The sequence below is a fragment of the Rosa chinensis genome, chromosome 6 (genome assembly GCF_002994745.2).
Source record: "Rosa chinensis cultivar Old Blush chromosome 6, RchiOBHm-V2, whole genome shotgun sequence".
Classification (NCBI taxonomy): Eukaryota; Viridiplantae; Streptophyta; class Magnoliopsida; order Rosales; family Rosaceae; genus Rosa; species Rosa chinensis.
The window spans coordinates 50,780,940-50,925,118 of record NC_037093.1 but is presented as its reverse complement, the minus strand read 5'-3'; the positions used below and the strand labels follow the sequence as shown (position 1 = coordinate 50,925,118).

At 41.7% G+C, this 144,179-nt stretch overlaps 4 protein-coding genes, 1 long non-coding RNA gene and 1 pseudogene across 9 annotated transcripts; 5 read left to right on the top strand and 1 right to left on the bottom strand.

Moving 5' to 3' along the window:
* The first annotated feature begins 20,442 nt into the window (after window positions 1-20,442).
* On the top strand, window positions 20,443-26,787 carry LOC112172820 (glutathione gamma-glutamylcysteinyltransferase 1). 3 transcript variants are annotated; one of them, XM_040507679.1, is made up of 8 exons: window positions 20,443-20,956; window positions 22,920-23,076; window positions 23,677-23,915; window positions 24,091-24,254; window positions 24,653-24,704; window positions 25,242-25,469; window positions 25,587-26,096; window positions 26,451-26,787. In XM_040507679.1, exons 1-8 carry the CDS (start codon window positions 20,756-20,758, stop codon window positions 26,535-26,537), a joined length of 1,638 nt encoding a protein of 545 aa, XP_040363613.1. In that variant the 5' UTR covers window positions 20,443-20,755; the 3' UTR covers window positions 26,538-26,787. The 3 variants fall into 3 exon arrangements, with proteins under 3 accessions (XP_040363613.1, XP_024166075.1, XP_024166076.1); XM_024310307.2 differs by lacking the exon at window positions 20,443-20,956 and adding an exon at window positions 21,900-22,155; XM_024310308.2 differs by lacking the exon at window positions 20,443-20,956 and adding an exon at window positions 22,572-22,777.
* A 5,610-nt stretch (window positions 26,788-32,397) lies between these two features.
* Window positions 32,398-35,402, top strand: LOC112174178 (glutathione gamma-glutamylcysteinyltransferase 3). 2 transcript variants are annotated; one of them, XM_024311910.2, is made up of 8 exons: window positions 32,398-32,586; window positions 32,695-32,851; window positions 32,937-33,175; window positions 33,354-33,517; window positions 33,669-33,720; window positions 34,141-34,368; window positions 34,488-35,044; window positions 35,214-35,402. In XM_024311910.2, exons 1-8 carry the CDS (start codon window positions 32,512-32,514, stop codon window positions 35,248-35,250), a joined length of 1,509 nt encoding a protein of 502 aa, XP_024167678.1. In that variant the 5' UTR covers window positions 32,398-32,511; the 3' UTR covers window positions 35,251-35,402. The 2 variants fall into 2 exon arrangements, with proteins under 2 accessions (XP_024167678.1, XP_024167679.1); XM_024311911.2 differs by having other exon boundaries at window positions 32,401-32,586; window positions 34,488-35,000.
* A 24,399-nt stretch (window positions 35,403-59,801) lies between these two features.
* On the top strand, window positions 59,802-61,577 carry LOC112174420. Its single transcript, XR_002926009.2, has 3 exons — window positions 59,802-60,272; window positions 60,974-61,120; window positions 61,272-61,577. It is a non-coding gene; the product is annotated as an uncharacterized LOC112174420 (long non-coding RNA).
* A 5,447-nt stretch (window positions 61,578-67,024) lies between these two features.
* Window positions 67,025-70,890, bottom strand: LOC112171518 (annotated as a pseudogene).
* A 26,694-nt stretch (window positions 70,891-97,584) lies between these two features.
* On the top strand, window positions 97,585-101,311 carry LOC112171517. Its single transcript, XM_024308690.1, has 7 exons — window positions 97,585-97,956; window positions 98,138-98,674; window positions 98,741-99,239; window positions 99,339-99,536; window positions 99,740-99,987; window positions 100,112-100,455; window positions 100,864-101,311. Exons 1-7 carry the CDS (start codon window positions 97,585-97,587, stop codon window positions 101,309-101,311), a joined length of 2,646 nt encoding a protein of 881 aa, XP_024164458.1.
* Window positions 101,312-107,690: 6,379 nt separating this feature from the next.
* Window positions 107,691-117,101, top strand: LOC112169192 (TMV resistance protein N). Of its 2 annotated transcripts, XM_040507576.1 has the most exons (6): window positions 107,691-108,429; window positions 112,065-112,568; window positions 112,673-113,762; window positions 113,903-114,211; window positions 114,295-116,091; window positions 116,349-117,101. In XM_040507576.1, the coding sequence occupies exons 2-6, from the start codon at window positions 112,081-112,083 to the stop codon at window positions 116,865-116,867; spliced, it is 4,203 nt and encodes a 1,400-aa protein (XP_040363510.1). In that variant the 5' UTR covers window positions 107,691-108,429; window positions 112,065-112,080; the 3' UTR covers window positions 116,868-117,101. The 2 variants fall into 2 exon arrangements, with proteins under 2 accessions (XP_040363510.1, XP_024161945.1); XM_024306177.2 differs by lacking the exon at window positions 107,691-108,429 and having other exon boundaries at window positions 111,604-112,568.
* The last annotated feature ends 27,078 nt before the right edge of the window (window positions 117,102-144,179 follow it).

The window sequence follows — 144,179 nt, the reverse complement described above, 5'->3', positions numbered from 1 at the left end:
GACACTGTGGATACGCGCCACATTTGTTTTGACAAAAAGATGTTTACTACATATGAAGCAGTGGAACAAGGAGAGAAACTCTTTATGAGAAATTCCTCTACTTCAAGAGTTGAAGGACAGGGACATGTAACACTCAAGTTGACATTTGAAAATTAGGTACTCACTCTAACAGAAGTACTTCATGTTCTTGATATTCGGAAAAAAATTGATTTCTAGATCATTGCTTAGTAAGAATGGTTTCAAGTTGGTTTTTGAGGCTGACAAGTTTATGTTAACCAAGAACGGAATGTGTATGGCTCCAAAACCAGTATGGGTGCAAACTGTCTCTTTTGAGCGTGTGCGCAAGCGTGCAAGCACCGTGGGGTGCAGTCGTCGGAGAATCCCTTAACTTGACTTCTTGATCAAACGATGTGGACGAGGAGAGCACCAACCTCGTCACAAGGTTCTTTTCTCTGCCTTCAGGAAAAGGAGTTTTTGCCTTACGGGTAAGGCTTTTGTTGTGATCTCTTCGCATCACCGAATCGATACTCAACTTTGTAGGTTGAGCAGAGCAATCACTGGGAAGTTTGAAGAAAGCACGGGTTTGCTAAGGCGTATCTTTAGCTTCGCTGGGTTGCGAGGGCGTTACCCTTGCTTAGCTGGGTTGCAGGTAGGTTTGCTCTGGAGAGACTTTGATAATCGCTGAGATTAGTTGATTGAAGAGTTGTGTCTAATTCGTCCTTGAAACCTGGTATTTATACCTAGGGTTTCGACTGTTCCTTGCCATAGAAGGATTATTGATTGAAGTTTCCTATTCGATCACCGCTACTTGACTCCAATAAGGACTCGTTTTCCTTATGGATCACGGAATGAGTGAAGCTGTAACCCAAACTCAAATAGGCTTATTTTTGGGCCTCAGGTATCGGCCTGCTGTGCTAAATCCCCTAAGGGATCTTGCCAAAAATACTTTTGGGCTCAAACATTGCCCCCAAGGCCCTGAAATCAGGCCTGCGAAAATGTAATTGATTGAAAGGAACTTAAACGACACGCCTGACGACTGAAACGAGGCCATTAATGAAGGTCGCGTCCATTCGCTTTGCAAAACGTCTTTTAGTCGTATCATTTCCCTCACAAAATCTCTTATTTAAATCCTGCAGCCACTTCAGAATTGTCACATAAGAGAAACCCTTCTAGTCTCCTAAACCCAGAAAAGACCTCGTTCCATACACATCTTTACAGAAACCCAGAAATGGCTCCCCCAAAGAAAATGATCATAGATCAGGAAGAGGAACTTAACGAGAAAGCCGCCCATACTTGGGGAACCAACGTAGGTTCCCGCTGTTTCATCCATACCAATGTCCAGAGACCCCTGCTCCTCAGACTCCTAAACTAACATGCCAGATTGGGACCTTCACCGCAAGATTCCGTCCCGGACGACGCTCCCGCCCTCTACGGCCTGCCCATCCGACGACCCATTCCTGTCCTCAGAAAAACACCTGGAGATTTCACTAGCTGGGGTGCGCATCCGCACAAAGCCAAAATAGGGCATTGGCCCACCACCATCAACGCGGCGGAGCTCTCATGGTATCGCGAAGAGTGAGCGTGAGATATGGCTCACTGGAACGTGGCATGTATTACTCAGACTATCGATCTATGCTTTTGCCTTCCGCGCGGTGGCAATTGTTCACCGCTGGCTGCCTTTCTTTGTTTCTGGAACACCGCCACCAACACTTTTGATTTTCGATTTGCCCAAATGAGCATCACTCTGCTACACATCCTCACTATTACTGGGTTACCCATCGATGGCGAGCCCTACGTACATGGCCAATTTGACTCTGTCACATTCACTTCGACAATGGCTCAAGCCGATCGCAGCTCCCATAGCGGTTCCTACCCGCGGTGGCTGACCCATTACACAGAGAACACAATGCGACGGGAGGAATTGCTTTCCTGGAGTACTGGCTTTGCAAGTTCATCTTCTGCACCTCCGCCAACAAACCCACTGGTCCTTGGACTTCTCTAGCCACGGCCCTCTACAACAGCCAACGTGTAGGGCTCGGACAACCGGTGCTGGGCGCCCTTTACCGTACTTTATACCAAGCCACCATGCACCCTTTCGAAACTAGCATCTCAGGTCCCTTTTGGATCCTTGATTTCTGGATTCAAATTTACTTTCCATTTTTTCACCGCGACGACATTCCGCCGCTACTACCGGCTGACACCCTTCTTGGTTGATGGCTCTGCCGCGAGGCAAGGTACACATCCCCACCTCATTCCGAGTGTTTCTCATATTTATACCTCCTGCACGAAATGCCCTACCTCGACTTAATGATCAATAGGAGATTCCCACCTCTACTTGAACACGGGTTCCTTCCTGGGGATCCTAACTATAGTGATCACGCGCGCTTGGCTTTTCGTCGCTCGATCTTCTGCTCAGACATCAAGCTCGCCGCGGAAGAACTCAGTTATGAGCTTTAAGCGCCCAACCACTTTGCTCGCCAACTTGGGCTGATCCAGTTAGTGCCATTCCCCCTCTTTGATGCCTGGAACTACAACACCTCTTGGAGCAGAATTGGTCCCCCAACTGGGCCTCCGCAGCATGCTTGCATTGGTCGATCTTCCTCACTGGGCCAACAAAATCGTTCCCGTCTATGGGACCGCTGAAGATTATGATCAATGGTGGAAAGAAGTCTTTGTCAACTGCTGGAGACAAAGGGATGATGAACTCTTCGTGACCATCTTCCAAGATTTGAGGTATCCCTATGATGCTGATACTGAATTGGTTGCTAGCTTTCTTGAAGATGAGGCACGATCTCCACTACCTGAGCAGGCTCCACGACCCACGCGAACCCCGCGTCCTGCTCAAGCTGGCATTGTTATCCGCGAGGCCTCACAAGAGGTAACTGCCCTAGAATTTTCTTCTTTCGTTTTCACCTCCACTCTTTTTTCCTAACTCAAATTTTAATGCAGTAGGGACGTATTCCGCCTTCCGGCAGTTGCGCAGTAGATGCTTCTCTGGCCCCTGGTGAGGCTACCAAACAAAAAGTTGTAGCAACAAAGCCTGAAGTTGAAGACTCTTCTTCCGATGACGACTACCCAAAAACTGTAAGGAATCTCTCTTAGAATCTAATATTGCGACATTTTCTTCAAAGTCTAACTTGATTCTCTTTCGATCCTGACAGCTTGTCGCCGCTTTGGCTCGCAAACGCAGTCGCGCTAACCCTCGGACTGACCCCGTGGGCAGAAGATGAACCACTCGCTTCTTGACTGGTACTTCATACTTAATGCGAGCACTGAAATTATCATTCCATCATTATGTCTGAGCCTATAACGCTCCTCACTTGCAGGTCCGTCGTAGGTCATTTAGGCCAACCGGTGAAGGATCATCTACTGCTGGCGAAGGAGCACCCTCTTCTCAAACCCAAGCGTGGTCTGATTCGACTAATCCTCCACCTCCAATCAATACTGCGAGTGATTCGCAGCTGCCCCTAGTGCCAGTGCAGCTTCTGGATGACAGCTTGCTTGAAGCTGAAGAAAGAGCGCCACCAACAGATACATCTCGGAGGCAACCACTTGCAACCCTCATCCCGGAACAGGTATCGCCTGATTCGGCCAATCCTCTCGAGATTGCCCAAGAACAAGTGGCAACCGATGCTCCCCGCGAGTCACCTGTTGAAGAGGTATGTGTCCTTGTAAACATTTCCACTCTGACTCCTACCTTAATCTTTTTCACATTCTAACACTTCTTTCTAGGATTAGAATGTTGCTCCTAGTGAGGAAGTGGTTGTCGCTGCCGAAGAAATGGTTATCGAGAATCCCGCTGAACCGGATGGTGAAAATGTGGCTGACCAGGAACCTGCCCCCCATGCTCCCTAAGTGCTTGAAGTAGGGGGAGAAGTACCTCATGAACCAGTGCCTGAGGCAGTTCCTGTCGCGGTGGATCCCAACCTGCCACCTGTGCCTCCTTCAAGACTAGAGAGGCTGGCTCGCGTGCTTGAAGTGGTCCCACTTGGGGTTGTAGATGATGCTAGAGAAGGCCTTCTTCGCCTCTTGAGCTTTGACATTCTAACTCCCGGCGCGCCCACGAGAGCCTTGGAGTACCTGAGGGTACTTCTCCGCGAAGGAGCCATCACTGAAGCTCAGTTTATTGATATTGACCAGTTGCTGCATGATCTCCCCTAATGGCTCAATGAGAAGGCGGCCGCGACCGTGCAGGCCAGGCAGACCCAAGCACACTATCAGGCCCTTACTCATCAAATGGACAATTTACACGACTCTTTGGGTGATCGGGCCAATCTCGTCAGGGATCTGACGCTTGAGAGAAACCATCTCCTGTCCCAGATTCAGGATCTTCAGGCCCAATTAACTACTGTGATGGCCAGGCTTCCCTTGAGGAACCCCAACTGGAACAACCCACAGCCGCTTTCGAGGCGCTATCACAGGAAGTAGCACAAGCCCGCGTGGCAGCCCAATAGGCCTCCCAAGCTGCCGCTGATGCTAGCTTTCGCCTGGACGAACATTTTCTCTGCCACCTAACTTATGCAGGCCGGAGACTTTAGGCCTCTAGTGTTAGGCCCATTATTTTGTATGAACAATAATAATATTATTATCAATTATCTATTTAGCCCACTTTGCTGGCCCAAATTTTTGTTTTATCCTCGTAGGTAACAAAGCGGTATCAATTTTGCCTCAACTGCTCATTAAAACAGTTTTGAAAGGGATAACCTCGAAATGGGGTAGTTACCTCCTTGGAGACTGCTTTGTTGTCCACGCGTATTCAATTTCGTTCATTTCTGAGATCATAGCATTGAGACCCCATTGATGGCATTGAATCTACTTCAACTGCCCAGATCAGAGGGCTGAGGCCACTAAAGTTGGCCCCTATAAATACCTACACTTGTAAGAGTGCAAATACACGCAATCATGATTTATCCATAAAATGTCTTGCAATCCCTACTTCTCTTCCTCCTATTCCTGAAATCGTCTCCTCTTGCTATCTCGCTTTTAGCCTCTATATCTTAGGCTTTATGGCTTAATCTCACTTCCCGGGTAGGCCTTATGACCTAATCTCAGGTCTAGCCGCATGTCTTTGGCCTCAGAAAGTCTGGATGGGATTCACCAGTTCCAGTTAGGCTGAAGAACACGTGGCGCTCCTAACGCGGGGTACCACATTCTAGGGAGTCTCTCTCTTTAGGTTCCCTCGCGTGGAGCAAAAAGAAGAAGGGTGGAAGGCCACTTGAGGCCCTACGCTCTTCTTCAGCGGCCTACCTTAGGAGTTTGAAGGGCAGACTTCTGTTTTCCCCATGAGGGAGTTGGGGCAACTGGGCTGCGCTCTGCTCTGATGACCATCTCCATCTCGGAGGATAACTCACTGGAAGGATTGCGATGGATTATTTCCTTCCCTCCCTTTGCAGTACCAATGGTAGCAGCGGCGACTCAGATCAAACGAGGGTGAAGAGAGGAAGAGGAAGAGTAAGAGTAAGAGCGATCATTTTACTGACCCCTCTGGAGACAAAACTCAGAAATCCAGAAACTTTTCAGAAGACCTGAAAACCTTATGATTTTCAGCCACTATTGGCTTTGTAATCTGCAAATGTATTTGTATTGCTTTTGGTCGCAAAGCCACTTTATGAATATAAACATATTTCTTCCTCCATTTTCAATATCTGTCTATATAATATGGCCTCTGGTATAGGCCCTGTTACATGCTTCTAACACTTATTATCAAACGAAATACTTGTAAAAATTACAACGAACAAAAGGGATATATAAGGCCGCTAATACAAGCCCTAATGCGTAGAGTGTTGCCCCCTAGTCTTAGTAGGTGAAGCGAAGACAGGAGAATGAGGCCACAGAAAAGGCCGAAATGGAAGGGAGGACGCAAACCTAGGAAGACTATGGTTTCCCCCAGTCCAAGAAATAGGCGGAGCTGGTGGATCTTCGAATTCCCAAACACTGGGTTAATATTTCTTCAAGAACCTGCCATTGATGGGGTTGCGGTGGAGGTCGTTGTCCAAATCTTTTAGGTGGAACGCCCCGTGCTCCAAAATTCTATGAATGACAAAGGGTCCTTCCCAGCGCGGAGTCCACTTACCGCCGCTAGTCAACTTCTCACCCAATGGGAAAATAGCCTTCCAAACCAGTTCACCTTCTTTGTAACTGTGGCCGCTCGTCCGTTTATCGTAGGCACGAGTGATGCATTGCTTTTCCATCACTAAGTTGTCCAAAGCCTCTAAGCGCTTGTCGCTAAGGTCTTCATGTTCCTTCCACATAGTCTGGACATAATCTTCACCGATCAAGTGATGCTGGTCTTGAACGCGCAGGGATTGAACATTCACTTCCAAAGGGAGAACCGCATCATGGCCAAACATCAACGCATAGGGGGTGGTGGCAGTAGGGTTCCGCTTGGAAGTGCGATAAGCCCATAGTGTCTCATACAATGTTTCGTGCCACTGGCGAGGGTTCTCAACAAGCATCTTTTTCAACAGAGTAATGATAATCTTGTTACTGGCCTCTGCTTGACCATTGGATTGAGCGTAATAAGGTGTGCTATGGATAAACTGGATGCCAAAGTCATTAACAAGCTTCTCTACATCACCACCCATGAATGTTGCCCCCCTGTCGGACACCAAAACCTCTGGGATGCCAAACCTATAGAGAATATTGTGAAAGATGAATTGGCGAATGGTGGCACCGGAGGCCTCCTTCAAAGGCTCACCTTCCACCCACTTAGTGAAGAAATCAGTAGTGACGATGATGAACTTATGCTGGAGTGAAGAATGCGGGTGAATCATTCCAATCAAGTCCAAAGCCCAGCCTCGCGCATGCCAAGGTTTAATAATAGGTTGCATGGGAATATTGGGAATGTGCTGGACTGGTCCATGAGCCTGGAAATCTTGGCATCCTTTCGTGAATGCGATACAGTCCTTCAAAATACTGGGCCAATAATACCCATGTCTCTTGAGGAGCCAGCGCATCTTCGGACCCGCTTGATGGGCTCCACACACGCCTTCATGCGCCTCTCGCATTAATCGTTTAGCTTCGCGGCCACAGACAAACAGGAAATCAATGCCATCTTCGTCACATCGACGTAGCTCGTCGCCTTTGAGGAAGTAATTTAGTGCCAGAAAATGGATCTTCATGTCTGCAGTGGGATTTGGCTGTGTGAGGTAGGCGATCAACGGGATACGCCAATCCACATCAATAGGATCAAAAGCCGCCACTGTGGGCTCTTCTGGAGGGTCAGGCCGTGCAAGCCACGAAGGTAGCGTTCGTCGCTCAACCTTTAGAGTTCGCTCGCGAACTCCATATTTCAAGGTAACGCCTGTAGCCAACTGAGCGAGTTCATTAGCTGCAAAGTTAAGCTTGCGAGGAATATGTTCAAGAGCGCGACTCAAATATGGTACAAGCAAGTAGCTTGCGCACCTGTACTTCTCGCGAAGCTGATTGATTACTAGTAAAGAATCGTCGCGTACCTGGATGTCTCTGACTCCTAGTTCTAGCAACACCTCTAGGCCAATAATGAGGGCCTCATATTCTTCTTGGTTGTTGGTGCACCGGAACTCTAACTGGAAGGAATATGAAAAACGATCGCCAGCTGGATTTTCCAAAACAACCCCTACTCCTGCCAGTGTCTCCGTTCTCGATCCATCAAAATATAACACCCAGGGTTAGAGTGAAACTGTGGCTTGATATAGCATGTCGTACTCAGGCAAGCATGCTAGATCCGGGTGATCTATAGTTTCAGCAGCGACTTCTAAGTCTCTTACCTTAGGAACGTCCAGCATGGGGTGATGTGCTAGAAAGTCTGCGATGACTTGTCCTTTTACTGCTTTCTGAGGGACATATTGTAGCAAAAATTCTGACAAGGCAAGCACCCATTTGCCAATGTGACCCCTTAGGATAGGTCGTGACAACATATATTTAACCAGATCAGTTTGAGCGATGATGCAAGTAGTAAAGGATAACATGTGATGCCGCAGCTTGCATGCAGAGAAGTATAGAGTGAGGCACAGCTTTTCCATTGCAGTGTACCTTGTTTCGCAATCTGTGAGTGTCCTACTGAGGTAAAAGAGAGCATGTTCGACACCAGTTTCATCATCCTGAGTGAGGAGGCTACCAATGGAAGCCTCTACTGCTGAAATATATAATTTCAACAGAAAACCAGCTCTGGGGGGAACTAGTACTGGCGGACTTGCCAGATAGGCCTTGATCTTGTCAAAAGTCTCTTGATGTTTAAGTTCCCATAAAAACTGGTTCTGTCCCTACAACTTCAGCAGTGGGGAAAACGGCTGGATTTTACCTGCAGAGTTAGAGATGAATCGTCCCAGAAAGTTGATCTTACCCAACAGTCACTGTAGCTCCTTCTTCATTCGCGGGGGAGATGCATTGATAACCGCATTTGCCTTATCTTCAGGGACCTCGATTCCTCTCTGATGGACTATAAACCCTAGAAAGTCACTTGCCTGAACTCCGAAAACGCATTTGGCGGGATTCATCTTGAGCTTGTGTAGCCGCATGCATGCGTTCGAAGACCTTTCTGAGATCTACGATATGGTCCCCTCACTTTTTAGACTTCATGACCACGTCATCAATGTAAACCTCTAAAATTTTCCCAAGTATGTCGTGGAAGATCACGTTCATGGCTCTTTGATACGTGGCCCCAGCATTCTTCAGACCAAAAGGCATGACCACATATTCGAAAACTCCCGCGAAGCCTAGGCAGCGAAACGAGGTCTTGTGTCTATCTTCTTCCGCGATCGGAATCTGGTGGTATCCTACAGTTCCATCCATGAAGGACAACAATTCATGTCCCACTACTGCGTCTACCAACATATCCGCGACCGGTATGGGATAAACATCTTTTGGTGTAACCACATTAAGGTCTCTGTAATCCACGCAGACTTGCATCTTGCCATTCTTCTTGCGAACAGGCACTATGTTAGATAACCACTGATTGTACTTGGTCACCCTGATAATGCCTGATTTATGCATTTTCTTGACTTCTTCTTTAACTAGAACTTGGGTCTCTGAATTCATCCTTTGCTGCTCTTGCTTCACAGCCTCTTGTCAGGGAGTGTTGGTAGCTGATGGCATACCAAGTCCGGTGACAGGCCTGGCATGTCTTTGTATTTTTCTGCAAAGCAGTCCTTGAATTCCAGCAATAAGTCGATGAGCCTCTCCTTCTCGCTAGGCTCTAAATACGCACTGATAGCCACTTCCATGGGCTCGTCAGTTGTTCCAAGATTGACCTTCTCAGTAGGGTCCCTGACCTTAGGAGGTGTATCATCCAATGCCGCTGGGGCGAGCTGAATGTCTTCTTCTTCCTTTTCATGGTCAGAGAGCTCCTCGTTAACTATTTCTAAGGTCGCGACTTGATTAAGGCCTCTTTTCCCACCAGATACGAGGATAATCTCTTGTACAAAGAGTGGAAGGCCTCTATCCCTTCCTCTGGAAGCTTGTAATCCATTAATTAGTTAAGGGTTTGGGCACAGCGTGACCAGGCCTTTCCAGGCCTTCCTTCGCGAGCGTGAGCCCCCACTGTGCCAATTCAGAGGCCGTCACCCCTGTGGGCCGACCTTTATGATAGATGCCACTGACCTGCAATGGAGTGATTGGCTCCAAGTAGTACCTGGCATCTACGTAATTCCCTACAATGGAGTGATTGGCTCCAAGTAGTACCTGGCATCTACGTAATTCGCAGAAATAGGGAACGGGCGAGGATCGGCCTTTATCACTTCAGCCTTATCCGTAGCCCTGTTCCACATAATCAATTCCTGATGAAGGGTTGACGGAACACAGTAACTCCAGTGGATCCAGTCTCTGCCTAGAATGGCGCTATAAGCCGCGTAGCAGTCTGTCACAAAGAAAGCATAAACCCCCTCTGCAAGGACGACCTTGATATGCAGGAATAATAGGCCCAATGTCTTCGTCACAGTCCCCGCGAAGTTTTTAAGCATGAGGGACGTAGACTGGATCTTCTCTTTCTTAATTCCAAGCAAGTGCATAGTCCTTGTAGTAATGACATTAGCTGCAGCTCCAGTATCGACCATGAACTTGCTAACTTTGGTGCCTCCAATTTCCACCGTGATATATAGAGGTCTCATGTGCTGGACCATAGCAGGTGTTGGCTTTGTAAAGCTCATGAAGAACTCTCTGCTGTTGGCATCCTCTGTTTCCAAGAACACAGCCTCTTCCACAGGTGTTGTGGCTGCTGAGGTAATCTGCAAAGGCTGTTCGCTGCCTCCTTCAACTTCCACACACTCTTGCGCGGCGACTGGTAGTGCATACCTCGCGGGAAGTACATAAACCATGCTGCATGAGGTGTCAACCACTTCTGTCTCGTCCATCTCATCCTCAAGGTCGAGCTTTGGCTCATCAACTAGTATGTCAGTGCTGAATTGTTTAGCCAACGAAGCTACTAACAACTCTTCTATAAGGCCTTCTACCTGGTGCTGCTTGTGTTCCTGTGTCGCGGCGACCTGCTTTGGTGAATCCGACCTTTGTTCCTCTGTTGAGTTCTTCTTTGGGGGGGCGACTACCAGACTTTGAACCTTTTTAGGTCTCCACTGTAAGGCATCTATAGTGTTATCATTGCCCCCAATCTCTCAAAAACTGAGGATTTGGTCTCTGGTTCCTTGCGAAACAACCGGCGTCTGATATGTGGCCGCCTAGTGGGCGAGCTTTCCTTCCTGGCTGGTGAAGGTGTTCTTTCTTTCATGATCCTGCAGAAAACACTAGGCTTAGAAGCCCCTGATTCCGAGAGTGCTTGCTTTTGAAAATGGCGGGGGGGGGGGGGGGGGGGGGGGCACTAATGGCTTAGCGGCTAGGACCTCCATCTCCTTCTGATATTGCTCAGGTGATTTGACCAATTGTGAAGGCTTAATCAGGGCCTGATCCAGAGCCTCTACTGTTCGCTTGGCCTCTCCGAACTTTCGCTGCAGCTTCCTTTTCTTGGAAGGGCTAATCTCCACCGCTTTCCCTTTCTCTCTGGCATACCATTTGCCTTCCTTGATGGAGGACGTTGAAGAAGGTGGAATGTACGGCTTGGTCAGGATATTTTTGTGCTCATTCCTAGCCCTTCCATCTTGTTTATGTTCGGCTGTAGCCGCTTTCAGTTTCTTGAACAAGTTGGAGTCCCTTGGGGATGGCGGTGACCCTATCTTGTCTCTTGCTCTTGGGCTTGAAGGTTGATAGTTTCGCGACGGTGAGACCCATTTGATTGACGGGAAAGAGCCAAAACGAAACGTCTGCTCAATTTCTTCATGCGATTCTTCTTTGCATTGCGAGCAAAGGACTACTGGTGAGGCTTCACTGACTGGCTTAGCTTTCTCCTTTGTAGGGGTCTCATCCCCTTCTGTCTTCTCTTCTCGCCCTTTGTAGTCAAATCTAAGGTTGGTTTTCTCTGATTCTTCTTGGTCCAATTCACATAAACCATACTGGCCTCGGTGTCCGGGAAAGGGTTCAGGTCTACTAGTGCTGTCGCTGGAGCTTCCACCTGCAAACTACTATTATTGAGCCAAACCTGAATTTGGTCATTTAGCTTCACACAGTCAGCCGTGTTATGATTCCATAAGTTGTGGAATTTGCAGTACTTCTTTTCTTTCAGCTGATTTGGTCGAGGGAAAGGTCTGAAGTCTGTTTTCACCATCTTCACGGCGATCATTTCATCTAAAATCTTATGTGCCTTATTGGCATCATATGTTTACGTCGCGAACTCGGGTTTGGTGAAGGCTACAAACTTGAGTTTGACAGGTTCTTAGATATTTTCAATTGCTTGAGGGCTGAGCTCTTCCTTCTTGTCAGCTCAAATGCGGAGGCATCATTCTCCTCTTCATCATCTTCAGCCTGGCAAACTTCTTCCCCTTGATGATGATAGTAAGGATCATAAGTAGCAGACTGGTACTGCAACGCAGCCACGGTACGGTGTTTTCCTGGCACATATGTCCCTTTGGATGCGTTTTTCCTGGCATCAGTCTCTCTGAGAAGATGCTCAAAACTACCTACCTCTGCGATAAGATCTCCCATTAACTGGATCATGCTGCCATGTTGCTTCTTTTGCTGGCGTGGCTCCAATCCTTTGATCGCCAACTTAACTAATTCTTTCTCAGGCAATATCATACTTAGTTTAGTCTTCTGGATCTGGAAGCGTTGAAGATAAGCAATAGCAGACTCGGTGGGCTGTTAGGCCATCCGGTGAGAGAGGCCTAGTCAACCTCAGGCTCAATAGCTCCAAAAGTCTCTCGAAAGAGCTTTTCCATTGCTGGGCAATCAGCCACTGACCCTGGCCACAGTTTAGAAACCATCTAAAAGCTGCGCCAGATAGAGAAGTGCCAAAGATCTTGCACTTGAGGATGTCATCATTCTGGTATTGGCCGCATTGCACCCTAAACCTGGCCAGATGGGTTGCCGCATCCTCAATATCCTCTCCTGAAAAAGTAGAGAATATGATATTTTTGTAGCCTCTAGGAAAAGGTGCAAGCATTACATGCGGCAGGAAAGGTCCCTCATAAACCCCATCTAGGTGGACCCTAGGGTTAGCTAACCTAATCATCTTCTCAACCTCTTCGCGTCTCACATAGTCGTGACCAGGAGGAGGAGGTGTCGCCACGGTCTGGCGAGCATTTTGCAGAGGTATAGCCTGGCTAGCGGCCACTGTTCCTTCCCCAAGGCGAATTGTACTGGGAATATTGGATTGCTGCAGGGTCATAGCTAGCGCGGTCACATCGTTTACTAGGGCCATTATCTTGATCGGATTGCTAGCCTGGTCAATGCCATAGTAATTCCCTGGAAGTTCTTCATAGACATTCTCCGCCCGTTCTCTGTCGTATTGAGTAAACACAACATGATCAGCAGGACTGCCTTCACGGGCCCTCGGAGCCCTACTCTTTTGCTGGGGCGGTGGAGTGGCCTTGTTACCACTAATTACTAGGGCTTTGTCCTTGCTTTTTGTTGCTGAGGAAGAGGCGGCTGCATATAGTGTAACGGTGTTGCAGCTAGTCTTCTCCCGAGCATTAGGAGGTATGTATTTGCCAGTACCTGAAGGTTGTCCAAGCGAACCAAGAATAGCATTAGGATCCCCAAAGCTTTACTCAGAACCTCTTTAGCCTGGTCTAACTCAACTCTCTGCATGGCGACTTGGGTCTCAAGATTGGACCTCTCTTTGCGAAGAACTGCCAATTCTGACGCAATATGCTTGGCTTGGCTCGCGATATCAGCAGAGATGTGCTTGTTCTGAGCGACTTGACCGGTCATCATATCCACGAGTTGTTTGTGGTTTTCCTGGCTTTTCTTGTACATGTCTTGCCAATGTCCTTGCGTTTGTCGCGAACTCACTTCAAGATTTTGCAGTGAGATCGAAACCTCATCAAGCCTTCGGCGCTCTTTCGCGAGGGCTTTTTCCATCCTTTCATTATATGCAGCATTATTTTGTTGAAAGATAGCAAGCCGCTCCTCAATGCTCGCATTCTCCGGGGCGATAATGGGCACAAAGGAATCAGTTATCTCCTCACTCGCAGCCACTTGGGTGGTGTTGGCCGCTTTGCCAGCCTCGTTAGGCTGGACATGAGGATTTTTGTTCCCCTCAGTAGCGGGCTGGGGAGTTTCACCCTGTCCTGTTGACATGTCTGGTGATGGCGGGTTGAGTGAGAACTTTTGTGTTACCTATTCGTCAGAAAGACCACGACAATCGGTATGAGCGTGCAACCTGTAACTAGAAGTCCGGTGGTTTGGGCAGTTAACGTGAACCTTTTGGTAAGGGTTTGCGCTTTATTTCCCAATGGTTGCGATCACGAAGAAACGCTATAAGGTCCCACTGGGCGTGCCAAAATGTTTGGCTCCAAAACCAGTATGGGTGCAAACTGTCTCTTTTGAGCATGTGCGCAGGTGTGCCAGCACCGTAGGGTGTAGTCGTCGGAGAATCCCTTGACTTGACTTCTTGATCAAACAATGTTGACGAGGAGAGCACTAACCTCATCACAAAGTTCTTTTCTCTGCCTTCCGGAAAAGGACTTTTTGCCTTACTGGTAAGGGCTTTGGTTGTGATCTCTTCGAGTCACCGAATCGATACTCAATGTTGTAGGTTGAGCAGAGAAATCACTGGGAAGTTTGGAGAAAGCACGGGTTTGCTAAGGCGTATCGTTACCCTTGCTTCGCTGGGTTGCAACTGGGTTGCAGGTAGGTTTGCTCCAAAGAGAATTTGATAATCGCTGAGATTAGTTGATTGAAGAGTTTTGTTTAATTAGTCCTTGAAACCTGGTATTTATACCTAGGGTTTCGACTGTTCCTTGCCATAGAAGGATTATTGATTGAAGTTTCTTATTCGATCACCGCTACTTGACTCCAATAAGGACTCGTTTTCCTTATGGATCACAGAATGGGTGAAGCTGTAACCCAAACCCAAGTAGGCTTATTTTTGGGCTGCAGGTGACCCATTGTGCTAAATCCCCTAAGGGATCTTGCCAAAAATACTTTTGGGCTCAAACAGAATATATGTGGGGAAAGATTATCTTAGTCATGGCCTTTATAAGATACAAGGATGAGGAAGATCATGGAGCTCTCTAATGAGCAAAAGTACTTTATTATATATATATATATATATATATATATATATAGTATGGTTGGTATATATATGTACGTACTACTAATCTGTTATTTGAATATTAGTTCTGTATGTAAGTGGACATCAAATGAACCACATATGAATAAGATGTCCTATGTATAAGTATTGATCGAATAAGTAATTATAATAAAGTTAGTCTATAATGGTTACTAATCAAAGATAGTCTTTGTTCATCGATCTGTACATGGAAATTGTACTTCAATAAAGACAAATATTCGGTCTGGGAAATTTTTTTTTTTTTTTTTTGGACTGAAAGAAAGTCTGGAAATAGCTTCTACAATCTTATTCCATTCTATAAGGATACAGAGTGGTAGTCTGTGAAGGACGAGAAAAGGAGAAAGCAAATGAAAGCCATATATGAAGAATCATTTAATAATGGAGATTTTTTCCAATAACTATAAATAATTACATATATTTACCAAGAGCAGCCTCCGTGTTCCGGAAACCCGGGTGGCCAAAAGTACTACCGGGCTGTTAGCCCATCGTAAACCTTGTGAGAGAAAGAGTACTCGAAGTTTAAATAAATTATGCAGCATGCCATTAACACCAGTATTAGTCATTTCTCCTAAAATCAAAATCCTCTCTGGATCGATAAATCTAGGGCTCCGAAGAAACTAGGCGGTGAAGCGGCACGGTGAAGATAGGCAGCGAAGCGACGCGGTGAAGCTAGGCGGAGAAGCGAGGTGGGGAAGCGATCCGAGAAGCAAGGCGGCGAAGTGAGACGGTGAAGCGAGATGGTGAAGCTAAGCGTAGAAGCGAGGCGGTGAAATGAGACGTGAAGCTAGACGGAGAAGCTATTTTTGGTCTTGGCCTGCAAATCTACTGGCAAGGAACGCGGCGAAGCTAGGGTTTGTTATCGACCTGCAAATCCATCGAAGAGCGAGGTTAGTATCAATTAAGATGAGTTGCGAGGCAACGAAATTTGATGTTATGTGACTGATGATGAATTGTATGAGCTTATTGAGACTCAGTACCATTAAAATGCTTGCAATATGTGCAATCTATGATTATTGAGAGTCAATAGCATTAAAATGTTGCAATATGTGCAATCTATGATTATATGGACCCTCTGAAGATAATTAACTTTAGTTTATGAGGGCTAGTAGGTTTAGTTTCTGAAATTTGCTTGTTCTAATGGAAAATGATGAGTTTGGTGACTCATTAGTACAAAATGAATTGTATAAGCTTTAGTGTATGAGGATCAGTAGCCTTAGCTTCATGATTTCACTGACACTATGTTTATTGTCCTCAAAGCTATGTTAGAAGAATAGCTATTGATTCTGGTTTTCGTAATTGAGTGTTTCGAATTGGTATAATGATGTTGTTGGAGCTTTGTAGAATAGAGAGGCTGATTCATTCTATTTTTTTGTGATCTTCATAATTGACATGATCTATTGGAGAATGTTGTTGTAAGTCAGTATAGAATTGCTTAGATAGGTCTTAAAATGTTTGGATACATAATGGTGCCAAATTTTATCGAGTTTATGTTCATAATGATTACTTTATTAACATGTCAAGATCATTCTTTGAGTGACATCTTTAAGTTTTGATCTACAATGATGACATATGTGTCTTTCTGTATGTGATAGTTGATTTAAGAGGTTTGAGATTGTGAATGGTGTAACTAAAGTTAGAGAACCATGTGTATCGCTATTGAGGGTCAGTATGCTATTTAGGGTCAGTAACCCTATGTGTATTGCAACCTCATTTGATGTTTATTTACGAGGATCAATAGCTTTTAGCTTTATGAGTGCATTCGCTTAATTGCATGAGGTATTCAACTCAAATCTATTATCGGTTCAGAAGAGCTTGCATTTTTAGAAAGATTTCTTAGCTCTACTTTTTGGGAAGGTCATTGCAGTTATGTCTACCTATAGGCTATGTGGATATTTGATCTTATTTTTGCTGTTAGTATTGGTATGTGGATATTTTCTTGATCAAATTGAGGGTAAGTAAACTATTGAGGGTCAGTTACTGAGGATCAGTACTCATATATTTGCATTTCTCATAATACACAGATTAATCGCAATGACAAAAAGGATGACTGCCGCGATAAACCAAGAAGATGTACCGATTGGAATAAAGAAGATATAGGGAAAGCTAAAGAAAATGCCATTTTGGGAATATTGAGCTTGTATAGGTTGACTATTGCTGATCATGATCAAATTTTGAGTTTGTATATCCCATTTTTCTATTTAATTCTAATATCAGTTTTCTCCGCTGATGATCAATCTCTATTTCATGTCATAATGGGTGGGAAGAGATCGATTTATGGGATAGAGAGAAAATTGGGCTTATTGACACATTCAACAAATTGAATATATGTAGATGCAGAATGACTTATTAGCCAACAAATTGAACTCTAGAGAGAGACAATATAATCAAAGAAAAAGAACAAAGATATGAATGAAGTATCTTTTAGAATGATATTGAAGGTCAGTAACGTTAAATCACGCTGACTGTCCAAAGCTCTTTGAATTTATTTAAAACTTTGAAAAGGTTAGTTTGGTAATTTACTCGTTAATAGAAATCAATTCAAAGATGAAAGGAGAAAGGCAGTAGTTTAGCTTGGCAATAGTTTAGTTTTTGTATTTTTGGTTTTTGGAAGTGGTGGAAGGAGAAAGTCAGAAGAATGGTATTAATGAATTTGAAAGGGAGTGAAGATGGCATTTTGTGCAGATTCTTTTAGCGTCGGAACTTGCAGTTCATGAAAGACTTTATGTTCCTGCGCTGGGAATTGCAGCAACTAAGTGCGTTGAGACTCCGGCTGTTCATAAACGACCATATATGTCTCAACGCAGGAGTAGATCACCATGAAGGTTGGCCGTTTATGAATGACCATGTATTTCTCGATAGCTTGAGAGAATCTCAACAAAAGAAAGAAGGTTGTTCTCGAACAGCCTATCTTTTGTTGACAGCTAGCAAGCATTTTGGATGGTTTATATCCTTGTTAGAGAAGACTGGTATAACAAGGATGCATTGTATACCTGAGTTTCGTCTTTGGAGCTTCTTGTTGACGGATCTGCTTTTATCTCACCCTTTGTGGTTGTTGTTGACAGATCTGCTTTTATCTCACCCTCTATTTTGGTAGAGCCTTAGCTTTTGCTTGCCGGATATTTCTTTCTTCTCTCTCTGTGTATTTCTCTTCATCGTGGCCACCTTTATATAATAGTGGTTGGATAGCTGATGCCTTGTATTTGAATTTGAATAACAGCTCTATCTTTATTACTTGTTATCTTCATGTATGTTTGAATTGGTCGAGATATTAATCAACACTTGAATAGTCAAAGGCTCAAAACTAGCAGAACTTATTCTTGACGTCATTCAAAGCCAAAAGACTTTGAAAAAAATATTTTAATAGCCCCCTTGCATGCTGTTTGAACTTGGTCAAAGATAAAACATGATTATCTCATGTGTGAAATTGAACGAATGTAATTTTTTTTTATATCTCAACAGACGGCCCAATTTTGCCGACGCAAATAAGGAGCTATTAGCGACGACAACTTCCTGCTGACGCAAAGTAGTGAAGCCATTGCAATTCTATTTTGTAGTGAAGGGACAACTAAATTGTGTGTGGCTTCTAACACTGAGGAAATACTTCTCATACTCACTCCTAAATCGGATGAGATAGTGTTGCTTGCATCATGGTAGGACATTTGTTTTAATGACTTCCACAACTCGAAAGCTTAGTAGAGTATAGCAAGATACTCATCAAAAGGAAGTCACCTATATTAGTTTGAAATGAGGTCGTTTCTATGAGAATTGTAGGGCTTGATTCTCTAAAGAACTAATGAATACCAAGAATTGTCCATGGTTAAAAGGACACAACCGTAGAACCAGATTTGTCTGGAAAGATATTATGTGATTGCTAGTCTTGGTTTTCACGAACGGCTGAATAGTTCAAGACAACACGTCACTATTTAGCTAGTAAACCCGATGGTACATCAATAGGGAAGGTTCAAAGCCAAAAGCTACCTATCTTGATGTAATACATTACCAACCTCTCTCTCTCAAGTGTCTGCATTATCAGTTTTCATTCATGTGGGGGATTGTTAGTAGATTTAATAATTCACCATCTTATTCAAAGAGTCTGACCTTTCAAACTAAAAGCAATATGGAAATTGTTGTGTAGAAAGGTACGTCATTTCGAATAGATGCATCAGACTCCTATATATACAAAAGCAATCCCACCACTTCGGATTCAACTTTTGCATCATAAAATTTATCTAGTGTTTAAATAGTTTCTGCATTCCATATTAGAGTTTAATAGATTGAGAGAGAAAAATACAATCTGTGTTCGTTAGTCCTCGAGATTGTAGTGCTTCTTCTTGAGGAAAGTTTGATTGTTGTACTCCTGGGAGACGTTTGCCGATAACCCTTCAAGCACCGACGAGAAGACAATTTCGTCCTAAGGGGATAGAACCAAGTTCTAGCCTCGATCACAATCTGTTAAAGGTTTTTCTAAATTTTATGCTTTGTTCTTTTATATCATATTTGATTCGAATTGACAGTGATTTTTCATACATATATTGATTTTCAATATAGCAATTACCCATTTAATTTTCTAACAATATGCACAATTATAAATATACAAAAGTAAAATGGGATTGTCACTGTTCAATGAACAGTACACACAGTGATTTTCCGGATTCGCCCTTTATTTTTGGTCATCTTTGACGCTTTTGTCTCGAAGTTTTTTTTTTTTAAGAAAAAACACAAAAATAGTAAAATGAGATTGTCACTGTTCAATGGACAATGATGAACAGTACACACAGTGATTTCCGGATTTGTCCTTTTAGACGCTTTTGTCCCTCAATTTTTTTTTAAAATTTTATTATATATTTAAAAAAAAAACACAAAATATTAGCTCAATGAAATTATTACAAATAGAAGTAAAAGATGATTATAATTTTAAAATTAATTTGTTCTTGAATCCATGGTTTTAGCTTAGTAGGATCATACAGACTTTTTATCCGTCTTTAGACATGGCTTAGGTTTGTCAAATGTGAAATAACCTGAGCCTAGAACATAAGCCTTGATTTAAGTTGATTTTAAAATAGAAATAGAAAAAGTCAGCAAACATGGTATTTTATAGATGGGTGTCTTGAGTAATTCTTAAATTTAAATTTAGAACTTTATATGTTTATCACATATCACTAAATTGTTATAAAGATTTTTAAAAACTTCACTGCTAAGTTTCATATGCTGCTCCTTATATTATATCATTTGTATCCAAAAACAAATGAAGGGTCTTCAACACCATATGAATTATGAACCAATAAGTGATATATCAGAGGATGATTAATTCCAACTTGAAATGCATGATATTTTGGTGAGATTTAACCACTTTCTTAATTTGTATGTAAAGAATATATTTTGTTAGACTATTCAATTGTTTTGAAAAATGTAAATACAGAAGTTTGGTTAAAATATCAGCTCTTATTCAACACTTCCATTTAAAGCTAGGTTAAAATACTAGCTTTCATAATATGCAAAACGATAATATATTTAGTTAACATTTTGTATATTGTCATTTCTACCCTACTGCGTATACAATTTAGTTAGGACAAAAAATACAAATCTGCAGCATCGCGCAGACGAGCTGCCTAGTAATACTAGTAAGAATAACGAGAGCATGACGAAGCTAAATGTGCAATCTAGACTGAGAAAATAGATTAGCACAAAGTAACATATTGACGCCTTTTGTCCAAAAAAAAAAATAATAATATTATTGACTTGCCTTTTAGTCTTTTAGGCTAGTATCAAATCAAATATATATACTTTCCTTTCTTATCCGAAAGCCCTGGTAGTCAACCTTGAAAAACCCTAAACCCCTTCACATTAGTAGTAATTTCAATTAAAATGCTGCCTTGAATTGAATGAGATTGTCAACTGCTGTCCTTAATTGAAATGCTGAAAGTGATTCAAACCAAGAAGAGAAATATTCCCCCCATTTTCTAGGGTTCATATGGGAAAATGGAAGCTTGATGATAATAAAGGGTGAATCCTATCTTAATTAGCTATAATTTTTATGATTTTTTTCTTTCCCGACAAGGAGACTAATTATTTATTTCCTTCTTGGTTCAAAGAAGAACGAATCAAATATGGCAAATAAAGGCTTTATTGTGTTGTTTTCCTTGATCTTAAATGGTATAAATGAGTTTGTTCAGCCAAATCTTCTTCATCGCTTTGTTCTGTCTCGGAAGACCCTTCCATCTCGAGCAGTTTCTTCTAGTGAAAACAAGGATTTCATCAGAGTTAAAGGTGATGGGAAAAGAGGAGAAGTACAATCATGGGTTTTACAAACGATCTCTTCCTACTCCTCCGGCAGTCGAGTTTTCTTCTTCCGAGGGCAAGGTTAGTGATGGTCATGACAATCTTTTCTTTCATGTGCATGTGACCCGAATTTGTGACACATTGTAATTAATGCATATACATAAGTTCATAGAACCGATATGTATGTATCATTAGATTAAACATCACAATTTATGATAACCGTATGAAATTGCTTTTAAAAAAGAAGTGTGTGTCGGTATGTTTAGTATGTTTTAGAAGATAAGAGATTCAGTGGCGTACCAATCTAGGCCTCAAGTAGGTCCATCAATGGAGAAATATGAACTTAAAGAACCTCTTCTCTAATGGATTTATGTAATGTCATTTAGCCAAACTAGCATCATGGATTAGGAGATAAAGTTTCATATCAACTATATAGTGTGTAAACTATGAAGTAATGATTATGAAGATGCTCAAATCGTTACATGTGTTTGTGCAACTTTCTTTGTTGTTTACATTACATTGTGTGGAGAGCATATGCGAAACCTCATATAACTATATATTGCATTACTTGTATCAAAGACACATTACTACGTTGATAGTTTTCCGATCATTTGTTAATTTCAATAGCTTATTGGTGTCCTTTAGTAAAATTGGCATAAAGGATTATTCAAGACACATGGATCATTCACTAGAAAGTTTGGAAAAATAGAGAGAAGCTAGGATCTAGCTTGACTAATTTTATTTAAAGTGAAAATGACATTACAGTTTAGGAGAAATTTAAGCACAATTTATTTATGTTCTAAAAATCTTTGATATTTAATACCTAAATCCGTTTTCCAAATTTTTTTTTCAATTTCAAAATAAAATAAAATCTTAATTTTTTTTAATGCCCTCGTGTCAATTCAGTAGTATCAAATTCCTTCTTTCTTGCTGGCCCCAAAAAAAAGAAAAAAAAAGGAAATACCTTTTCATCAAAATGACAACTTCACCCCTGACGGAGACTTAAAACCCCGACTTTTTAAAACGGTAAATTTACGCGGGGTATCGGCGATCCAGTAAAACCCTAGCACACACACAGAGATAGAAACCCATTATTTGAATTCTCTCAAATCCCACTTGCAAATGTTAATATTTTCAGTTCAATTTCAGTTCTTTGGTCGATTCTCGGTTTAATTTAAGCAAAAAAAAAAAAAAAAAATTGAAAAATGGCGATGGCTGGGCTGTACCGACGAGTCCTTCCTTCTCCTCCTGCAGTCGATTTTGCTTCTTTAGAGGGAAAGGTACAACCTTTAGTTGCTTCCTCACCCATTAACTTCCTTTTTTTTTTTTTTTTATTTCTCTTTTTTAATAATTATTTTTTTTTCAATTGAAAAGATATTTGTGCTTACGATCCTCATGCTTCTGTGCTAAATTATGCTCTTTCTTTTGTAAAATTCCCATTTCAAAAAGAATCCACATAGTTTTTCCTGATTTTCTGTGAATACCCATTTACTACATAATGTGAATTTCTTTTACATGTTCTCCATTGCTGTAAAGTTGATCAAATGTGTAATTGGAAACTGAAAAGATCATCGTACTTTGTAATTTACAGTGGGTAAATGATAGATTTACAGATGAGGAAGGTGAATATTGAGCTAAGGATTTGGTAATGATTATGAATGCAATGTTGTCTAACCTAATTACATAAGTTTCGAGTGTTTTGGGTTGTTAACCTGCAGCAATAGAGGGGATCCAACCACATTTAGTGGGTTGTTACTTGAGCTGCTTCTTATGTGTTTCTGTGAGCAAAATAAGCATGTGGTTGATGTTTCTTGCTAGCTTACTCTACTTGAAACATAGAAGAAACCAAGGATTACTCTATGGTGTTTCTTTTGTTACATTTGGTCCACTGACCGTCAATAAGTACTTGCCTATACAAGGATTTATCTGCGTTTGATTTTCTTTTTTGCAGTCATTGATTTTTCTTCTTTTCGTGTGTTGCTGTTCCGAATCTTTTTTTTTTTTTTGGGTCCTGATTCCCTATTTAATGGTTTTGGAATTGCAGAAACTTTTTCTTGAAGCCATTCAGAAGGGAACTATGGAAAACTTCTACAGGCTAATTTCTTATTTCCAGACCCAATCAGAGCCTGCTTATTGTGGATTGGCGAGCCTGTCCATGGTCTTGAATGCTCTTGCTATTGATCCTGGAAGGAAATGGAAAGGTAAGATCTAACTTTTCTCATTGAAAAAGTCTGAAATGTCATTGTGTTATTCCTGTAGTGATTGGCAATTTACAATTCATCACAAGTTGAGACTATAGCACTTTGCCCTTTTTGTTAATCACATCCATACTGTTATCTATAGCTTAAGACTGTAAATTTTCAGTGTTCTCTTTTTGATATTCATATTGTCTCAGCTGTTATGGGCAGTGTCATTGCCAATGTTAGTTTAAGGTTTAATGACCAATATCTGACCGATATGCTGCTACTCATTATCATTTCGGGCCTTGCGGGTGTTTTGTTTCTGTTGGAATTAAGTCCTTCACTTTTTTTTTTTGGTCCTATTGACCATACTTTTAGAATGATTCAATATGGCTTTGACATTCAAATATTTGGTTTTGGTTAGCCAAGGAATAATACCTATTGGTGTTCGGTACAGTGTAATGAACTTTGCCACTTTCACATTGTAGTAGGGTGTCTCTAATTTCTGACTCCATTTTAATTTGCAAATGCGTTGATTAAAACCTTCCTAGCTTACGGATTTTTATGCATTAAGATTCTTTCATGTTAATGCACTATCTACACTTCCATTTTTTTCCACAGGACCATGGAGATGGTTTGATGAGTCCATGTTAGACTGCTGCGAATCTTTGGAAACAGTCAAGTCTAAAGGCATCTCATTTGGGAAGCTAGTGAGCTTGGCTCACTGTGCTGGAGCAAAAGTTGAAGCTTTTCGTACTAATCATAGCAATATTGATGAGTTTCGTAAATATGTCATGAGATGTTCCAGTTCTGATGATTGTCACGTGATCTCATCATATGATAGATCAGTCCTCAAACAGGTTAAAACTACTATTTACATTTCCTTTGGCTGTATCTCTAATCAACTAATTTTGAGTTAGCTGTTAATGCGCTTAGAATTCACCTGCCTTACATGCTGCAAATTACTCTGAAGGATTGAGCATCAAATACAAATATCTAGTTGATCCTATAACTTTGAAGATATCTTTATTGCAGACTGGTACCGGTCACTTTTCACCCGTTGGTGGTTATCATGCTGAAAAGGACATGGCTCTAATTTTGGATGTTGCACGTTTTAAGTATCCTCCTCATTGGGTCCCCCTCAATATCCTTTGGGATGCCATGAGTAATGTTGATGAATCTACTGGACAACGCAGAGGGTAAGCTTGTATAATAGTGAATATTACTTCATAACCATGATATTGATATGCACATCTCAAGAAATTTCTGTTTCTTATTTGTTTCTTTTCCTGAAGAAATTGACTTAATAGTGCTGAAGCTCTAAATGATGACTAGTATCCCAGAAAAGGATGGTCATTCTTTTGGACCAGTAAGGGTCACCAGTTGGGCATGCATTCATTGTGATTGTTTGTTGCATTTTTGTAATGCTCACTCTTACAGTCTCCTGGAAACTAATTGGTCAACAATGTATATCAAGCTAAAACTTCACTCGTAATTTCTTTTAACATCAGAATTTCATCTTCTTCTCTCTCTGCTGACTTATGCCCTGCATTTAATGTCAAATTACAGTCTGACTTAAGCTTCGTTTCATGCCCAGGTTTATGCTTATATCTAGGCCTCACAGGGAGCCAGGACAGCTTTATACCCTGGTATGATTGAATTTGCCAATTTAATGAGTTTAAAGTTAAAGTTTCCCATACATACAGTGTCTTCTGGTTTTCTAATTGTGCATGTCTCTCTCCCTCCCTCCGCTTCTTAGTAGCCAATCTACTACATCACAAGAATGGCTTCTACCTATCATATTGTGCAGAGCAATTTTTTAATCTAATTTTGCTACTGGTATCTTTGAAGCAAGTTAGATATTTTAACTTCAGTATTTTCCTATTCTCAAGAGTATTGTTGCTCTTAACAATTTTGAAGGTGCCTTCCATTGCTGGAAGGCCATTTGCCAAAGTCAACAGCTTAGGAAAAAAGTTATTTGAGTGCCTCAATTTCTGATTTTGGATTTGCCAGACATTGATAGAAGTCTTTTTTTTTTTGGAATTGTTATCGTTGAATTCTCTTTCTCTTAGGTTCTGTGTGTTTATGATCTTACAGATGTATTTAGCTGAATGTCAAAAATCTTGGATTTACATGATGTTACATGCTCAGTGAAGATATTTAGTTTTGTATCGGACTTCTTGCAGAGCTGTAAACATGAGAGTTGGGTTGGCGTTGCAAAATACTTGATGGATGATGTTCCACTTCTCTTAAAGTCAGAGGATGTGAAAGACATTCAGGAAGTTTTGTCTGTTGTTTTCATGTCTCTCCCTTCCAATTTTGAGGATTTCATCAAGTGGATTGCAGAAGTTCGGAGGCGAGAAGATATAGGCCAGACCTTAAGCATGGAGGAAAAAGCTAGGCTTGCTGTCAAGGTGTTTGAGTCTTTTGAACTTCGCAAAGAATCTTCCCTCATGTTACCTATATGAACTTCAATACCATCTTCCAGTTAATTGTGCCTAAAAGTCTGAGTGCTAATTTTTCATATGCAGGAGGAGGTATTGAAACAGGTGCAGGAGACTGGTCTTTATAAACATGTGTCAGAATTATTATTATCTTCAAAAAATTCATGCTGCAGAAACTTAACTTCTGGTTGTGAAGAAGACTTGCCTAACATTGCTGCTAGTGTTTGCTGCCATGGGGCACAGATCTTATCGGGCAACTCTGCCTCCCCATTGGTATACTGCTGTCAAGAAGCATGTGTGAAATGCTTGAAGGCTAATGGTGACAAGCCAGTCACGGTAGTATGTGGTACAGTGGTAAATGGTGGAAGTGAGGAGAAGGTGGACATGCTAGTTCCTTCATCCCAAATGAATTCGAGTTGCTGTTGTGCTGGCTCAATAAATCACATTGGGCTTCATCCAGCTAGTAATGATGTTCTAACAGCACTTCTACTAGCCTTGCCTCAAAAGACATGGTCTGGGATCAAAGATGTGAAGCTTTTGAAGGAAATTTACAGCCTTGTTTCCACTGCAAGTCTACCTACCTTGCTTCAAGAAGAGGTAATTTTCAAATCTTAGTATTTTTATCTTTCTTTGCAACTTATCCCTTCAGTGTTACTTTTCATTTAGTTTTGCTAATTTGAGTGCATTGCTCAGATTAACTATTAATTCAAGTCTGTCAAAGCAGAATAAAGATTCCCCTTATATATACTTTCAAAATACTTTAATATTGCAGAAACTTAAGCATCATTGCATACTTTGACTGTTATTGAACTTATAATAAACTGCTGATCATGACAGTCACACTCGTTTAGCTTTGATTGTTGCAGTAGATATTGGTCAATGTACAGCTCATTCTGCTACTTTTGTTTGAAAGACTTCATTTTCATAACATTAACTTACCGGCTTTGGCAGGTTTTGCACTTGCGACGTCAGCTTCACCTTCTCAAGAGATGCCAAGAAAATAGGATAGAAGAGGACCTTGGCGAGCCTCTCTCTTAGAACTCCCTTCCTGTTCCCCAATGTTTCTATATCTCCAAGCACAGTGGGGGCAATATTTATATTTACTCATCTGGGATGTACTTTTTAGGTTTATAGGAAAAGAGGGGTATTGAGGCTATATCTAAAAGGCCGGACGGACGGATTAGTGGCATTTTTATTCCGACGGATGGGTTAAAATGTTGAGCATGAGGCAATTTGTAAACTTGACATCTTCTGTTTGCACCTTTTAGTAATATGTTTGATATCCAAATTTTTTCTTAGTATGTCTTAATCTTAATATCTAGTATCCTCCTTGCAAATATCTGATAACTTATAAGAGTAGTAATCCAAGTATCCTCCTTGCAAATCAGATTATAACTTATAAGAGTAGTAATCCAACATTGGACTAACTAAGCCAGCTCAAACCATTGGGTAACTCTATTGCCTAGTTTGGCATAGTTTATGTTTTGCAAAAAGTTGCTAAAAATTTGAAAGTTGAGTAGTAAAATATGCTTTGTAAAATTAATAAGCAGCTTCTTTTAAAAGTTACATTATTAAGCTGCAAATTAAATAAACAGTTTATTTGGTGTTAAGCTGTTTATTTAATTTGGTGTTAAGCTGCAAGTAGCTAGGGAGCTCATAGGTTCATAACAGATGTCAGATGAGACGTAGGAATATTCCGATGATTAATGTAGGAATTGGGTGCTTGTTCTCTGGCAGTTTCCATTTTTCATGCAACTCTTTGTTATGTGATGGTACAATTGTTGAGCTGGAGAGTTAATTTGGTGTGGTCTTTTGATGTAGGACTAGATTTTAGCCAATTTCAATCAAAAATCTCGAAAAGAAAGAAGCGTCTTCACATTAAGAAGAATAATTTGAATATTGGAAATTGGTATTCAAATAGGCTTCTTAATGATGGAATTAATCATAAATTACTCTTTTGGATATATCGGGATTCTCGAGCAAAATCTTGACTGAGATTCCAAACGTAATATTCTTTAGTATCTAGGATTTTATTTCCGATCTTTATTTAATCAGGTTTAATTAGGTTTCCTAGTTTTAGTCTACAATAAATTGTTCTTTATATTTTCTAGTTGTATTAGGTTTATACTATGTGCCCTATATAAGGCACCTGTTAGATTGTAATTTTCATTCCAGTTATCAATAAAAACCCAAATATTAGAGAAGTTTCTCTATCTTTCTTACGGCTGTGCCCGTAATTGCTAGTGGATTCTAGCTCATCTCATATGGCTTTCGACGCTTGACGGAGTCTCTTACTATCGTGTTCACGCTTCCCGCATCATTTGGTATCAAAGCGGGTATCGCCCGCTCCTTAGCAGACGACGGTCCAAGGGAGAAGTTCACTACCACCAACCTCAACGACGCTGGTCGTAGAGTATCTATCAAAGAAAGTTTCGTTGAAGAGGGACATGCCAAGGGATTCGCCCTAGGACAACCTCATCAATCCACAAAAAAAAAAAGAGAAAAAAAAAGAAAAAAGAAGAAGAAACATGGAACATTGGATATTCACAACGCCAGATTACAACGACTTCCGAACTACATGTGTCATCAAAGACAAGGTATGCTCTGTAATAATTGACAGTGGTCTACGAGAGAACTTTGTAGCAAATAAAGTTGTGGATTATTTTCAGTTACCGACAGTGAAGCTGAGTGATCTATACTGGATTCCATTTGGAGAGGATGAATATGCACAAGTAACAGAGGTTTGTAAAGTTCCTGTCTCTATGGGAAAATTTTATAAAGAAGAGATTACTTGTCATGTGATTGACATGGACGACACTGATGTGCTTTTTGGAAGACCATGGCATGAAAGCGTCAAAGGTGGTTATTGCAGAGACAACACATATTTATTTAGGTGGGAGTCGCACAAAATTAAAATCAAGCCTAGAAGGAATAACGTCAAGAATGACCATCCTGAGGTGTGTGAAAAGGAACATGAAGAAGCAACTTTGAAGATTGAAGAGAAACTCATTAAGGATAAGGAAGTTGATTCATTCATCACATCGATATCCATGTCATGCATGTCTAATTTTGTTCAAGATCAACCCAAGGAGAAGTCATTGCCCATTCCTTTTCAAGTGGAGGAGTTCAAGTTTCAAGATGCTTATTCTAAACTTGTCTACGGTATTGGATTCATGGTGATACCTTTCAATTTCGAGAATATTGAAGTTGATGGCTTATCATGTTTTATTCCTACTAATGATAGAGCTGCATACAATAGGAACTCGAGGTCGAGTTCTTTTCAAGTGGAGGAGACTGATGTAGGACTAGATTTTAGCCAATTTCAATCAAAAATCTCGAAAAGAAAGAAGCGTCTTCACATTAAGAAGAATAATTTGAATATTGGAAATTGGTATTCAAATAGGCTTCTTAATGATGGAATTAATCATAAATTACTCTTTTGGATATATCGGGATTCTCGAGCAAAATCTTGACTGAGATTCCAAACGTAATATTCTTTAGTATCTAGGATTTTATTTCCGATCTTTATTTAATCAGGTTTAATTAGGTTTCCTAGTTTTAGTCTACAATAAATTGTTCTTTATATTTTCTAGTTGTATTAGGTTTATACTATGTGCCCTATATAAGGCACCTGTTAGATTGTAATTTTCATTCCAGTTATCAATAAAAACCCAAATATTAGAGAAGTTTCTCTATCTTTCTTACGGCTGTGCCCGTAATTGCTAGTGGATTCTAGCTCATCTCATATGGCTTTCGACGCTTGACGGAGTCTCTTACTATCGTGTTCACGCTTCCCGCATCATCTTTTCTCAAAACATTGAATCAATGTGTTGATTGAAGGATAATTTGGTGTGCTCTTAATATAGAAATTTCTAGTTGCGTTAGGCATAGTCTCTTGGATGGATCAGAATGTATGTCACTTGTTTGGGATAAACGTAGATGCTGCAATTTGGCTTTTCTCTGAATGCAGCAAACTAATTAGCTTCTGGAATTACTTTCTCCCTACAATGACTTTGCTGATGATGTTCTTTGGATTGTGTGCGTGTGGGTGGCCACATGAGAATAAAAGAGTGAGAAAGTAAAAGAGAGAGGAGGAGGTGGATCTGTATAATTCTTAAACTTGCTTGTTCAGAACACTTACCTTGATACACCATTATCTTTGTTCAAATTCTAAACTTGAACATAACCTCAGGTATTAGTCTTTCATGGATTGGTTTGTGTGGACACATCAATATTGTTTGATCTACTTGACAGTTTTGTTTATGGTTGTAATTTTGTCTTGTAATGTAGACTTTGATTAATCAATGACTTTTGTGTTGAAAATTTGACAAAGAAATGATTAATGAAAGGCCAACTTGAGCAGAAAGATGAAGTTTTAGCTTAACTAGTAACTTATTGACTTATCAGAACATTATGGTCTTCATCAATGTGAACCGGAACGAAGGGACATCTAGCTAAGAAAAGGCCCCATCTTTCTTCTTTGGTTGGCCTTTGTCTTTGAGTAACTTACCCAGAAATTTACTTCTTGGGGGGTGGGGTATTGTTATGTAAACTAAAGATTAACGAATTAGTTCTTTGATTCCTGTTGGGTTTTGAAATTTCAGGTTGTGATAAAGCAATTTGGTAGAACTGGTTATGAAAACTTAGATGTAATGGTGATAGATGAGTAAACCAGATGAAGATGTCTAATTAAGGGAAAGGGGAAAAAATCCTGTATTTCCACACAACACATGAAAACTGAGTGCCTCCCCTCAACGAACCGATTCTTTCTTGGAAATATTGGTTAGTGAGTCTTAATTTTCTGAATTTCTCCTCATCAGGATTTTTCACGACACTCCTACAAAAGTTAAAAGATTCTGGAATGCTCTCTTTACTTTGGCATCCTCCTCCTTGTGATTCTGCTTGACTGCTTGAGAGATCGCAAGCACTATCTCTTTTGCTCTGCTTTAGTAGCAGGCCTAACTGGCAATTAATGACTCAGCGAAGTTGGAGTGGGAGGTGAGCTCGACATGCTCATGGTAATGATGTGATACTTCCATGTCAAATGATGATGTTGTTCATGAATGCAGACGAAACTCACAAGGATTTGTGGTCCTGTCAAAGCATTTGTTTATCATGAAGCTGAGGAAGAAGACAATGGTGATCATGATCGACCAGTTTCTGTTCCAAGATAAAGATTGGCATATATTTTACCAGTTTGAAAGTTTATGTCCTGTGAATGTTGCCTTCATTTTTTGTTCAAAACAAGCACTCTAATTTAGGGAAAATTTCACAAATGGTCACTCAACTATGACTCATTCGACACTTTGATTACTGAAGTTTCAAATATATCACTTTGGTCACTCAACTATTACACTGTCAATCACTTAGTCACTTTGTTAATTTTTTTCATTAAAAAAAATTATAAAAAATACTCTTTGGGTGACTTAAGTGATTGACAGTGTAATAGTTGAGTGACCAAAGTGATATATTTGAAACTTCAGTAACTAAAGTGTCGAATGAGTCATAGTTGAGTGACCATTTGTGAAATTCTCCCCTCTAATTTATAGGGATGGTAGAAGAGAAGACTATTGTGCAGTAACGTATGGAAGGGAAGACTTGTGCAGAATGTATGTGTATTTTTTTATTAACAGGACATAATATTTGGTTGACTTTGGAAAGGATTTTGCAAGATGCTATTGAGTTTAATACATGCTTTTTTGGATGTAACATGCTCCCTCATAACTGAATATGGAGAAAACCCTATTCTCGCTACCAGCGCCTCCCCTCGCGCTGACTCTAACCTCGTCTCCTCCTGCTGGCGAGGGGCATAGTGGCTCCGGCCGGTTTCCAATCTCCGAGCGTCTTTGCCCTTTCATTAATCTTCTTTTGCCAAATCTGATCCCTATTGTTGATGGTTATGGTGGTGGTGGTTCTGAGGCCCTGGTGATTTGGGCTAGCGAAAGCCATGGCGGTGGTGAAAGGGTGGAACGCTTCACCCACGATGGTGACCTGATTTCCTTGTTTGAGTTGTCTCTTCAAATGGCTGGGGTCGGTGTGACGCTCATGTGGATGCGATTCCCTGAGGCTGCTGGGGGTTTGCAATTATGGTACGACGACGCAGTCGTCGATATAAGACCGGGTTTTATTGAAGAAGATAGTGATGCAGTCGATGCCATTGGTTATGGCGGCGATGCGGATCTTGGGTCCTTGGGTTTTGATCTGTTTGAACTAGAAATCAATATGAAGGATGGACGTGCGCCACTACGTCCTAGCGGGGTGGACTTGCTGATATTGGTGAAGCGGGCTGCTGGATGGCTGGTTGATCGGCCGTCGGCGACTCCGATGGCAGGGATAGCATGTTAGCGGTTTCTTGGGTTCCTTGGGCCGTGGGCTGCGACTGCGGCACTGAAATCAAGTTCTGGGTCGGGATCTCTTGGGTCCAGAATGAGCAGTGGGTTTTTATACCCTTTTTTTAATTAGTTTTGTTTTAACTAGCCTATTACTATGCGAGATTAGTTCATAGTTATGGCTCACTTTAAATAAGTGAGCGATAAGTTCGAATATAGTTGGTCTATCATATTTACCACTGTGGCTCCTCCACGAATTCTTGTCTGGCCATTGTTATGTGTGAGCGGATGGGTATGTAATGACTTTCTTGGTATGAATTTTATATCAATGAATTTTATACCATCTTGCCAGCTCAAACCCCTGGGTTGACCACCAAATGGTTCCCACTTGCTGTCGTTACAACCAACCCCCCAACGACATGCCGTTTGTTCACATAGAAACCAAATGTGCTCCGTCGCGATAGGGCGGTGGTCGTCCCCTGCATATTTGAATTCAAAAAGGTATAGGGCCCCAGTGACCGGGGAACATACCCGCCACAAATAAAAGGAAAAGAAAAAGGAAAAAAATAAGAAAAAAAAGCAATAGAAAAAAGAAGACGATTCTGATTCTTCTTGTTTATTGGAAATTTCAAAGCAAAGCCAAAGAGGTCTCACTCTCATTGACCCCCCCCCCCCAACAAAAAATGGCGGTGGCTGGTCTTTACCGGAGAGAGCTTCCCTCTCCTCCTGCGATTGAGTTTGCTTCGCCGGAAGGCAAGGTACAATTCCGGAAATACCCCTTTTTCTCAATCTCTGTTGAAGTTATTATATTTTGTGTGCATTTGGGTTTCTGATTCTGTGGGTTTTGGGGATCTGGATTTTTGCAGAAACTGTTTGCTGAAGCTTTGGGAAATGGAACCATGGAAGGGTTTTTCAAGCTCATCTCTTACTACCAAACGCAATCGGAGCCGGCCTATTGTGGGTTGGCCACTCTTGCCGTGGTTCTCAATGCCCTTGCTATTGATCCCGGAAGAAAATGGAAAGGTAATTTCAATTTTGGGAAGTTTGTTTCAATTGGAAATGATTACTTAATTTCAATTTGGAATTTGGGGTTTGTTAAATTTAATAGGGCCATGGAGATGGTTTGATGACTCGATGCTTGATTGCTGTGAGCCTTTGGCAAAGATCAAAGCGGAAGGCATTACATTTGGGAAAGTTGCGTGCTTGGCGCATTGCAATGGAGCTGAAGTGGAAGCTTTTCGGACCCATGAGAGCTCGATTGATGATTTTCGGAAACGTGTGATTTCGTGTACTTCTTCGGAGGATTGTCATGTCATTACTTCATACCACAGAGGTGTCTTTAAGCAGGTTCTTGAGGAAATTCAATAACATTGATCTGAATTAGTGACTTATTGGCATTGTTCTGGTTCATGGTCTACTTTTATTGTACCAAATGTTCATTATTTGAATGTATAGCAATAGGCTTTGATTAGATTATCCATTGGTATTTTAAAGAGGATGGAGATTCATGTTACTGTTATTACAGACTGGAACTGGTCATTTTTCACCAATTGGGGGCTACCATGCTGCAAAAGATATGGTTCTCATTTTGGATGTTGCGAGATTTAAATATCCTCCCCATTGGGTTCCTCTTTCACTTCTTTGGGAGGCGATGGATACTGTTGATGAAGCAACTGGACATCGTCGCGGGTATGCCCTTCTTTGATTCTAGTTGTTAATGGAGTTAATGAGTCATCGGCTCTAGCCTACTCTTTTATATATATTCTACTTATAGACTTTTTATTTTGGATGGTAAATGCTTCAGTTGCAAACCCTTTATTCTGAAGTTTGGCTCTTTCAGGTACATGATTATTTCAAGGCTTAACAGAACACCTTCTATCCTATACACTGTGGTATGGCTCTTATTGGCTGGTGTGTTTTAAGTAACTTCATTCCTGTGCTACTTCCTGAAAACTTTCAGCATTACTCTTGAATCATTTAACTAACTAATTTTGTTTACTAAATCCTCCATTTTAAGTTGCATTCTGAAATTTTTTGTTTTTCTTTTATTTGTATTTTTTATTCTTGTGATTGAACATGGACCAAAAGAGTCGAAAATTAGGTCTTTAAACTGACTCTGGAATGTTAACCATTAAAACCCAGATTATTTTGATTCTATATGCATACAAGAAGTATATCCACGAATCTTGTACATTTGGAAAAGTCAGTAGGCTTTCTTTCCCCTACATAATCTGTATTAATGCTCAATTCCTCAGCGGTAGTCTATGGTAACAGTCTAACAATCTGAAGTGTAACTTTGAATTATCCCACAGAGTTGCAGACATGAAGGCTGGAACAGTGTTGCAAAGTACTTAATAGAAGATGTTCCTCTACTTATGAAGTTGGAAGGAATAAAAGATGTTCAGGAAGTAATCTCTGTTTTATTCAAATCACCACCTGCCAACTTGAGAGAGTTTGTCAAATGGGTTGCTGAAGTTCGGAGACAAGAGGATGGGCATTTGATCTTAAGCAAAGAAGAGAAAGGAAGGCTAGCCATTAAGGTTCTGTGTGGTTTTTTCATGTTCCTGTTTTCATGCATGCATTCCTGCATTTACTTGAAATGAAAAAAAAAAGTTGATGGAGATTTGTGTTTTTGAATTTCTATAATTTGGGATTTCAGGAAGAGGTAATGAAACAAGTAAGAGAGACAGAACTCTACAAACATGTAACTAGATGGTTGGCTTCTGAAAGCTCACTTTGTAAAGAAACCACACCACCAGTTGGTAAAGATATGTTGCCCGAGATTGGTGCAAAGGTCTGCTGCCAAGGAGCAGAAATTTTGCGTGGGAAAGTTGGTTCATCAAATGGAACGTGCTGTACACCAACTGATGTTAAACTCTTGAAGTCCACAGGTGATAATCCTGCAACGGTGGTGTCAGGTATTGTAAAAACTGATGGCACTGAACAAGGAGTTGATGTGCTGGTTCCCTCATGTCAAATGGATCCAACTAGCTTGTGTTCTTTCGATCAAGGTAGCTGCATAGGCATGCATCCATCTACAGGTGATGTTCTCACAGTACTTCTATTGGCGCTGCCTCCACTCACATGGTCAGGCATTAAAGAAGAGAAGCTACTGGCGGAGATTAATGGTCTTGTATCAACTGATTGCCTACCCGCTTTGCTTCAAGGGGAGGTGAATTCTCTCTCTCTTTCTCTATCACTCCATTGTTTAATCAGGTTAGAACCTAAGACTTGATTCTGCCCACCCGATCACACTACTGCAACAAACACTGTTAGTTATGGAGAAGCCTGTAAATTTTTAAAATACTAAATTTGAGACACACACATGCACGCTATGGAGGACAGATTCTCATTTAATGACTTATGTGCCATGTCCCCATTGCAGGTTCTGTTCTTGCGACAGCAAATTCACTTTCTCATGACAGATTAGTGGAGTAGCTTCTCACTCGTAACTATACATTTACTTCTGCTTTTGTTCTTGAAGCATTTATTAACTAAGCATACCAAACAATGACAGTTTTGAAAGATTTGGTGAAAATTTTCAATTTATCATGCAACTGTACAACAAGATTAATTAGGAATTTTGCTTTCTAGTCTGTTTAAGTAAATGGTAAAAGAGTCATGGTGTAATTGTAACATTTTTACTAAATCATTGGCATTCAGTAGGAAAGAATAGCATTGAGTATAAAAATTTTCACTAGCGATATCCAGAGCATACACCAACTTGAGAGACTGCAAAGTGAAAACCAAGCTATTCTAAACTAGAAAAGGAAAATCACTAACTGAAAGAAGTAATGTAGAAAGATTCAGAATAGAATAGGCAACTAAAGAAGAAAAATGAGACAGAACGGATAGAATAGAAGAACAGAATCCGAAAACAGCAGAAAACCAGAAATCTAGCAGGAACCTGACATAACTAAATTAATAAACTAAAATCCAAACCTTGAAAACCCTAATCAACCCGAAGAGATAAACGTAAGATGGTTTAAACTGTAACATAAAATGAGCCCCACATTCGGTAGTGAATATGACAAGCTAGCCAGTCCTGCAACAATCCTTGTACCATGGGTAGAAGAATGACCAGGAAGTACCACAAAAGTTCCACCTTAATTTCCACAGACTGCCCAACGATGCCTCATAAAGCCCTATAGTCATATCATCATTAAGTTCATCACCATCATGAGTAAGTCTCTGTAAACCAAATGGGATTCCACAATCTAGTTCAATCTTCTCTTTTACATCCTTGAATTTGTAAGAAGGGTTCACATGCACCTTGGTGGTTGCACCATTCGGCCCAGTAACATTTATCTGCACCACACTGTTTAAGCATAAAACAGAACCAGCTTCAATCTGAGGAAGCAATGTGCATGCCTCGAGTAAAATACCATCGAGGAAGAAACCTGGCTGCCCACGGATTCTTTCCAGCACCTCTTGTGGAACCAAAACTTCTTCAAGGGTTTCGTCTGCACGGTCAACTGCAGAAACAATCTTTTCATTGGCCCCCACATTAGAACTAGAACTGGGTGTCTCAAAGTGTATTGTTAATGGAGCAGGGACACTGGACCACTTTGTAATGTCGTCGTCCACTGTTTCCCAATCTTCCAGAATTTGATCATCCCAGTATAGCTTTTGGGTACAAATTCGAAAGCTGTTTAGGCTCTCGATTGCTGTCTTGAGATCGAAAATCGTGCAAGATGATCTCAGCTTGATTTCGAAAGAAGAGACTAAATCTGATGAATCACTATCAGAATCGCTGCTTTCACCTGATTCACTGTTCTCATCTGATTCGCTCTTATAAACCACCTTGTATTCAATCAAACCCTTTTCATTTTTGTCTCTCTCAAATATTAAGCTTATATCTTCTATTTCGTCGACTTGGTCATCATCGCCAGCCCCGAAAGTCACATAAATAACACTATTCTCAGCTTCCAGCTGGTTGTTGAATGTTTCTAGGGATGCTGCTTCATCATCAAACAACTGCCCTTTACGAAAAAGCTTCTGACTGCTACATGGAATCCCCATCTTCTTACATATATAATCCTTAATGTCCTTTATGGTACCGACCTTATCGTAGCTAAGCACGAATTTATCTCCCACCTGTGGCATCTTGATGGTCAATTTCCAAGATCTGCCAAGTACCCAAATCGTAGCTTTCTCTTTTACATCATAAAACAGAAGAGTTTTCTCATCATCATCGAGACAAACCATCTTATCATCGCCACCATTGCCATGACAAAGCATCAGGTTTTCAGGTTTCACCTCGGCAAAATCTTCAACCATCTTCTTTACATCTAGGACAGTATGTGATTCACTCACCATAATCACCTCTTCCCAACCACAGCCTCGTGCGGTAATCTGAAACTTTGACAGTAAATAAATCGGGGGCTGGTCCTCATTATTGATCATGTTGCTGCTGCCTTCAGTGCTTAATACGCTACTCGAATCCTCTATGAGCTTCCCCCAATGGCTGAGGACATGATCGCCCAAGGAAATCCCCGCCATGCTCTCCATGATCGCCTTTATTTCTTGGCCGGTATACCAGGGTTTCACTTCCACCCTCAAGGCATCAGACACTACTTTCACAGCCATGTCTACCCCAACCACATTGGGATTGCTAATTTCTTCTGGACAGAAAATAGCATGGATAATGGACCACCTTTCGACCTTGCATGCTGCTAGGGTTTCGTGGTTTTCAAGCACTCTGCCTCTGTAAACTAGGGTTTGGCGCTTTCTTGGGACGCCATGCTGGGTTTTGATCATGGTCTTGAGGCGGGAGATGGTATCTGAACTCTTTAGTTTGAACAAGTTCCTCTCCTCTTTGCTTGACGAAAACTTCACCAAGATCGTCACCGTGGACGCAGCCGTTTCAGGTTCGATCGAGTTTTCTTCTGAGGAGTCTGATTCATCATCATCAGAAGAGTCGTCACAAGATTCTGAGGAGTTATATTCTTCTTCACTAGAGTGGCAAGGTTCTGAGAAGTCATATTCCTCATCATCAGAGTCGCGAACTTCTGGTTTCTTCATGATTTTTGAGACTGGTTGTGGGTTCCCGAAGGGTTTAAGGGTGGATGACATATATATGTATGGAATATACGTGGGTCAAAGTTGGGTCAACTATGATTCAGACTTAAACTCGTATTTGTGTATTGTCATTGTAGGTATCTAACTACAACAAAAATTCTCCTTCCACCTCATTATTTTTCACTATTAGATTTAAGTTGAAAGATAGTTAAACGCAACAATTGAGCAAATGAACAAGATTGTTGTTTGATATTGTTACAGGACTAAACAATTGCATATCAGTTTGGTATCTCAAACACTGAGTGCGCTCCTTTTCCTCTCTTTTTTCCCTCAGATTGTATCAGAATAATTATATATACATATGCACATATATATTGAGAGTTTGCATAATTTTTATCCTTAGATGCATAACATAAACTACCCTAAACCTCTTATTGTGCTCTCATCTATATATGCACACGCTCTCACATTCAAGCTAATGAACCTCAAACAAGGGCATGGATATGGGCATACAAATTTATACCAAGTTTTTTTTTTTGGCTAAAATATGATTGGAGAGAGAAGAGCCTCCCAACTTGATTTATTAAAAGAGCTGGATGATACACACAGAAGAAGGGAGGACATCGCTCATACCCCTAGCCAAAAAACAGAAAAGCTATGCTAAAGGGGTTCTAACCCCTAGTCGATCAACAGATGAAAAGCGACAAGAAAACTACAACTCAAATAAACTGAAAATTGGGAAGACCAAGTGAGTCTCGTCGACAAAGATCCAGAAGAAAAAGAGGAGCCTCATTCCACCACACCAAGCCTGACGATGACAAACCAACATTAGCAAGCGCATCTGCCACCTGACTTCCCTCCCTAAAAATATGAGAAGATTTAAATTGCATTTGCGAGATACGGTGCAAACAATTATCCCAAGCAACACGGAACCTCCATGGAACAAGATGGGGTGCACGAAGGAAATTAAGTACCATAGCAGAATCAACTTCAAGTCAAATGTGCTTCCACTCCCTAACCCAAGCAAGCTCAATTGCCTGAATAACCGCCATGATCTCTGCATCAACGGAACTAGGAATCTCAAGATTAGAAGCAAAAGCACCCATAAAAGAGCCCTGATAGTCCCTAATAAACACTCCACCGCAACCTGCTCTTCCCTAAACAAGTTGCCATGCACCATCTGTATTAATCTTCACCCAGCCCATAATTGGAGGAATCCAATTAACCTCAACAATCCTTGGAGTCCGACGAGGACGACAACCAGAGGCGGAGGGAAGCAGGGGCCCAGTGGATCCCGTGCCCCACTCACATTTTCACCAAAAAGTTAATATATATATACATAGTATTAGTATTATATTAATATTAGGTTTTTAATATATAATTTTATATATTTTTTTTCACATTCAGAGAGCACTTCACGTGCTCTTCTTTGTTTTCATTGTTGGGATTGTTTGAGGAAGAAAACGTGGGCCCCACGTTTGATTTATATTATATTTTTCTTTTCCCAATTTTTTGGACATCAACAATAAAATTGATTACAATTAATGATTCTTATTTCCTCATTACTTATAGAATTTTTAAGTCTAATAGAAAAAAGATTAAAAAAAAAAATTCTATTACATCAATAACATGTATGTATGTATGTATCTATATATATATATATATATATATATATATATCGTCACTTGACGATTCTCAATCAATTCTTTTGTGAAGAGTATTGTTGTAGTCACTTCTTTTGATTCTTACTACTACTCTATTTTTCATTCAAATATATTAAGATACTTTGAAAAGAAAATCCTGGTGCAGAGGAGTCGTCGGGTATAAAATATAAATACCTCATTAGATTCATCTCACCAAAAAAAAAAAAAAACAAAGAAGAATGATAGTAATTTAGAGAAGCCTTGTCCCGAAATTAATGAAAAATATCCTTCTGATAATGGAAATCGTCCTCCAATTTCAACTTATCATCCTAATGTTCAAAATGAAGTACGCAGATATTATCTTTAAAAAGGTCCTTGTCAACCTAGAGCACACGAGTTCCCTGATGATTGCTTAATTGATTTCATATATTGAGAAAGACATTTTTACTAGCATAGATAATGAGATTATCATGCAAGGATTTCAAAATATGAAATCTCATCGAGGGCAATTACCATTGTAATAATATTTTGTATTTTTTTTTTGTGCCGTAGTGAATCTAAATTCCTGGCTCCGCCACTGACGACAACTAACCCCAAAAAATTTTAAGATTTGAAGCTCAACCACTGAATTATACTAATCAAGCAATTAAGGGTTTTCTATGCTATTTAAATGATGCATTTCATTTTATGAACTTCAAAGTTGTAGTGAGCAAATCTAATAGTATACATTGAAAAACAGAAAATGTTGTTAAAATTGTTTTCACCACAGGGGAAATATTAAGGAATGATGACATATTTTTTTTGTTCAAGAAGGAATAATGACCTTCACCCTATTAACCACAGATTTTTTGCCACACTTTTTTCTTTTTCTTTTTAAGAAATATATAATAATTTACATGTACTGTTTACCTGGTCAACTGATGAAGTAATAGATGCAGGCAAGTAAATGTCCAGGGCGGTCTCATTATTGTTGAGATCAATTTTGCCCTTAGGCCTTGTTTAGTTCAGGAAATTGAAATTGATTCTTTGGTCTTTCTCATGATTATGGAAAAAAAAAAATTTCCATTAATTTCTCTACCAATGTTTGGCAATACCATAAAAGTAATTGAAAAATGTAAAATACTTTTCTTTCCGATGTTTGGTTTGTGCATGAATATAGGAAAGCAAGTAACATCAAATTTCAACGGTATCCTTAATATCAAAACACAAATAATTCAAGATTCAAATAAAGTTGGTAATAATAACTTTTAAAATGATCTTTAGAGTACTATGCAATTAATGTATAATGGGCGTGCCAACAAAGGGAAAGATAAAGGGGGGTGTATTGTATTTGGATTTGTGCAGACTTTTTTTAAATGACAGACTTTTTGAAAAGTCTACAGACTCTTTAAAAAGTTGATAGACTGTTATGGATTTCTTAAAACCATTGATTTTAGCAACATACTTTTATTGATTCATGAAAATCTATATACTTTATTATGAATGACTTCTACAGATTTCCTAAGATGTACAACATATTAAAAAAAAAACAAAAAAAAAAAAAAAAAAAAATAAAACAAATGCAGCCCAAACACAAAACAAAATAATAACTTGTTGTCTCTTCATTGCTCCAGTATCTTCTAATAGAAATTGACTCAAATAAATGATTGTTAGTCTGTCTAGCGAGTTTGTTCTCATTCCTAATCTCCCAACAACATAAATATACAATATAGATCACTTGATGTTTATGGTTAATTATTCTCATCATATTTGTTTTCGCCGATTAACATATATTGTAGCAATATTGGTCAATGTTTTGATCTATAATCAATCAATTGAAATTCAATTATTCAACCTTTTTTTGAACCATAATATAAATTCAAATTAATGAGAATAATTAATTAATAAGATAAAATTTAGTATGGTTCAAGGTCTTAGGGTTAGACCACAATATTTGAGTTTTAGGGTTTCATAAATCATTTTTATTGCTATTAGGGTTCGAAGTATCACAATTGAAAAAAAAAAAAAAAAAAAACAAAAATCGCATTCAACAACGACAATGAACATGTTGGGTATCAAAAAAGGTTGATATTATAAAAGATTGGAGAAAAGACAAAAAATTAAGACAGAGAGATGATGGAGGACAAACTTCTTCTTGAGTAGAGAGAAAAACTTTGATAGACCTTTTTTTTTTTTTTGAAGAGGAAACTTTGATAGACTTTTTGAAATCTTTGGTCTGGAGGCTGGAAAATTATTGGAGTTTGGTATGTATAGTTAACACTACAAAATCCATGATTTTCTAATTCCATAAGTATGAATGATATTTTGAATACCTCTGTACTTTTATTCATTTTTAAAAGTCCTTATTGAATACCCCTAGATTTTGGTGGAATTCATGAAGTCTTTAAAAATCCTAATTGAATACCTCAAGACTTTCATGGACTGTTAAAAGTCTATATTGAATACACCCAGACTTTTAAATTCCATAGATTTCTTTAAAAGTTCCACTAATTCCATATACAATACACCCCCCGAAATTTTCCTTTCCAAGCTTTCAATTCCGCGAATAAAATAAAACCTTAAAAAGAAAAAAAAAGTAAACATCACAAAATATAATTAACCCACAATGAATTCCATTTATTATATCCTTGTTGTAGAGAAACTGAATTTGAGAGGAATTTGCTGTGTGTTCTCATTGATAATAGGGGTCTCTTTATATAGAGGATTACAATGCATAGAATCTCAATCATACAAGGAAAGTAATTCTACATTGATTAGGATTCTAGATCCTTCTAATTAAATCATATTACCACTAGGTCAAGTAACCTAGAGTTTGGGCTAAACACAAATTAGGTTTTCCTTGAACACTCCCCCTTGTGTTGCCCAAACGCGGTGCTTCTCTCGTTGCCTCGTTAAAAACCTTGCCGAGTAACAAAAACACAGTGGGACAAAAATAACCTCGGTCGAAGGGGAAAAAGAGCACAACACACCCTTCACGTTTCGAGGTGAACATGTAGACATCTCCCCCTGATGTCTGCGCCTCCCCCTGATGACTACGATCATGGGAGTTCAGATAATTTTCGCAAGCCAATTCTTGCCACATGTTTCTCGAACATGGTTTTGGGCAATGACTTAGTAAACAAGTCTGCCTCGCTGTCCTCAGATCGAACCTAGTTCACTTTGATCTCGAGGAGTGTCTGTTGTTGCTGATTATGCTTGGTGTTATCGCTTTTGATGTAGTCTTGCCTCATTTGTTCAAAACAAGTAGCATTACCCTAAATGCTCGTAGGCTCATCTGTGGTAGACTTCAAACCACAATTGTTCGAACATGCGTAATTATGGATCCAATCCATATACATTCACGAACCACTTCGTGAAGAGCAATGATCTCTGCATTGTTCGAAGATATAGCGACTAGGGTCTATTATGTAGACCTCCAAGATGTCACGGTCTTTTCCCATGGTGAACACTTAACCAGTTTGGGAGCGACCATTGTGTGGGTCAGAGAGATACCCAACATCAGCAAAACCTTCCAAAACACATGTCGTTTTGGGATGGGGATAGAGAACGCAGGCCAGCGTTGGCGGCGTACCTGGTGTGTGATGGGTCCGAATCCATCATCTCTTTGTAGGGATAGCACAAGCCCATATCAATCGTACATCTCAAATATCGAAAGATATCTTTTACACCAATCCAATGGCGTCGCGTTGGCGCAGAGCTATATCTAGCTAACAAGTTCACAACATATGAGATGTCCAGTCTTGTGCATTGGGATAAGTACAATAATGCGCCTATTGTACTAAGTAAGGCACTTCTGCCTCTAGCACATCTTCGTCATCATCCTTTCGACGAAGAGGATCCTTTTCAGGATCAAGACTACGGACGATCATGGGGGTGCTTGAAGGCATGACCTTGTCAAAATGCCTAAGCATCTATCGACACGATGCTCAAGTTCCAAACAGAGACATAATCGTGTTCTCCCAAAATCCTTCATCTCAAACTCGGATTTCAAGTGTTCAGCGGTTTCCCTTAACTCTTTAAGGGCTTCTAATGAAGATCATGTCCAACATGAACCGCAATAGAATCCGAAACTTGTCATAGAAACGCGTGGGCATATCCCTTTCCAATCAAGTAGTCACTTTAGTGAGCGTTTCAACCTCTTTGTAAACGCGCTCCATGGTCTAGAGCCACTTGACTTGGGTAAATGAAGTTCGCCATGAACCTTCATGTATATTCCATATCTAGATCCCTATAGAGATACGTAGTGACCACATTTGTAAGCTGCATGTTCAGTTATTCGGAAACTACCAAACTGACAGGGTAGTGGAGTGCAATGACATCCATTACGAGAGAATATGTCTCATCGTAGTCGATTCCAGGGCGTTTTGTGAGAAGCCTTGCGCCATAAGGCTAGATTACCATATCTTTTTCTCACTACGCTTTCTAACGAAGACCCATTAGTTAACAGGTTTTATATTAGGAGGTGTTGGCATCTCTAGCTCGAAAACCTTCCTCTTCGTTAGAGAATCCATCTTAACCTGGATCGCATCTTTCTATTTAGGCCAAAAACTCTCTACGTTGGCATTCATTCATCAACGGAGCGTGGTTCGATATCATCTAACTCAAAGACTCATGCGCAACAAAATACGCAACTACATCATCAATTCTGATGGAGTTTCTATCCCACGTCTCATGTACACTAGTGTAAGTTTCATAGAGCTCTTTATTCTCAGGAATAGGTTCTGACGTTGAGGCGTCCCCCAACGATAACCGTAACCCGGAAGATTCTCATGAGATGGATTTTGAGTGTCGATGATTCAAGGATTGGTTTGTGCCAATGTATCCTTCGAACCCACGGGCCTCCCACGCATCCTAGCTGGGGCCATGGCCTGTAACGCCAGAGTGCCACTTTCTTTGGCATTGGCGCCATGCCTACCTCCATGTAGGGTGGCGCTACGTCCTCTCGTAGGGACGTCCTTCCTTGCAGGCATGTTTACAGCATATTTGTGTGATCTTGTCACTTTGACAGGGATCGAGATGAGACATAGTGGGGACAGGCCACGACAATCCCTGTCATTCCTGCTGAACATCCGTGTTCTTATCTCCCCCTAACGACGGGAAGACTGTCTCATCAAAGTGACAACCCGCAAATCTAGCAGTAAGGAGATCGCCTTGCAAGGGCATTAAGAGGCGGACGATTGTTGGAGTCCCAAATCCAACGTAGTTGCCCATTCGTCTGTAAGGACCCATCATAGAGCCCTGTGGCGGCGCAATTGGCACAAAAATGGCTCACTCAAATGTGCGTAAGTACAAAAGACGTGTACCCAGTCACTAGTTGTAACGCAGAGGTACATTGAGTGGCATTAGGTCGTAGACGAATTAGCATAGCTGCATGCGATATTGCATCACCCCAAGCGGATGTAAGAAGATTGGTGCGCATTACCAATGTTCGGACTACCATTGTAGTCATTTCCGCGAGACCAATTGGGTGTGTACATGGGAATGTGATGTCCAACATCAAGCCCATTGCAATATCCATCGAAAGTCTTTCGATGTAAACTCTCTAGCATAGTCAAATCCAATTGACTAAATAGGATGATTCGGGGAGTGAGCCCGTTGTTGTATGATATGTGCTAGGAGTGTAGCATAAGCAGCATTACAAGTGGACAATGGCACAACACGTGACCAGTGTGTTTGCGTGTCAACCAACATCATGAGATATTTAAACGTCCGCAAGTTGGTTGAATCAATCCACAAAATCCCTACGAATTCTTTGTAAGAATAGAATGAGTAATGTCATATCCTTTGCATAGGACGGTCTCAGTCCTAATTTCCCTAAGGAACAGGCTTTAGTAAAATGAGCGATAGGCTTTAGAAGCAACCAATGAGAATTTTGGTTAGGCCTGAGCGTCTGAAACGCTATTTGAAGCAAGTTGGTGATTGCAGCATCACCTAGGGCGCCATCACCATGATGGACGCCATCCATGGAGTCATGGATAGGGACTACGCCAGCCCTAGGCTGGTGGTGGACGGAGGCGGTGCCCTAGGCAGCAGTGTCGGTCACACTTAGTCTAAGAATCAACTTTTGATTCATGCTTCATTTGCTCGAAAGAAATGATGTCCATGTGAAGTCTTTTGTAGACGGATCATCATATCATGACTAGGATGATCTATCCTGTCGTGACAAAGCCAATATGTGTCTAAATCCAAGAGATCTTCTCTCATAACTTTATTGGATTTAATAGCTCGAATAGTGACATAAAGTCCACTAGAGAGACACATAAACTTCTCTAAGATGCGTCTTTGTTCGCAATCATTAGAGGTAATGCAAAGGAACTCATTTCCGTTCTCTACATGCATTTTCGCATGGAATTCGTTGGCTATTCATAGGTGTGATTTTCCCTATGAGCATAGAGAGCTTTTGCGACAATAATCAAGGTGCCTTTTGGCAAGGGGAACTTGGCTATTCCATGTTCTTGAATTAATATTGATGGCCTAGCCATTGTAGTCACAAAGTAATATGCTTAGAATCAAAATTGAGTCATAATGAAAGGAACTCAAAATTTTATTCATAAGCCAACGGAGTACATCATTGTTTCTATGATCAAAGAAAATCTAATCCAATAAAAAGTAATATGGCAATCGCCTACAACTCTTGGAAAATAAAAAGACTTAATCAAAATCGCCAGTTTCTGGGTCTTGATCCTTGTAGTCTTCCACCCTTAGATCTAGATCGCCATCTTGATCTTCTTGTGCCATGTAATTCGCTTCCCTTACTTCACGATACGTCTTGTATGCGTTTGCAACATTCTGGGGTGCGGTACATGATTTGGCCCAATGTTCAGTTGATCCACATCGAAAACAAACATCATTATGGTCAGGCTCCCTTGATCGAGGCGCCATTGGGCGCGATTTGGACGACCTATCCTCTTGGTGGCGTTACCACCATGGTCGGAGGCTCCGCCTCTCTCTCTCTTCACACGTTGACCTCCACGGTTCCGTGCACGCCTCTCTTGGTGATTTCCTTCCTCTTTAGGGCGAACATATGGACCAGAATGTCCAGAATTGTCCCTATCCTTAGGGTTCGCTCCTTGCGTCCTCCATTGGGGGCGCGACTATAGTTAGACCAGAATGTCCAGAATTGTCCCTATCCTTAGGGTTTCGCTCCTTGCGTCCTCCATTGGGGGTGCGACTATAGTTAGACTCCGGAATAGGCTTAGTTCCCACGGGTCTAGCATTATAGTTCTTCACAAGAATATTATCGTGCTTTTCAGCTACGTTCATGGCGCCAATGAGCTCATGAAACCTTGTGATGCGTCCTGCATTTACATCAATCCAATAATTCTTTGAAATCATCAGTGCAGAGACGAGGAAGGTAGAGAGAGTCTTCTCGATCAACATCGTATCAGTTATGGCTTGGCCACAAAACTCCATCAGAGACTTGATACGAAGAGCTTCCGAGTTATAATCAAGCACAGACTTGAAATCACAAAAGCGGAGGCTATGCCATCGCACTTCTAAATCAGGAAGCAGGGAGTCACGAACGTTGCCAAATCGCTGCTCAAGTTCTACCCATAGCTTTCTTGGGTCTTCCTCGTTGAGGTATTCATTTTGGAGCGCGTCATTCATGTGCCTTGTCATGAGAATTATGGCTTTAGCTTGTTTTTCTTCGAAAGCAGTAGCTTGCTCAATGGAGAGCACGTTCTGACCAGGCTCTTGGATGGCTCCCAGAAGTCCATCAGCCTTAAGATGTTGGCGCACATCTCGGACCCACCTATGGTATCCTGCGCCAGTTGTTTCTAGTGGAACGAAGTTCAACTTGTTCAGGTTACTCATCCTGAAAAACAACACAAGATTAGGGTTAGTTTCGGAGCAAAAAGGCTACCACGAAAAACTATTAAATCTCTGAGCGTAGTTGCTTCCAAGAAATTAGGAATTTTCTGAGCGTAGTCGCTTCTAAGAAAATCCAATTCCAAGAGGGATTTTGGATTAGATCGAAACAACGATATATGTGGTCGATCGTTTTCTTCTCAACAAACTCTAAGTTTGGAGGACTCTACAAGCTCCAAGCTTGGAGTGAGCACGAACCCCCACAGTTCGGCTATTGGTCTCCCCTATGAAGAAGAAAGGGGGGTAGAAGAAGGGATGTTGGAAGTCCCCGAGAAAAGAAGAAGAAATTGAAATAAAACTTCAAAAACGGGAACTTTTAGAAAAGTTTACCTTAAAAGATGGTCGGAAAAGTCGTCGCCGGAAAGTTACTGTAGCTGACCGGAAAAGTCGCCGGAAAAAGTTGCCTGAAAATGACTGGAAAAGTCGCAGGAAAAGTGTTGACCGGCGTTGACCGGTCGTTGAACGGGGTGCTGACGTGGCAGTCGTAGCTGACGTGGCAGGTCCGGTTGATGACGTGGCAGATGACAAGGCGCCTGCGTGTATGCTGACGTGGCAGAGTTTTCTGCGGCTTGGCGGCTCGGCGGCTTCACTTGGGCTTCGCTGCACGTGGGCTGGACTTGGGCTGCGGCTTGGGCTGCTTCTCCTCCTTTTTTTTTTTTTCTTTCTTTCTGCCGGTTCAGTATCAACCTTTTTCTGGTGGCCGGTTCGGATGATTTTAGGCCGATTCTGGTGGAGGATTTTCCGGTTCCGGGTTTCTGGGGTGGAGGTGCTGCAGGAAGACAAGTATGGCTGCAGGAGGTGGTGAGGAAGGCTTTGAACCGGGAAGAGGGACTTTTGCTACTTCCGGTGGCCGGTTCGGTGGTTTTCCGTCCGGTTCAGGGGGTGGGGCCGCCGGTTCTGGACTCCTGGAGTTGAGATCTTCAAGGTGGGCGGCGGTGGTTTCTAGGATTTGAAGGCTACGAATTTAAGATTTCAGGGTTAGGGCTCGTGCTGATAACGTGTTGTAGAGAAACTGAATTTGAGAGGAATTTGCTATGTGTTCTCATTGATAATAGGGGCCTCTTTATATAGAGGATTACAATGCATAGAATCTCAATCATACAAGGAAAGTAATTCTACATTGATTAGGATTCTAGATCCTTCTAATTAAATCATATTACCACTAGGTCAGGTAACCTAGAGTTTGGGCTAAACACAAATTAGGTTTTCCTTGAACAATCCTGTCATTATTTACTTATATATTGGAAAACGTTGTATTTTTATCTCACCCTAAGCATTCAATTCAAATTATCATAAAATATTTGCTCTCTATGAACTTCCCTTCATTAACGACATACAAATTACATTCCAGAGAACTAATACCATCATGCAATTAATGAACTATGGCTACCCCTGGACCTGAGTCCTTCCTCCTTTATAAAGACCGATTAAGCAAATGAGTACACGTACACACCCAAACCCAAAGAAACAAAAACTGAAAAACATAACAAGTAGCTTGCTCTCATTTCCCTTTGAATCCATCCTCAACCTAGTTCAAAATGTCATCTTCAATAATTGTTCTTCGCATCTTCTTGTCGCTGATCGCCACCAGTCTCCTTCTACAGACAGAAGCGACCTTTAGCGCATCATCTCTTGCTGAAGTACCACCACCAGGGACTGTTTTTGGTAATGTTATATGTTTAACAATCTAATACTAGACTGTTGTTAATAGCAATTTTCTTAGATATTGTTAATGTCTAAAAGTCTAGCGGTAGCTGGACTTTAGTTAACGCTGATCCGGCGGGCGGACCGATACCTCTGCTGTTAGTGATTCCCGTCACCTGTCAAGTAAAATACAATGGGCGTCAGAGGGAGACCGCGCTGGGCGGCCTTCAACTCTCCGATGCCTAAGTTAGTCAATGTATTTATGTTGACAAAGTAACAGTAGGTAAGTATTGAATGCGTAATAAATGAGGAGAGAGGAGAGGACCTTTTATAGGTGAGGAAGAGGATGATCTTCTCCTTGTTTTCGATGTGGGACTGATGTGCTTCGGTTCCCAGTTTAAGTAGCCTCTGATGCCAACTTGACACGGCGCGTGGCGGCGCGTCGGCGGTGCTTTGGGGTTGATCCGGGGCTCAGGCGGTAACCCGGCTAGCTGTCTTTACGCCAGTCACTTATATGGTGGGCGTTGGTACCCCTGGCGGTACCATGAGTCTGGCTCATTATAGCTAATTATGCTTGCAAATGCACATGTATGTACAGATATATTTTCTTATATATGTGTAATTTGTGTTCAATGTCATCCCATAAACAACCTTATGGTTTTGTACTTTTGTTCCTATTGATTCATGAATTAATATTAGGGTTTTGTCCATTTACCCCATTTCTAGGGATTTTTTTCCCACTTACCCCATTAAGTTTTTTTAATTCTCTCTTACCCAATACACTCTAAGGGAGTCTTCCCTAATACACCATTAAGATTTTTTTTTTGTTTTTAATTTTTTTTTAATACCATTTTACCCCTCACCCCTTTGTTACTTAGAGAGAGAGATAGAGAAAATGGAAGAGAGAGAAACCATAGGAGACTTCGCCGGAGCTCGTCACCGGCCGCCGGAATCAGGCCAACTTTCGCCGGAATCTGGTCTCCGGTCGCCAGATTCAGGTCATCGGCTGCCGCCCACTGGAACTTGCTGAAAATCTCACCGGAAAGTGTTTTTGCCCCCAATAGACATCTATTGCCCCCTAATAGAGGGGCAATAGACGTCTATTGCCCCCTAATAGACGTCTATTGGCCCCCAATAGACGACTATCAGCCATGTATTGCCCCCCAGTAGACGTCTATTGCCCCCCAATAGACGTTTAGATTACCGAAATGGTAATTAATCTTCCTAAAACTACACAAATAAAACTTTGATTAAAGAAAAAAAAGAGGAGATTACATCAATTCAAAACATTTATTGCCCCCCAATAGACGACTATCAGCCATGTATTGCCCCCCAATAGAACTTTCAGTCACCAGAATAGGAACTAATCTTCCTAGATTTAAACAAATAAAACTTTGATTAAAGAAAAAAATGAGAACATTACATCATTCAAAAAGTCTATTACATCAATTCAAACCCATCATACACATCTCCATTTTTCCATAAAACAACTAGGAAATCACAGAGCCACCTTCATTTATAATTCATTAATTTCAAAGCCATTGACCCATCACATTCATCTGTGCAAAAAGAAAACTCAGAACAATAACAATAACAATAACACATGAATTTTATACCTTAGCCGCAAATGCCAAAAACAACTCCTTTTCTTTGTACCAGAGAAAAGGGAGCTCAAATAGCTCTTCGGCATCTTTCTGCATGCTACAGGCAAAGTGAGCTGATCAACCAAGCTCCTCGCCATCCCATCCATGCTTAAAACCCTCATACATGAACTCTGAGGTCTTTAGTTGATTCGAGCCGGCTGGACTCCTCCCCAAGCTTTCCAAACCCTCTTCCCCAAGCTTTCCAAACCCTCTTCCCCAAGCTTTCCAAACCCTCTTCCTCACTCCATTTCACATCCATCACCACCGAAACCGTCGAGTCATCCTCATGCAGTCACTCGGTTCTCCGATTTGACTCCCACCGAGTTCAGGAGAAGCCATGTGGGGCTCCGTTAAGTAGCTCGATCTAGTACGAGCTGGCATACTGGGAGGTGAAGGGCCGGGTCAGGCGAGACGAGGTGAGGCGATCAGATTCGTCTTCAGGTTCCGGAGCATCCACGGCGGAGAGAGAGAGAGAGAGAGAGAGAGAGAGAGAGAGAGAGAGAGAGAGAGAGAGAGAGAGAGATTGCAGATCCGAGAATCGGAGAATCGGAGAATGAAAGAGAGAGAGCAGCTTGGAGGGATGAGTGAGAGAGAGAATGGCAGGATAGTAGTTATTTAATTAGATTGAGGGCATAATAGTCATTTTACTATAAATTGGGTTAGTGGGAATAAAAATCTGTTGCTGGGGTAAATGGGATAATTTTTTGTTATTTTGGTGCTTTGGGTCAAGGACCCTTAATATTATTCATTTGGCTGCAGGGTGCAACCCTGGCCCGTGCCAAACAAAATGTTGCCTGTGCACTGTGGTTCGGACATAGGCCTGTAAATGGACCGGGTTTGGATCGGATCGACCTAAATCCGTGTACTAAAAAAAAAATTCGATCCAAACCTGCTCCGTTAACCCGGCGGATCATTAATACCTCGATCCAAACCCGTATCCGTCGGATTAACGGATACCCGATCCGCTAATCCGATCCGTTTATAATTTTAAATATTTTTAAATTTTAAATAGTAATATTAAATTTATATTATGATACATCATAAGATATTAATAAAATATTAAAATAACATGATCTACATGAAGAGTATCACCAAAAGTCAAATTACATTATCAAAATATTCCTTGCACCTATAAATTAAGGTAACCAAAATACTTTCAAAGCAATACTTTGGCTTCAATTTCATCAGCTCTTAAGTCTTAACACTTTACACACAATTTGAATACGAATCAAAACCTGTAAAAACAAAGAAAAAGTTAGTTTGTTTTTATGGCGAAGAAAAAAATGTTCAAAAGGCAAAGAAGGGAGGAAAAAAAAAAAGAATTATCATTGCAGTACGTAGCAACTATTGCACTTTTGATTGAACTAACAAACAATAGTAAAACATTAGCTGGAAAGCAACAGCGTAATAAAAACATATATGCACTTACATATCTTTGGATCAAAGGGACCTAATTTCATCTCGGCATTTCTTCTTCTTGGAAGTGTGAAACAGATCCTTCAAAAAGAAACATAACAAAATAAACCTCTGTGCAATGAGAAAATCAGCAACAAATCTTGAACACAAACAAATACTAATCAGACTTACTTTTCCGTTTTCGAGAGGGAAGCCAATCTTTTGTAGTCTATTGATGAAAAAATTGAAGAAACTGTAAAAAAGATATATACCTTTCTTTATAGATCAATAGTTTGATAGTGAAAGTTGACCTTGATTAAACAATTGTATGTAGAAGGATATGGGCAGGATTCTTCTTTCTTTGAGAGACGTCAGGACTCAGGAGATGAGGAGATGGGTATGAGTCTTGATGCTTCTACTAACTTTTTGGTAAACTAAATATGCAAAGCCTTTATTGATTCCTCTTGGTTGATGGACTGATGCCGTTTTAGTGTTTTACCGTTTACGAAGACTGCCTCTTCGATTTCTGCAAAAAACTTATATTAGAAATCTTTAATATTTAATATTTAATATTTTATAATTTAAAAAAATAATAATATATTAATAAAAAATAATATTTTATTATTACGAAAACGGGTCGGATCATTAACGGATTGGATCGACCTAAATCCAAATCCGATCCGTTTGTTAAACGGGTTAACGGATTCGGATCATTAACGGATCAACGGATCAAAATGTTCGATCCAAACCTGTCCAATAGTCACGGATCTGGAGCGGGTCCGGATCAAAATCCGGTCTATTTACAACAAGGCCAATTTGTGCAAGATGCTGTGAAGAAGATGGTGGGACACAACCAGAAGGTTTAGCATTCCCTCCATCCAAGTTTGATGGTTGAAATGAAGATATGATTTTGTTTCACTAGTGATGCTTAATTTGAATAAAACAATGTCACCGAGTTAATTTTGTAATCAGTAACTCGAAAGTGTTGTAGAAACATTTCAATAAAGAAGATATGTGATTCTATTGTCATATTCATCTCATCATCTCTCTTCCATGGGTTGAATGTTGTTCTAAAACTCCCTCCTTGTAAAAGGCCACGAATTAAATTCAAAACATATATATGGTAAAACCAACTCGACCTGAAGATGCTTGCTTTAAGCTTACAAAATTCTAAGAGGTACAGTAATTTTGAAGGAGAGTCTGTAGGGAGCTGAATGAATTGCACTTTAAGTAGGAGACTGACAGAAGCCCGTGTGTGCTAACAGCTTGCTAGCTCTTAGTCTGGTTCATTTTAAGTTCATCTGAGATTGGCACCAAGTTGCAGAAAAAAAACAAATGCTAAAACTAAGGCAGGTACAAAGATGCTTCGGAGGGTTTTCAGTTTTTTTTTTTTTAATCTGGGAAGGGTTTTCAGTTTGTTTTATGTGTCTAATTAAAAGGAAACAAAACTAATCAAATAATAAGGACATCTAAACTAATACACAAGTTAACTGCTTAAGAAATACTCATGTGGACACGGTATATGGATGCAGACCTATAGCATTTACCCACTTGAAAACCAATTTGGGCTCATAAAGCAGGAATTTTGATCCAAGCTAGAGAAAATGCAGAATTTTTTTTTAGCATAGAAGTGCTATGGACTGTCTTAGAAACATGCTCACTCATTTTGAAGGCAATACAATCACAACCAACAAAGATACAGTTACCCTCATCCAACTATTATATTTTACTCACTAGAATGAATAATCTTGCGTGATTCGAAGCGCTGGTTGCTACCATTAATCCAATTCGCACAAGAGGATTTTCTCTCCTTCATAGTTACATATCCCCTGTTATAGTTAGGACATAGAATGGAAGCTCCTAACATTTACCTAATCTTGCTCTTTGGAGGGCTCATCCTTTAAAGCCGTACCAAAACCAGCAGGTGAGAATTGAATTGTTAACAATTGTGGAAGTAAAGTGTGATGGAGGATATGAATCTCCATTATCAGATAAACAAACAAAGCGAAGTTTAACAATTGACATTCTGCAGAAATTATCATTAACAATATTCATAGCATACACTGAAAGCCAGTAAAAGACTGAAAACTGAAAATCAACCTATTCTAGACTCCCAAACTAATACCATTTCTAAAACAAGCAAAGAAGCTTACCCCTTATCAGATCTTGTTGACTTGGTATGAAGGATAGAAGAACGACCAGGAACTATGAAAAAACTTCCACCTTAAAGCCCACAGATTGCCCAAAACTTCCTCATACTGCCCTAAAGTCATATCATCATTAAGTTCATCACCACCATAAGTAAGTCATTGTAGTCCTATAGGGATACCACATTCTTGTTCAATTTTCTCCTTGATAGCTTTGATTTTGTAAGAAAGGTTCATATTCACATGAATGGTTGCACCATTTGGCCTGGTGACATCAATCTGCACAAGACGGTCCAACCATAAAACCACACCTGACTGAACACCCAACTGAGCCAGGGTTTTGTGCTCTGGGAGAACATTACCATCAAGGAAGAGCCTTGGCTTCCAATTGATTTTGTCGAGGGCTTGTTTGGGAATCATGTACAAAATGTTATGAACTGCATTTCTACTGCTAGGTTTGATTACAACCTTCTTATGGTTTGGAGTCTCAATGAACATTGTTAATTGAGAGCTAACAAATAACCACTTTGTAACAACATTACTCTCCCAAAGATTTTTCCAATCTTTCAGCAATCTTTCATGACAGTATAGCTACTGGGAACAAACTGGGACGCTCTTCAGGCTCTGAACTGCTGTCTTGACGTCCAACATGGTATTCGAAGATTTCAACTGGAGTACAAATGTTTCCTCCTCTGACTCTTCGTCATCGAACTCGCTTTCTGATTCTTCGTAACTTGAGCATTCCACCTTGAACACATGCAAATGGGAGTCTCCCTTGAAAATTAACTTTATTCAACATTTGGAACTTGTTCATCATCATCTCCTGATCCAAAAGTTGCAAAAATATCACAATTACCTTCCATTTTGTAGCCATCTAGGGAATCAGCCTCATCAGAAAGAAAAATCCCCCTATAGAAAAGCTTCTGATTGCTAAATGGGATCCCCATCTTCTCAAATATATAAGACTTGATGTCCTTTACGGTGTTGACCCTATAAGCATTGAGGGTCACCACATCTCTAGCCTGTGGCATCTTGATGGTTAATTTCACAGCCAAACTGAGTATCCAAATCATAGATTTCTCTATTACATCGTAAAACACAAGGGGCTTCCCATCATCATCAAGACAAACCATATCATTTCCGCCCCGAAAAAGCACCAGTCCTTCACTCTTCACCCGAAAAAGCACAGTATATGATTCACACACCATAATCAATTCTTCCCACCCACAAGTCCACAACCTTTTGCAACAATCCAAAATTTCTTCCCTCTCGACAAAAAATAAATCGGCATTTCCTCATTCACATCAAAATTACAAAACCTCACGGAATCGTCTATGATCTTACCTCCATGACTCACCACATACTCGTCAGCAAACACCTCCGCATCATTCTCCAATCTCCATCACCGCCTTGACTTCTCTCCCGGTATACCACGACTACACCTTCATCAGCACCTGTTGGTGACGAAAAATTCCATTGAGGAGTTTGACTCACCAATTAATGCGTACTGGTACGGGAGCTGACCGGGAACAATCGAGAAGCTTCCTTCGAGCGTTGACCTGGAGTTTGACCGTCGGCTGGAGGAAAAAGGGGGGGGGGTACCTGCAGAAAACCCTCCGATGCCTAAGTCAGTACATTACTCAGTAGAGGAGTAGAGAGAGTCGGAATCAGATATCTTACCTGGTCAGTATGCCCCCTATTTATAGATGAGGGAGAGCTTGCACCATAAGTGGCGTTTAATATCGTTTTGATAACTGTGCTTATTATCGCCATAATTTCGCGTTATTTAATAACGCCATCACTCCGCGTTATTAAATAACGCCATGATGCCAACCACGTTACTAAATAACGTCATCACTCCTCGTTATTTAATAACGCCATCATGCCATGTTATTATGACCGCCTTTAATAGCCTCCTTCATTGTGGTATGAACAACGGTAGTTAACACTGCATTTACGATCGTCATTACCCGCGTACTTATGGCGAAGGTGAACAGTCACAATGGTAGGCCAAAATCATTGACTACCCCCACAATGCCCCCAAATTTTCTCTTTGACACTCGTCCTAAGAGGAAATTTCTAAAATTTGGCCCCGACCCTGACCCCAACCCGAGCCTAACTCTGAGGTTCCCTCTTTCAAAGCCGTATGATCTCCTACTCCTCCTAGCCTTGATGCAGCTATCACCATCAACTTGAACCTCGACAAGATTTGACTCCTTGACGAGGTGACGCTTAATGCTTTTCGAATTTACGTATCCTTTAGAGTTCGCCTCCTCAGCGATAGCTTTTTCCCTCGTCGAGAGCCTTTTTCCTTGCAAAGAGATTTTTTTTCACATCGAGAGCATTGTTCTTCGCTAAGAGCTTTCCTTTTCGTCGTTGAGAGCTTTTTCGTTGACCGTGTTTTTTCTTTTATTGCGAGATTTCCTCATCAAGAGATCTTCCTCGTTTATGGTGTTTTTCCTTCGATGAAGGCCCTCCTCATTGAAGACATCTTTTCTTACTAAAGGCTTATCGAAGGATTGCTTTTCCTTCATCGATAGTCCTTGTACTCTTCATATTGCCCCCATGTTTTTCTTTGCTTGCGTTCTCAAAAAACATAGGAAGAGTAACGGTCTGTCGCCTATATATCACCTTCGATGAAGGCCCTCCTCATCGAAGACTTCTTTTCTTCACTAAAGGCTTATCGTGGGATTGCTTTTCCTTCATCAATAGTCCTTGTACTCCTCATATTGCCCCCACGTTTTTCTTTGTTGCGTTCTCAAAAAACATAGGAAGACTAACAGTCTGTCGCCTATATATCAATGTCGTTCTTACCAAGAACCGGCGCTTAAGAAAAGTTCAATAACAATGACAAAACACAAATTTACTCAGAGCAACAAGAGTTCGAAATCAAACCGTATATGATGAACTCATGGATTGCCCTCAAGGTGAAGAATTAGTTTTTGTATAGGACACAGAGTTGCCCCCATTTTCCTTCAAGTCCAATAAGCAATATATTATTTATTTTGGCCACCGGCCTCATACATTCCTTTTGGCCACCGGCCTCACACATACACTTTGGCCACCGGCCTCATGCATTATTTCGGCCACCGGCCTTACACCTACATTTCGGCCACCGGCCTCGTGTATTATTTCTGCCACCAGCCTTGCAATTACATTCTGGCCATCGGCCTCATGTATTTGTTATGAAATGAGATTCAGTTATAGCTATCCCCGTTTGTTCGGTGGGCAAGGTTTACCATTAAATCACACATAATATTTTATATATTTTGGCCACTGGCCACAAATACATTTCGAATACAAAAGGAAGTGAAAATCAAACAAATGATTATTAAAAGAAGGAACATCAGTCTATGGTACCTGGTTTTTGTCCCCTCGACCCTTATAATAATATCTTCCATGTCTCTTGGCGGGTCGCGCAATAGATTTTCATATAGGGGTGTACCTGGGAAGAGTTCTTCGCGGAAGGTGATTGCCGTGCATTAAGGGTCACGATTGATATGCATCATCTCTTCCTTGAATCTCTTGAAGAAATACTTGATTTTCTCTCCTACTTTTTGCTTGGTGTTGAATAAGATCACCATGTCCTTCTTTTGTTTGCGGTTGCAGAAATATTGGGAGATGAAGGTCCTGTTCAAAGTGTCGAAATCCGGGATTGACTGAGGCTGGAGATCTTGGAACCAAACCGAGGCTGGTCCCATGAGACTTGATGGGAAGAGCTTACACATCAGCTTCTCATCCGTGGTCTCGATGGACATCTGTTGCTTGTATCCTTTGATGTGGTCTACGGGGTCGGTGGTCCCATCATATTTTTGGAAAACAGGGGTTGTGAACCGTCGGGGCTTTGTCACATTTAAGATGTCGTTAGTGAATGGGGATTTTCCGACGTCTCTCGCGATCTTGGTCGCCAGCTCTCGGGGGCTAGTGCACTTGCACCGTTCGATCATCTTCTCCATTTTCTCTCGCCACTCTTCATTGCATGGTCGCTTGTGGGGTCCTGCCCCAATTCTACCAATATCGTTCAGCGTGCCGCTCAATCTCTCAATCAAGGTTTCTCCTGCGCCACCAGCTATTGTGTTGGTTACCGGTTGTGGTGGGCATCGCTGATCTCTTCATTCGAAGAGTCGTTGCCGAGCTGGAGGAGCCTTTCGAGCCTTCTCAGTCGACGAGCTTCCCGATCCTGTTTTTCCCTTCGGAGTTGCTCAAGTTCTTGTCTCAGCGTTTGTGCCTCGCCAACTGGAGGCAAGTTTAGATCGCCGACCAAGTTTAGGAAAGGCTCATTCAGGGGCTGGTCAGGGGGTTGGACTTCGTCGCTCCCAGTCCTTAGTGACAGAAAGGGGATTCCATCAGGCACAGCTCCCGCCACCACTTTTTAGGGAAAAGTGTTTCCCACAGATGGCGCCACTTGTTGGTGAAGAAAAATTCCGTTGAGGAGTTTGACTCACCAATTAATACGGACTGGAGCGGGAGCTGACCGGGAACAATCGAGAAGCTTCCTTCGAGCGTTGACCTGAAATTTGACCGTCGGCTCAAGGAGAGAGGGGGGGGGGTTACCTGCAGAAAACCCTCTGATGCCTAAGTCAGTACGTTACTCAGTAGAGGAGTAGAGAGAGTCGGAATCAGATATCTTACCTGGTCAGTATGCCCCCTATTTATAGATGAGGGAGAGCTTGCACCATAAGTGGCGTTTAATATCGTTTTGATAACTGTGCTTATTATCGCCATAATTTCTCGTTATTTAATCACGCCATCACTCTGCGTTATTCAATAACGCCATCACTCCGCGTTATTTAATAATGCCATCACTCTGCGTTATTAAATAACGCCATGATGCCAACCACGTTACTAAATAACGTCATCACTCCTCGTTATTTAATAACGCCATCATGCCACGTTATTATGGCCGCCTTTAATAGCCTCCTTCATTGTGGTATTAACAACGGTAGTTAACGCCGCATTTACGATCGTCATTACTCGCGTACTTATGGCGAAGGTGAACAGTCACAATGGTAGGCCAAAATCGTTGACTACCCCTACAGCATCAGTTCAGCCCACTCAGGCATTTTCACAAACACGTGGGTGGCATCCATTTTCCGATAGATGATCTCCCCCAGGCAGAAAATTGCACAGACAACGGACCAGCTTTCGAAGCCGGAAGCCGAAAGGGTTGTGGTCATGGAGCAATTTGCCAATGTGGATTAGGAATTGGCGCTTTTTGGGGACACCTTCTTTGATTTTGATGAGGGTCTTGAGGTGGGAAATGGAGTCGGAGCTGTTTAGAGTGAAGAGGGTGACCTCTTCTTTGTTGGAGGGTGTTTTGACCAAAATGTTCAAGGTGGAAATGGTTTCGGTGTAGCTCCGTGTTCTGGGTAGTGAATTAGGATGGATTTGGCGCCAGATGGATTAAGGCCCAATTGGCCCAATTTTCTGGGTATCATGGACACACCGCCCCCCGTCGAATAATTCGAATTTTCATGACAAAAACAATAAGAGGAAAAAAAAAGGACTAATGATAAAAAAGATCATTTTGAAGTGTCTTATTATAATACAAATAACACAAATATCCCCCACCTCTTTATAACCTATCACTAGAGTTAAACTTAATTACAAAAACTGCCACCGACATCTCTCTCTCAGTCAATTTCAGAAAATAATCAACCCCCCCTCTTAACTGACCTCACCGCCATGACTCGACGATCAGTAGTGATCCTCCGACCTCAGCCACCTCCTAACAAAGCCCCGATAGGCCACCTGCATGCCTTGACCCGGTGATAGAGCTCCGCGTGTGGTAACCATAATCTCTGGTGACGGAATCGAACCGCTCGTCACTAACGCCGTCGCGCCTCTTGAATTCTTACTCCGACGATGCAGAGGCAATCTTCACTGCTATGATTGTCAGAGGCGAGCTCGAGCGAGCATAAATGGCTATAGATCGGGCGAGCTTGGGGCTCCAATACCTGAGCGGTTCTACGTGGCGGCCTCCTACGCCAGTTTCGACGGACCTCCTCGCTCCTCCTCTAAAGCTGTTCGCGCCAAGTTCAACTCTGAGTCCGTTGTCATCCTCTACGCTCTCTATAAGCAGGTACTACTCGATCTCATTCCCAGAATATCGATCGATTCATCATTTTCTCGATTGCAATTGCATTAGAAATGTCAATATGGACTGTAATGTGATCCTAATTCTGTTAATTTTGGCTTCAAAAATTGGTTCTGTGGTGGTTTTGACTTGTGCTGTGGATTACTTTTGAATTTTGATGCTCAATTATGATTTTATTTTTTTTCGTGCTTACTCTGTGTAATTGCTTATTGTGAATTTGTGAGTGATTTTAGGTAGATCTGGAAAATATTTACATTGTACTTATTGGCATTGCACTATCTGAAATGTATATATAAATTGAAGTTGCTCATCGGTTGCTTTTGGGTCTTTGACAGAGGATTCATGTCTTGAAGTAGTCTAGCAAATGTATTGGGTTTACCACCACATTCATACTTATAAGAAAACCCAAGTAGCTTCGCAAAATCTGATTCTATCTTTCTCCGATTCATAATTAAGAGGGCAATAGTGTCCCCTGCAGTTAGTCTTGTTTTTAATCAATTTGTGTCCTTAGACATCTGATTCATATTTGTAAAAGTATGGATTTTGAATTTGTTTTTGAGATTGTGAACTTTTGGAGTCAAAGTAAAGCTCCTATATTTTAACATCATTGCAGATATTAGATGTTTCAGGAATGGAAAAGTCTACATTTTGAGTCATAATCAAAACAATAATCATGATTTTTTCAGTGATAGTGTTTTGGCAACCTTGGTGAAAAGCAAAGAATTGATGGATCCATTTTACGACTTGGTAAATGAATATCAATCATAGATATTGTTGATTCAGGGAGGCAGTGGTGCACATTCTGGTACTTTACGACCTTTCAGTGTAAGCTGGTACGTGATACATATAAATGATAAAATGCACTTCGAGGTTGTCTTGAAATTATTTCTCAGTAGATTGAAAGATTACTGTCGATGTTAATCTTTAGTTTCCTTGGTATAGTGGTTAGGAATAATGTTGTCTAAACACTTGGCCCTTTTGCAGTTAGGTACTCAGCACCTGGATCTGAATTTCCGTGGAATCAATTACTATGCAGAGATATATTTAAATGGGTACAAAAAGGTCTTTCCAAGAGGGATGTTTCGAAGGCATTCTCTAGATGTCACTGATATAGTACATGACAGTGAAAATATGCTTGCTGTTGTTGTTTACCCCAGATCATTGTGGTTATGTTTTATTTTGTTTAATGCCCTTATGGGAGGTTGTCCTAATTGAAAAAAGTGTTGTGGTTGTACTTGGACTAAAATCACTTGAAATCTTCTTAAATCACAATAAAATCTTCTTACAAATGATTGAGCATATATTTTTGTCTTATGCTTGAATTCATTGTCAAAAAAATTACGTGTGAAGTTTAAGTGCCTTAAGTTACTGGCCATGTCACTGGCCAAGTTACCGGCTATGTCATAGTCATAACCATGTCACTGATCATATAACTGTCAGAGTCACTATCAATCCCATGTCATTTGCTAAGTTTGCTAAGGCACTGGTCAGGTCACATTGCATGTCACTGACCATGTCATTGTTATACACATGTCACTGACCAAGTCACTGGCTAGTGAAGTCATTGGCCAGAACAAGTCCCTAGTTAATGAAGTCACTGGCCAAGTCATTGTTAACCTCAAGTCACTGGCTATGTCACTGACCATATCACGACAATCCCTGGCTATGTCACTGTTATACACTTGTCATTGAATAAGTTACTAGCTAAGTCATATTACACGTCACTGACCATGCCACTGTTATACACTTCACTGACCAAGTCAATGGTCATGCCAGGTCTCTAGTTAGTGAGGTCATTGGCTAAGTCACTGTTAATCTTAAGTCACTGGAAAAATCACTGTTATATCCATGTCATTTGTCAGGTCACTGATCATGACACTGACCAAGTTAGAGGATATCGTCAAAGATCTCTGATATATAAGATATTTGGGATATCTCCCCACAACATAAAGAAGTCTCTATAAAATTTGACAAGAAAAATAATTGCATGAGAATTAATTCCTTAAAAGCGAATATGTTTGAGGAGAAATCCTCTTAAGACCAATATGAGTGAGGACTAATCTCCTCAAGGAAAATCAGGGTGAGAAAATATCCCCTCAAGGAAAATTTAGGTGAGGAGTAAAGCAATTTCCTAAAGGCTAATCTATGTGAGAATAAATCCCCTCAAGGCTAATATGGGGAGATCTGAGTGAGGAAATATTCCCTCAAAGAAAATTTGGGTGAGGAGTAAAGTAATTTCCTTCAGGCCAATATAAGTGAGAAGAAATCACCTCAAGGCCTATATGAGTGAGAAGTAATCCCCTCGAGGTGAATCTAGGTGAGTAGAAATCTCCTCGAAAAGAATGTGGTTGAGGAGCAAGGATTGAACCATGTCACTGTTAATCCTTAGCCAAGTCACTGGCTAATTATGTAACTGACCATGTCACTTTCAATGTATGTAACTGACCATGTAACTGATCATGTAACTGACCATGTAATTGATCATGTCACTGACATTGTCATTGACATGGCCTGTAACTTCATTGGCCAAGTTACTGGTCATGTAACTTGCAAACTCAATGCTAACCTTCTTATTTTAAAAATGGAACAAGAACATGTCAAGTCACTGGCTAATCATTATTATATGGGGAAATTACTGGTCACTCCCTCAACTTTTGGGGCGTCGACAGTTCAATCCCTCGTATCATAATTTTAAAAAGTAGCTCCTCGAACATTCCAATCTCACACAATGTGGTCCAAAATTACTATTTTACCCCTCGCTTCCTTTTTTTTTTTTGTCCCCCCCCCTCCCCAAATCTGTTCTTCATCTTAACCATTTACCCAGAAAATATATCCATACCAATATCATACCCAAGAAGCTTATTTATTCCTCGTATCTATTCTCAGACAAAATCAAATGATCTTGATTCTTTTCTGAATAAACTCAGATCATACCCATAACTTATAACCAAGTTTTTTGCTCAAGATCGAGCACAAACTCATACCCAGAAAACCAAGAACAATTTCTATTCTTCAATACACCTAGTACCCATACTATACAATCAATTATAGTAATTGAGTCTTCTGTTAACTCAATTATATAAACCTCAGTTATATCATTTTGACTGTAATTATATGGTTTACGCCATCCAAAAGACAAGAATTCAAGATTCAAGATCAACTGGAAAATGGAAATAGCTGAAATTTGAAAACTTGAAATCAACCCATTTCAACAATTCAAGGCTACGGTCTAGTGGATCAATACCATTCCAAGAAGTAAGAACCAACAGTCTAACAACTCAACTAGTTACAAGTCATAAGATCAAATCGAGTAATCGACAAATCATCAAATATTCAAATGGAAATCGACTAAAGACTGGAGGAGGAGAGGACTGAGGAGCCAACCCACCCAACCGAGTCGTCGCCACTCGCCCAGAAGCAGAAGAAAATGGAGACTCAGAGAGGGAGAGAGAGATCAGGGGCGGTACCTGGAGGGTGGAGGCGGAGACGCTGAGACAGGTTGATGGAGCAGTCGGGAGTGCCGGAGTGTTCCAAGGACTAAAGCAGGAAATCGAGGAATGGAGGATTGCAGTTAGGGCTGCTCAGCGAAGGAGAAAAACTAGCCCAGAAAAAAATTTGATGGCACCAATGCAAACCCCTAAATCCAGAGGTTTTTGCAGCAATTAGTAAAGAACATTATGCACCTTAAAATGAATCCTGCCAATTAATTAATTCTCTTAGATTGACAAAATCAGGCACACCCATCAATTAATTTGGCCTTAATTCAATATTTGAATATCGCTGGCGAGGAAAACAAGAACATACCAACCTGATTGGTCATGTTGGATAATCAACCCACTGCCACAACTTAAGATAGAGATAATCAACCCACTGCCACAACTTAAGATAGAGAGAGAGAGAGAGAGAGAGAGAGAGAGAGAGAGAGAGAGAGAGAGATTTCATCTGTAGCACCAGCCCTTCCGACGACTAGGACCAGTGACCCCGAGATCTTGAGAAGCTGGTATCATCGACACCGACGAGCCAGACGCCGGCGACCAAGAAGGCCAGATCGGCCGCTCCTGTTTCGACAACCCAGGGTGCACACGATCTTCGACTTCGGCTTCGGCTTCTAATCCATCAATCACCTCTCTCTCACGATTTGTTTATGTCTGGGTAAATGGTTAAGATGAAGAACAGATCAGGGAGAGAATGGGGGAGGGGTGGAGAGAGACAGAGAGAGCAACCAAAAAAAGAAAGAAAAGGAAGCGAGGGGTAAAATAGTAATTTTGGACCACATTGTGTAAGATTGGAATGTCCGAGGAGCTACTTGTTAAAATTATGATACGAGAGACTGAACTGTCGACGCCCCAAAAGTTGAGGGAGTGACCAGTAATTTCCCCTTGTTATATTCATGTGATGTCATTGACCATGTTACACTGCAAGTCCTTGATTGGAAGTTAACAATTCCAAAATATGTCAGTGACTTGTATAACAGTGACATGGCCTTGGCCAGGTAATTGTTAACTTCAAGTCACTGGCCATGCCACATTGTCATTGGCCAGGTCACTGGTAATGTCACTGACCAAGTCACTGTCAATAACATGTCACTTATCGAGTCATTATTATATCCATGTTACTGACTTTGTCGATGACATGTCAATCTCCGGCCAAGTCACTGGCTAGTGAAGTCAGTGGTCAAGTCAAGTCCCTAGTTAGTGAGGTCACTAACCATGTAACTGACCATATAATTGATCATGTCACTGACATTGTCATTGACATGGCCTATGACTTCACTGGGCCAACTCCTTGGCAACGTGTGTTAACCTCATGTCACAGATTATGTAATTGATCATGTAACTGACATGGTCAGTTACAATGTATGTAACTGACTATCTAACTGACCATGTAACTTACAATGTATGTAACTAACCATGTAATTGATCATGTCACTAACATTGTCATTGACATGGCCTGTGACTTCACTGGCCAGATCAGTAGCTGGCCAAGTTACTGGTCATGTAACTTGCAAACTCAATGCTAACCTTGTTATTTTAAAAATGTAACAAGAACATGTCAAGTCACTAGCTAATCATTGTTATATTCATGTCATTGACCATGTTACATTACAAGTTCTCGACCATGTCACTGTTATACAAGTCACTGACATATTTTTGGAATTTTCAAGTCATAGTTATATCTAGGTCATTGGCCAAGTAATTGTTAACTTCAAGTCACTGGCCATGCCACATTGTCATTGGCCAGGTCACTGGTAATGTCACTGACCAAGTCATTGTCAATAACATGTCACTTGTCTAGTCATTATTATATCTATGTTACTGACTTTGTCGATGACATGTCAATCTCCAGCCAAGTCACTGGATAGTGAAGTCAGTGGTCAGGTCAAGTCCCTAGTTAGTGAGGTCACTAACCAAGTAACTGTTAACCTCAAGTCACTAACTACGTCATTGGCCATGTCACAGTCATGAACATGTCATTGGCTATATCATTGTCAATCCCTGACTAAGTCACTGTTAACTGATCCATACTTATAAGTTACTTGCTATGTCACAATCATGAACATCTCACTGTCAATCCTTGGTCAAGTCAGTGTTAATCTCAAGTCACCGGCAAAGTCACTGACCATGTCATTGTCAATCTATAGCCAAGTCGGCTAAGTCACTGTCAATCTCTGGCTAGTGATGCCAAATCACTGGCCAGTGAAGTCATTAGCCAAGCCAAATTCCTAGTTAGTGAGGCCACTAACCAAGTCACTGACCATATCATTGGCTAAGTTACTAGCCATGTCCAATGTTGATCAAGACACTAGCCATGTTACTGAAATTATGTCAGTACGTGGCTCGATCATCGAAGGCTCGCTAGTGGTGGCATGCATCGTTGGAGAACGAGAGATGGAGAGGAATGGTTAACAGTGACTTCACTGGCCAGATCCATAGTCAGTGACTTTACTGGCCATATCACTGATCATGTAACTAAAGTCATTGATCAATTCACTGTCAATCACATGTTATATCCATGTCACTGGTCAGGTCATATTCTACGTCATTGACCATGTCATTGTTATACAAGTTACTGTCTATGTCACTGGCCAGTGAAGTCATTGGTTAACCTAGGTCCCTAGTTAGTGAGGTCATTGGCCAAGTCACTGCTAACCTTAAGTCACAGTCATGACCATATCATTGATCATTAATTGAAGTCACTGGCCAGGTCACTTTGCATGTCAATGACCATGTCACTGTTATACACATGTCACTGGTCAATGACCCAAGTAGTTAGTGAGGTCACTGGCTAAGTCACTGTTAACCTTAAGTCACTTTTTTTTTCAACCACATAAAATGAACATAAAGACATGATATTGGTTTATGCTTAAGAAAGACTATAACATAATAATTAGCAACTCTGTTTATAGCTTTAGTATAGCTAAAGTAGCAAATACAAAACACAAAATCAGAAGACAAAGTCTTGCCAAAACATTCTCCTATAACAACATTGACTGGAAACAAAGAAAACTATCCTCCCCCGGAATCTCCAAGGCAAACCGAACTCCTTGGCCTTCATTATCTTAAGCCTGTAAAGAAACCATGGAGGTTCTCAGAAACACAATATTAAAATAATCATGCAAAAACGGCAAATACCGATTGTATCAAGGAGAAATAACTTATTTTTTATGTCTACCATAGAATAGTTGCAAATGTTGCAGACATTTCGAAGAAAAAGAAAGGAAATTGTTTTAGCATAAACTAACACCATGAGCTAAAATTACTGTAAAAGACTGATTTTATTGAACTTGCCTTGCTAGCAATGTTGTTGGAAAGCCAATCCAATCCCTCGTACAGTCCCTCGCCCAAGGTTGCGCATGTGCTCTGAATGTACCTGAGAGATAACATCACAACACCAGCAATAGTTCAGGCCATACTTCTCCTATCTGCAATATATTTGGTCCTACAATTCGTCCAAGATCTTTACATGGTATTAAAATAAACATTACATCAGGTTCTTAATTGTTTAGTTCGATTTGGACACCATCCACTAGTTTTATAGCTCCTATCCAATAGAACTAACCAAATAAACTCACCTCTGAATAAAAGATAAAGAAATCATTTCAACCTTTATTTAGTTTGTTCAATCATTTAGAGTCATAAATTATGTAGACATATGATTTACCAGCTTACAGCAACTATTTACAGATGGACTAAAAATTGCAGAGTGAAAATTAACAATATCACTTACCAGTGACGTTGGCGGAGAGATCGAATGAAGCCCAAGCTTATCAGTTATTTCTGTAGCATTCATTGCAGAAGGAAGATCTTGTTTGTTGGCAAATACAAGCAAAACAGCATCCCTAATTTCATCCTGAAACCAGATCAAATTTTTACCTTTCAACCCTAGTACCAAAAAGACCAGAAAGAATATGTGCAACTGTTTATCCTAGATGAGATTCTGAATCTTCCAAGCAGTTACAAGGCATGCACCATAATTGCTCATGAAGCAACTAAAACATAAAGCAATATAACTATAGCAAGTGAGTGGATGCAACGTACTGCAGGAGATTATGTATCCAAACTCTATAGAAACTTACGAAAGCCAACAATTTAGAACAACAAATTAAGAACAAGAACCCTAAACAAGGTTATGAATCTTCTAATCACTTAAAGGACATGCAACCAGAATAACTCATCAAACAACTAAGACATAAAGCTATATAACTACAACAAGTAAGCGGATGCAAGTCCAGGAAAGTATGTACCAAACCAAATAGAAACTTAGTGAAGCAACGTAGATTTTATTTATTTTATTTTTTAGGGTAAAAGGATCCTATGATCTTTTGCAATTGGAACTAATGAATCCCCAGCATAAACAAGCACAAATGATAATACGTGAGAATCAGTAACTACCAAATTCAACATCCTGTGCAACTCATCCCTTGCCTCAACAACTCGATCCCTGTCATTGCGATCAACCACAAAAATAAGACCTTGAGTTTTCGGGAAGTAGTGCCTCCACAATGGACGGATCTGTATTTGGAAGGAACTATATCACTCACTGGTGCATAGATAGATGTGCAGACCAAAACTCCTCTTATGATGACGAAACACCGTACAACAAAGAATGGCCTCCTAGTTCTAACTTTTAAATGAAAACAAATGATATAAAACTTTATCATATCCCCCATCAATTGCACAGCCTTTTAGAAGATCTTTAAAAAAAATATATAAAATTTCATGTTTATCAAAGCAAGTGTCAATAAATTTCCACTAATTGTAATGGCTACACAATCATAATGTAATCTTTATCTATGCGCATACATCGAGACACATGCATAGAGATACACAGTCAGAGAGTGAGCCCCTACATCCCACAAAGTGAAGCTGATGTTCCTGTATTCCACAGTCTCGACGTTAAATCATGCAAACAACCACTCTCACAATTAAACGAAACATAACATTACTCTGATCCACATAATGCTACAAAAGCGAAACTAATCGCCATCTCTACAGCAACACATAATAGTCTTAATAGAGCACAACGAAAGTAAAACTTGCACAAATTTACACCTAACAGCAAAACCAACCCGAAAAATTGAGTCAAAGCATATCGGTTTCGATCACTGATGAATATTTGATGAAATAGTTATACACAACAAAAACTAGGGATTTGGGGCTCACTGATGGTAGGGATGGTGGTGACGATTTCTCCGAGCTTGAAGAAAGGATAAGAAGCACTCACAGATTACTGATAATGCCCATACTGCAAAGTCCTTTCTAACACTAGCTTAAAGGCCAAAATCTAACACCAGTAATACAAATGCAACACTGCTACGAGAAACATCCAATGCGCGAAATAAAAAAAAAAGGAATATGAATAACTCGAGATGCACGAAGCAATAATCAAAGAACTTTGATGCTGAAAGAAAACAAAAATGAACTACTCCACAGTATACTTAAACGCTTCATATCAGTGATCTTGTACCTAAAATTCGATCTACATGGATCAAATCCATTGTATACGCAAATTGAATTACTGGGAAAACAAGTGCAAAAACGAAAGAGTGGAAGCACCTTTGGAGGTCCAGGACTGATCAGAGGGTTTGGAGGAGAGGAGATCGTCGGGGAGATCGAGCTTATAGTGACGAAGGAGATAGATCGCATTCTTAAGCTGCTGCTGGTGCGCGAGGTCGTAGTGTACAAAATCCCGCCGTGGTTAACATCCGGCGGGTACAATTGTCGCGAGTGGCTCCAGTTCGACAAGATCCTGATGGGTCAGCTCCGGATCCTGATGAGTGTACTTACTTAGACATTTGCAAGCATAATTAGCTATAATGAGCCACGCTCATGCTACCGCCAGCGGTACCAAAACCCACCAAGGGGGTGACCTACGGGAGCACAGCCAAGCAGGCTACCGCTTGAGCCCCGGCGTACCCCCAGATCAGCGCTGACGAGTTGCGCCAAGATAGCGTCAGAAGCTGGAAATTGAAGCATATCAGTCCCACATCGAAAACATGGAGAAGATCAGTTCTCTCCTCACTTATAAAAGGTTCTCTCCTCTCTTCTCATTAATTACGCATTTACTACTTACCTACTGTTACTTTGTCAACATAAATATATTGACTAACTTAGGCATTGGAGAAGAGAAGGCCGCCCAACGCGGTCTCCCTCTGACGCCCCTCTGTATTTTACTTGACAGGTAAACCGAAGCTCTAAATATCACAAGTAGTGGTCCGCCCATCGGATCAGCGTTAATCAAGGTTCAGCTACCGCTGAACTTTTAGACATCAACATTGGCGCCGTCTGTGGGAATCCTTGAACAAAAGGTCATCCCACCACCACTACCATGACTGGCGGTAGAGGGGAAAACGCTCAGCAGCAAGCGGACCAGTCCACCGACCCCTACCCCACAAACCTAGCAGCTAACGTTGACCCAGTGGTAAACGTTAACCGTGCACTATTCAATACCCCATCAAACCTTGCGGCAGAGACCCAGCCGGGCAGCAGTCGCCCACCAGTCCGGGACCTCACTGTTATGTATGAGCTGGCATTGGTGGACCTCCACAAGGCAAACAAGGAGCTCGAACAGGAGCGCATAGAGAAGGTCGAGGCCCAAAAGCAGGTGGCCACACTGATGTCAAAGTTCGACGAATTAAAAAGGCACTGGAAGCAAATGCTAACACAGCACAGAGCGAGCAATCGCGAAGCACCAGACGCAGTCGACCTAATACAGACGGAATGGTACCCATACTAGTCATACAGATGTAGGTACCGCTGAACCCACCAGAAGTGATGGGTCCGCCTCATCTGCCCCTCCTAATGATGGAGCAGGAGGCGGAATCACAACCAAACACCAACCGCTCGGTAGCCAGGGCTAGAACTGAAGGTAATCCACCTACCCCCAGGAGGGAGCTGGTTCAGCGGAACCTCCAGGCGGGGCCTGCTGGAGACACAACAGCCCTAATCCTGTAAAGGATACAACAATTAGAGCAAAGGTTAATCCGGGCGGAGGCAGGAGCCCCATCGCCAACTCCAAATCCGCTCTTTACGTCTAGACCAGGACCATTCACTGCCAGGATTCTGCAGGCCGTCAGACCAGCACACGCAAAGACATCAAACATGTCACGTTACAGCGGCATGTGCGACCCCTTCATCCACATGGACACCTTTAAAAAAGTCATTAACAATAAAGGATTTGATGACGCCACCCTCTGCCACTTGTTCAGCGAAACATTGGACAGTGAGGCAATAAGCTGGTTCTTCGAATGCCCACCAGGCTCCATCGACTCATTCCACGCATTGTCAAACACTTTCCTCTCTCGGTTCATCCTGTTGGCCGCCAGACATCACAACACAACTCATATGTTCAACCTCAAGCAGGGGGCAGCGGAAACATTGAAGGCGTTCGTCACCAGGTGGCGGGCAGCGGCATCTCAGTACCGCGATCTCGATAAGACAATGGTGCTGGCAGCCTTTAAGCAAGGACTCCTCAAGGGACCATTTCTCTATCATCTCAATTACAATCATCCAAATGCCGCATATGACGATGTCATGAGCGAGGCTATGATCCACGCACAGGCAAAATTCATCACATATGGAGAAACACCCCCCCCCCCCCAACTGCCGCCAACGCCTACCAAGTCCATTCAACCTTCCACCAGCCATCAGGAGACCGCTAGCAAAACCTCTGCTACGCTGCCAACTGATAAGATGAGAGAATGGCAACAAGGTACCTACCAGAACAAGCGGCAGAAGGACCAACATTACAACAAGGGAAACCGCTCATCCCATGGGGATAACCATAATAAACAGACGGAGTCCTCCCAGCGGTATGCAGTGTTCACAGTCCTCACAGCCTCGTATGAAGAAATATACGACCAGTGCATGGACCAGATTCCGCCACCACCCTCAAGAAAATACCCCAAGGGTAGGAAAGCCCAGGAACACCAGCAAGTGGTGCAAATACCATGAGGACAGTGGCCACAATTCAAAAAATTACAACGCTCTCAATACCATTGATGGCGGTGTTCCAATTACCAACATATCCCATAGGGAAAAAAAGCGCTATGCGAGCGCTAACCACCCCAACGAAGTTTGTAATATCCGCTACGAGAGGTCCGCTAAACTCCCAAGGTCTGGTTGGGAACCCATTACCTTCTCAGAGGAGGAGGAGCGAGAAGTACATTTACCCCGCGACGATCTATTCTTAATCGATTCCATACTCGATAAATGGTCAGTAGGGAGGGTCCTTGTGGACAGCGGATCTACTATCAATGTCATCTTCAATGGTTGTTATGGCAAACTCCAGCGGAATAGAAAATTACTCCAGGATCATGAGCCATTGCTCAGCTTCTCCGGAAACATCACGCAACCATTGGGTTCTGACTACATAGGACTAGTTATCGACGCCAGTCCATGTACTGCGGAAATCCATACGGAGTTCATCATTGTCGACTGCTTCAGTTCATACAATGCCAGTATCGGTCGACCGGCACTCAACAAGCTCAAGTGCATCATAGCAGGATACATGTTTCTCATGAAGTTCCCTACGCCCAACGGGACAGGCTGTGTCAAAGGAAGTCAACAATTGGCACGAGAATGCTACTCCACAACAGTAGCATGGTCGACGCGCTGCCATGAGATACTAATAGTAGGAAACCATGCGCCACCGCCAGACATCTTTGAGGACCCTAGAGATGACGAGAAGAAATATCTCAAAAAGGAGCATGTCAACCCAGAAACATCTTTGAGGGTTATCAGCATCTCCAACGAACACCCTGAGTGGACAATCCGCAGCGGCGCTTAGCTAGACACAGAGGTAGCGGCTGAACTCACCCAGTTTCTAAGGGACAACGCCGCCGTCTTTGCATGGTCTTACGCTGACATGCCGGGCATCTCCCCTGAGATCATCGCACACAAGCTGAGCATCAAACCATCCTTTTACCCTGTCAAACAGCGGCGGAGGGCCTTCGATGAGGAAAGGTATCGTGCAATAGGGGAGGAAGTCACCAAACTACAGAACATTGGGTTCATCCGCCAGGTCAATTACCCTCAGTGGATTTCCAACTTGGTCATGGTCAAGAAACCTAGCGGAAAGTGGCGGATGTGTGTCGACTTCAAGGGCCTTAATAAGGCATGCCCCAATGACAGTTTCCCATTACCCTGCATAGATCAACTGGTAGATGCAACCGCTGGGCACGAGTTACTTAGCATGATGGATGCCTTCTCTGGCTACAATCAAATCAAGATGCACCCCGGTGATCAAGAGTGCTCCGCCTTCACCACCGACAAGGGCCTATACTGCTACAATGTCATGCCTTTCAGTTTGAAGAATGCCGGTGCAACTTACCAGCGGTTGACGAATGCCATGTTCGCTGAGCATCTGGGCAAAATCATAAAGTTATACGTGGACTACATGTTGGTCAAAAGCATCGAAGCCAGCGGGAACGTGGCCAACCTCCGCATCATATTCGCCATTCTATTAACCTATGGCATGCGCCTTAACCCATAAAAATGTTTCTTTGGCGTCACCGCTAGCAAATTCCTGGGTTACATCGTTAGTGAGCGGGGCATAGAGGCCAACCCTGACAAGGTACAAGCCATCCTCAACTTGAAGGCCCCGGAGTGGAAGGTGCACGTCTAGAGCCTCCAAGGCAAGCTAACCGCCCTCTCTCGGTTCATCTCCAGACTCACTGACAGGTGCCTTCCATTTTTTAAAGTCTTGAAAAAGACCCACAAGAAGGTAATCGATTGGAATCCAAACTGTGAGGCAGCATTCCAGAGTTTGAAAGAATACTTGGCGGCAGTCTCACTTCTTTCCATTCCCGTGCAGGGGGAGACACTATATGTATACCTAGTGGTATCACTATCAGCGGTAAGCTGCGCCATTGTTAGACGAGAGGACCAGGAGGAGCTCCCTGTGTTCTACGCTGGCAGAGGCATGAACGGGGCGCATACTAGATATACACCCCTGGAGCAACTCGCTCTCACACTCATTGTCTCCGCCCTAGACACCTCCGCCAATACTTTCAGGCCCATACCATTCATGTCCTAACAAACCAACCACTGAAGCAGGTAATGCAGAACCCTGAACATTCTGGGCGCCTCAGCAAGTGGGCCATCGAGCTCAGCGAGTTCGACATTGACTACAAGCTAAGAACCGCCATGAAAGGCCAGGCTGTGGCAGACTTCATTGTTGAGCTCACCGAGCGTTAGGCTGAACCTAACCTAGGGACACAAGCTGCTAACACAAAAATAATAACCGCTGAGGAACCAGTCCCCCACCAGCAGTCGGACTGGAACCTCCACGTTGACTGCTCAGCTTGCGCCAAGGCTATCGGCGCCGAAATCATCTTAACAGGGCCAGGGGGACTGAACGTGGAATACGCGTTAAAGTTCAATTTCAAGGCCTCAAACAACATGGCGGAGTATGAAGCGCTAATTGCCGGCTTACTCCTGGCCATCGATTCGGGGGCTGACAGTGTCAACGTATTCAGCAACTCCCAGCTAATCGTTAACCAGGTCAATGACAGTTTCCAGGCCAAGGACCAATAGTTAGCGACATACTTGGGGTACGTCAGGACGCTTCTAAAAAATTTCAACTTTCACACCATCACACAGATCCCTAGGAAAGAGAACGTCAAGGCCGATTCACAGGCACGACTAGCAACCGCTCAACCACACCAAAGTCCAGCGGACACAAGGGTAGAGTGCCTTGACAAGCCAAGCATCACAAAAATCCTTGCGGAGATTTTCAACATTGAGGTCCATCCCAGCTGGATGGATGAAATCATCGAATACAAGGGTAATGGAACACTGCCTACCGACAAGGTCGAAGCATGACAGCTCAAGCGGAGAGCAACCCGCTACAACATTTAGAATGGCAAGCTTTACCGCCAGGGGTTCACTCATCCCAACCTCCGGTGTCTGACCCTAGCGGAGGGAAAAGACGTTCTTGCAATGATACACGCATGGGAATGTGGAAACCACTCAGGTGCCAGGTCTTTGGCCAATCGCACAATGCGACAAGGATACTTTTGGCCCATGCTCGGTGACGATGCCAGAAGGGTGTCATAGTCCTGTCACAAATGTTAGCAATATGTTGACCTCCCCCATGCCCCGGCGAAACCTCTGTCAATCATCATTGGTCCATGGATTCACTCCACTTGGGGCTTGGATTTGTTGGGAAAATTCCTAACAGCCAAGGGTTAGTTCAAATACATCATTGTCGCCATCGACTATAACAGCAGGTGGATCGAAGCAGAATCACTAACGGCAATAACTACCGCCAAGGTAACCCACTTCCTCTGGAAGAACATATACTGCCGCTATGGCGTCCCCCACACCATCATCACAGACAATGGCACGCAGTTCAACAACAAAGAACTCATATCTTTCACCGCTAACCTGGGCACCAAGATGAGCTTTGCTTCGGTCGCTCACCCCCAAACCAACGGCCAAGTCAAAGCAGCAAACAAGATAATCAAGAAGCTGCTGAAAAAGAAACTGGATTTTTTACTTCAACAGTGTCTGAACTCTTCGAGGACTTTTGAAATGATACCTAAACTTTCAAATTTATCAATGTGATACCTGAACTCATTTTTTCGTATCAACGTCGTACCTGTGGTCGATTTCCGTCACAGAACAATTAACTATGACCACGTGCCCAGCACGTGAGGCACAAAATAAGGGTAAAAATGACCTTTCCCACTTCCTTTAGTTCTTCACGAGGTTTTTTTACTTCAACAGTGTTTGAACTCTTTCGAGGACTTTTGAAATGATACCTGAACTTTCAAAGTTATCAATGTGATACTTAGACTCATTTTTTCGTATCAAAGTCGAAACTGCGGTCGATTTCCATCACAAAACTAGGGCTGGGATTGGGCCCGGCCCATGTAAAATTTATAGAGCCCAGACCCGGACCGAAATTTTCGGGCCGGGCCTAAATAACATTTTTTCAATTTTGGGACCGAGTTGGGCCCGGACCGTTTTTTTCGGGCAGGGTTTTCGGGGTTTTTCGGGCCCAAAAGGCTAAAAAAAAAAAAAATAGCAGATCTGAGAACAGATATGCTCCAAACCCAAATTCTTCTCAGATCTGCTCCAAACCCAAATTCCTCCGCCCCCCAAAGCCGCCTAACCACCACCATCCAAATTCCAAAGTCAGGGTTTATCCGTATTGATAAGCAATTAGTATACAAAATAATCAGTTTATTGCTTGATGTGAACAAGGGTTCTGAGACTACTCAAGGAGGAGAATCCAAAAGCCGGGAGCAAGAAGAGAGATGGATGAAACCAGTTGAAAAGGAATCTCAACATATGCAGAGAGAAGGTGGCAGACCAAGTGAAAAAACCAGCCAAGAACCATTTAATTACAAAGGGAGGGAGCACGAGAGGGGTACTGGGTCTTTAATGATCTACAATTGATCTGATGGAGAAGGAGGACTAGGAAGAGAAGGGAAAAGAAAAAGAAAAAGAAAAAGAAAAGAGAAAGGAGGCGTATGGGAAAAGAAGAAGAAGAAGATAAGAAGAGAGAAGGAAAAAATAAAAAAAGGGGGAGAAAGGGAACAAGAAGAGACAGGATTCTCTTGAAAGAAGAGAAAGAAGAGGAGAGTGTCTGAACGGAGAAGAAAGAAGAGAGAAAAGAATAAAATAGTTGTATCAAAAAAAAAATGATAAAATAATCTATGCAATTATACATGATTCGGGCCTTCGGGCTTTTTTTTTCTTCTAAATATAAGGCCCGAGCCCGGCCTGTTATATAATGATTTCGGGCCGGGTTTTATAAAACTGACAAAAAAATTTTAAGGGCCCGGACCGTTCTGGCCGGTTCCGGGTCGGGTTCCGAGTTTCCAGGCTAAAATCCCAGCCCTACACAAAACCGTTAACTATGACCACGTGCCCAGCACGTGAGGCACTTAATGAGGTTAAAAGACTAATTTACCCTCAAAAGTATTGTTTTTTATTTTTTTTGCTTTCTTTCTTGTTTTTCTTTTTCGACGTCTTCTTCCCTCTGATTTGTCCCCTCCAATTGGAAGCCATGGCCACAAATCAGTTCTCACCTTCTCTTTAAACCACCCAACCTTTTCCAAGCACTACCTGACTACAACTACATTGAACTCAGCTAGATCGATATGGCTACCTTGCAAAAATTCAAGCTCCTCGTCACTCAATGTCCCATCGTCGCTTGAATCCCCACACGCAGCCCATCCGCCAGCCCCGTCATCCACCTCTGCCGTCGTAAAACCCTCAAATTGTTCCTCACCCGCCCCAACCACCGCCAATTGCCTCGCTAGAGTACCTCGTCCGATGCTCCCACTAAGTACTGATATTACAGCCGCAAATAACCAAAGGCCGGTTCTTTTTTGGACAAATTGATTAGAAGCTGGAATCAGTGAAATGATCATTGCCCCATTGTTTGATAAATCATATACAGACAGATATAGTTATACACAGACACGCAGTCAAGGAAAAATCAATTTTGGGTTTTCTCCCATCATCACCATCCTTCGCCTTTTCGCCGTTGTTGAGAAAGAGAAAGAGAGAAACTCTCAGTCTCCTTCACTTTTGCAGATTTTGATTCAATTACAAAGACACAGACTATTTTTGAAATTCATGAACTTATGCTGTGATGTTAGTTGCGGTGAGGAGGCCGAGTGCCACGACGGCGTGGCCCTCCTCAGTCATATCTCCGGCAAGATGCACAAGAAGGTCTGGATTGCCGCCAGCCATATTCTCTCTCTCTCTCTGATCCCTCTGTCTGAAATCTTAGGTAAATTCCAAGTCTCATATATGAAGGCCAAGAGTCCTGAAACAGTCTACACCGCGCCAGCCTACAATAAATTCAGAGAAGCAAAGCTGTCGAGTAAGTTGTGCTTGGAAAACTCTGACGAGATGGAGTCCCCAACGGTGTCCGTCCATCAGAGAATTAGATTCAAGTTTTACTTTGGGTTTTGCATTTTGCTAGGAAATGTCATCGTCCTATCTGATTGCATTTTGCAGATGAAAAAGGAAATAGAAATTGAGAAGAAGAACTGAAGTTACGACTGGGAAAGGTCATTTTTACCCTTATTTTTTGCCTCACGTGCTGGGCATGTGGTCATAGTTAATGGTTCACTGACGGAAATCGACCGCAGGGACGACGTTGATACGAAAAAATGAGTTCAAGTATCACATTGATAACTTTGAAAGTTCAGGTATCATTTCAAAAGTCCTCGAAGAGTTCAGACACTGTTGAAGTATATACTTTTAAGGGTAAATTAGTCTTTTAACCCCATTAAGTGCCTCACGTGCTGGGCACGTGGTCATAGCTAACTGTTCTATGACGGAAATCGACCGCAGGTACGATGTTGATACAAAAAAATGAGTCCAGGTATCACATTGATAACTTTGAAAGTTCAGATATCATTTCAAAAGTCCTTGAAGAGTTCAGACACTGTTGAAGTAAAAAATCCAAAGAAACTTGACGACGCCAAGGGTTTATGGGTGAAAAACTCCCGGAAGTTCTGTGGGCCATAAGGACCACCCCAACTTCCGCCACTGGTGAAACACCATTCTTTATGATGTATGGTACCGAGGCTGTCCTACCCATCGAGGTCATGCAGCCTACCGCTAGGGTCGAGGGCTACTGCCCTGAGACCAACGGTGAGGGCATTGGCCTCGACAAGGACCTCCTCGAGGAGAAACGACACAAGGCCCATTTGCACAACTTGCAAAATAAGCAGTGGGTATCACGTTTCTACAATGCCAGAGTCAAAGCTCGGAACCTCCAACTGGGGGACTGGGTAATGAAGGAAGTCATTCCACCGCCAACGACACTCCGCCCAACTTGGGAAGGACCATACAAAATTGTGGAAGTCGTTAGCCCCGGCACCTTCTACTTAATGGACAAGGATGGTGTCACAACGACCCACCCTTGGAATACTGAACACCTTCGGTATTATTACAAATAGTCATGTCGCTACCTAAGAGCATCTTGACTTAGCTAAATTTTTACTCTATGTTTAGCTAAGGGAAGCTACCCAACTGGTGCAACCCCATTTTGTAAGCGCTGATATACCAGCTATAAATGAAACGAGGAATTATTCAAACCATTGTCACCCAGTCAAAGCACAAGAATTAACTGGCAACGCCAACAATATTAGACGGACCACATCCGCTACATCGTGCACTTGGGAACAATTTTAATTCCTTTAATGTTTCGTTGATTGACAAAAGCCTAAGTCAAAACTCTAGCGGTATGTCAACATGCAAGCAACGCAATCATTGTAAACAAACCCACTGAAAATTTCAAGGAAACTATGATTCATTATCTAGGGTCGGGACTCCCCGCCCAAAAAATACCGTCAAGGTACAAAAAAAAAAAAAAAAAAAAAAAAAGCCTTAGCGGCATTACGAAAAGAAAATAAGTAGACAAGCACAGGGCCATAAGGGCTCGAATGATCTTCAGGGATTGTTGGGCGCGACAGCAACTTCTTCACCATCCATCGGCGCTACCGATCGACCAGGCAGCTTGTTTGGTCAGACCTGTGAGTAGTAGGACTTGGCGTTACCATAGTGCCATCCCCGCGGGTGTGGGCCGCCTTAAAATTTGCACGGGAGGCTTCTGAGTGAGTTGGGGGAGGCGTCTTTAAACCAACATCCACTGGACGATCACCGCTCTCACCACTTCCTGAGAGGACACCCTTAGCTTGAGTGGGAACCACACCGCTCGCGGAAGCTTCCCTCTGCCCTGACTGCTCAGCAGACTGGGATGCCTTGACCTAATCAATAGCGCCCTTCTGGTTCAACAGTTCCAGGTTGGCGGTGGCACCAGCCTTGGCCGCCTTCATCATCGCCTGCTTGTATTCCGCAGACTGCTTGAACGCCTCCACGGCGGCGGCCTCAGTACGGCTCCTCTCCTCTTCCCGCTGGGCAATCTCGGCCTCCAACCGCTATACCTCCAAGGATTTGGTGGCAGAATCCCGCTGAAGGATCTCAATTTTCTTGACCTTTGCCGCTAGTTGATCCTTCAGCAAGGCTATGTCTTGCTCCAGCTGAGACACACGGTCACTCCGCTCGAGGTCCCTTGCGATGGCGACATTCAGCTTGCCGCGGGCATCAGCAGCGTCGCACTCTACCTTGGTCAGGCACCACCCAATGTCCGCTAGCTTGTCTTTGGCTTCCCCCAGCTCCCTCTGGAGACCGCTAATCTCTTCCCTAAGCTGCCGCTTAGTCCGGGGTTAGCTCGACACTGCCAGGAACATCTCATGCAGCAAAACAGAGAGATGCTTGAAGGCCGAGCTGAACGGCGATTGATCAATGGCAGTCGAGCGCACAATCCCCTCAAGGCCGCCGAACCCCAGCCGTTCATAAAGGTGAAAAAGAAACTCCCGCTCGGGGTCAGTCAGGAATTCGAAGTACGGAGCAAACGAGTCCAGCTCGCTCGTCTGCACCTCCCTGCTGGCGGCTACAATCACCTTGGGCGGAGCCTGCTTTGCCTTCTTCTTCTGGCGAGCCACAATGGTGTCCGCGTCAGCAACCTCGTCCTCCTTATTGGAGTCGTTCTGTCGCCGCTTCTTCTGCAATACCGCCTGTGTAGTGCCAGCGGCGACATGCCTCATTTTCATCTGCGGGTCCAACCCCGCAATGGTAGCTGGTGCCTTAGTGGGCACAACCCTCTCCTGCTGGGACCCGCGCCGATTGGCGGGCATTTTTTCTTTCGGCTGCGCAAGGGCAGTTGGAGCCTTGCTCCTGCCGGCAACACTATGATCACCGCCAACTCCAGCTTGAATGACTGGCAGACCGTCGGCACCGAGAAGAGAGTGATACAGCATCGGCAGCACCACTGGGGTTTCAGACTGGCTCACTGCCAACGTCTATGGATTCATCATCGTCTGCTGGGCCGCCAACCCGGCAGTGTACATGCTCTCAAAAAAGTTATTTATCTCAGCACTGTCCATTGCTTTGGCGAAAGCGTCGCTGCTCACTCTGTTACCCGACGGAGAGTCTACAAAAAAAACAACAGGTTAGCCTGATACAAAACCAAAGCTACTGCAGGGATCAGCTGAAGTCACTTACCAAGGGAGCATGTCAACTATTGATCGCCAACAATTCCCAACCGGTGAGAAGCTGAAGGTCAAGCAGGTTGCGGTTCTGCCAACAGCCTCTAATCCTCGCCACGCGGCACTCTTCCTCGTGCGTTAGGTTGTAACGAATCCCTATACAAAAACAACGAAATAAGAGTGAGAACAAGGAACAATGGCATCTCATACAAACAAGGCTAGCAACTAGATTTAGCGGAGCCTAGTGACAACCTCGGATAGGTTGGAACTCCGACTTAATCCTGAATGTCGGCTCTCCAACATTTTCCCCCGCCAGGGAGACATGGAATCCTTCAAATTCTCGATTAGCTTGGCCCTCTGGCAACAACTCAAATTCACCTGCCCGCTGCAGTCTTGGCGCTTCACATATACCAACTCGTAGAAATGCAGCACCTCCTCCACGGTTGGACCCTCGCAACCGGATAAGCGCGATAGTGAGTTGAGCGCCATGAGCAACCGCCACATATTAGGGCATACTTGCCCAAAAGCGATACTAAACTCGCAAACTAGGATTTGCAGATTTGGCAGGAGAGGAAACATCACCCCCTGATGGAAGATCGCCTCATGCACGGTAGCGTACCCCATTGGCAGAATGGAGGCCTTCTCACCAGCAGTTGGCGGACGCAACTTCACAACTCCGGGCAAGCGGAACACCTGCTTTAGACCGTTGACTGCGGCCACAGTCATCGGCCCTCCCGCCTCATCAACTGCGGTGCCATCACTTAGAACCCAAGCAGACTCTATCTCTCCCCCGTCAGTGAAACCACAAGCGTCGCTATTGCTCGCTAATCGCTCTTCTAGCCTATTGTGGGCGACAACTTCCTCCCCCACCCTAGTGCTCTCTGCACGACCGGCACGACCCATTGCCACCTCCCAAGGTATTGTCTGTAGTGACTTGTTCTCTAGCGGTTCGGACAGTGAGGTTCCTGTAGGGGCAGACGGACGCAACGAGTCAATAAACACTCTATCTGCCACGTTGAACGACACGTCAGACCCGGAATCCTCACTGCTCGAGACCTCTACGACGCTAGCCATCACAAACCCTAAAACTCAAATCAGTCAGTTCGCACATGATCTAAGCTATCCCTATGTCAATTTTCATCCAAGAACATCAAGAACACCTATACCTAGAAATCCCAGAAAGTGCCAAAACGTACAAGAACAAAACGCATCCACACTCAAACCTAGATTCGACCATCTAGCAAGGCATGAAACCCCAACCCTCTGTCAAACACCTAAAACCCACCCCAAAACACAATTCAAGACCCTTAGATACACCACGGAACGACAGAAACAACTTTGAAATAGCAAAACCAGAAACAGACAAACAAAGAAGATCCAATGAAACAGGGACGAGATTCAGAATACCAACCTTAAAGATGGAAACTCTAGCATGTTCGAGGATGCTCGTCTTCACTTCAGGAGGCCTTTGCCCTTCAACGATCGATAACTTCACGAAATCGTAGGATCTCCTCCTCGGATCTCAGAGGCAAGCTTGACAACGACGATATCAGTTCAAAGTGTGAAGTGCCAAACTACTCAGTTTCCCTCTCTTTTATGTCAACATCAAACCAATCTAGGCCGTCCGCTGAAGAACGACATCGCACCGCGGCCGTACACGTGCCCCACGAATGTACTAACCCCCGGATTAACCAAGGCGACGCCTCGGTTACGAAATCAATAATTACTCGCATTAATGGCGAAGAGACGGGCGTGCTGAAGAGACGTTATCATGCACGCTAACCCAATCTGTGACGGCCACGTGTCGGGCATTGTTAAACGAAGCGTCTACCCAAAGTAACTCCGCCAGCGGAACTCCCTTTTCTTCTTCAAGCGAGTCTCCACTAAGCTCAACTCCGCTAGCGGAACTCCCTTCTTACAAGCGCGTCTCCACTAAGATCAACTACGCTAGCGGAACTCCCTTTTCTTCTTCAAGCGAGTCTCCGCTAAGCGCAACTCTGCTAGCGGAACTCCCTTCTTACAAGCACGTCGCCGCTAAGCGTAACTCCCTTTTCTTCTTGCAAGCGAGTCTCTGCTAAGCGCAACTCCGCTAGCGGAACTCCCTTCTTGCAAGCGTGTCTCCGATAAGCGCAACTCCCTTTTTTTTTTCTTCTTGAAAACGAGTCTCCACTAGTGGAACTTCTCCCTCCTGCAGGCAAAAGTCAGCTGAACGGCAACCAGGCAGGTCCCCACGAAGCTTCTTGCCGCTCACTATCAACGGAGGCAATTCCGCCAACGGCGGTTCCTGAGGTAACACCTCATTCTGACGACGATCGCCACGCGGCGTTACAGTCAAACCAATGATGACCGCCACGCGGCGTCACAGAAGCCATGGTCCTCTGGGACAAAGGGACACGTTAACAGTATTCGACGACCCTGATCAAGCACATTGACCCCCGCCACTTGGGTATTAAAGATTGGGCTCGCTACCCAACACCTTCTGCTCAGCGCAGCTCCCCTCAACAAACAATACATCGGCCAAACGAAGGTCTATCTTAGCCGGGGAGTAGGGGACTCCTTGGGGGGCCTAGCAGGGGCCTAGCCGAAAGGGTATAAAGCGTTTGCTCAGTAAGTCCATGGTTGACAACGCACTTACGCTAATTATGCTTTTGCAAGTCTAGCGGAAGTAACGCTTCGGACAGCTAGGCAACTCCCCAACCAAGATTGCCCTCCTTGACTGGAGACTTGTACTTACTTAGGCATTTGCAAGCATAATTAGCTATAATGAGCCACGCTCATACTACCAGCAGCCGTACCAAAACCCTCCAAGGGGGTGACCTATGGGAACATAGCCAAGCATGCTACCGCCTGAGCCCCGATGTACCCCCAGATCACCGCTGACACTCCGCCACGCGCCGTGCCAAGATAGCGTCAGAAGCTCCAGAAGCTAGGAACTGAAGCATATCAGTCCCACATCGAAAACATGGAGAAGATCAGTTCTCTCCTCACCTATAAAATGTTCTCTCCTCTCTCCTCATTAATCACTCATTTACTACTTACCTACTGTTACTTTGTCAACATAAATACATTGACTAACTTAGGCATCAGAGAAGAGAAGACCGCCCAACACGGTCTCCCTCTAACGCCCCTCTGTATTTTACTTGACAGGTAAACGGAAGCTCTGAATATCACAAGTAGCGGTCCGCCCATCTGATCAGAGTTAACCAAGGTTCAGCTATCGCTGAACTTTTAAGCTGAACTTTTAGACATCAACAGAGAGAAACTCTGATCAAAATCGATTCAAGCTTTCTAATTAAAAGAGAGAGACGATTTCAGCTCTGAGATTTTGAATGAACAGTTATAAACGTCTATTACCTTTAAGGGCAGAATTGGAATCAAAAAATAAAAAACTGACATTTTTTAACATCACCACATTATTAATTAGGATTAAATTAATATTACTAACAATTCTTAATGGACCTTTTTATCAATTGGGAAACTAGGTGTTTTTTTTTTTTTTATCATTTCACACTTTAATGTGACATTTTCCATCATTTCTCTAAAAAACTTTTCAAAAACAAATCCTTCTAATTATTATTACTAGCGTTCTTTCCAAGTAATATTGTCAGGTTAATAAAAAATGAGTCGGCTAGAAAGAATAATGATCTTTTTGTTAATAGAAAAACACATTATGTGCCTTCGTCAAAGTGACTGACGGAGAGGAAATCAAGGAATTAGCGATTACTATCAGTCAGCAAGGATTACAGATCAATCAGCATTTAATGTCATCATTGTAATTGATATTTCCGTTGTAATTCTCTCTCTATATAAATGGACTATGAAATGAAATGAGTAGACCAATTCCAATTCCATTTTACTTTTACACGTTATTAACACGCTAAGAGCAAATAGCCAAGAGAAAAAAGCCCTAATTTCGAATATATATATATATATATATATATATATATATATATATATATGAAAGTGTCTGATGGTCTTATATTACCCAAATCAAGTGACTCTAAACCATGGAGTGCGTTTGCAATTAGGTTGAAACACTCACTTTAAGGATTGAAACAATCCTGGCGAATGTGGTATACTCGTATAAGTGACTACTTGATTGGGAAGGGATATAAGAACGATGAATTATGCCCCTGCGTATTCATAAAGAAAAAAAGTTTCAGATTTGCAATTGTAGCTGTATATGTCAATGATATGAACATAATAGGTACTCTTGATGAAATAAGAGAATCCGCGAGCTACTTGAAATCCGAATTTGAGATGAAGGATCTTGGGAAAACTCGATTCTGTTTAGGCCTTGAACTAGAACACCAAGTTTATGGAATACTAATCCACCAGTCTACGTATGTCCAAAAGATGCTCAGGCGATTTAACATGGACAAAACGCATCCTGCTAGCACTCCCATGATCGGTCGAAGTTTGGATGCAAGTAAAGATCCATTTCGTTCAAAGGAAGATGATGAAGAGGTGTAGGGAGCTGAAATTCCCTATCTAAGTACAATAGGCGCATTATTGTACTTAGCCCAATGTACTCTACCAGACATTGCATTCTCAGTGAACTTGTTAGCTAGATTTAGCTCAGCGCCAACGCAGCATCACTGGAATGGTATCAAGAACATTTTCCGATACCTAAAAGGAACCATTGACTTGGGATTGTTCTTTTCCTACAGAGAGACAAGAGGGACTGTAGATGGAACTGCAATCCCTAAAGGAAATGTTGATGGCGAAAGTATCACTCACTACACCGAAATGCCAAATGACGTTTTGGTTGGTTTTGCTGATGTTGGGCACCTCTTTGACCTACATAAAGGTCGTTCCCAAACTGGTTCTGTATTTACCAATGGGAACACGACGATATCTTGGAGAACAACCAAGCAAACCCTTGTGGCTACCTCCTCGAACCACTCAGAGATCATTGCTCTACATGAGACGGTTCGTGAGTGTGTATGGTTAAGAGCTATCATTACACATATTTAAGGGACTAGTGGTTTAAGTTCCACCACTGAAGAGCCTACTTGCATTTATGAAGATAAAGCAGCTTGCATCGAACAGATGAAGCTAGGATATATCAAGGGTGATAATACAAAACACATATCGCCAAAGTTTTTCTACAATCAGCAACAACATGAGCTCCTCAAGATTCAAGTGAATCAAGTAAGGTCTGAGGAGAATGTGGCAGATTTGTTCACCAAACCATTGCCTAGGGCCATATTTGAGAAACATGTGAAAAACATAGGAATGCGAAGACTTTCCAAGCTCCCTTGATTAATGTAAGGATCAGGGGGAGGTGTAGACGTTAGGGGGAGTCTAACCCACACATGTCATCCTTAAATGTAAAAGGTGCGTTGTGCTCTTTTCCTTCGACCAAGGTGTATTTTTTGTCCCACAGAGTTTTTATTGTTACTTGGCAAGGTTTTTAGTGAGGCAACTACTCATGCACCATTTCGTCTTTGACTTGGCACAAGGGGGAGTGTTAAAGGAAAAACACATTATGTGCCTTCGTCAAAGTGACTGACGGAGAGGGAATCAAGGAATTAGTGGTTACCAATAATCAACATTTAATGTCATCATTGTAATTGATATTTCCGTTGTAATTCTCTCCCTATATAAAGGGACTACGAAATGAAATGAGTAGAACAATTCCAATTCCATGTTAATGAAATTGTCGAATACAAGGGGGGGACATTAAGCCTAAACCCCTGAGTATAATAAACATCGAGAGTATGTATTCAAACAAGCACCAACTGGCAAAGAGTGCTCTAATGGCTACTCCATTTGCTCGACATAGCGGTGGCATAACGGAAAGATAACTCGATATGTAACTCGATTACAACGTAGCATAGTTACCAATAGCCCAACTTTCCTACTATGTTGCCTTTGGAAAATAGAACCGACGACACTTAGCTTCACCCTGCCACTAGGCGGTAGCGACCATTTGACAAAGCAAAGAACTCGCTACCTACCTAGAGCAAATAAGGCACTTTGAGTGCATACATAGGCACAAAGCCTGACTAGCCCTACACAACTAATGTAGAGACTTATTGCTCACATAAAGCGCAGTAAAACTAAATAACATAAATAAACAATAACATAAAGTAAAATAAACCCTAGGGCAGGGCCCCAAGATTGACCCCCAACTCAAACTGCAGCTCATAACTGGCCCACAGACAATGCCCAAGCCAAAAGGAATAGATTAGCAATTGGGCCATCTCCAGCCCTCCCAGCCCAATCCAAGACATGCCTCGCCGCGCCTTCACCCCGGTTTATCCACCACTGGTGTAGGACCAAGACTATGACACCATCGCCGTCCGACCAAAAGCGAGGAACGCCAACCACCGCGGTCTAAATCCCACACCACACAACCCCTGGAAGCTTTGCCACAAGAACCGAGTTAACCATCCGAACGCCGCTCAGCCAACTAGACAAAATTCAATCTAATCCATAAAACACGACCAGCCGACCGCTGACTGGCACCAAACACTACTCTGCCCCAGCAAAGTCCCCTGCCCGCTCTGATCCCAGCCTCTATCCACGAGTCAGCCGCTTCCTTCAACCGAGAGAGAGGAGGTGGTACACCCTTCAATCTTCTCATCTAAGCCTGAGACACGCCTTCGAGACAAACTACCCTTTTGGCCGCATCCAACGTATGCGGCTAGGCCAGAGGCCTTCGCCAACGCCAGGACGTACGTAGCGGGACAGGCACCAACACAACAAATGACAAGGTTCTAAAAAATGCTAGGCGCTAGTCGGGCGGTAACCCGGGGCCTAGCACCGAAGGGCGTAGGAGGCACCTAGGTGGTTTTTATTTTTTATTAAATTTATATAGCTTAAGTGATTTAGAAATAAGATATTTTGACAATTATAAACGGAGACTAATCCAATTGATTTGTCTCTCTGTTGATCAATTGAAGTGGCTATACAACAAAAGGTGTCCTACGCCCTTTTGTCTAGTGAATGATAAAACAAAAAATAATAGGAAAGAACCACTCTCCTTTGCTTAGTGAAAGACAAAAACAAATAGCTACAAAGCTACAAGATAGAATGAGAGAGAGTAGGACTCTATTTTTTATACCAAGTAAAAGCTGTCATTGCAGCAATGACTCTTGATGACTGCATCATTGAAGATAATTTTTCTAAAAACTAAGGCAACCACACTATTCATCTTCTTCATCACCTGCCCAGTTTTTCTCTTTCTAGCCATTATTACAGAGCACAAATCTTGAAGACTTTGTGCTTTATAACTGGTCTGAAAACTTAAGAGGAGAGAGAGGGCTGACAAAGAGATAGAGGCTACCGAGAAGAGAGGGTCAGGTCGCGACCAGGAGAGGCGGAGACAGAGAGAGAAGACGAATCAGATGAGAGAGAAGATAAGTGCCTAGCCCAGCCCAAACCCGACTGGGAACGCCCAGGCCCGCCTAATCTAGCCGAATTCCCGCCTACATGCTGACTGACTACTTCACCCGATTATGAAGAAATCAAGTCTGTTGCCAGCCGCTCAGTGCCTAGGTGGCTGCCTAGGCCGATTTTTAGAACATTGGCCAACGACATCCTAGAGACAGAGTGTGTGTTTTCTCAGGTTCTATAGACTAAAAAAAGAATAATGATTTTTTTTGGAACATAGAATAGTGGTAGCACTATGCCAAAATCTTTATCAGACGACAGAAGAAAACTGTTGTCTGATTTGGAGTGCCACCGTTGTAGACTGAGCCGTTGTCTGTTGAAAATTCAGACAACGGTGGAACACAGTTGTCTGAGAAACATACAGACAACGTGTATGTGTTAAACATGTTGTGTGATACTCGGCAGATGGCTTGGCAGGTGGCTAGGCAGATGCCAAGCGCAGCTGCGCGGCAGTTGTGGCGCTGCCTTCAGACAACAGTGCTAGTGTTGAAGCTGTTGTATGTTGAGCTTCTCAGACAACAGACTTTTATTTTGTGTGTTGTCTGACTGATATTCAAACTTCAGTTCTTGGACTATATCTGTTGTCTGATTAACTTTGGGACAACATAATTCAATTTTTTCTGTTGTCTGATTAACTTTGCGACAACAGAGTTTAATTGCTTCTATTGTGTGAGTGTAGATTAGAAGACAGTGATTTGTTAAAAACCGATGTGTGATATGAATGATTGCAGTGTGATTTGTCCCCATTTTTGGCCATTCAGACAACAGGCAGTTATCATTATATCTGTTCTATTGTCTGATTATTTGAACATATCCCATTCCTGAATTAAATTGTGCATTTGATCCATTTACATACCAAATATAAACATTGCAAACCATCAAATATAAACATTGCAAACCACTAATCATTGAACCCAACATTTTAATCAAGAAAAGCATTCTAGTGCATGCCCATCTACTTGGGACATCAAAAAGCTAATACATATATATCCATTGTTCCAAAACATGCAACACATGGTGCATGACAATGTACCAGCAGACAAGCACAAAAAAAGATGCTTTCCTTAGCAAAAATGGACCAGCAACAAGCGCGCTACTTCATGGCTCATGCACATATGTGTTGACAACAAACTTCCCCCACTCATTTCGCACTTGATCAATATCTGCTTAGGTGTATTGGTTGCTGCCTCTCCTCTCCCACTGAAATCAGTTTATTATATCAAAAGAATTAGTTAATCATTTTGCGAATAACAAGGGGCATGATTAGGGAGTAAAATTTGATCTCAAGTAAATAATCCATATAAAATTTAATGAAAAGCCAAATCAGTAAACATATATATAAACCTTGTACATTGAAGTAATGGTTGGTTTTCACTTTTTATAGGCATAGCTAGACTTTCGACAGCATACAAATTCAAGTTCACAAACCATGAGTAAAAGAGTAATAAGATTCTCAGGATTAGATTTAAAACAAATGAAAAGTTTACCCATACTTTGATTCGAAAGTATGAGAGTTCAGCTTTTTCATTAGCAAAACTGAAATTGGCATCAACTTAACATGTAAAGTCTCTTTACTGTAAACAAACTCTTGTAGTAAAAAAAAGGGAAATTTGACCAACTGTACATAGCTAAAAGATTTTGTTCAGATCAGAAAGTCATTGCCAAGGCTTTTGGTAAATGGCGAAGGCTAAAACGTCATAAGTACATAAAAGCCAAGAGCATCTATTAGTTATTAATACAGGCAGACCTTCATTGAGTGATCTATTTTTGAGTTCGTAAACTCATAACTTCAATGTAGCTGTAGTTAAAGAACGAAGCTTTGCTTCATGTGAATTCAACAATTGAGAAGCTTTGTTTCAAAACGTAGTGCAGGGTAAATCAAAAATCAGTTTTTTTTTTTTTTTTTGCAAGGCAGGAAAGAAGTCAGCAAGTATGTTGAACATGTATATTAGCAGTCGTAAAATTCAAAAGGGTGTAGGAAAGAGAAAGAAAAGAACTTTGTTTTAATATAGGCCCAATAATGAAAATTTTGGTTCCAAGTTTGACTCAACGAACGTGACACAAGAGTGTATTTCAAATCAAACTTTTCATACCAAAACACAACATCATATGTACCAAATTGAGAACTTGATACGAGAAAGCATTTAAGGAAAAGAGTAAAATTGAGGATATAATTTGGTGTGCACAGAGTAGAGAATTTCTGCAAGTATGGCTCAAATGCTAGTTTCAAATCAGCTTTTCACTTGAGCATCAACTTTTAATAGGCAAAGACATGATGCAGCTTTATTTGCCATAAAGCTTTGTAAGAAGAAGACACAAAGAATATTATAGTTTATGTTCATACTTCGAAGAATTCCAGCAAATTATGAAACAGAACTTTAACATAACAAATCTTTTCTGAGGAATAAGTACTTGAGACTCTTGTGATCACAAGAGTCTCAATATTTATTCACCCAAAAAGATTAGAATTTAACCATAAAAAAATGGCTTACTCTGATTTCAATTTTTAACCACCACCTTAGTCATGACTCAAGGTTGGGCTGTGACATGCCTTTTTAGTTATGGGATCCGATATGCAAGAGCACAATTTTTTTAATGGGATGACCTGCAAAGAAAGTCCATTAAGAAAACCAGGATGTTGTGATTGACTAATATGGGTAATCAAAACAAGCTCTATGTGCCTAACGATACCATTCTTCATACTCAGATATATCATTTGTATTCTACTTATAACTTAAAAGATGTTTTTTTTTAAAAACTTTATAACTCACTAGACTACCTAAAAAGTAGTCTTGCTGTTCATTTTTCAGATTACTTAAAAGAAAAACTCGCTCGAATAAGAATCTTAGTCTTTAACCAGAGCCATGCAAAAGGTACCAATGACAATGAATATGTACCCTAAATGGTTGATTCAATGACAAAGTAAGAAGATAATGAAAACAAATTTGAACTGAACCAAAAGCAAGAAAAAAGACCTAACCTTCTGGGATCCCTTGCCCAATCAATCTCGCTTTTCAACCCGTCTGCTTGAGAGTTTCAGTCATGGTCTTCAGAGGTTGCACCTAGAATCCTAACGACTTGGGTGTTGAGGTCCGCCTCTACACTTTTAACCCCTAAAGGAAAACCCCATTAAGCATAAGATAATTGCTACTGATGAGAGGCAAAACAGCATAAAATTCTAGTATAATATAGTAGCTCAAAAGTCTCACCATCAACAACTTGTAGCATTTTCTTGAAAGACTTAACACAACCCTCACATTTCATATCTACCATGTACTCTGTCTGTTACCAACCAAAACCAACAGTTCAGATTTTCAACAAGATCAACAGACCCTTAATTTTCATAACTAAAAAACGCCAGCATAGATAACTGTTTCTTCTGAAATAAACATCAAATCTACTCCAGCCCAGGAAACTCATATCCTAATCAAAATTTCTCAATAGAAACAAATGCAATTCGATATAGTTAAACCAAAAGAAAGTAAATTCTTGAAGGTTGGAAGTTACCTGTAGCTCTGGCAATACAGCATCATTCTGTAGTTGAAAAACAATAAAATTTGCAGAATCAGTAAAGAAAAGTTAAGTACTTGAAGATTTACAATAGAAACCATCAATGAAATTTAAGTAAATCGATGAATCATATTAAACCCATCAAAGAATGAATAGGAAACAAAGAAGGGTGTGAGAATTGCAGTGAGACCTGAAAGGAGGGCTTCCGTTCCAATGTGGGAGCGTTCATGTGGAGAGTTGAGGGAGAGTGGGTAAGGCTTGTAGCGAGGAACAGAAGATTTGGGTTTGGGGAGGAGGAGGAGAGAAAGGAAAGCTTTGGAGTTTAGGGAATCGGAAAGATTGAGAGGAAGAAGAGGCATGGGCGGCCGGGAATAGAGAGGCAGCTATGGCACTAGCCACGGACCTCAGAAATGCCATTTTAGCTTCTTTTGTATTTGGTTTTCGAAACTGGAAAGATCGAAATAGTGACAGCAGTTTCAGAGAATCAATTATACTAACTTGATGCCAGCTCAAGTGGACCAGGCATGACAGAAAATTAAGTGACATTATAACATATAAAGGTTAAGGATTCTATGAGAAGATAGTGAAAGTTTATTCAAGTAGCTGTGGCATGATAGAACAAAAAACATAATGTATATGTAAGAAGAATTACCGCTCCCACACGTGCTTTGCCCTTCACAATGCAATAGGGGATCTCCATCTTTTTGCATAAAGCAGGGAGCCATACAACTAACTCAATTGGATCGACATCATGAGCGATAACCACAAGCTAGGCCTTGTTCTGCAAATAAAAACATTATAGACAATGTCACTCAAACAGAATCAATAATAAGGAAATACAACGTTAGTGGAAGGTAGAGAATAATACCTGCTCAATGAGGTAGGTGACATGGTTGAGACCGTACTTCACAACAACAGGCTTCTTGGCTTCAACAGTCTTTCCTTCAATCTCTGCCTGATCCTTTTCAAAAGACTCTTCTTCTTCTTAGCTTTGTCTTCAGGCCTGTACTTCAGAAGCATCTTGAACAGGCTTGTTGCTACAGGAAAGCAAAAAAAAAAAAGATATATTAAATCGAGTAGTCCAGACTAGTAGAACCAACATCAATCTTGCTCCCCACAAAAACAAGATGAAATAGAAGATATATAGAATATTATAAACACTAGCATCAACTCACATGAACATGTTTACCATAACCCTGAATTTTAACAAGGGCATAGAAATACAATTGCAATGAACTTTGGAAAAGAAACTACCAGGGGAGAAAACTTATTACGAAACACTGGAATTATCTAGCAACAGCACTGAACAATTCACTCTACAGAAAACAAAACAAAAATTCTTATACAAGTATTGGGAAGAAAATGCAAGTATAGTAGAGCAAATTCAAGCATAGTTGGTTCCAGCATCAAAACACTGATCAGACTTCCGACAATTTGATATTTGGCAAAACAACAGTACCGAAAACTCACTCTTCCAACATAACAACACACATGAATTGAATACTCAATCACAAATTAACAGCAAAATGTGATTATATTAACTGCATCAACCATTTTAATTAATTTTCACTAAACAAAAACTGGCGGAGCACAACAGAGCACTACCTCTTTTTTCAAATATTCCAAAACTGGCAGTGGCAACCGCAACAGTCGCAAAAGAGATACAAAACTGATACATAACTAAAGATACAATCTTCAAAATCTACGATATGGGATCCAAAACCAATACATCAAACAATTCAATGCTTTACCAAAACAGATACAAGTCTACAAATGCAACTCAATTTCAAATTTTCAAGTCAAAAGTCAAAACAGAAAGGCAAAAAGTGACAGATGCAATTTGAACCAAGAAATCCAGAAGGACAAAACAGATCACATATCCAATTTTAATCTCATATCAGTCATATATATAGCGTATAGCAAAAGTAACAGATGCAATTCGAACCCAGAAATTGAAGCAAGAAAGATGGCAGCAACTTACCAAGCTTGAAGTTTCCAAAATTGAGTCGAAAACTGAAATCGAAGCTGCTTTACCTAATAGAGTTCGAGCCAAATCCAGACTTGAAGACTGAAAATTGAATACCCAGAAGCAGAAATTAAGAGGAAGCCATAAATAGATTGAAGAGTGAAGACCCAGAAGCAGAAATTAAGAGAAACAAAAACCCAGACTCACCGCGCACCGTCAGTCCATCACTGCATCACAGTCAAAGAAAGAAAAGGCGTCGTGCGGCCGTTCCGAAGAGAGACACAGAGAGAGAGAGAGAGGAGAGCGGGGTTGCAGGAGAGAGAGAGAGAGAGAGGCGAGTTTAGTCAAAAACTTTTAGGTCAGATCGAGTTTCTGGCATTTTAGCCTAATCAGGAAATTAAAACATGGTAGAATGGGGAGAAGAGACCAAATCTAGAGAAGGAGATCGAAAAGGGAGTTACCTTCGTGGTGATGTTGTTTAGAATCAAAACTTTGGGTTTCTTCCTTTTTGGTTTGCAGGTGAGGAGAGGAGAGAGAGGAAATGGTTGCCTTCTAAGAGATCGACACGAACAAGAAGAGGGGCCTGAAGGCAGAGTTACTTTGTGCAAGCCGAGTGGGGAGACAAAGTCACTAAGGCCCTAACTAAAGGCAGACATTTTTTTTTTTTTTTTTTTAACTTTTTCACACAACGCATGTATGAAATTAAGTTGTCTGATCATGTACATGTTAAATTTGAGTTAAGGGAGCAAGGAGGGAAAATTCCCGCCTATGTGCAATCAAAGAAGCATTTTTGACGTTAGGGACATACATTTCTCATTCAGACAACACAAATAAGCCATTCCGTTGTAGGAGCTTAAATTGTGTACCAGCATTTCACTCAAATATTGGCCTTTTTGGGGCTACTCACTCACACTTTTGGGGTACATGTGATTTTCTTCCAAACTTGCACAACGGAAACAAAAAATGCGTTGTATGTTATTTTGCAACTTACTCTCATACAACATCATTTGTGCAAGGTGAGTCAAAATTTCGACCCAAATTTGAGCAAGGTGAGGGGGAATTTTTTTTTACATTCAGACAACAGACAAATCCTTAAAACTGTTGTACAATAATCTTGGACCCAAAAAAATTGATGTACGACCTCCTTATACAACGCCAATCTCATTAAACCTGTTGTGTGAAGCAGTTTCAGTGATCACACAACGGAATTTTTTTTTTCGTTGTCTAAAAAGTGTAGTGTGATGCAGTTTTTGGCATAGTGTAGATTGGTTGTTTTTTCAATTTTACACTTTTATTTATTTATATTTTATTGGCTTAATTTTATGTCTTTCAAAAAAAGAGAAATTTTGTCCAAAAGAAAAAGAAGAAAGGACGCGCCGTACGCGCAGTTATCAAATCTCGTTTTCTGTCAAACCTTCTCGCTTGTCCTGCTGCCCTCCCAGTCGGCGCTGGCCTCTGACCCTGTCGATGAGCCGGGAGTGCGGCTGGATGGGTTTGTGCGATGGGTCCGTCATGGACAACGTGGGTTTCTCCCTCAATAAACCAAGTCTGAGAGGACGAGGAGTGGTTGCCGGTTTCTTGTCTGTGATCGCTGGTTTCCGAGGGGAGTTACTACGGTGGTTTGAAGGATGGGGGGTGGTGCTGTGCTGTCAGCATCGAAGGGATCCCAGATTCCTTTTTTGGCTTGCGGAGCGAACTTGTTGGAGAGGGTTGGGTTGGACGACGTTGGGATCGTCAATGCTTAGATCCGATTGGACACCACCGTTCTGGTTTGGGATGCTTTCCGATCCGGAGCTCGTGGTGGCTGGGCGGGCTGGAGATCCTTGCTGGTATCTGGAGAATGATGGTCAGAAGGAGAGATGGCCCTCGTTCGCTCGGTGCACGGCCAGGGATGGAGGAGAGGCTGCTAGTAGTGGGACGGTGCTAGATTTGCAGGCAGGATGCTGGTATCACGGCCTCTGCCATATTCCATTTGGTATTGGGCTTGTTGGTTGTTGGGCCTGGGCCTGGGCCTGGGCCTGGGCTAGCTTGTATTCAGCCCTGGTCCAGTGTTACATTTATGTTTTATTGTATTGCATTTTATTTTCAATAAGTCTCTATCGAGTGCAGGTAGGAGTATGTGGGCTTGGTTCCGGTATGTGCACTCTGTGTGCCTGGTCTGCTCTAAGTTGGTGGCGAGTTCCTTGCATTGGCAAATGGTCGCAACCTTTTAGTAGCAGTAATGTGTCTACCCTAGGTAGGCGGCAAGTTCCTGGCTTGGTCAAATGGTCGCTGCCTCCTAGTAGCAGGATGAAACTTAGTGTTGCTGGATGTTTTGTCCAGTGGCAACATGATGGGAAAGCTGTGTGTATGGAAATTATGCTAAGCTGTAATCGAGTTGTAGACCAAGTTATCTTTCTATCGTATCACCGCTGTGTGACCTATGTCAAAGCAAATAGAGTCACCAGTAGAACGCTCTTTGCTAGTTGGTGCTTTGTTGAATGCAGTTGTTTATTGGAGACTCATGATAGTATTTCAGGATGTTCTCTACGTGCGTATTGTAATCAAGGGTTTTGGTTCTTTGTCCCCCCTTGTATTCCACAGTTTCATTAATGAAGGCCTGAGAGCAGCCGCACCACCCTTTATTCAAAAAAAAAAAAAAATTTATCCACGCAAACCCAAATTTTTTTTGTTCATTTTTTCCCAAAAACTTCCTTTAATGCCCCTCTTTTTAAAAAAAAAGAAAAAGAGAACCAAAGGTTCAAAATAGAGTAACTCGACTGCCACGAAGTCGCTGCCCACCTCCTTGCAACCCAAACACTCCCAATCTTAAGCTTACATTGCATGTACTATATATCTGTCTTAGCCTAATTAATGATGAGATGAGCCTAACATCTAAACAAATTGAAAATCTCATGAATAATGAACAAGATATGTATCAAGTATCAAATTCATTTAGTTAAATTCATCAAAGTATCAAAACTAATCAAGGTTTGGTCTGGCTGCATTTTGCTCCTAAATCATGTTCTATTGAATTCATTCAATTACCCAAAACAAAAAGTATTAAGGAACCGACACAAATGCAATAAGAAAGCTTTAATTTAATCAAAATCACAAAGACCTTGAATAACATCTATAGAGAAAGCGAGAAACCGACTTGACCAATTTCCTTCAACCCAGATTTACCTCTGCCTAACATTATCAGAGAGTAGTGCAGCCAGAGTTAGAGAAGCTTTGGTGTGGTGAGTAGTGGAGGAGCTTCATGGGTTGCTGGAAGTAGAACATCAGTGAAGGAGTTGGCGTTGTTAGTTTAAGGGGTAAAAATGTATTAAAAAATATTCAAAAACAAGAGATGTGTATTTAGAAATTAGATATGTATGAATAAAATTTCTCTTCAAAAAAAGAAAAAAAAATATTCTCTCTATTTTGCTCCTTAGCTATTTTGGAGAGCATGTTTAGTTTTTTTTTATTATTTTTTTTTTATCATTTTTAACAACTACATCAGACTCTTAACCCTAAGTGGTTCTTCATTTTAACTTTTAACTAGACCTAGTTTCTCTGCTAGGGTTTGCTTTCTAGAGTTCTAGAGAGATCGCTCTTCTACCAATTTCAATGGACATTCTTAGTTGGAATTGCAGGGGTATCTGCAATGACACTACTGCAAGGGCGTTGAGGGATCTGATTTCCCAAAACAAGCCCAAATCATGTTTCTATATGAAACAAAGATAAGCAAGATGGAGGCTTTCAAATCACTACATCAGGCTTTAGGGTTTCCCAATTCAAAGGAGGTTCTTAGTAATGGTCAGGCAGAAGGTCTGTCTATTTTCTAGAGTGCGGAGATCAATCTGCAAGTTCGCACTCTATCAGCGCATCATATCAATGCTGTGATTCAAGCCGGGTCGGGGGAACCTTGATGGCGCATGACTGGTTTTTATGGTTACGCTCGTACTGCCGAGTGTGATCTTTCATGGCAGTTGTTAAAAGACTTGGGCGACTTAGACTCGCTACCATGGGTGATCATTGGGGATTTCAAAGAGATTCTAAATAACGGGGAAAAGATTAATGGTCCACCTAGGGTTGAGAGGCAAATGCGGGGGTTCAGAGAGGCGTTGGGGTATTGCGATCTCCTCGATCTAGGTTTTCAGGATTCTAAGGCTACATGGTGGAATGCAGAAACTCATTTAAGTCTAGACCGTGCAGTTTGCACTCTTTCCCGGCTTGATGTGTTTGGTTATGCAAAGGTTACTCACCTCCCACCTAGTGATTCAGACCATATATCGATTCTTCTTCAGGTAAGTGAAGTGCCAATCCCAAAACAACCTAAGCATCAAAGGTTCAAATTTGAATCTTTTTGGTTGCAACATAAGGATTGTGACCCGTTGGTAAAAACAAGCGGCAAGCAGAGGTTTCAGGAGTCCCAATGTTCCAGGTTGTTAAAAAGATAGCTCATACCCGGATTGCATTGGATGGCAGAAAAACACCTTCAGACTTAGGCAGCAGCAGATGTTGGGGGTTCAGGCCAGGATGGTAGAGCTCTTGGATTCCTCGGCTACTACTTCTATTCAGGATGAGAAGAGGATGCTGATGAACAGGCTTGAAACTCTTCTCTCTCAGGAAGAAGCATTTTTTAGACAAAGAGCCAAGGTGACTTGGTTGAAAGCAGGAGACAGGAACATTGGATTCTTTCACCGCAAGGCAGCTAATAGGAAACGAAAAAATGCAATTCATGGGTTATATGATGAGCAGGGTGTTTGGTCTGAGGACGATGATGGGGTTGAGCATATTGTTACATCCTACTTTACAAAGATGTTCACAGCTTCTCCAGTTGATATGGTGGCTATGAACACTATTTTGGAAGCTATTCAACCCAATGTGATGCCAACAATGAATGCTCAACTTTGTAGTGAGTATACTAAGGAAGAAATTCGTTGTGCTTTGTTCCAGATGTATCCTACAAAATCTCCTAGTCCAGATGGTATGCCCCCATTATTTTTTCAACATTATTGGGAGGTAATTGGGAAGGATGTAACCGCTGCTGTTTAGGATTTTTTACATACTGATATACTCTTAAAACAGGTGAATTTTACACACATATGTTTGATTCCTAAAGTCAATAATCCTGAAAGCATGTCAGACTTAAGACCTATCGCTCCGTGTAACGTCCTTTACAAGATTTTCTCTAAGGCAATTGCTAACAGGCTCAAAGTTTTGCTTCCTGATATAATTTCACCATTTCAAAGTGCTTTTGTGCCTGGTCGGTTGATCACTGATAACATTCTTGTTGCTAATAAGATTGCTCATTTTGTACATAATAAGAGGGAAGGGAACGATGGTCATGTGGCATTGAAATTGGATTTAAGCAAAGCTTATGACAGAATGGAGTGTCTATTTCTCCGAAAGGTGATGGAACGTTTTGGATTCACAAGGATGTGGATTGAATTTGTTATGCAGTGTCTATGCTCGGTACGGTTTTCATTTTTGATCAGAGGTAAACCTAGAGGACTTGTCACACCGAGTAAAGGCTTGAGACAGGGTGATCCTTTGTCACCCTACTTGTTTCTACTGGGTGTCGAAGGTTTTTCTGCCTTATTGCAGCAGAAACAAAGGCTAGGGTTACTCCTAGGGATTCAAGTATGTTATGGAGCTCCTCTTGTCAATCATCTACTTTTTGTAGATGATAGCATGTTGTATGCTCAGGCCTCTTTGTATGTGTGTTATGAGATCCAAGATGTTATAGAAACATATGGCAGAGCTTCAGGTCAATTGGTGAACTTTGATAAAAGCTCAGTTGTTTTTAGAAAAATGTTCATGAAGATTTACAGGGTGAAATTGCTTCTTATATGGGAGTGCAAGTTGTGGATTCACATGAGCGGTATCTAGGTCTTCCAACTTATGTGGGCTGCAAGAAAACGACAACATTCCAATACATCAAGGATAACTTGGCCAAAAAGTTAAAGAATTGGCAGGGGAAGATGCTTAGTGGTGCAGGCAAAGACATTTTAATTAGGGTTGTTGCTCAGGCTCTTCCAACTTAAGCAATGAGTGTGTTTCAACTGACAAAATTTGTTTGTGAAGACCTGGAACAGATGTGTGCTAGATTCTGGTGGGGATGCACTGAAGACAAAAGAAAAATTCACTGGAAAGCTTGGGGGTCTCTTTGCCATCCTAACGAAGAAGGCGAACTTGGTTTTCAGAGTCTTATTGAGTTTAACATGGCTATGTTAGCCAAACAAGCTTGGAGGATTGCTAATGATCATGAATCCTTAATTGCTAGAGTCTACAAGGCTCGTTACTTTCCTGGGAGCTCGTTTTGGTTGGCTCCTGTTCACAGCGCCCCATCATACTCATGGAGAAGTATTTTTGCTTCTAGAGAATTGCTTAAAGCAAGGACATATATATTGGCAGATTGGTACTGGTGAATTTGTCAAAGTTTGGTCTGATAATTAGGTTCTAGGTATATCTACTTTGGTTCCCAACATAGGATTGCCTCTTGTTAATGAGAATATGACTATTAATGAACTGCTACATGAACCGGGTAGATGGGATGAAGGTAAAATCCGAGCTGTTTTTGCTCAGGAGGGGGCTGAAGCAATTTTAAACATTCCTTTGTCTAGGCGGTTAGTTAATGACAGAGTGGCTTGGCGGTTGGAGAAGAAAGGGGAGTTCTCAGTCAAGATAGCTTATAGATATGCTTTCTCCATTTCTTTGGAGAGGCCAGGGATTTTGGAGAATGTGACATCTCAATTTTGGAAGAAGATATGGCACACGCTAATATTTCAAGCTCGGCTAAGGTGCATGTGTGAAAAGTTTGCCACAACATTCTTCCAACTCTAACAAGACTTGTAGCCAAACATGTTGTCATTGAATCACAACTGTGTGTTTTTTGCATTGGGATGATGGAATCGACTCTACATTTATGTAGAGATTGTCCGTTTTCAAGGGAAGTTCTGTGTTCGAATTCTTCTATTGATCAAGTGTGTTTCACAACTGAGTCTGCAGATTAGGGGGTGCTGGAATGGCTTATATTTTGCTCAAACAGGTTAGCAGCTAATCAATTTGATTTTTTACTGTTCTTGTTATGGGGAGTTTGGAAAGAAAGAAATTGCAGAGTTTGGGAAGGCAAGACTAGAGGTGTGAATGATGTTGTTTTAATGTCAGTCTCTAGACTTCAAGATTTAATTTGTTTTCCATAACTCAAGGAGTACTGGTGGTATTAGAAGGGATGCAGGCAAGATATGCTGGAAGAGTCCTCCTTTGGGTTATGTAAAACTGAACACAGATAGAGCTTTTATTTCGGAAACTAGCGCTAGTGGAATTGGCTTGGTGATGAGGGATAATCTTGGCCAATTCCTAGCATGTGAGGGTAAACCGGTACGGGGCCTTCTTTCTGCTGAGCATGCAGAACTTCTGGCTTGCAAGGCAGCTATTGATCTCATTGTGGATAGGTCTTTGCAACCAGCTATTGTCGAGACTGATTCTTTGATAGTCCAACAGCAACTTGTGGGGGTTGGTAACAACCTTTCAAGGCTAGGAAGAATTTATGAAGACTTGAGCTTCAATTGGATGCTTTGCCTAACGTCAAAGTCATACATACTCGACGGGAAGCTAATGTGGCAGCTCATCTTACAGCTGCGCAAGTGCTTTTGATCGGAGTAATATTTTCTATGTTTTTAGTATCATTTTCTCTACATTTTACTTAGTTATTCTCTTAACATTATCATTTCTGACTTAGTTTTGTGTTTTTAGGTACATTTGAGCTCCAAACGGAGGAAATGAGCTAAGAAGAGCTAGAAATGATGGAAATGAAGGCAAGGAGGAAATAAGGCGCAGAAATGACAAAGAAATGGAGAAATGAAGCTTTCCCAGTTCTACTAGGAAAAGGAATCTCAATTGAAGTAGGAATCCTAATGCAACTAGGAGTGAGCTTAGAAAAATGATGTAAGGAAATGAGAAATGAAAGAGTCCTAGTTGGACTAGGAAACCTGATACTACTAGAAGTCCTGGTGAAGCTAGGAGATGCTGTGTCTTGAAGATGACTCAAGATAGTTCAAGAATGTTCTAGAATATTAAAGGAATTTCGGCAATGAGAAGACTATTTTCGAATTGGCCCATTTTGGGGAAGTTTGGCCCGAAGTTTGAAGCGTGTGACTTGCACATGATGTTCTAGATCCTTCTTAACGTTTTTGAGGAATCATAGGCCCATTCTACAAGCTTTTTGCCGTGATATTTACAAGGAATTATCAAAAGATTTCGGCAATATATTTAAGGGATATTATTGGATTTTCTTGGGATTTTATGAGAGAAAATAGAGGAATAAGAATTGATTTATGACTCTACATACAAGGGAGGTCGAATTAGGGTTAGATACAAGGAAGATTTCGGCCAAAGAAAGGTTACTTGCTCTCTACTTCATATGCTATTTTTCTATTCGTTGACGCAATTCAAGAGAAATTCAAGGGAACCCTAGCCCTTGCCGTTCACTATATAAAGGGAGTTTGTGGAGACATTCCAGACACCACAAAATTCAGAATCAAAATACACAAACACTTCCCGTTCTCTTCCAAATTTCGGCAACTTCAAGCAATCAAAAGTTCAAGGCCGTGAAACATCCATTCATCCATTCAAGCATCCTTGCCGTAGTTCTCATCCATTCCACCACCTTTTGAAGCTTCTTGCATTTTTGAAGATCAAAAAGTGTAACCATGGAACCTCACTTCTGTTTTCAGTTTTGTATGAGAATTCTATTTTGGGTTTTATGGAACTTGCAATTTTATTTTCTGTTTTGGATTGGTGATTTGCGATTACTTGTGTTGATGAAAGTTTGAATTTAGTTATGTGATTTTCAAATACTATGAAGCATGAATTCGGTTTTAGGTTTTCAAAAGAAAAATTGCGATTTCATTATATGCTTGTATGATTGTTAATTTCGAACTTCAATCTCATCTTTTATGTGTTAATTGATCTTTGGATGCATACTTAGGTTGATGAACATGTAATTGAATCCATATTAAGCTGCTAGCGTTCTAGGCTTTAATAATTTCGGTGGAAAACCTATAAATACTTAGGTAAATTAACAATGAGTTGTGCATGCTTGATTAGCGTTCTAACTTGTGTTCTTGACTTGAATTGATCAAACTTCTATGAATCTTAATGGGTTATGAGTGTTTTTGTTAGTGATTAGCTACCACTAGTGATTGCATGATTAATAGGGTTAACTATGGTGCGTTCATCTAGTTAATTTAATTAAGGGAAGTAAAAAGAACTTTGTCTGCATTCATCTTTGTTCTTGATTGATTCTATGCTTAGACATATTTTGATTCGTGATTTGATGTTTGAAATCTTACCAACGTGTTAGTAGTAGTTAATTACATATTATTTTCGTTCCATTCATTTAATTTCGATTTGATTTGGTTTTGATGTGTCACATGTGTATATTACTTAGTTGTTAGAATAAACAAATCTAAAATCCCCTTATTTATATTTTTCGTGAATAATGTATAAAAATATTTTTTTATTCATTTTACTAACGTTTTATTTTTCAGGAATTAATCAGGCCCTAATCCCCGGTTGAGAACGATCCCTACTTATTCTTAGTACATTGATAGGGTTTTAAATTGATACACTAATTTGTGGATGTCAGCTTTCATCAGGCCAAACTTTCTATTTCTCCTCTACACCTTCTTTCCTTCAGGATGTAATAACTTCTGAGTATTGCAACAGTTGATTCTTTTTTATTCAATAAAGGTTGACATCATTCATCTAAAAAAAAAAAAACTTTTAACTATCTCAATTCTAAATATAAAAAACGATATGAGACTCTCTATTATTTATGTTAATTTAAAACATTGGGGCATTTCTCTTAAGTTGTTATATGTAATTTTTTTTTTTTGAAAAGGGTGTGGACCCAGCCTAATTGGGAGGCTCAGCCCCACGCCCGGTTCCATTTATTGAAATAATATTTTGCAACGGGGGGGGGGACATAAAACCTGAACCTTGTGATACATTAGAAAGATTATAATAATCCTCGTAGAGTACATCTTGGATAATAGTAGGAGTCTCCTCTAACCATACATCATCCAGCCCAGTAACACTTGCAAGTTGTGCAAGCCTATGTGCAACACCATTTGCTATACGAATTATTTTTTCTTCATCTAAGTAATAAAATAAGTCAAAATTGTTAAAATAAAGTACTAGCCAAAATAACTTTCTAACAACTTTAGCTAATTTGACTAAAATATGGCTAGCATTGCTAGAGATACTTTTTGACTTGCTCATCTAAGAGACAATGTTTAAGAGATTGTGACAGATTGTTTTAATTTAATACATGTGGTTAAAATCCAATTGTCATTCACAATGTCTTAAAACTATGGATGAGCATATTAAATCACATGGAGCACATTAAACAAAAAGTACGTATTTAACAGCTAATATTTAGGGATAATGACCATTTACACAATTTTAGGATAAAAATTGGCCACTTACACAAACACTCTAAGAGATTGCCCATTTATCCAAACACTCTAAGAGATCATTTCTCTAATACCCAATTAATTATTTTTTAATTTCTTTTTATTTATTTTTAGGACATTATTGCCCTCTCCTTCTTTGTCACCTATAGAGAGAAGTCACCGGACTCCGGCAACCGGTGATAGGTCACCGGAATCCAGAATCCGGCTACCTGACTGGTGCCCCCCAATAATACTCAGTAATCATATTATTGACCCCCAATAAACATATTATTGCCCCCCAGTAAACATATTATTGCCCCCCAATAAACACTTTTGTTAATTTAGAGAGAGAGAGTATTCTGTAACTTTGTTAATTTAGAGAAGAACAGTTTTGTGTTTTTTTCCTTCTTTAAAGCAGAAACCCAAATATAAATTAGATATGAATGAGGTTAACAAGTGATTTTTCTTACTGCCCTCAGATTTCATGGTATTACCTATTCTACCTCCAGACACATATGATTAATCTTGCCTGCCGCCAACCACAATCTCTGAAACAAAAACCTTCTTTCTAGGCACAACGAATATAAAAATTGTTGTCTGAAATAGTACCCAAAGCACTTCAGATCTAGAACAATTCCTGTATCAAGATTACAAAAACAAACAAATAAATCACAGCAAACAACAAAACCAACCGCTAATCAAAAAATGCTAAATCCATCAAACCACGTGTTCATCTCCTTCCACCCTACTTTTGTGACTGTACATCTCTTCTGCTAAGCCTAGAACCAGAAGGCACAGAGAGTGACTTCTTACGCCACTGACGCTGCCGCCGATGAGTGACCACAATTCAACCCGCCCAGATTTTTGGGTTTCTCCTTCCATTATGGCGACGATGAAGCCTCAGATGATGGCGGCCCAGGGCTTGACAATAGAGAAGCCGACGGTGATGGCCGTGAAGCCGCCGAGGAGGCCATTACAGTGGCCGGAGTTAGTTGATTCGCACAAATCGACGACGGATGATGTGGATTTGTGTGCGAGAGAAAGAGAGAATCTGAGAGAGAGAGAGAGAGAGAGAGAGAGAGAGAGAGAGAGAGAGAGAGAGAGAGAGAGAGAGAGAGAGACGCGTCTGAGAGGAAGAGAGAATATGATAGGAGAGTAGTTTTTTAATTAAAATGAGGGTAAAACTATCTATAGATGTTAGATTGGGTAAATGGGAGTAAAAAACTCTTAGTGGAGTAAGTGAGCATTTTTTAGTCTAAAATTGTGTAAGTGGTCATTATCCCTAATATTTAAATTGATGTACTTCGTAACCAATCGCTTTGTCCAATGCTTCTATTGCGAGATAACATGGACAGATGCTAGTAGAACTAGATTCGGCAGCAACAACTTGAGCCACTCATAGGAGTATTAGGGACATAAAGAAGCCTAAAATGGCAAAGGGTTAATTACATATAAGTGCATATTTGAATGTTCTTTTAGCCATAAGGCCACAAACTATTTTTTTTTCCCTCATAAGGCCACTAGAATAAAAAAGGTGTTAAATTTTGGATATAAAAATTAATATATTTACATAAATGCCATTAGAGTAAAAAGTTAACAATCATCCTCTCTCCTCTCCGGTGAGATCTCCGGCCAACTCCGGTGGGTCTTCGGCCAACTTTCGACGACCACAAAAGCTACTGTCACTAACACCAAAAGCTACTGTTACCAGCAACAAAAGCTACTATCACTAGCAACAAAAGCTACCCTGGTGAGAATTCCGAAAATCTCAGGCGAGGTGACAAAAGCTACTATTACTAGCAACAAAAGTTACTCCTAACCAAAAAAAACTATGATCTCCAAAACCAAATGCTACTATCCCTACCAACAAAAGCTACTCTCACCAACACTAAAAGCTACTCTCACCAACACCAAAAGCTACTCTCACTAGCAACAGAAAACTACTCTCACCAACAGCAAAAGCTGCTCTCACCAATAACAAAAATTACTCTCACCAACACCAGCGAGCTACTCTCACCAACACCAGCGAGCTACTCTCACTAACACTAGAGAACTACTCCGGTATCAAAAGCTACTCTTACCATCAATAAAAGTTACTCTCACCGACGCAAAAAGTTACTATCACCATCGCAAAAAAAACTATGTTCACCACCAACAAAAGCTACTCTCACCAACGTAAAAAACTACTATCACCACCGCAAAAAGTTACAATCATCACCACCAAAAGTTACTCTCACCAACAATAAAAGATACTCTCATCAACATCAAAAACTCTTCTCACCAACAATAAAACGCTACTTTCACAAAAACCAATAGCTACTCTCACCAACTTCGAAAGCTACTCTCACCAACATTGAAAACCGCTTCACTTGCTCTGTTTTTGAAATGATGCAAGTACAAGACAAATATTGCCAGAATTCAACAACAAAAACAAACATAAACCAGAATAAAACACCATCATAAACATAAATATATACCATAACATTAAAATTGCACAATGAAGCGTAAAATTAAGATCCAATTTCATTAAGTGCAAAGGTTAATCAATTATAACATGTCAAAATGCAATTAGTACTAATTCACATGCCCTCATCACTTTTGTGCTGTTAAACAAAGCTACAGCTATAACCAACATCCCTGCTCAAACGAAAACTAAAACAATTAGGAACAGAACAAGTTGGGCAGTCCAATTTGCCCCACAGTTAATGACCCAAACAAGTACCCAAGCAATGCAGCATCAGGCACAGCCAACCCATTTACAAGCCCAGCTACAAACTCATCGAGAAAACTATCTCTGGCACTGGTTGGATCAACTTGGCTGGTCGGAAACGACCCAACTTCTACTTCCCCATCTCTCCAACACACTACACCCACGCTTCCCATTCATCACCACAACACAATAGTGAGGTAGCTCTGATCCAACTGAGAATCTGCCTGACTCGCACGAAATCTCGCCGTCGAAGTATGAGCACGAGGTCGAGTTCACAGAGAAACCAAAGGCCTCACTGCGATCATTCGGTTTCTGAGACGAGTAGAGAATCGGAGAGATCTGAGTTGGACTCCAGTGAGGTAGCTCCGATTGGAGCTTCGTCGTCGTCTTTAGGCGTGGCGGCGCCGTTTCGAGGTTTTGCAAGCTTGGATTGATTGGAATCTCACCAGATCGGAGGCGGTGGTCGAGGGAATCGGATGGGGGGAAAGAGAGCGTTGTGCCGGTGGTCGCCGGAATCGGAGGCCGAGACCAAAGACGTGAAAAACCTGTGGTCGAGGAGAGAGAGAGAGAGAGAGAGAGAGAGAGAGAGAGAGAGAGAGAGAGAGAGAGAGAGAGAGAGAGAGAGAGAGAGAGAGAGAGAGAGAGAGAGAGAGAGAGAGAGAGAGAGAGGAGACCTGTGGTCGAGGAGAGGGAAAGAGACTGTGATCGGAGATCTGAGAAAGAGAGAGGTACGGGTGTAACTGTATAAGGCTGATGGAATTAATTGGGTTTCTTAAGTGGAAGGGTAAAATTGTTAGGAATGAATTAATTTGTGGAAGCAAGTGGCCTTATGTGTACAAGAAAAATTAAGTGGCCTCATCACTAATTAAAGTTTCAAAAAATCACTTGTGTGTAATTTTCTAAATGGCAAAATCCATAAGAATGCAAATTACATTTTTCATCTGAATCGTGTATCGGCTAGTTAATATTGTGAGATAGTGATTACAGTGACACAAAATTGGAGAGGATTCTAATGGCCTCACCCCAACACATCACATCCATAGGAGTAAGCTTTGCTCCAACCACCAACAATGTGATTAATACATATATAATGTTTGACATATGACATAAGTGTCCATGTACATAATTAAATTCTTATAACTTGTAGCCATTGAGATGCAGAACGTGTTATTGGGACAACCACGACTCAAAATGGCATTTAGGAGAGTGAGACATCAAATGCAATGTCATGATATATTCAATCTTTCCGTCTCCTGAAATTGTCACTCTTTCACATACTCGTGACTCATGCATTCCCCATCATAATTTATCCTGGGGTGCAGATTCGGACTTCGATCTATTCATCTTTCTAAGTCTTCTCTAGTTTGCTTCTCTGCAAGTCCTCCACTAGTTCGCGGAAAGTGCTCGAGTAACTTCCTCGTCATATCTAATGATTTCCCTTCGGCGCGTTTCTGCATCATTTGTTATTGGAAAAGAAACATACTCATCATCTGGAATATCCGAACCTCTCAGATTGACTTCCCTGCCATACCCTCTCTCTTGCTACCAACCCAGCAGATCAAGGCTCCACTGCAGCTTCTCTAAAGATCTCTTGCATCGATTCTGAGGTGTGTTTTTCTCTCATTTGCAATAGTTTAATATCTCTGTTGAGACAGTAATGCACATTGATACTTTCTAAACTATTCTCTAGTTATCTAGATTAATCTAGAACTTGTACAAATCTAGCTAGATTAATCTAGACTAATCATGTTATCTAGTAAGTTCTAGTGTAGTATATAATTGTGTGGTTAACAATTAACCACATAAGCTAGTGTTGGTGTCCATGTAATTAAGAAAATCTGTATCTAGAAGTATCAAGAGGAAGGTCGGTGGAACAAGTGACATGAGGAGGGTCGGTGGAACAAGACGGTGGACTTGTTCTATATATATGCATGAAGAGATGTCCATATAATGAACTAACCATCAATTATCAAAAAGACAATTCACAATTCTTAGGTTCACTTCTGAGGAATGAGTATATTCATCCTTTATTGTGATTAATGCATTTTAACTTTATAATTTTCTAATCCAACCATTCATGTTGCATAACATCATACAAAGATTAGCTCTGTAAAAATTCAATCAAATTGAAAACCTTTTAATTATTCATTTCTATGAAATACATGGATGATTCATCATATGTTAGAACCATCTATTTGTTTGATTCAATTAGATAATTAAACGATTTCTTATTCGATTGATTTTTCACAAAAATGATATTTAAAGGCTAATCTAAGATATGGACAGTTGGATGATAAATTTAGGGCAATGATATAGGGCCTCAATGAGGCCTAAGATTTGTGGCCTCAATCCTAGGTGTCAAGCCATGTCACCTATACACCTCACTAATTTGTCAAATCATGTCATGTTATTCTTGAATAAAAAAACTATCTTATCCTTTCAAAATCTAATGGCTCTAAATTATTTTAGCTTTCTTTTAGAAAAGATACATTTTTTTTTCTTTTATTATATATATATAGATAGATATATATATATATAACTCGTCTAAAAAAATTTATATTTATATATTTTTGTGAATATATATATATATATATGTTGTTGAATATATAACGGCTCTAAATTATTTAGACTTTCTTCTAAAAAAAATATTGTTTGGTTTTTTTTCCTTTCTTTCTTTTTCATTATTTTGGATTTTTTTTCATTATACATATTCAAAAAAAAGTATGGGTGTATATATATAATTCGTTAAAAACAAAGTTATATATATATATATATATATAATTCGTCCAAAAAATTTATATATTTTCGATGGAGAATGAATGTGGTGTGTGTGTATATATATTAATATCGTAATTATAATCCATGAAATCTGGTAAATTAAATTAATATTTAAATCTTTTAATAAATAAAATTAATGGAAGATTAGTTACCTTACATTAACAAGTTAATTTGAAAAGTCAAAAATTAAATTAGATTCACAAAAATGGAAAGAAAATGTATTTAAATCGTAATTTTAACTCATAAAATCTGGTGATTGAAAACCTAGATATCTAAATTGATTGGGAAGTTGATATCTGAAAAGAAATTGCTTAATATGGAATACAATATATTGCACATGAGGAAATTAATTTTTGAAAGTATACTTGTTTTGTTGATCCCAAATTTTTCAATAGACAATAATGATTTTTAAATGTGAATGATAGCTTCTATTTTAGTGTAAATATGTCATTAGAAAAAAATTCCCAGTGAACTCTACTTGTTCATTATTAGCTACTTAGTACCTTTTTGTTCGTATAAGACATGTTAGTACTTAGCTGACTTTCAATTTCAATGTGAATGATATATGGCTTAATTTTAGTGTGAATATGTTATTAGGGAAAGATTCCCCGTTGAACTTTACTATTGGCTACTTAGTACTTACTTGTTCGTGCAAGACACACTAGCTTATTTTAAGTTTCAATGGATGATGGCTTCTATTTTAGTGTGAATATGCCATTCGGGAAAGGTCTCTAGTAAACTTTACTGGCTCATTATTAGTTACTTAGTACTTATTGTTCGTGTAAGACATGCTAGCTAACTTTAAATTTCAGTGTGGATGATGACTTCTATTTTAGTGTAATTATGTCATTAGGAAAAGGTCCCCAGTGAACTTTACTAGCTCATTATTGGCTACTTAGTACTTATTTGTTACTGTAAGACAATGTGCATGATGACTTCTATTTTAGTGTAATTATGCTATTAGGAAAAGATCCTCAGTAAACTTTACACATAATTGGCTACTTAATACTTACTTGTTTGTGCAAGACATGTTAGCTCTTTCAGTTTCAGTAGATGATAGCTTCTATTTAAGTGTGAACATGTCATTAGGTAAAGGTCTCCAGTGAACTCTACTAACTCATCATTGGCTACTTAGTACTTATTTATTACTGTAAGACATGTTAGCTGACTTTAAATTTCAGTGTGGATGATGATTTCTATTTCAGTGTAAATATACTATTAGGGAAAAGTCCCCAGTAAACTGTACTGGCTCATTATTAGCTACTTATTACTTATTTGTTTGTGTAAGACATGTTAGCTGACTTTAATGTTAATGTGGACGATGACTTCTATTTTACACCTTCCTTAATTGCACTTTTTCTTTGATTATTGCTGTGTTATACACCTATTGTTCATTGAATTTTTACATAGTATTAATAACATTATAATTGTTTTTTCATGTAAAAATAAACGAACAGTTGTATTAATGAAGTCTCACTTGACCTTTAAGGAACACTTCCTAATGTTGCGTTTGGATGAGACAATATTAAATTATCGAGAAATTTTGAAATGATGGAATCTAGAATTTTATCAATTCAATTTATTAATGATATTTTCTTACCTCTTCAATTACCAGATTTCATAGGTTTTAATTACGATTTCAATACATTTTCTTTCCATTTTTGTGGATCCAATTTAATTTTTGACTTTTCTAATTAACTTGTTAGTGTAAGGTGAACTAATCTTCCATTAATTTTATTAAAAGAGTTGAATATTACTTAAATTTACCAAATTTGATGGGTTATAATTAAGATATTAATATGTTTTCTTTCCATTTTTGTGGAATCAATTTTAAATTTGACTTTTTTTTTTTTATTTTGTGGGTTAGAATTATGACATTAATATATATATATATATATATATATTTATATTTATACACACAAACACATATTTGTATATAATTTTTTTTGACGAATTATATATATAATTATATATATAACGAAAAAAAAGAAAAAGAAAAAAAAACAAAATAATATATTTTATTTTTAGATGAAAACCAAAATAATTTAAAGCCATTAAATTTTGGAAGGATAAGATAGTCTTTTTACTCAAGAATTACATGGCATAATTTGGCAAATATGTGATGTGTGTAGATGACTGACACCTAGGATTGAGGCCACAAATCTTAGGCCTCATTGAGGCCACAAATCATTTTCCATTTAAGAATTGTCCATTAATGATAAAAAAAACTCCTCTGTTCTAATACAAAACACCTCCTCTGTTTTAACTACCCAACCATCTCCTCTTTTTCAAAGTGTCCTACTAAACTCCTCCTCCCAAACTCTTGCTTCTAAAATTGAAGTCCTAAACACATTGTCCTAGCCTACTACTTCTAAACCTTCCGCACCAAATTCCAACAGTGGTATCAAAGCCACAAATACTAACAATCTCTGCAACTTACTACTTTTGAATATGGATAGTCCAGATTGCAGGGAGTATATATGGCGGCTTCTTCCTCTTCCACTGTTATCCCCCATAGAGAAAAGCACGACGTGTTTCTCAGTTTCCGAGGCGAGGACACCCGCGACAGTTTCACCAGTCATCTTCATGCTGCATTACGCCGGAGTAAAATCGAAACCTACGTAGATAACAGACTCGAGAGAGGAGACGAAATCGGACCCGCTCTTCTCAAAGCAATAGAGGAATCAGAGCTCTCGGTAATCATTTTCTCGGAGAATTATGCCTCTTCTACATGGTGCTTGGATGAGCTTGTGCATATACTCGAATGCAAGAAGAAATATGGATGCTCTGTTATACCTGTTTTCTACGACGTAAATCCATCACATGTGCGGAGACAGGAGGGGAGTTATGCAGCTGCGTTTGCTCAACTTCAACAACGTTTCGAGGATAGGGGGGAGATGGTGCGCCAGTGGAGGGATGCTTTGACAAGTGCTGCAAATCTATCTGGGTTTGATTCTCACAAAATAAGGTACGTCACTGACTCTTTGTTTCTTGTATTGATTTCTAATACTTGGAGCTCATTTAGGTATACTTATTTGAATAATGTTTGTCTTTCTTCTATATATATGCCAGGCCTGAGTCCAAGTTAGTTGAGGATATTGTTAAAGCTATTTTAGTGAAATTGAATGGTGGATCATCTAGTGTTTTGAAGGGCCTGGTAGGGATGAAAAGCCGCGTTCGGGAAGTTGAAAGGTTGTTGTGTTTGGACTCTCTAGATGTCAGGACTGTAGGCATATGGGGTATGGGTGGTGTAGGTAAGACCACCCTTGCTCGTGCTGTATTTGACCATCTCTCTTTTGAATTTGAAGCTTGTTGCTTTATTGGAGATATTAGGGAAGCATCAGAGACTAGTCATGGACTAAATCAGTTGCAAAAGGAGCTTCTTCGTATTTTGTTAGACCAAGAAAATCTGAATATGGGCACTATATCTGTAAGTTCAACTCTTGATAGAAGGAGGCTCCGCCGTAAAAAGGTCCTCATTGTTCTTGATGATGTGAATGATCCAAGGCAACTAGATGTTTTAGTTGGAGATGATGCTCAGTTTGGTCCTGGAAGTAGAATCCTTATAACAACTATATATATGCAACTACTTAAGACTGGAGGAGCAGATAAGATATATGAAGTTAAGCAATTAAATGAAGATGAAGCCCTTCAGCTTTTTCGTTTAAATGCTTTCAAAAATATGTGTCCTACATCTGAATATACAGAATTGTCAAGAATGGTGGTAAGTTATGTTGAAGGCATTCCGTTGGCTCTTAAGGTTTTGGGTTCCCTATTGCACTGCAAGAGAAAAAGAGAATGGGAAAGTGAATTGATTAAACTGAAAAAGATTCCCAACAAAAGAATTCAGGATGTGTTGAGAGTAAGTTATGATGGATTAGACGAGGAACAGAAAGAGATATTTCTTGAGATTGCATGCTTTTATAAAGGGGAGAAGATAGATTATGCAAAAAGAATGTTGGATACTTGTGACTTCTGTGCTGATGCGGGAATTGCAGTTCTGACTGATATGTCTCTCATATCAATAAAAAACAACTACCTGTGGATGCATGATTTGATACAAGAAATGGGTCGTGCAATTGTCCGTGAACCTAAGGAGCATGGAAAACGCAGTAGGTTGTGGATTGCTGAGGATATCTGTCAAGTATTTAAACATAATACAGTAAGAGCCAAATTCTTCACTTTCTTAAAGAAGGGCCACATAGGAGTTTGTCCTGCCTATAAAAATGTTGTTTCTGGTAAGTTTTTTGTATTACTACTTGTATATACCATGCTTATGTATACTCTGCTATTCATTTGTAGGGAACCGGAACAATTGAAGCCATATTCCTTGATATGTCTAAGATTACAAAGCTGCATGTGAGAGGTGCAGCCTTCAAAGACATGCATAATCTAAGATTGCTCAAAATATTTATCTCTGGTGATGAGTTTCCCGAGAAGCACTGCAAAATGTACCTTCCCGAAGGCCTTTCGTCTCTTCCTGATGCCCTTAGATATCTGTACTGGGACGGATACCCTTTGAAATCATTGCCATCAGATTTTTCTCCAGACTATCTTGTTGAGCTTCATATGCCCAATAGCCAAGTTGAGCAACTTTGGACTGAAGACCAGGTACACTATATAGTTGTGTTTTAAATGCAGTGAAAAAGTAGATAAGCTAATGTTGACATCTCTCTTTGATTATCTTGTGGCAGAATCTTGGGAAGTTGAGAAAGATAAATCTTAGTCATTCGAAGAACCTAACTAAAGTTCCAGATCTCTCCCGGAGTCCGATTGAGAATACAGAACTTCAGAACTGTACAAGTTTAGTTCGAGTCCCTACATATTTTCAAAATCTTGACAAGCTTACCTGTCTGAATCTTAGTGGCTGCTCAAGTCTTAAACATCTTCCAGATATGCCGGTGAATATGACTACCTTATATTTACGTGGAACTGCAATAGAAGAGTTGCCTGCATCAATTTGGTCCCACAAGAAGCTTGTATCATTAGACCTGATGTACTGCCAAGACCTTAAGAATCTTCCAAGCAGCACTTGCAATCTGAATTCTCTCCAAATTCTTGGTCTACTTGGCTGCTCAACTCTTGGCAGATTTTCAGAACTTCCGAGGAATATAAGACATTTATGTTTGGCTGGGGCAGCAATTGAAGAAATACCCTCATCAATCGGGTGTGTCTCTGGCCTCGTTTCAATTCAACTGGAAAATTGCAAAAAGTTTGTGAGGCTCCCTACCAGCATTTGTAAGTTGAAATCTCTCTCGAGACTCTCTCTCTTTGGTTGCTGTAAATTCAAGGACTTCCCAGAAATCTTGGAGCCTATGGAAGGTCTGGAGTTTTTAAATTTAAGTAAAACAGCGATTGAAGAGCTACCCATGTCGACTGAAAATCTAGTCGGGCTAAAAAAGTTGGAGCTGTTTAACTGCAAAAACCTTCGGTTTGTCCCAAGCAGCATCTACAAAATTAAATCTGTGGTCCTCGATGGTTGTAGGGAACTCCATTTTTTAGAGTCAGCGCTACCATCGCCTTCCTCAGTAGCTGATCTGGTACTGGAGCTAGACTTTAGTAACTTCAAATTTTTTACAGAGCTAAACCTCGTTGCTCTTATTAACCTGTCATTGTTAAAAACCGTGAATGTTTCCTTTCAAAAAAAAAAAAAAAAAAGGGTGAATGTCAAAGGGTGCAGACACCTTGTGTCCTCCAAATTCAAAGTCACAAACTACTGGGCCGAAACATTTGCAATTAGCTACAGTCGCAATTTAGAATATTTAGACCCACTTCTTCTAGAAGGTTTCGCAACCTTATTCAGATTCTTCCCCAAAATCCTGGAGCCTGTGCTATGGTTTCGTCATCTTCATTTATATCAAGCAGCCATTCAGGAGCTACCCTGGTCGATTGAAAATCTGATTGGACTTGAAACATTGGAGCTCTGTATGTGTGAAAACCTTGAGCTTGTCCCAAGCAGCATGTACAATTTAAATCGTCTTAAAAGTCTCATCATTTTTGGATGTTCGAAAATTAGAAACTTGCCTGCCTTCTCAGTCGGTTTGCCCTCTTTGAAAAGACTAGAGCTCAGTTATTGCAGTGTTTTAGAAATCCCTGATGATCTCATTAGCTTATCATCATTGCGGAGGCTAAATTTAAGTGGAAGCATAGTTGAGAGATTACCTGCAAGCATCGTGCACGTTTCGGGGCTGGAGTATCTAAGCTTAAGAGATTGCAACAGTCTTCAATCTTTACCGGAGCTCCCATTGCTTCTAGAACATTTTGATGCCTATGGCTTCCGGGGACGAAAGACAGCGTTAAGTTCGAGGACTACAGTCAGACAAGGTTGGGATCAATATCAGGTTTCTGATGACAAACATGTGTTCTCTAATTGCTTAAGACTGGATCAGAATGCATGGAGCGGCATGGGATTGGATGCACAGCTTAGAATTTTTCTAATGGCAATTGCGTCATCAAAGTTTAAACAAAAAACTGGTCATCTCTACGGTCATGTATGTATCTCTCTCTCTCTCTCTCACACACACACACACGCGACACGACTCACTATTATTCTCTTACAATTTACGCTTTAAGAGCAATTGCTATTTTTTCTTGATGACTCTGGTCATCTCTGCGGTCATGTATATGTCTCTGTCTCTCTAACACACACACACAGTCACTCCCTCTGCTTTCTTACAAATTACGCTTTAAGAGCAACTGCTATTTTTCTTGATGAGTTAAATAATCATGACATGCATTCATGGTACAGGAACGTTGGGATGCAAAAGCTTCAATTACAATTTTATGTCCGGGAAATGAAATTCCAAAGTGGTTTGGCTATCAAACTAAAGGATCTTCAATAAAAATCAAGCTTCCTCCTAATTGGTTTGATACGAACTTCTTAGGTTTTACTCTATCCGTTGCCGCATTCGACAGACATAATGATTTTCCTCTTTACTTACACTTTGGATTTGGATGTAAATCCTATTTCAAAACCAACAATGGTGAAACCATCGAGTTTAATTGCTGTTTGGATAATTGGAATTTCGTTGAGCATAGAGCTGGAAGTGCCAATGCCCATTATGTGGTTATGTGGTATCTTACTCCCCTAAAAGGAGATGGAGCAAAATGGCCCTCTAGTTTTTACAATGTCACGGAGGCTTTCTTTGAGTTCTACCCTCTAGACTGGTCCAAACGACCCACTGTGAAGAAATGTGGGATTGGCCTGCTGTCTTCCCCAGAATTTGATTTCTTCGATGAAGTTGTTAGGGATATCACGCGCATATGAAGCTGAGATGCAGTGAGGAGTCGTCTAGACCTAGTCAGTTGGAATTGTTAATTAGCTCTTAGTAAGATCATGCCATCCAAGTCTCTCGCAAAGTGTAGTGAAAAGAGAAGCTCATAGTCAAATGCCTTTATTTAATATCTCGGAAAGCTCATTTTGTTGTGGGAGAATTGTAATTGTATATATTCATTGATAATAAGAGCCCTTTAAATAGGGAGTTACAAGGTACACAATAGGTAATAGAATCCGAATACAATTGAATACCTAGAACACTTTCCAATTACAACTTTAAACCCTAGTTTGTAGAGGCACACATGATGTCGACATCCTTCAACACTCCCCCTTGTGCCGCTCAAACTTGGTGATGACGCTTTGATCGTTGCCTCGTTAAAAACCTTGCCAGGTAACAAAAACCCTGTGGAACAAAAATAACCCTGGTCGAAGGACAAAAAGAGCACAACACGTCCTTCACTCTTCTAGATCGAACATGTAGACAACATACCTCCCCCTGATGTCAGTATCTCCCCCTGATTGCTACAATCACGGGAGTTCGGATAACTTCCTTACTCCGATGCTTCTCACATGTTTCTCGAAGGTGGATTTAGGTAACGACTTAGTAAATAAGTCCGCTACATTATCCTCTGATCGGATCTGATTCACTTCAATATTTAGAAGTGCTTGTTGTTGCTGATTGTAAAAGAACTTAGGCGATATATGCTTTGTGTTGTAGCCCTTGATGAAACCTAATTTCATTTGCTCAATACAAGCTGCATTATCTTCATAAATGCATGTAGGTTCATCTTTGGTAGACTTCAAACCACAAGTTCCTCGAATGTGTCTAACTATAGACCTTAGCCATATGCATTCTCGCACGGCTTCATGTAGAGCAATAATCTCTGCATGATTTGAGGAAGTAGCAACAAGGGTTTGCTTTGTAGACCTCCAAGATATTGCAGTGCTTCACATGGTAAAGACATAACCCGTTTGGGAGCGACCTTTGTGAGGGTCAGAGAGATACCCTGCATCAGCAAAATCCATCAAGACATCGTTGTCATTTTGATGGAGGGGAGGAGGAGCACGGAATGTGGCGTTTTTCCTTGTGGAGTCCGATCCCACACTTCCATTATTTCTCTTCTCTCTGTAGGGACAAAACAAGCCCATATCAATCGTACCTCTAAAGTATCGAAAGATTGTCTTTATGCCAATCCAATGGCAACGTGTTGGTGCAGACCTATGTCGAGCTAACAAGTTCACTGCGAATGAGATGTCCGGTCTTGTGCATTGAGCTAAGTACAGTACCGCGCCTATTGCACTTAGATAGGGCACTTCAGCCTCTAATAAGTCTTCGTCCTCATCCCTTGGATGAAACTGATCTTTTTCAGGCTCAAGACTACGGCCGATCATGGGACTACTCACAAGCTTTGCTTTTTCTTCATTAAAGCGCCTTAATAATTTTTGGGTATATGCTGACTGATGGATCATAATGCCATCACTACGGTGCTCGATTTCTAGTCCGAGACAAAACCGTGTTTTCCCAAGATCTTTCATCTCAAATTCAGATTTCAAGTATTTAGCAGTTTCCTTTAACTCATATAGAGTTCCAATTAGGTTCATGTCATCGACATAAACTGCTACAATTGCAAATCCGGAACTTGTCTTTTTTATAAACACCCGTGGGCATATTTCATTGTTCTCATATCCCTTCCCAATCAAGTAGTCACTTAGACGGTTATACCACATCCGTCCGGATTGTTTCAATCCATATAGTGAGCGTCTCAATCTTATTGAAAACACGCTCTGTGGTTTAGAGCCACTTGATTTGGGTAATTGAAGTCCATCTGGAACTTTCATGTATATCTCTGAATCTAGATCCCCATAGAGATATGCTGTAACCACATCCATAAGCTGCATGTCAAGTTTTTCGGAAACTACCAAACTGACAAGGTAGCGAAACGTTATAATGTCTATTATGGGACAGTATGTCTCCTCATAGTCGATTCCAGGGTGTTGTGAGAAACCTTGCTCCACAAGGCGGGCTTTGTATCTAACAACCTCATTTTTCTCATTACGCTTTCTAACAAAGACCCATTTATGGCCAACAGGCTTTATACTTGGGGGTGTCAGCATTATAGGCCCAAATACCTGTCTCTTTGTTAGTGAATCCAATTCAACCTGGATCGCATTTTTCCATTTAGGCCAGTCTGCTCTTCATTGACATTCTTCAATGGAGCGAGGTTCGATATCATCATGTTATATAATTCCTTGACCGATAGAATATGCAAACACATCATCAAGGATAATAGAGTCTCGACTCAACGTCTTATGTACACTAGTGTAATTCATGGAGATCTCTCTATTCTCTGGAATTGGTTCTGACATTGGAGCGTCTCCCAATGATGTCTCTTGGACATAACCATAATCCGGAATATCTTCATGAGATGGGTTATTTATGTCGATGATTAATGGATCTCTTTGTGCCAAACTCGCTTTCTTTCTCGGGCGAGAATCCATCGAACCTTTGGGCCTCCAACGTTTCCTTGCTGGGAGCCCTGCCTGAGCCACATTGCCATCCCCATTAGTCGTTGCAAGAATATAATATTTTGTTTAGTGTCTTTTGCATAGGATGGTTTCGATCCTAATTTTGCTAAAGAGCAGGCTTTGCAAAACGAAAGGTGGGCTTTAGAAGCAACCATGGAAGAATCCGGTTGAGCCATGAAGTCACAATTGACTTTAGAAGTAGAGAAAGGAACCAAGGAGGCATTAGTGGTGTCAATACCACTGTTGGGCCGCAGGGGGTAGGCGGCTCTGGCCCTACCTTGGACCGAATTTTTGTTCTGACTTCTTTTCGTTTTGAAAAATGGATGTCCGTGTGAAGTCTTTAGTATACGGATCATCATATCATGACCTGAGTGTCCCAGACGATCGTGCCAAAGCCTATATGTGTCAGAATCCCATAAGTCATCTCTCATGACATGGTACAAATTCAATGACTTGAATAGTGGTTGCATACAACCCACTAGAGCGACACATAAGTTTCTCTAATACTAGTTTATGTCCGTAGTCATTAGAGGTGATGCAAAGGAACTCTTGTCCATTCTCACAATGTGTTTCCACATGAAAACCATTGGCTCTTATATCTTTAAAACTCAATAGGGTCCTTCCAGCCCTAAGAGCATATAGAGCTTCGGTGACATTAATACTTGTGCCATTTGGCAACATAAATTGAGCTGATCCTCGACCATGAATCAATTGTGATGGTCCAGCCATCGTAGTCACAGAAGATCGACTAGGCGTCATGCATAGAAATAGTTGCCGATGTCGCAATATAGTATGTGTGGTGCCACTATCAACAAGGCATTCCAACTCTCCAGGAAACATACTGAAAAATAATAAAGTTCGAAATTAAAAACATGTCCATGACATTGAATAATACGATACTTTATTAATAAATGTAGCCAATGATTACATCAAATGGTCCAAAAAGGTATAATCCAAAATAAAGAAAATCAAACTGAGACACATTGTAGTCACTCTATCCGTTTGGCAACTCCAATCAAATATGACCAGGAAAGTAGAGAGAGATGTTGGTGGAGCGAGGCTCGCTTAAGTACCAATTATCTCAATGACTTTCCTAGACATCATATTTTATTGGGTACGCCACATAAGAAAGAGTTAATACAATTGTCATTTACTGACTATTACATGATTCTTGAAAAATAAAGAGGACTATTCTAATCAAAGTCTGCAGCATCCTTGGGCACTTCATCTTCAGCTTTGAAGTCCTCTATGGTGAGATTAACGTCTCCACCATTTTCTTCTTCTTCTTCAGCAAGGTACACTTCTTGCTCCCTCAGGTCTATGTATGCCCTGTATCTTGAAGCTAGTTGCTCGCTTGCCTTGCATTGATCGAACCAATGCTCACTAGATCCATATTGATGACACATATCATTGTGGTTGCCTCCCTTCAATTGAGGTGCACGTTGTGGGCGTTCCCTAGGAGGATTGGCGCCTCCACCATGACCCATGGCGCCTCCACTACCACGGCTAGGGTTGCCACAACCCCCTCTCCCACGTGTGGCATTGCCACCACGTGTATCCGCTCCAAACTTACGGTTTCCTTCCTGATTAGGGCCGTTATATGGACCCATATGTCCCTCATGTCCCTTATTCCTAGGGTTCCGCTCCTTGCGCCCTCCTTTGGGTGCATTATAATTCGCCTCATGAACGCTCTTAGTTCCAATGGGCCTTAAATTATAATTCCTCACGAGTATGTTATCATGTTTCTCAGCTACAGATATGATATTGATAAGCTGATGAAACCTCGTGATCCGTCCAGCATTGACTTCAGTACGGTATTGCTTTGATACCACAATGGCTGAAACGGGGAAGGTGAAGAGAGTCTTCTCAATTAGCTCTTGCTCTGTGATAGGTTGTCCACAGAATCTCAACCTGGATTGTAAGTGAAGAGCCTCTGAATTATATTCAGCAACAGACTTGAAGTCAGCAAAGCGTAGATTGTTCCATTGAACCTTCAAGTCAGGGAGGAGGGAATCTTGGACATTTCCAAAGCACTCTTCTAGCGCTACCCATAGCTCTCTTGCATCCTTGATCGACATATACTCTAATCTGAGTGCCTTGTCCACATGGCGTCGCATCAAGATAACTGCTTGAGCATGCTTTGTAGATGTTCGGATGAACACAAGATCAGGGTTAGGTGCCTGGATTATGGGTAATATTCCCTTTGAAGTGAGATGGTTCTGAACATCGGTTACCCAACTGTGGTAATCCAAGCCTGTTGAGTCAAGCATGGGAAAGTCAAGCCTTGGTTCATTCGACATCCTGAAAATAAGAAGAGAAGATATATTAGTTTCGGAGCTAAACTTCCACGAAAACTAAAATAATAAGATTTCCGAGCCAAGCTACCAAGAAATCAATTTCCAAGAATCTCTTTTGGATTAGACCAAACAACAATGTTGTAATATGGTCATATTTGATGCTAACGGACGCTCTTAGTCCAAGCATTGTGAACATTCTTAGTTCACACGAACGCTCTTAGTTCGTTTAATTATGAACACTCTTAGTTCATACGAACACTCTTAGTTCGTTAAGCGTGAATCCCCACAATTCCGCTTTGTTAAATACTCAAAACCATTTGGCAACATATATTTCAATATTTGTAGAAAATAAAAGGAATTTAAATACAAGAAAACAGCAACCTTAATTATAAAAACTTACGTGATTGTTCTTAGCTTGAAGACACGCGCGTGTTGATGCAGGCGTGTAGCTAAATTAGGATTGCCGGAATTTGGTCGGAAATTGGCAGTTGGTGGGCTGCCCTTCTCCCTTATTTTTTTCTTTCGGGCCCAAGCCTGCTTCCCCTTTTCTTTTTTTCTTTTTTTTTCTTTTCTTCTTTTCTTCTTCTGGGCCCACTCCTTCCCCTTCTTCTTCTATGCGTCTTCTTCCTTTCGTTTTTTTTCTTTCTTTCGCAAGGCAGGCGAGCTTGCAGGGACGCAGGCAGGCAGCTTCGGCAGCAGGTGCGCAGGGCAGGGCAGGGAGGGCGCTGGCTTGCGGCAGGAGGTGTGCAGGCAGGTGCGTTGCAAGGAGGCTGGCTGGTGTGCAGGCAGCAGCACAGGCTGCGTAGGTGTGCGGGGCGAGCTGCAGGGGCTGCAGGAGCCATGCGGCAGAAGGCTGCGGCAGATTTTTGTGAGAGAGAGATTTTTAGGTTTTTTTTTTCTTTTGGGCTAGGGTTAGAACTCGTGCTGATAACGTGTTGTGGGAGAATTGTAATTGTGTATATTCATTGATAATAGGAGCCCTTTAAATAGGGAGTTAGAGCAACTCCAACAGCTTCCCCATATCTTTATTTTTCTCCATTTTAGGAAAAAATTTGACTGTTTTGCTCCAACAGATTCTCTATAATTATCTCTAAAACATAGATAGTGATGAGAGAGAAAACAAAATTTCCTATATTTATAGCAATCTGTAAAATTTTAGGGAAGGATTTAGGGAAGAATTATGGAATCTGTAAAATAGAGAATCTGTTGGAGTTGGAGCAGAATTTTTTTTAGAGACTTTAATTTTTGCTTCCCTATAATAGAGAAATTATAGGGAAGCTGTTGGAGATGCTCTTACAAGGTACACAATAGGTAATAGAATCCGAATACAATTGAATACCTAGAACACTTTCCTATTACAACTCTAAACCCTAGTTTGTAGAGGCACACATGATGTCGACATCCTTCAACACATTTCAACACATTTCTATTGAGAGTTTCTATTGGGACCTCCAAATCTGCTCACTTGACCTCACTCTATTATGAATTATTAAATGACATATGAGAGTTTCTATTGGGACCTCCAAATCTGCTCACTTGACCTCACACTATTATGAATTATTAAATGACATATATAACCTACTATAAAATGACTATTAGGGACAATAATTATACCAAAAAAATGGTTATATTTATTTTCTCTAGACTTTTCAATTCAATAATATTATATCGCATTCTTTATTATTTTCCCTGTCTATTTTCATTTTCCAATTTCACTACATACTCATTAAAGCATTTATATATATATATATATATATTTATTTATTTATTTATTAAGAAATAAAACTATGGTTAAGATAAAAATGTATGATATGCATGCATATTGAACGCATATTGGTCAGGGAGAACAAAATAAATTGTATTATGCCCTAAATCTAAATCTATCCGTTATATTTGTAAAAAGAAGAAGAAGAAGAAAAAAAGAGCTAGCAAATAAAAATATTTAAATAATTAATCATGAGGTACAAAAAATAGAGAAACATTAAGAAAAGTGATTAATCTTTATTTATTTTTTTTGCACAGCTAAAAAAGAAAAAGTAAATAAAAAAAATCACATAATATACAGTTCATGTTATTTTATTTTTATTAACTTTTAAAACTCAATACCTTGTGTTTGATTTTTTTTTTATTGGATAAGAGATTTATGTTGTCTGATTAAGGAATGGAGATGTAATTAAGATTTATAGAGTAATTAAATCATTGAAATGACTAAGTTTTTTTTATTATAAAGATCTTAGTTTGTTTGTAAATTAATTATATGAATGAGGTTATTTGAGGAACTTTAGTGAGGTTTAATGAGTAAATTTAGTATTTGAAAATTTAATAGGAGGTGTAAAAAGCATAGAGGTTAAGTGAGTAAATTTGGAGGTTCCAATAGAAAAACTCATGACATATATAACCTACTATAAAATGACTTTAAGGACAATAATTATACCAATTCAATAATATTAGATTGTATTTCTTATTATTTTTCTTATCTATTTTCATTTTTCAATTTCACTACATAGTCATTAAAGCATTCATATATATTTAATAAGAATTAAAAATATGATTAAGATCATGTGACATGAAAATGTATGATATATATGTTGAACGCATATTGGTGAGAGAAGACAAAATAAATCATCTTATGATTTATGACCTAAATCTAAGTCAATCCATTATATATGAAAAAAAAAAAAAAACTAACATTTAAAAAACCTAAAAATATTTAAATAATTAATCATGTGGTACAAAAAATACCGAAAAAAACCTTGAAAAACAAGTGATTTTTTTTTTGAGAATAAAAACAAATGATTTTTTCATTTTTTTTTTGCACAGCTAAAATAGAAAAAAAAAAAAGAATAGTTCATGGCATTTTCTTTTTTATTAGACATTAATTTTTAAAACTCAAGTTTGATTAAGAAATGTATATTTAGTTAAGATTTATAGAGTGATTAAATCATTGAAATGACTAAATTTTTTATTTTAAAGATAATAATTTGTTTGCAAATTATATGAGTGAGGTTATTTGAGGAAGTTTAGTGAGGTTTAGTGAGTAAATTTAAATTTAATATTTGAAAATTTGATAAGAGGTGTAAAAAGTATAGAAGTCAAGTGAGTAAATTTGGAGGTTCCAATAGAAAAACTTGTGTTCTATTATTGATAATAGGAGCCCTTTATATAGGGATTTACAGAGTACATACAAGATAATAGAATCTGAATACAATATGAAAATCTAGAACTTTCTCCTATTATAAATCTAGAACTAAATCCTAGTTTGAAGAGGCACACTAAAATACAACATCCTTCAACACTCCCCCTTGTGCTATTCAAACTTGGTGATGACGCTTTGATCGTTGCCTCACTAAAAACCTTGCCATGTAACAAAAACCCAGTGGGACAAAAATAACCCTAGTCGAAGAACAAAAAGAGCACAACACGTCCTTCACTCTTCAAGATCAAACATGTAGACATCATCCTCCCCCTGATGTCGACATCTCCCCCTGATTGCTACAATCATGGGAGTTCGGATAACTTTCTCAATCCGATGCTCTTCAGATGTTTCTCAAAGGTGGATTTAGGTAACAACTTAGTAAATAAGTCCGCTACATTATCCTCTGATCAGATTTGATTACTTCAATCTTTAGAAGTGATTGTTGTTGCTGATTGTAAAAGAACTTAGGCGATATATGCTTGGTGTTGTCGCCCTTTATGAAACCTAATTTTATTTGCTCAATACAAGCTGCATTATGCTCATAAATGCATGTAGGTTCATCTGTGGTAGACTTTAAACCACAAGTTCCTCGGATGTGTCTAATTATAGACCTTAACCATGTGCATTCACGCACAGCTTCATGTAAAGCAATAATCTCCGCATGATTCGAGGAAGTAGCAACAAGGGTCTATTTTGTAGAACTCCAAGATATCGCAGTGCTTCCCATGGTAAAGACATAACCCATTTGGGAGCGACCTTTGTGAGGGTTAGAGAGATATCCTATATAAGCAAATCCCATCAAAACATCACTATCATTTTGATGGAGGGGAGGAGGATGACGCCGACCACCCTTGGCGGCGGCGGCATTGCCGGTCACAGATCGAGTTTGGGACGGCACCTAGGGCTAATGAGATCCGTTCTCATTCTTCTGTCATTCTTTTCTCTCTGCAGGGATAGAAAAATCTCATATCTAGCATACATTTTAAGTGACGAAAGATTGTCTTTATACCAGTCCAATGATGTTGCGTTGGCGCGGGGCTATATCTAGCCAACAAGTTTGTAACAGTTGAGGTGTCCGGTCTTGTATTGTAATAAGTACAATAATGCACCTATTGTACTCAGGTAAGCACTTTTGCCATTAATACGTTTTCGTCATCAACCCTGGGACGAAACGGATCCCTCTTAGGGCCAAGACTATGGACGACCATGGGAGTGCATCTTTGACTTTATAAAAATGCCTAAGCATCTATTGACACGGTATACAAGTTCTGAACCTAGACAAAACCGTGTTCTCCCAAAGTCCTTCCTTTCAAACTAGGATTTTATGTGTTCAGGGGTTTCCCTTAACTCTCATGGGTTCCAATTATGTTTATCAACATAAACCGCGACAATTGCAAATCCAGAACTTGTCATGGAAATGCGTGGGCATAGTTCATCATATCCCTTCCCAATCAAGTAGTCACTTTAGTGAGCGTTTCAACCTCATTGCAAATGCACTCCGTGGTCTAGAGCCACTTGACTTGGGTAAATGAAGTTCACAAGAACCTTCATTATATTCCATATCTAGATCCCCATAAAGATACGTAGTGACCACATTCATAAGCTGCATGTTCAGTTATTCGGAAACTACCAAACTGACAAGGTAGTTGTTAATGTCTAAAAGTTCGGCGGTAGCTGAACCTTCGTTAACGCTGATCTGACTGGCGGGTCGATACCTGCGATGTTCTTAAAGCTTTCGCTATCTGTCAAATAAAACACACTGGGACGTCAGAGGGAGACCGCGCTGGGCGGTCTTCGACTCTCCGATGCCTAAGTTAGTCCATGTATTTATGTTGACAGAGTAACAATAGGTAAATATGGAATGCTTCCTTCATTAGGAGAGAAGAGAGAACCTTTTATGGGTGAGGAAGAGGTTGACCTTCTCTTTGTTTTCGATGTGGGACTAATATGCTTCAGTTCCCCTTTTCAGAAGCCTCTGATGCCATCTTGGCGCGTCGCGTGACGGCGCGTCTGGAGCGATCTGGAGGTGGTCCGACGTTGAGGCTGTAGCCCGTCTGGCAGTGTGTCTGCATGTCATTCCTTTGGTTGGAATTAGTACCTCTGGCGGTACAATGAGTGTGTCCCATTATAGCTAATTATGCTTGCAAATGTACATGTATGTACAAGTCCCCCAAGTCCCCAGTCAAGGAGGGCAATCTTGGTTGGGGAGTTGTTCGGCGGTTTGAAGCGTTTTATTCCGCTAGACTTTGCAAGAGCATAATTAGCGTCAGTGCGTTGTCAACCGTTGGTTTTACTGAGCAAACGCTTTATACCCTTTCGGGTGGGCCCCTTCTGGGCCCCCCAGGGAGTCCCCCACTCCCCGGCGAAGATAGACTTCCGGATGGTCGGCAAATTGTTTGTTGAGGGGGAGCTGCACGGAGCAGAGGGTGTTGGGTAGCGAGCCCAATGTTTAGCACCCAAATGACGGGAGTCAACGTGCCTGATCAGGGCCGTCGTAGACTGTTGACTAGTCCCCGTGTCCCGTAGGGACGGTCTGACGGTAACGCCGCGTGGCGGTCGTTGTCAGAGTGAGGCGTGGCCTCGGGATTCGCCGTTTGGCGGGTATCCCCCCGCTAAATGTAGCAGGAAGCAGCGTCCGGTAGACGTGCCTGGCGGTATTTTGTTTGAACGATGTTGCGTTGAACAAAGCACGCAGTTTGCAAGTTGAAAGGGGGGTTCCGCCAGAGGTGTATAGCGGAAGACACCCCGCTTGCAGGATGGCTAGGGAGAAGTTCTGCTGGCGGGGTTTCGCTCAGCGGAGACTTCGTCACTTGGAGGGTGACAAAGGAGAAGTTCCGCTGGCGGGGTTTCGCTCAGCGGAGACTTCATCACTTGGAGGGTGACAAGGGAGAAGTTCCGCTGGCGGGGCTTCGCTCAGCGGAGACTTCGTCACTTGGAGGGTGACAAAGGAAAAGTTCCGCTGGCGGGGTTTCACTCAGCGGAGACTTCGTCAGTTGGAAGATGACAAGGGAGAAGTTCCGCTGGCGGGGCTTCGCTCAGCGGAGACTTCGTCACTTGGAAGATGACAAAGGAGAAGTTCCGCTGGCGGGGCTTCGCTCAGCGGAGACTTCGTCACTTGGAGGATGATAAGGGAGAAGTTCCGCTGGCGGGGTTTCGCTCAGCGGAGACTTCGTCAGTTGGTGAAGTCATCCCAGTGGTTACTTCCACCAGACGCTTCGTCTGGTGGTGGTTGACACGTGTCTAACCCACAAGGGGTTAGCGTGCGGAGGCTTGTCCCCTAAGCCTGGCCGTCTTCTCACCATAAATGATAGTAATTATGGATTTCGCAACCGAAGCGACGCCTCGGTTAATCCGGGTAGTAAGTGGAGGTCTGTGACACGTGTACGGCTGTCGTGTGATGTCGTTTTTTAGCGGACGGCGGAGAACGCGCTGATGTTGACATAAAAAGGGGGGAAACCCAGCGAGATTTGACACTTTGGTAAAAGCTTCAAACTCACAGTCGTGTTCTGCTCGCTCTGCTTGTCCGAGACTGAAGAAAGAGGTTGCCAGAGCTTGGAGATACCGTTCCTGGAGAAACGACGATAGCACCCCCCTAAGATTGCTGTGCACCATCGTAACGTAGGCTTCACCACCGAGGTTGGTATCTGGATTTCCTTTTTCCTGTTTTATTTGATCTGCTATTTTCTGGGTTTTGTTGTTTTTGTCTTTCTGGGATGATTCCTGTTTTTCTTTGGCGTGTTCTGAGGTGTAAAATGAGATTTTTTTGGGGGGGGTTGGATTATGGTGGTTGGCAAAGACTTGGTGTTTAGGGATTTGTTAGATGGTCGAATCTGGGTTGAGTGCGTTTGTTCCTACTTTGGGATTTTCTGGGTTTTCCTCTTGATGCCCTTGGCTATAATTGATGTAAGAATAGGCTAGATCTGTGTTTGTGCTAACCGGTGTGGGTTTTAGGGTTTGGGATGGCTAACGTCATAGAGATTTCAAGCAGTGAGGATTTCGGGTCCGACGTGTCGTTCAGCGCGGCGGATAGGATTTTTATTGATTCGTTGCGTCCGTCTGCCCATGCAGGAACCTCACTGCCAGAACCGCTAGAGGTTGAGCCGCTACAGACCATACCTTAGGAAGTAGCTATGGGTCGTGGTCCGCGTCCAGAGATGTGATGACCTGGTTTTCTGTTATTTAAATTTGGTATTTAATAATGGACCAGTTGTACGAATAATTGTTATAATGCTTTATTCGTAGATTTTATATGGAGTAGAATGATTTTCGTACGTATAAATATTTGAATTTCACAGTTTAGGGGGTCGTGTGAAGTTTGACTTTTTATATGTTGGGATTCTCGGAAAATTTCCTTCACGAAAGTTGTAGAGCGCGTCGATACGAGTTCGTGGACATGTGGAACGCGTAAATCGGAGTTCGTATGAGGAAGTTATGGCTATGGAAAGAAGTTTCCATTTTAGTATATAAAGGGAAAATTAGAATTTTATTTCATTATTTCCCTTTCCATTTCCGGAAACCATACCCTCTCTCTCTCTTCTCTCTCGTCCGCTCCCTCAGTATCGAAGATTTTCGACTGACCCGACCCGAACCCGGCCGATCCGACCCGACTTTTCCGGCCAACTGCGGCGGTCTCCGGCCTTGAAACTTGGCCAGCAGGGTCGCCTCTTCCGTCTGGTCGTCCCTCTGGTGGTCTCTATCGCCGATTCTTCTCCACGGCGGCGCTGCAAGGCGGTGCAGCCTTGTGTTTTCGGACCCGGCCGGAAAACACAGCTCCGACGTCGGCACGGCTTCGAGTTTTCTTGGTTGAGCTCAGAGCTGCCTCGCCGATCGATCCTTGGTGGTTGTTTGGATCGATTCACGTGAAAATTCGATCAACTCGGATTGGATTACTATTCACGGCTTGTGAGGTAGTTTTCGATCCCTTAAGCTTGTTTTCTGACTTCGATCCAGTTATGAAAGTTCACAAGCATGCTTAGATGAAGCTTTTTGATGTTGGGAGTTTTGTGAAATATTGAGTGTTGGCCGGCGGCGGTGCGCCACCGTCTATGGCGGCGTTCCGGCGGTGTTCCGGCCATGTATGGAACTTTTTCTGGTATTATATGTCTTCTACTCGTCGATACGAGCGTTTCGATATATAATATGCAAATTTTGGAGTTCGATTGGATTTGTTATGATTTTTGCAGTTTCATATCGGTGAATTTATTCGATCCGTGAGGATACGAGCGTCCGATCGACTTGTGGTTTGGTCACATCGATCGTGGACGTATTCCGAAGACTTAGGGAGGTCTCGGATGTGGTTTTGCCTCGATTGGCGCCACTTTGGGGATTTTGGTTCAAAACAGGGGTTTCGGACTTAAATCATTACTAAGTTGGAACCATATGTGATTAGGTACTTGACGAAGTATTTGGACGAGTGGTTGGTGATAGTTTTGGTTCTGTTCTGTATTGAAGACGCAGCAGGAGTTCAAGGTGAGTAAATCTCACAAGGACCTTTATGAACAGGAGTACCATTATTGTTTTGGCGTTAATTATTTAACTGCAAACTATAGTTGGTATTAGTAGGCATTCCTGAGTGAATGACTACATATATATGTTTAGATGAAATATATATATATCCTTGTGAATGATTATGATGAATAATAATATGCATGATGGTGTTCATATTATTGTTAAATGCGACTTTTCAAGAAACGATATTATAGAAAAAGATGTTTTCTATTGTTTGGAAAGTATTGAGCTTGATGTTACATTTTGAGTCAAGCGTGACTCATTTTAGATGTATTGGTTTTAGAATCAAGGGTCACAGATGGTGAGCAGGGATTAGGAAAACCGAAACTAGATGTTGTAACGTTTTTAAGTCGGAGGCGACTTACTTAACGTTGACCTTAAGACCAGATAGGGTCTAAGAAGATCTTATGTCACAGATGGTGATAGATCATAGATAGTGACAGGTTGCAGACGGTAACCTTGATGTTGATTTCATGACCAGATGGGGTCTGAAGATCATTAGTCACAGATGGTGACAATTGGTGATCAATGGCTGACCTTGAGACCAGATGGGTCTAATGATCTTATGTCACAGATGGTGATAGATCATAGATAGTAACAGGTTGCAGACGGTAACCTTGATGTTTGATCTCAAGACCAGATAGGGTCTAGGAAGATCTTACGTCACAGATGGTGATAGATCATAGATAGCAACAGGTTGCAGACGGTAACCTTGATGTTTGACTTCATGACCAGATGGGGTCTGAAGATCATGAGTCACAGATGGTGATAAATGGTTGAGCTGAGACCAGATGGGGTCTAAAGATTATAGGTCACAGATGGTGACAGGTTGCAGATGGCGAACTTGATGTTGATTCCCTGACTAGACGGAGTCTGAAATCATATGTCTCAGATGGTGACAGATCACAGATGGTGATCAAGGCAGGAAATAGGTAATCACGTTCTGGTTAGGACGAGTGGTTACAATTTCAATAGAATTCTAGTTTATCTGCCATGATAGCTTATGGGAGTAACGGTCGAGGTTGCTTGAGACTCATAGGTATGCAGCTTAAAGGAGAGTTTCGACGGCATTCTCCTTTAATTGTCTAGATGAGACTTGAATTGCTACTTGATGGTTAAGTTAGCAAATAGAGCATGGTCATAGCGGTGACTCATGTTGTCCTTTCTTTGGAAAGGATATGGAATGTTAGAAGGAATCATGGCTGCATGTTTCCTTAAGTAGATTGATGTGAGTTGTTGATTGATGTTCATGAGTTACTCATACGAGCTTGAAGAAGCTTACCGGGTTTGTTGTTTGGCAACCCCGGTGCACCATTGTATATGGTGTAGGGGCTAATCCTGCAGGTCAGGAAAATCGTGGCTGAAGCTGAAGGAGCTTGTTGGCAGCAGAACGGGTAGGAAGCAATTTTTGTTGGCTTTGCCAATATATGACTTCCGCTATGCAGTAAGCTCTGAGGAGCATTTACGTTTTATTGTGATGACAATTAAATTCGTAAATTTGTATAATATATAACTCTGTGGAGCGAGTGTATGTTATCTCGGATGATTCAGTGTATCAGTAAGTACTTGTTTTAAGGGAAAGATGTTCCAGGTATTTGTATTGATGACTGAATATTCACGCATGTATAATTATGGGATTATATATATCGATTTTTATTGTTGTAAAATCAGGGGCGTGACAGATTGGTATCAGAGCGTAAGGTACATATTTGGTGACACAATCAATACTCCTCGAGTGATGGCCCGTCTGCAGCGGATCCCCATCATATGCTCTTCGGTATTGATATAGTCATTGGGTATGTAATGAACGGTAGGATGTGAGTCGTCAGGGTAGTGTCGGCTTAGGAGATGAAGTGTAGGAGCTAGATGTAGCTTCTATGAGTTAAAGACTTTTAAGGAATGATGACCTTTAGTCTAACTCAAGATTTACGTAGGGGATGGAATTGTATCCTTGACGTAGCATTGTGGTTGATTGAGTCATAGCGTTGACTTATACTTGTGTTTGAGAGTTATACATGTATTAACCACATGTTGTTATACTCCTTAGGTGATGGACCCTCGAGGAGGCAGAGCTAGGGGTCGAGGTAGACCAGAGGCAGAGGTAGAGCCCGAGGTAGAGGCGGGATTCCTCCTCCTGTTGAGGAGATGTTTGAGAATGATGTGGAGGCATCAAATGTTGAGTTGCCTGTTCCACCTGTGGTGGAGGTTGCTAATGTTGTAGATCCTACTCGTTTGTCGAAGTTGGCAAAGGAGATTTCGAGATTGGGAGGAGTTCCATTTCAGGGAGGTACGGATCACATGTTGGCAGACCAATGGATTGAGAATATGAAGACCTACTTCGAGATGGTCGTCTGTGACGACATTGAGAAGAGGAAGATTTCCACGTTTATGCTCCAAGGCGATGCACGGGTTTGGTGGAATGGCACACAGAGGGTGATGGACGTGTCCACCATGACCTGGAATGAGTTTGTAGAACTGTTCAGGAAGAAGTACTTTCCGCCTTCAGTGAGGGAGCAGATGGAAAGGGAATTCATCTCGTTAGTCCAAGGGACTAAGAGTGTGAGGGAGTATGAAGCTGAGTTCTCAAGGTTGTATCGCTTTGTGAGGCAGATGGATGCTGAGAGCTTAGCTATGAAGTTTCAGTGGGGACTGAATGCTTCAATCCGGCGCGATGTCGCTGTTCTGGGACTGAAGACAGTGGAGCTCATTTTCGTCAAGGCTATGGCCATTGAGCAAGAGAATTTGACTCTCCAAGAACACGAATCGGCTGGAAGGAATTTCCAAAGAAAGGGAAAGGCAACTGCGGGGAGCAGTAAGGCATCTGGGGATCGAGGTGGATTCTGGAAGAGACAGAGGACTAATCAGCAGGCACCAGCTAGGGCTGCAGCTGCACCTGCTAGGGTTGCACCTAATAGGCCAGTGGCGAACCCGAAGTGTTTCAATTGCAATGAGATGGGCCATGTCGCTCGAGATTGCACGAAACCTAAGAACTTGGCATGCTTCACATGTGGCCAGACGGGGCACTTCTCAAGGGATTGTACCCAGCAGGGTAGGGGACAAGGAAATCAGCAGAGGCATCTACCTCCGGGAAATGCAAGGGTGTTTGCTATTGGTCAGCAGAATGTCGGAGTGGAAGGTACCTTATCCTTATTTGATTTCTTTGCTAGGGTGTTATTTGATACGGGAGCGTCCCACTCTTTCATATCTAGTTCTGTGGTTGATATGTTAGGTTTAACTCCTAGGCCTCTTGCTAGACCCTTGTGTGTTATTTCCCCACTTGGTATTTCCCTTGAGCTTGATAAGTTTCGTGATGCTTGTCCAATTTTGATTGGTGGTAAGGAGTTTACCGCGGCCTTGATTGTGTTAGCAAATCATAAGTATGATGTCATTTTGGGTATTGATTGGCTGAGGCCAAATCATGCTATGATTGATTGCTTTGAAATGGTAGTATCATTTCATATACCTGGGCAGCCGGTGTTTCGTTATCGGTGTCTTAGGTCAGATACTGCTTTAAGGGCAGGATTCTTAGCTCATGTGGAGTCAGTGAGTTGTACTGCGGTTAGGGCAGAGATTTCTGTGGTTTCCGAGTACAGTGATGTATTTCAGGAAATATCAGGATTACCTCCAAGAAGGGAAGTGGATTTTGCTATCGATGTGATACCAGGTACTGCACCTGTATCTATGGCACCATTTCGGATGGCACCAACTGAACTTAAAGAGTTGAAGGAGCAAATTGATGGTTTACTTGAGCAAGGGTTCATTAGACCTAGTACTTCTCCTTGGGGTGCACCTGTGGTGTTTGCGAAGAAGAAGGATGGTTCACTAAGGTTGTGTGTGGATTATCGGCAGTTGAACAAGGTGACGATTAAGAATAGGTACCCTTTACCTAGGATTGATGACTTGTTCGACCAGCTTAAGGAAGCTGCTGTATTCTCGAAGATCGATTTGAGATCCGGATATCACCAGTTGAGGGTGAAAGATGATGATGTTCCTAAGACTGCTTTTAGGACTAGGTATGGACACTTTGCGTTTGTTGTCATGCCTTTTGGTTTAACCAATGCACCTGCAGCCTTTATGGACTTGATGAACCGTATGTTCAGTCCGTACTTGGATAAGTTTGTGGTAGTGTTCGTGGATGATATTTTGGTTTATTCCAAGACGTTGGAGGACCATGATCAGCATCTGCGGATTGTGCTACAACTTTTGAGAGAAGAGAAGTTGTTTGCGAAATTCGAGAAGTGCGAATTTTGGCAAAGGGAGATCAAGTTCCTTGGTCATGTGATTTCGAAGGATGGAATCTCCGTGGATCCTTCTAAGGTGGAAGCAGTGATGAACTGGGGCCAACCCACTACAGTTACTGAGGTACGTAGTTTCCTGGGTTTGGCAGGTTATTATCGGAGATTCATTGAGGGATTTTCTAGCATTGCTTCGGCTTTGACCAAGTTGACAAGGAAGAATGTCCAGTTTGTGTGGACTGAGGAATGTGAACGAGCATTCAACGAGTTGAAGGCTAGATTGACCACAGCCCCAGTGTTGACTATTCCCACAAGCGGTGGCGGTTTAGTCATCTATAGTGATGCGTCTCATCAAGGTTTGGGATGTGTATTGATGCAGCATGGAGGTGTTGTCGCTTATGGTTCTAGACAGTTGAAGGTGCATGAGCGTAATTACCCCACTCATGATTTGGAGTTGGCTGCTGTTGTGTTTGCCTTGAAGATTTGGAGGCATTACTTGTATGGGGAGAAGTTCGAACTCTTTTCGGATCATAAGAGTTTGAAGTATCTGTTCTCTCAGAAGGAGTTGAACATGAGACAGAGAAGGCGGATGGAACTCATAAAGGACTATGATTTTACTTTGGAGTATCATCCAGGAAAGGCCAACGTGGTGGCGGATGCTTTGAGTAGGAAGCCCAGAAGTATGGTTGCTTCTATTATGGTTCAGGAGTGGCTTATGCTGGAAACTGCATCTGAGTTTGACCTTGTGCAAGTAGGAGTTGAGAATGGGAGTTTCCTTGGAAGTATCACGGTACAGCCTGCCCTGATTTCCAGGAACATTCAAGGTCAGACAGAGGATGAGTTCTCAAGTGCGAAGTTGGTAGAGTTATGCAGATCTGAAAAGGAGACATGTTGAGTTTAATGAGGGTGATCATGTGTTCTTGAAAGTCTCGCCCATGAAGGGTGTGGTGAGATTTGGCAAGAAAGGAAAGTTATCACCAAGGTTTGTCGGACCTTTTGAAATTCTGGAATGGGTAGGAGAGTTGGCTTATAGGCTTGCCTTACCTCCTACTATGTCTGGTGTGCATAATGTTTTCCATGTGTCTATGTTGAGGAAGTATGTTCAGGATGAGTCACATGTGATTGATTATGGTACGATTGAGGTGCATGCGGATACGACCTTTGTTGTTGAACCTGTTCGAATTTTGGATAGGTCAACAAAGCAACTTCGAAGGAAGGAAGTTGACTTGGTCAAGATATTGTGGAGTCACCATGACGAGGGTGATGCTTCTTGGGAATTGGAGTCGGATATGAGAGCGAAGTACCCACAGTTGTTTGTTGATGAGAAAGCGTGAATTTCGGGACGAAATTCCTTTAAGGAGGGTAGACTGTGATGACCTGGTTTTCTGTTATTTAAATTTGGTATTTAATAATGGACCAGTTGTACGAATAATTGTTATAATGCTTTATTCGTAGATTTTATATGGAGTAGAATGATTTTCGTACGTATAAATATTTGAATTTCACAGTTTAGGGGGTCGTGTGAAGTTTGACTTTTTATATGTTGGGATTCTCGGAAAATTTCCTTCACGAAAGTTGTAGAGCGCGTCGATACGAGTTCGTGGACATGTGGAACGCGTAAATCGGAGTTCGTATGAGGAAGTTATGGCTATGGAAAGAAGTTTCCATTTTAGTATATAAAGGGAAAATTAGAATTTTATTTCATTATTTCCCTTTCCATTTCCGGAAACCATACCCTCTCTCTCTCTTCTCTCTCGTCCGCTCCCTCAGTATCGAAGATTTTCGACTGACCCGACCCGAACCCGGCCGATCCGACCCGACTTTTCCGGCCAACTGCGGCGGTCTCCGGCCTTGAAACTTGGCCAGCAGGGTCGCCTCTTCCGTCTGGTCGTCCCTCTGGTGGTCTCTATCGCCGATTCTTCTCCACGGCGGCGCTGCAAGGCGGTGCAGCCTTGTGTTTTCGGACCCGGCCGGAAAACACAGCTCCGACGTCGGCACGGCTTCGAGTTTTCTTGGTTGAGCTCAGAGCTGCCTCGCCGATCGATCCTTGGTGGTTGTTTGGATCGATTCACGTGAAAATTCGATCAACTCGGATTGGATTACTATTCACGGCTTGTGAGGTAGTTTTCGATCCCTTAAGCTTGTTTTCTGACTTCGATCCAGTTATGAAAGTTCACAAGCATGCTTAGATGAAGCTTTTTGATGTTGGGAGTTTTGTGAAATATTGAGTGTTGGCCGGCGGCGGTGCGCCACCGTCTATGGCGGCGTTCCGGCGGTGTTCCGGCCATGTATGGAACTTTTTCTGGTATTATATGTCTTCTACTCGTCGATACGAGCGTTTCGATATATAATATGCAAATTTTGGAGTTCGATTGGATTTGTTATGATTTTTGCAGTTTCATATCGGTGAATTTATTCGATCCGTGAGGATACGAGCGTCCGATCGACTTGTGGTTTGGTCACATCGATCGTGGACGTATTCCGAAGACTTAGGGAGGTCTCGGATGTGGTTTTGCCTCGATTGGCGCCACTTTGGGGATTTTGGTTCAAAACAGGGGTTTCGGACTTAAATCATTACTAAGTTGGAACCATATGTGATTAGGTACTTGACGAAGTATTTGGACGAGTGGTTGGTGATAGTTTTGGTTCTGTTCTGTATTGAAGACGCAGCAGGAGTTCAAGGTGAGTAAATCTCACAAGGACCTTTATGAACAGGAGTACCATTATTGTTTTGGCGTTAATTATTTAACTGCAAACTATAGTTGGTATTAGTAGGCATTCCTGAGTGAATGACTACATATATATGTTTAGATGAAATATATATATATCCTTGTGAATGATTATGATGAATAATAATATGCATGATGGTGTTCATATTATTGTTAAATGCGACTTTTCAAGAAACGATATTATAGAAAAAGATGTTTTCTATTGTTTGGAAAGTATTGAGCTTGATGTTACATTTGAGTCAAGCGTGACTCATTTTAGATGTATTGGTTTTAGAATCAAGGGTCACAGATGGTGAGCAGGGATTAGGAAAACCGAAACTAGATGTTGTAACGTTTTTAAGTCGGAGGCGACTTACTTAACGTTGACCTTAAGACCAGATAGGGTCTAAGAAGATCTTATGTCACAGATGGTGATAGATCATAGATAGTGACAGGTTGCAGACGGTAACCTTGATGTTGATTTCATGACCAGATGGGGTCTGAAGATCATTAGTCACAGATGGTGACAATTGGTGATCAATGGCTGACCTTGAGACCAGATGGGTCTAATGATCTTATGTCACAGATGGTGATAGATCATAGATAGTAACAGGTTGCAGACGGTAACCTTGATGTTTGATCTCAAGACCAGATAGGGTCTAGGAAGATCTTACGTCACAGATGGTGATAGATCATAGATAGCAACAGGTTGCAGACGGTAACCTTGATGTTTGACTTCATGACCAGATGGGGTCTGAAGATCATGAGTCACAGATGGTGATAAATGGTTGAGCTGAGACCAGATGGGGTCTAAAGATTATAGGTCACAGATGGTGACAGGTTGCAGATGGCGAACTTGATGTTGATTCCCTGACTAGACGGAGTCTGAAATCATATGTCTCAGATGGTGACAGATCACAGATGGTGATCAAGGCAGGAAATAGGTAATCACGTTCTGGTTAGGACGAGTGGTTACAATTTCAATAGAATTCTAGTTTATCTGCCATGATAGCTTATGGGAGTAACGGTCGAGGTTGCTTGAGACTCATAGGTATGCAGCTTAAAGGAGAGTTTCGACGGCATTCTCCTTTAATTGTCTAGATGAGACTTGAATTGCTACTTGATGGTTAAGTTAGCAAATAGAGCATGGTCATAGCGGTGACTCATGTTGTCCTTTCTTTGGAAAGGATATGGAATGTTAGAAGGAATCATGGCTGCATGTTTCCTTAAGTAGATTGATGTGAGTTGTTGATTGATGTTCATGAGTTACTCATACGAGCTTGAAGAAGCTTACCGGGTTTGTTGTTTGGCAACCCCGGTGCACCATTGTATATGGTGTAGGGGCTAATCCTGCAGGTCAGGAAAATCGTGGCTGAAGCTGAAGGAGCTTGTTGGCAGCAGAACGGGTAGGAAGCAATTTTTGTTGGCTTTGCCAATATATGACTTCCGCTATGCAGTAAGCTCTGAGGAGCATTTACGTTTTATTGTGATGACAATTAAATTCGTAAATTTGTATAATATATAACTCTGTGGAGCGAGTGTATGTTATCTCGGATGATTCAGTGTATCAGTAAGTACTTGTTTTAAGGGAAAGATGTTCCAGGTATTTGTATTGATGACTGAATATTCACGCATGTATAATTATGGGATTATATATATCGATTTTTATTGTTGTAAAAATCAGGGGCGTGACAAGAGAGCTCTAGGGCGGGTGAGGCCGCTGCTGCCAAAGCTAGGCGCGACGAGCGTTTGGCGAGCAATAGTGCTGCCAGCGGCTCCGCTGGGGAAGAAGAAGCAGCGGGGCAGAATGCTGAGTCAGCGTGGTTCCTCCAGGATGGCACCGCCGTCGACGAGGCAGGAGGGCGGATGAACGCCGCCGCTGTCACTCGAATGAAGCAGACGTTCCGGTTGCCGGGCTCCGTGAAGCTCCGCCCGCCGACGGCGTATGAGAAGGCGTCGATTCTCCCAGTGGGATTTGCGGCCGTGCATGAGGCGATATTCCGCCAAGGAGTGACACTCCCGCTGGTGCCAAATCTCCAAATCCTGGTGTGCGAATTTGGCCTTGCCTTCGGTCAGATTTGCCCCAACATGTGGCGGTTGATGTTGGCAATGAACTCACTGTGGCGGTTGTCCGGGTGTGAGGGACCTACTGTGGCGGAAGTGCTTCACTTCTACGAGCTGGTGTACGTGAAGCGCCGAGGTTGCAGAGGGCAAGTGAACCTGAGCCGCCGTCAGGGAGCGCCCAAACTGATCGAGAATCTAAGGGACTCAATGTCCTACTGGCGGGGGACCTTCTGCGTCGCCACAGAGGGTTGGGAGTATCACGCTAGGTCGAACGAGGAAGGGCCGACATTTAAGATTAAGTCGGAGTTCCAACCCATCCGAGGTTGGTAACCGGTTTCCGCTGAACGTAGTTGGCGGGTTCATGTATTTGCAGACTTGTATTCTTACTAACGATTACTGTGTTTGTGCAGCGGGACTGCGGTATACTCTAACGCGCGAAGAGGAGTGTCGCGTAGCGAGGATCAGAGGTTGCTGGCGGAACCGCAATTTGTTGGACTTCCAACTTCTGACCGGTTGGGAGTTACTGGTCGAACAGCGGCTAACTCGCTCCGTTGGTGAGAAATCTCCGCCATACCATTTTTTTTTGTAACATGTGATCCGGACTGACGGGTTTTTTTTTTAATATTTTTAGAAACCCCGCCGGGTAACAAATCGAGTCGCGACGCTTTTGAAAAAGCAATGGACCGCGCGGAGATAGACAACTTTCTGGAGACCATGTACGCCGAGGGGCTGGCGGCCCAGAAGACGCTGGTGAACCCCGAGACACTAGCGCTGAGCCAGTCAGAGGTTCCGGTGGTGCTGCCAATGCCGCACCACTCCCATCCTGGTGAGGATGGTCTGCCGGTAGTGCAGGCGGGGACCCAAGTGGCCGGCGGGGAGAGGGGAAGCGCTGCAGCTGGGCAACAGAAGGAGCGGATGCCTGCCAGTAGGCGTGGCCCCCAAAAGGAGAAGGTGGTGCAACCGGCGGAAACTGTCACTGTGCCAAGGGAGGAGCCGCCGGTGAGGACGACGAGGACCGCCGCCGGGAACCAAAGGGCGCTGGAGAGAAAACGTCGGCAGGTTGACTCTCCTTCCGAGGAAGAGGGGGAAGAGGTGGAGGTGATCGGGGACCCCTGACAGAAGAAGGCCCGACAAGCTCCGTCGAAAACTGTTGCGGTGGAGGGAGAGGCGCCCGCCGTTAGTGAGCTGGACTCGTTTGCCGAGTATGCGGCGTTCATGACAGATGGTGAGCGGGAGTTCCTCTTCCATCTATGCGAACGGCTAGGGTTCGGCGGCCTAGCGGGTATCTCGCGCCCCACGGCAATTGACCAATAGCCCTTCAGCTCGGCGTTTGGTCAAATATCGGCGGGACAGCATGACATGTTCGTGGCGGCGTCAAAGCAGCCCCTGGTCGAGGGGGAGCTCAGGGAGGAAATCCAAGGTCTCTAGAGGGAGTTGGCGGAGGCGAAGGAGCAACTGGCGGAGGTAGAGCGGGGGCTGGCCAAGGCGGAATGTGACTATGCCGACGTCCGCGGTAAGCTCAACGTAGCCATTGAGCGGGACTTGGAGAGGAATGAACGCGTCTCCAAGTTGGAGCAGGACATCGCCCTGCTGCAGGAGCGGATAGCCGCCAAGGATAAAAAACTCATTGTTGTGCAGCGGGAGTCCGCCGCCAGAATGACTGAGGTGAGGCGGCTGGAGGGTGAGGTTACCCGCCTGAGGGCTGAAGGGAGTACCGCCGCGGCCACCGTTGTTGAAGCATTCAAGCAGTCGGCGGAGTTTAAGAAGGCGATGATCGAGTCAGCGAAGGCTGGAGCCGTAGCAAACATAGACATGCTGAAGCGGAAGGGCGCCATCGACTTCGCCAAAGCGTCACAGCCTGATGTGCCGCCGGCCAAGAGTACCCCGCTGGAGAAAGATGCCGTGCCTGCCCCAACGGGAGGCGCCCGGTCAGGCAGTGGAGAAAGTGGCGCACATTCGGCGGAAGGGTCCCAGCAGACTCCCCACCCCACCCCGTCGGAGGTGTCGCGTGCTGGATTCCTGGCGGCGCACACCCGGGCGGACGGCACCATAGAGACCCCAAGTCCGTCGGCGCGAGGGTCCGATCAAACGAGTCGAGCGATTGTGCCGCCGCCTGCTGAAGCAGAAGATGCCGAGGGCAACCCCTGAAGCCAGCTGGGACCACACTAGACTGTCTTAGTTTTTTTTTTTTTTTTTTTTTTTGGCATATATAGCCGCTGAGGCATGACAATTTGTAATGAATGTTGCGAAATGGAATGAAGTATTGAATTGGTGTTTGCTATGATGTGTTTGTACTGCTAGCACTTTGAGTCGTTTGTCCATCAATGAAACATTAAAGGAATTAAGATTGGTCCAAGTGCACCATGTAGTGGACAAGGTCCGCTGACGATTGTTGGCGTTGCCAGTTGCCCTCAGTGCTAGACTTGGTAACAATGGTTTGAATAATTCCTCGTTTCATTGATAGCTGATTGACCAGTGTACAAAAGTGGGGTAGTACCCGTTGGGTAGCTTCCCTTGGCTAAATATTGAACAAAAATTTAGCTAAGTCAAGATGCTCCTGGGTAGCGGTCTGACTATTTGTAGTAATACCGAAGGTGTTCGGTATTCCAAGGGTGGGTCGACGTGACGCCATCCTTGTCCATTAAGTAGAAGGTGCCTGGGCTAACGACTTCCATAATTTTGTACGGGCCTTCCCAAGTTGGGCGGAGTTTTGTTGGTGGCAGAATAACTTCCTTCATTACCCAGTCCCCCAATTGGAGGTTCCGGGCCTTGACTCTGGCGTTGTAGAAACGCGATACCAGCCTTTTGTTTTGCAAGTTGTGGAAATGGGCCCTGTGTCTTTTTTCTTCTAGGAGGTCCCTGTCCAAGTTGACACCGTCGTTGTTGGTGTCTAGGCAGTAACCTTCGACCCTAGCGGTAGGCTGAGTTACTTCAATAGGCAGGACCGCCTCCGTGCCGAACATCATACAGAAAGGAGTTTCGCCGGTGGCGGTAGTTGGAGTTGTCCGGATGGCCCATAGGACTTCTGGAAGCTTCTCCGCCCACAAACCCTTGGCGTCGTCGAGCTTCTTTTTTAGCAGCTTCTTGATTATCTTGTTTGCTGCTTCGACTTGGCCGTTTGTTTGGGGGTGGGCGACGGATGCAAAACTTAACTTGGTGCCCAAGTTGGCGGTGAACGATATGAGTTCTTTGTTGTTGAACTGTGTACCGTTGTCTGTAATGATTGTATGTGGGACACCATAGCGACAGTAGATGTTTTTCCAGAGAAATCGAATGACCTTGGTGGTAGTGATTGCCGTCAGTGGTTCCGCCTCTATCCACTTGCTGTTGTAGTCGATGGCGACGATGATGTACTTGAACTGGCCCTTGGCGGTCTGGAACCTTCCCATCAAATCGAGGCCCCACGTGGAGTGAATCCAAGGGCCGATGATAACTGACAGTGGTTCTGCCGGTGCATGTGGGAGATCTACAAACTGTTGGCATTTGTGGCAAGACCTCGAAATTTGCCGGGCGTCATCACCAAGTGTGGGCCAGAAGTAGCCCTGTCGCAATGTGCGGTTGGCCAAGGATCTGGCGCCTGAGTGGTTTCCACATTCTCCGCCGTGGATTTCCGCTAGGACGACCCTTCCCTCCTCTGGGGTTAGATAGCGGAGGATGGGATGGGTGAATCCTTGGCGGTAAAGTTTTCCATTCTGGATGTTGTAGCGGGTTGCTCTCCGCTTGAGCTGTCTTGCCTGGACCTTATCTTCTGGCAATGTGCCGCTGCGTTTGTATGCAATGATTTCGTCCATCCAGCTGGGGTTGACTTCAATGTTGAAGATCTTCGCCAGGGTCTTTGTGATGCTTGGCTTGTCAAGGTATTCCACCCTTGTGTGCGCTGGACTCGACTGTGGCTGGGCGGTTGCCAGTCTCGCCAGTGAATCAGCCTTGGCATTCTTTTCCCTGGGGATTTGTGTGATGTTGTGAAATTTAAACTTTTTTAGCAACGTTTTGACGTACCCCAAATATGCCGCTAACTGCTGGTCCTTGGCCTGGAAGCTGCCGTTGACCTGGTTAACGACTAACTGAGAGTCGCTGAATATGTTGACGCTGTCAGCCCCTGAGTCAATGGCGAGTAGCAGACCGGCGATGAGTGCCTCGTACTCCGCCATGTTGTTTGAAGCTTTGAAGTTGAATTTCAACGCGTACTCCGCCATGTTGTTTGAAGCTTTGAAGTTGAATTTCAACGCGTACTCCGCGTTTAGTCCCCCGGGTCCTGTTAAGATGACTCCGGCGCCGCTGGCCTTGGCGCTGGCGGAGCCGTCCACATACAGGTTCCAATCTGACTGTAGGGGATTTGCATCCTCAACTGTTACCCTTTGTGTTCCGGGACCTGTCTCAGTGCCGGGTTCCGGCTGACGCTCGGTGAGTTCAGCGATGAAGTCCGCCACTGCCTGGCCCTTCATGGCGGTTCTTGGCCTGTATTCTATGTCAAACTCGCTGAGCTCAATGGCCCACTTGCTGAGGCGCCCCGAGTGTTCAGGATTCTGCATCACTTGCCTCAGCGGCTGATTGGTTAACACATGGATCGTGTGAGCCTGGAAGTATTGGCGGAGGCGTCTGGCGGCAACGATAAGTGCGAGGGCCAGTTGCTCTAAGGGAGGATATCTTGTTTCTGCTCCGTTCATGCCTCTGCTGGCGTAGAACACTGGGAGCTCATCTTGGCCTTCCCGCCGGAAAATGGCGCAACTTACCGCCGATGCCGATACTGCTAGGTATATGAATAGTGT

Bases quoted from the DNA above. Each gene is read 5' to 3' on its own strand.
- LOC112172820 (XM_040507679.1), top strand. From the start codon at position 20,756: ATGAGTTTGTTCAGCCAAATCTTCTTCATCGCTTTGTTCTGTCTCGGA. The intron at 24,705-25,241 runs GTATGATTGAAT...GACTTCTTGCAG, and splicing joins CAGGACAGCTTTATACCCTG to AGCTGTAAACATGAGAGTTG. The intron at 26,097-26,450 runs GTAATTTTCAAA...CGGCTTTGGCAG, and splicing joins CTACCTTGCTTCAAGAAGAG to GTTTTGCACTTGCGACGTCA.
- LOC112174178 (XM_024311910.2), top strand. From the start codon at position 32,512: ATGGCGGTGGCTGGTCTTTACCGGAGAGAGCTTCCCTCTCCTCCTGCG. The intron at 33,176-33,353 runs GTTCTTGAGGAA...CTGTTATTACAG, and splicing joins ACAGAGGTGTCTTTAAGCAG to ACTGGAACTGGTCATTTTTC. The intron at 33,518-33,668 runs GTATGCCCTTCT...TGGCTCTTTCAG, and splicing joins GCAACTGGACATCGTCGCGG to GTACATGATTATTTCAAGGC.
- LOC112171517 (XM_024308690.1), top strand. From the start codon at position 97,585: ATGACTGGTTTTTATGGTTACGCTCGTACTGCCGAGTGTGATCTTTCA. The intron at 98,675-98,740 runs GTAATTGGGAAG...CTCTTAAAACAG, and splicing joins TTTTTCAACATTATTGGGAG to GTGAATTTTACACACATATG. The intron at 99,537-99,739 runs GTATCTAGGTCT...TTGTTTGTGAAG, and splicing joins GTTGTGGATTCACATGAGCG to ACCTGGAACAGATGTGTGCT.
- LOC112169192 (XM_040507576.1), top strand. From the start codon at position 112,081: ATGGCGGCTTCTTCCTCTTCCACTGTTATCCCCCATAGAGAAAAGCAC. The intron at 114,212-114,294 runs GTACACTATATA...ATCTTGTGGCAG, and splicing joins AACTTTGGACTGAAGACCAG to AATCTTGGGAAGTTGAGAAA. The intron at 116,092-116,348 runs GTATGTATCTCT...TTCATGGTACAG, and splicing joins CTGGTCATCTCTACGGTCAT to GAACGTTGGGATGCAAAAGC.